At 34.3% G+C, this 144179-nt stretch overlaps 10 protein-coding genes and 2 long non-coding RNA genes across 23 annotated transcripts in view; 10 read left to right on the forward strand and 2 right to left on the reverse strand.

The window, feature by feature from the left end:
* Positions 1 to 16889: 16889 nt before the first annotated feature.
* LOC140832862 (mitochondrial inner membrane protease ATP23) lies at positions 16890 to 21173 on the forward strand. Of its 5 annotated transcripts, XM_073197120.1 has the most exons (8): positions 16894 to 16952; positions 18276 to 18382; positions 18927 to 18955; positions 19639 to 19782; positions 19878 to 19999; positions 20175 to 20312; positions 20453 to 20536; positions 20778 to 21173. In XM_073197120.1, the coding sequence occupies exons 4-8, from the start codon at positions 19674 to 19676 to the stop codon at positions 20910 to 20912; spliced, it is 588 nt and encodes a 195-aa protein (XP_073053221.1). In that variant the 5' UTR covers positions 16894 to 16952; positions 18276 to 18382; positions 18927 to 18955; positions 19639 to 19673; the 3' UTR covers positions 20913 to 21173. The 5 variants fall into 5 exon arrangements, with proteins under 5 accessions (XP_073053222.1, XP_073053221.1, XP_073053223.1 ...); XM_073197121.1 differs by lacking the exons at positions 18276 to 18382; positions 18927 to 18955 and having other exon boundaries at positions 16890 to 16952; XM_073197122.1 differs by lacking the exons at positions 16894 to 16952; positions 18276 to 18382; positions 18927 to 18955 and adding an exon at positions 17138 to 17324 and having other exon boundaries at positions 19636 to 19782.
* Positions 18829 to 19672, reverse strand: LOC140832864 (uncharacterized). Its single transcript, XR_012118172.1, has 2 exons — positions 19079 to 19672; positions 18829 to 18986 (listed from the first exon to the last, which is right to left on the reverse strand). It is a non-coding gene; the product is annotated as an uncharacterized lncRNA (long non-coding RNA).
* Positions 21174 to 24627: 3454 nt separating the features above from the next.
* Positions 24628 to 27887, reverse strand: LOC140832861 (aldehyde dehydrogenase family 3 member F1). The gene is made up of 10 exons (XM_073197117.1): positions 27617 to 27887; positions 27105 to 27173; positions 26748 to 26844; positions 26338 to 26544; positions 26081 to 26202; positions 25752 to 25856; positions 25495 to 25667; positions 25323 to 25413; positions 25092 to 25241; positions 24628 to 25021 (listed from the first exon to the last, which is right to left on the reverse strand). Exons 1-10 carry the CDS (start codon positions 27803 to 27805, stop codon positions 24770 to 24772), a joined length of 1455 nt encoding a protein of 484 aa, XP_073053218.1. The 5' UTR covers positions 27806 to 27887; the 3' UTR covers positions 24628 to 24769.
* A 6302-nt stretch (positions 27888 to 34189) lies between these two features.
* LOC140832865 (uncharacterized) lies at positions 34190 to 38053 on the forward strand. Its single transcript, XM_073197124.1, has 6 exons — positions 34190 to 34427; positions 34803 to 34920; positions 35344 to 35505; positions 37005 to 37060; positions 37515 to 37602; positions 37692 to 38053. Exons 1-6 carry the CDS (start codon positions 34302 to 34304, stop codon positions 37781 to 37783), a joined length of 642 nt encoding a protein of 213 aa, XP_073053225.1. The 5' UTR covers positions 34190 to 34301; the 3' UTR covers positions 37784 to 38053.
* Positions 38054 to 46301: 8248 nt separating this feature from the next.
* On the forward strand, positions 46302 to 60451 carry LOC140832866 (uncharacterized). Of its 2 annotated transcripts, XM_073197126.1 has the most exons (30): positions 46302 to 46788; positions 47056 to 47137; positions 47364 to 47439; positions 49061 to 49125; positions 49199 to 49243; positions 49324 to 49424; positions 49496 to 49637; positions 49905 to 49966; positions 50038 to 50111; positions 50193 to 50263; positions 50745 to 50832; positions 50950 to 51022; positions 51107 to 51196; positions 51658 to 51754; positions 52071 to 52164; positions 52255 to 52338; positions 52423 to 52579; positions 52721 to 52911; positions 53386 to 53430; positions 53635 to 53663; positions 53743 to 53864; positions 56752 to 56799; positions 57340 to 57464; positions 57560 to 57668; positions 57773 to 57890; positions 58203 to 58273; positions 58370 to 59112; positions 59212 to 59268; positions 59803 to 59922; positions 59990 to 60451. In XM_073197126.1, the coding sequence occupies exons 1-30, from the start codon at positions 46392 to 46394 to the stop codon at positions 60011 to 60013; spliced, it is 3600 nt and encodes a 1199-aa protein (XP_073053227.1). In that variant the 5' UTR covers positions 46302 to 46391; the 3' UTR covers positions 60014 to 60451. The 2 variants fall into 2 exon arrangements, with proteins under 2 accessions (XP_073053227.1, XP_073053226.1); XM_073197125.1 differs by having other exon boundaries at positions 46303 to 46788; positions 58203 to 59112.
* Positions 60452 to 63427: 2976 nt separating this feature from the next.
* On the forward strand, positions 63428 to 65344 carry LOC140831713 (HMG1/2-like protein). Of its 2 annotated transcripts, none has more exons than XM_073195462.1 (8): positions 63428 to 63602; positions 63680 to 63735; positions 64239 to 64331; positions 64460 to 64517; positions 64605 to 64649; positions 64735 to 64815; positions 64897 to 64981; positions 65067 to 65344. In XM_073195462.1, coding segments are annotated over exons 2-8 (411 nt in total). In that variant the 5' UTR covers positions 63428 to 63602; positions 63680 to 63688; the 3' UTR covers positions 65069 to 65344. The 2 variants fall into 2 exon arrangements, with proteins under 2 accessions (XP_073051563.1, XP_073051562.1); XM_073195461.1 differs by having other exon boundaries at positions 64897 to 64977; positions 65060 to 65344.
* A 1325-nt stretch (positions 65345 to 66669) lies between these two features.
* LOC140831714 (uncharacterized) lies at positions 66670 to 73073 on the forward strand. Its single transcript, XR_012117914.1, has 4 exons — positions 66670 to 66772; positions 72194 to 72262; positions 72341 to 72685; positions 72768 to 73073. It is a non-coding gene; the product is annotated as an uncharacterized lncRNA (long non-coding RNA).
* Positions 73074 to 104549: 31476 nt separating this feature from the next.
* Positions 104550 to 108451, forward strand: LOC140832869 (probable serine/threonine-protein kinase PBL21). Its single transcript, XM_073197130.1, has 5 exons — positions 104550 to 105283; positions 105527 to 105711; positions 105875 to 106064; positions 106975 to 107366; positions 107851 to 108451. Exons 1-5 carry the CDS (start codon positions 105187 to 105189, stop codon positions 108136 to 108138), a joined length of 1152 nt encoding a protein of 383 aa, XP_073053231.1. The 5' UTR covers positions 104550 to 105186; the 3' UTR covers positions 108139 to 108451.
* A 1392-nt stretch (positions 108452 to 109843) lies between these two features.
* On the forward strand, positions 109844 to 114919 carry LOC140832867 (uncharacterized). Of its 2 annotated transcripts, none has more exons than XM_073197127.1 (8): positions 109844 to 110498; positions 110806 to 110929; positions 111743 to 111872; positions 112975 to 113014; positions 113104 to 113341; positions 113569 to 113703; positions 113801 to 113875; positions 114370 to 114919. In XM_073197127.1, the coding sequence occupies exons 1-6, from the start codon at positions 110280 to 110282 to the stop codon at positions 113691 to 113693; spliced, it is 876 nt and encodes a 291-aa protein (XP_073053228.1). In that variant the 5' UTR covers positions 109844 to 110279; the 3' UTR covers positions 113694 to 113703; positions 113801 to 113875; positions 114370 to 114919. The 2 variants fall into 2 exon arrangements, with proteins under 2 accessions (XP_073053228.1, XP_073053229.1); XM_073197128.1 differs by having other exon boundaries at positions 113602 to 113703.
* Positions 114920 to 115512: 593 nt separating this feature from the next.
* Positions 115513 to 120013, forward strand: LOC140832868 (SWI/SNF complex subunit SWI3B). The gene is made up of 6 exons (XM_073197129.1): positions 115513 to 115785; positions 115883 to 116316; positions 116589 to 116960; positions 118010 to 118148; positions 119364 to 119476; positions 119577 to 120013. Exons 1-6 carry the CDS (start codon positions 115566 to 115568, stop codon positions 119760 to 119762), a joined length of 1464 nt encoding a protein of 487 aa, XP_073053230.1. The 5' UTR covers positions 115513 to 115565; the 3' UTR covers positions 119763 to 120013.
* Positions 120014 to 122884: 2871 nt separating this feature from the next.
* Positions 122885 to 128001, forward strand: LOC140832870 (AT-hook motif nuclear-localized protein 10-like). 5 transcript variants are annotated; one of them, XM_073197131.1, is made up of 6 exons: positions 122885 to 123022; positions 123383 to 124030; positions 124766 to 124818; positions 126499 to 126630; positions 126817 to 126978; positions 127445 to 128001. In XM_073197131.1, exons 2-6 carry the CDS (start codon positions 123553 to 123555, stop codon positions 127682 to 127684), a joined length of 1065 nt encoding a protein of 354 aa, XP_073053232.1. In that variant the 5' UTR covers positions 122885 to 123022; positions 123383 to 123552; the 3' UTR covers positions 127685 to 128001. The 5 variants fall into 5 exon arrangements, with proteins under 5 accessions (XP_073053232.1, XP_073053233.1, XP_073053236.1 ...); XM_073197132.1 differs by having other exon boundaries at positions 123430 to 124030; XM_073197135.1 differs by having other exon boundaries at positions 122895 to 123022; positions 123408 to 124030.
* A 15940-nt stretch (positions 128002 to 143941) lies between these two features.
* Positions 143942 to 144179, forward strand: part of LOC140832872 (3-hydroxy-3-methylglutaryl coenzyme A reductase 1-like) — a 3883-nt gene continuing 3645 nt past the window's right edge. Inside the window, exon 1 of the mRNA XM_073197137.1 lies at positions 143942 to 144179. This exon is cut by the window's right edge and continues 802 nt beyond it. Coding sequence (XP_073053238.1) covers positions 144041 to 144179 — 139 coding nt within the window. The 5' untranslated portion in view covers positions 143942 to 144040.

Here is a 144179-nt window from a genome sequence, read left to right on the forward strand (position 1 = left end):
ATTTGAGATAATTTTTGATATCGGGATAAAAATCAAGCATGAGATAATACCAACCCTAGAATTTCGAATTCAAGAGTTTATATATCATACAAAATTTCGAAAATTTGGTTGGATAAAGATTAGATTTTCGCGTATCACCAAAATTTAGATCACGATTTTGTTGGAGATTTGATACACGGATGATACCTATCGAGATAGCATTCAACCCCTATAAATAGGAGGGTCACCTAACTCAAAATTCACACCTCATATCACACCATAATTTTCGAGAATCCCCTCTAGTTCCTTAGGTTTTTTTTTTCGAGCACAGCGAAGCCCTGCCGCAGTCCAGCCACCGTAGTTTTTCAAGTTTTCTTCAAGAAATTTAATGTAAGTGGGCTATTTTAATGTTTAAAATTCCGGTTATGCATGTGGAATTATTTTCGAAAATTTTGAAAGAAAAAAATAGTCGAGTACAATTTTTCTTCTACTTTTGTGTTGTCATACGATTTTAAAAACACTGTGAGGAATCGACTGTATATGGGTGGGAATCCCAACCATGACGTACCCTTACGCGGTGGGGGACATAACCGCTATACGGCCTCGCCCCCTTAGAGGAGTAAAAATTAGGGACTGACGTCAGTAAACCATAGAAAGTAGATAAATCGCAGTGTTTGGAAAAGTTATGCAAGTATGTGTTTTTTTTTTAAATTATGCATGTTGTTTTATTGTGCTCGATATCCCCCCGTTTGCTGAGTATTCCCAAATACTCACCCCCCCTTACAACCTTCCCAGATAAGTCTGAAGAAGAACTCGAGGATGAGGAGTCCGAAAATTTTGGGGATGGTGAACGCTAGAAGAATTTAGTTTAAGTTATTTTTTTACGTTTCCGCATTATAAACTCTGTCGTTTTTTTTTTGTTATTCCATTATTGTAAAGACAATATTTATTTCGGTTGAAATATGAATCATAGACTGGTTTCGGTTTAAACTGTGCTACGAAGGCTTGTTGTTTTCAATCGCGTGATCGTTAAACAACGCCGGTGTCAAACCCGAGTCTCGGGACGTGACATTTTAGTGGTATCAGAGCCAGGTTCAAAATCCGAGTGGAAGAATCGAGTTTCAAAAAAAAAAAATTCGGAAATATTTTTCGGAAATTTTCGGCCAAACGGCGCCTTAGCGCGCCGCCACGTTGTTTCGGCGATTCCGGCCGATTCCGGTACCATTTCTTCAATCGGAGACCCGATCCAGATTTTTCTCGACAAAACGAACAAAAACCCTCAACCAATTTCGGATTTTGCTTTAGGATGCGACGGGAATTTCAGATCTACCAATTTTCGCTCAAACCCTAACACCGCACGATATTTTGCCCAATTACCCAAACAATCCCACTCTGATATTCAATTCCTTTTACCCAAACAATATGCAATCCATGGGTAACGTTTCGCAACAATCAATTTAAGGATCGGAGCAACCAATCGGGAACGCCCAAATTCGAGGGAATTAACGAGTTGCGCGATTTTTCTGACCAAATCAGGGAGCTTTCCGACCGATTCTAGCCGTGCCGTCACCGGTTCCGTGACCCTTACTGTGACGTCCCGAAATTTGAGATCCACATGAGCCACGTGCGTGCAAGTTATTAAATTCCTTATGTATTTTATTAAATGTTTTAATGCATGCTTAATTCATTGATTTGGGTTTTAATTCACGATTTAAGAATTTTCATTATTTAAATATTTATGTTTAATTGATGCATGTTAAAATACTTTTCGAATTTCATGTTTCAGGCGATTATTCGAGGCGGGATCGAGGAAAAGACCGGTGACGATGTTTTTGGCAATTTAAATGTGGTATTTTATTTTAAGTCGAGGATGTGCATTTTAAATGATTTATTGAGTTTTAGCATTGTTAAGCCTAAACCATTTATTTAGTAATTTTAAGAGTTTAGAATTTTTAAAATTAGTTTTTTTGTGTGTGTTATTTTGATTAGAGAGTTTGATTCAAATTAGTGTGTATTTTAATTCCAAAGAATTATTGAGTAAGTGTTTGATTTACTTTTAATTAGTGGTTAAGTTATATTTAAGCAATTTATTTCCCTAAAATAACCCACTAATTACCTCCCTAACTTGTTGACTCACGCACACACACCTACACACACACTCACGTATAACACAACACACACCACACAATTTCCTATCACTATTTTAAAAAGAAAACTAGGGTTCTTCAAGATGGTAGCAGCCGCCCCTCCCCTTCGAATTCTCCCGCAACTTTTCTTTATTTCATTGCAAGAAATTAGTGCCACGTTCGTCCCGGATCAACCTCGCATCCTTCTCCGCTTCAGTATCGTCGTCACGGTATTTTTTAAATATCAAAAGGCACGTATATTCTGTTCTTGCTGTGTCGATCAAGTCATATTATGCGTTGCGTTGTTTTTATGCGTAAAAGTTATGTATGATGCTAGTAGTTTGAGCGGATCATGAATCGGATCAATTTCGAAGGAAAAGTTTTAGATCTAAAACTCGTTTTTACTGTTCATGTCAAAACTGCGATTTTTCGGTTCATATTTTGGGAAAACTTTCAACGGCAAAAACGTAGAACTTTTCGATACCTTCGATTTAATATATGATTCGAAATTTTTGGACGAAAATTGAGTGAGTTATGACGTTTTTCGTGGGACTGCTCAAACTGCGACTTTTATGAAAATATGTGTTCCTGAGTTTTTGTTGCAGGCTTCGTTGGGTATCGATGGGTGATCGTTGCTGCGTCTAGGTATGATTAGTATGATGTTGGGATGTTATTTGATACGTCGTATCGTGTCGATAGGCACTCGAATGCGTTAGGAGTCGTGGGAAACGAATTGGTGTCAATTGCTATGCTTTGAATTGTATGTGTTGTAAGGTGAACTCATTGCTTTGGGTGTTTGTACGAATTTGGTTGATGTTATAGCCTGCTAAGGTGGGTCTCGGGGTGTCGTTTCATAGTCCGTGTAATCGAGTCTAGGATGTTAAGCAAAACATGTACAGAATTTTCGTGAGTTTTCTTGTCCCGCGAGTACACGGACCCTCACCCGGACCCCCACACGGGGTCCGTGCCCTTGTTCCTCAGTAGTGTCCAAAACCCGAGTCTACACGGACCCCTTGAGGGACCCATGCACGGGGTCCATGCCCCTCTCCTTTCCGAGTGTTCCCTTCACAGTATCTACACGGACCCTGACCCGGACCTATAGACGGGGTCCATGCCTTTACTTTTCGACACACACACACCATGCAGTATCTACACGGACCCAAGCCCGGACCTAGGCACGGGGTCCGTGTCCTCCTATTTTTGGGATACATTCTTTCATCACTTAGGATTCGGTTTGAGGTTGTATGCTAAGGTTTAATATGATGTTTTCAAGGTCGAGTCATGGGAAAACTTAGAACGTCCTAAGTATTGATTGAGCTTAGGAGTAAGTATGATTTTTACGTCTAAGTTATGCCAGTTAAGTATGCAAGTTCATGTTAGTATGTTGCAGCAACGGCCCCGATCGAAGTCCAACGAATCCCTCAACGCCAAGTAAGTATGTTGACGTGCAAAAGAAAGTATTTTAAGTTTTGAGGTATGCTAAATGTCTTGTGACCAAATTATGTTAGGATTGGAAAGCGTTAAATTATGAACGGGGACCAATCCGCCCGTTAAATTATGAACGGGTTAGATCGTGGTTGTGAAGCGTTAAATTATGAACGTGGATCAACTGGCCTGTTAAATTATGAACAGGGATCTTATGTATGCGGCAGTGGATACGTCCCTGTCAGCCCAGTACTGTGGTATGTCTGATCAGGCGTTTATTATGTATGGGTCACTTGCTTTGAAACATCCTCTACGCAAAATGATGAAGTTATGTATGTTAAAGTATGTTCAAGTATGCAGCATGTTTATGAAAAGTTTAAGTTATGGCACGTCGAAGTATGTATGTACGTATGTTCAAGATTTAATGCGCAAGTTCAAGTTTCAAATTATGTATGTCCTATTTTAAAGTTGCATGCGATCTTATTATGTAGTACTCGTTATTCCAGTTTATACGTGTTGAGTCTTTAGACTCACTAGACTTGATCGATGCAGGTGTCTATGTTGAGGAGACAGGAGGTGATGACCAAGGGGCAGGCTTGGGCTGAGTGGCAGGCTAAACCCGAGGACCGCCCATGTTATTTTACGATTTTTATGCAAGTTCAAAATACTCTGATGTTATGTTTCATTTCAAGACTTTTGGAGCAAGTGTTTCTTTTTAGCAAATTTTATTGGTGATGTCGATTTCAAACATTTTTATTGATGAAGGATGTAGTGACGACCGTATTTGATTTCATTTCCGCATTCCTTTCAGTTTAAAAGAAAATTTTTAATTTTTCCGCAAATTTTTAAGTATGAAAATACGGTACGTTACAGTTGGTATCAGAGCGGTGTTCTTGTAAAGGGTTATGCCTACTGCCAGTCGCAAGAAGCTCTCGAAGTCACACCTCAAGTCTGTAAGTTTTACAGTTTTAAAGTCTTTTAAGTAGTAAGCATGAAGTCATGATTTCGGCATGTGCATGTTTTAATTCTATCACCTGTATGTTTATATGACATACGTTTTGGAGTACGGGTTTGCATGTCGTTATAAGTTGAGAATGGATCTTTAAATTTTTTTATGCATGTTACGACATGAAATGAAAAACTATTTAATTTTCTTGCACGCTGGTGTGGTGGAATTGGACATGAGTAAGAATTTTGCTTTTGGGCGTTAGAAAAAGTTGTAAATGATTTTTCTATATTAATTTTTGGATAGTAGTACTGATGTTAGACTAGTGAGTCATAAGTTAAATTTGACAATTACGAATGCTTTTGAGACTTGTAGATTTTCTAAGAAATTACAAATGGTTCGTGGTTGCTAGCTTAATTAATTTCTTGAAGATTTCATGTAAGAATTAATGATTCGAAGGCTACGACGATCTTTGGAAGTATAAGACGAAGAATTTATTTAAAGTGTATGTTCTATCTAGATATATTTAAGGATTGAATTTCATGAATTGAGAATTTTAAGGACCTAAGTGTAAAGCAATACTCTAAGGGATTATTTTCAAATTTACCAAATTTTGGGGATTCGATTTTGAGTGCAAAGAATTTTAAGGTTAATGAGGTTAAGTCGAAAAAATTTATGGGTACGAAGATGCAAATTTCAAAGAGTTGTAGGGCCAAAAATATAAATTGTGGGAACTTTAAGGACCAAATTGCAAATTTTGAAACTTTTGAGGATTTAGTTCGAACTTTTAAGGAACACCTGAGTAAGATCAGTAGCTTTTCGAGGTTATGGAATTGATTTTGGGTTTAATAAGCCTAAAATTATTGAACTTTGTGTTACGAGAAATCTATAAGATGGAATTAGGAACGCCAACAACTTATGGGTAAATGTGGAATTTCCGAAATTTGGGACAAACTGGATAATTTTGAGGAAATAATGAATTAATGCTACAATTTTAAGGAATTTGGGGAACTAGTTTAGCAGTAAGTGAGAACTGAATGATTTAAATGATAAGAATTTTCGATGATTTAAGCTCGAAGGGATCATTAGAACCTTGAAGTATCTGGGTTATAATATTATAAGAAATGGTAATCAAGGGGATTGTAAGATGAATCGACATTTGGCTCGAAAAATTAAGCGCTAGTGAATTAATGTTGCGGCAAATTTAAAATTCAGGGTGATAACGATTTGAGGTAAAGTTGATCGTTTAGCTAAGTTATAAGAGTAGACATTGAGTTAGCGAAAAATTTTTTTTTGGGAACTTAAGTCGATGTGTCATAAGTTTTAGTCATGATTGTAACAATTAAGCTTGTACCTTTGTTGGAATTTGATTTTTCTAGAAGGTTGGGTATGGTTGATGATTAGTTTTTTTAATAGACGACGCATGTAAGAATTGAAGTAGACATCTTGTCTTGGGAATTTTTGTAGGTTATTAAGAAACTTGAGAAGTGATTATGTGTGTTGGAATTATGTTATCCAAAACTATTTGGACTGCGTAAGGTTGAATTTCAAATTTATGGGATATTTGCTCATACGGAATTTTCGGGTGAAATAAAAACAAAGGAAATTAGTGGTGTTCAACATAAGTTATCAATAAGTGAATATTAAGATTTTTATTGAGTAAGAAATCTAAAAGCTTGATATGGGGATTCTAGAATTCTATTTGTTAAGAGGAGTTGATTTATTAGAGTTAGTCCATCATTAACAAAGGAAACTTATTAAGTTTTTACGCTAGAATTAATTGAGTATTGTGGATACGTCTAAGTGGGACATTCGTTCCAATGAGGAAAGTTCAAGTGTCTTAGGCTTTAACTATATTGTAATCGTGAAGAGAATAGTTTAAGCATGTGATTGATGCTAGAAAGTTTTTATTTAAGGAGAGGATCGATATTATATATTTTGGGGTTTTACGGATTTATGTTACTCGAAATGAAAGGTTGGCAACAATTTTATATTTGGGTCGTACTTGTAAATAGCTAAGTTATGTAAGTTTGTATCGTAAGGTAAATATTCGATTCAAGGATTGTAGGCCAATATTATTATGGGGATTAAGATAAGATTTAACTTGTAAGTGTATTGCTGAGGATGGAAGTTGATCAGTAACCGTTGGTGCTAAGACCTCTTAGGTTGGACTGCATAAATGCTAATGTAATAGGTCATTGACATTACAGGTATAGTATAGAGAAGGTAAGATACGATAAGTTTGAACCTTCATTTCTAATATTGAGAACAACGAGAAAAGTCCGAATTCGAGGTCGTAGTAAAGTAAGCTAAGTTACCATAAGTCGTTTTAAGTTGCGATTAGCAAACGAGGTTTCTGGTAGGCAATTTGATTAGGATTGAAGAGACGTAAGAACAACATAAGACTTAATTTTATTCAGAGTAGCGCAGCGGTAGCGTGGATCGTTGGGATGCTAGAATTAAGAATCTAACTTTTGGATTATCGAGGATAAGCGAATTTCGGGGACGAAATTCAAATTAAGGGGATAGATTGTGACGTCCCGAAATTTGAGATCCACATGAGCCACGTGCGTGCAAGTTATTAAATTCCTTATGTATTTTATTAAATGTTTTAATGCATGCTTAATTCATTGATTTGGGTTTTAATTCACGATTTAAGAATTTTCATTATTTAAATATTTATGTTTAATTGATGCATGTTAAAATACTTTTCGAATTTCATGTTTCAGGCGATTATTCGAGGCGGGATCGAGGAAAAGACCGGTGACGATGTTTTTGGCAATTTAAATGTGGTATTTTATTTTAAGTCGAGGATGTGCATTTTAAATGATTTATTGAGTTTTAGCATTGTTAAGCCTAAACCATTTATTTAGTAATTTTAAGAGTTTAGAATTTTTAAAATTAGTTTTTTTGTGTGTGTTATTTTGATTAGAGAGTTTGATTCAAATTAGTGTGTATTTTAATTCCAAAGAATTATTGAGTAAGTGTTTGATTTACTTTTAATTAGTGGTTAAGTTATATTTAAGCAATTTATTTCCCTAAAATAACCCACTAATTACCTCCCTAACTTGTTGACTCACGCACACACACCTACACACACACTCACGTATAACACAACACACACCACACAATTTCCTATCACCATTTTAAAAAGAAAACTAGGGTTCTTCAAGATGGTAGCAGCCGCCCCTCCCCTTCGAATTCTCCCGCAACTTTTCTTTATTTCATTGCAAGAAATTAGTGCCACGTTCGTCCCGGATCAACCTCGCATCCTTCTCCGCTTCGGTATCGTCGTCACGGTATTTTTTAAATATCAAAAGGCACGTATATTCTGTTCTTGCTGTGTCGATCAAGTCATATTATGCGTTGCGTTGTTTTTATGCGTAAAAGTTATGTATGATGCTAGTAGTTTGAGCGGATCATGAATCGGATCAATTTCGAAAGAAAAGTTTTAGATCTAAAACTCGTTTTTACTGTTCATGTCAAAACTGCGATTTTTCGGTTCATATTTTGGGAAAACTTTCAACGGCAAAAACGTAGAACTTTTCGATACCTTCGATTTGATATTTGATTCGAAATTTTTGGACGAAAATTGAGTGAGTTATGACGTTTTTCGTGGGACTGCTCAAACTGCGACTTTTATGAAAATATGTGTTCCTGAGTTTTTGTTGCAGGCTTCGTTGGGTATCGATGGGTGATCGTTGCTGCGTCTAGGTATGATTAGTATGATGTTGGGATGTTATTTGATACGTCGTATCGTGTCGATAGGCACTCGAATGCGTTAGGAGTCGTGGGAAACGAATTGGTGTCAATTGCTATGCTTTGAATTGTATGTGTTGTAAGGTGAACACATTGCTTTGGGTGTTTGTACGAATTTGGTTGATGTTATAGCCTGCTAAGGTGGGTCTCGGGGTGTCGTTTCATAGTCCGTGTAATCGAGTCTAGGATGTTAAGCAAAACATGTACAGAATTTTCGTGAGTTTTCTTGTCCCGCGAGTACACGGACCCTCACCCGGACCCCCACACGGGGTCCGTGCCCTTGTTCCTCAGTAGTGTCCAAAACCCGAGTCTACACGGACCCCTTGAGGGACCCATGCACGGGGTCCGTGCCCCTCTCCTTTCCGAGTGTTCCCTTCACAGTATCTACACGGACCCTGACCCGGACCTATAGACGGGGTCCGTGTCTTTACTTTTCGACACACACACACCATGAAGTATCTACACGGACCCAAGCCCGGACCTAGGCACGGGGTCCGTGTCCTCCTATTTTTGGGATACATTCTTTCATCACTTAGGATTCGGTTTGAGGTTGTATGCTAAGGTTTAATATGATGTTTTCAAGGTCGAGTCATGGGAAAACTTAGAACGTCCTAAGTATTGATTGAGCTTAGGAGTAAGTATGATTTTTACGTCTAAGTTATGCCAGTTAAGTATGCAAGTTCATGTTAGTATGTTGCAGCAACGGCCCCGATCGAAGTCCAACGAATCCCTCAACGCCAAGTAAGTATGTTGACGTGCAAAAGAAAGTATTTTAAGTTTTGAGGTATGCTAAATGTCTTGTGACCAAATTATGTTAGGATTGGAAAGCGTTAAATTATGAACGGGGACCAATCCGCCCGTTAAATTATGAACGGGTTAGATCGTGGTTGTGAAGCGTTAAATTATGAACGTGGATCAACTGGCCTGTTAAATTATGAACAGGGATCTTATGTATGCGGCAGTGGATACGTCCCTGTCAGCCCAGTACTGTGGTATGTCTGATCAGGCGTTTATTATGTATGGGTCACTTGCTTTGAAACATCCTCTACGCAAAATGATGAAGTTATGTATGTTAAAGTATGTTCAAGTATGCAGCATGTTTATGGAAAGTTTAAGTTATGGCACGTCGAAGTATGTATGTACGTATGTTCAAGATTTAATGCGCAAGTTCAAGTTTCAAATTATGTATGTCCTATTTTAAAGTTGCATGCGATCTTATTATGTAGTACTCGTTATTCCAGTTTATACGTGTTGAGTCTTTAGACTCACTAGACTTGATCGATGCAGGTGTCTATGTTGAGGAGACAGGAGGTGATGACCAAGGGGCAGGCTTGGGCTGAGTGGCAGGCTAAACCCGAGGACCGCAAAGTTTATGTTTTTACGCAAATGTTAATTAACTCTGATTTCTTGGTTCGAGGGAAATACTTTGAGCAAAACGTTTGTGAGCAAATTTTATTGTAGTACTTTGAACCGCCATGTCTTATGGGGGACTTGGTTGTGATATTTTTATGGCAAACTTTGAATGTTATTTTATGTTTAAGAAAATTTTTAATTTTTCCGCAAATTTTTAAGTATGAAAATACGGTACGTTACACTTACGCCGTCACCGTCATACGCCTATGCTCCGACAATAACCCGGCGAGTCAACCCGGCCGAGTCAACGAGTCAACCCGCCAGCATGTGCCTTTCGATTTTTTTCGGTAGGAAACTCCGAATTCGGTTCTGTCAACTGTTCTGAAACCCTCTCGACGTAATCTTTCAATCCATATGTTTATCCCTAGGCTTTCTATTTTTGAAAAATATCTCGAAAAATCTCGTTCAACGCGTTTCAAGTAGTGCTTATCGGATTTTTATGGAATTTTACTAAGAAAACAATTAGTATTGACCGATATTGTTGAGATTGTATTTATGTGAGATAAGGTTACTTAAGCTTCTGACTTAAGGTTAAATATTTGATTTGGGGATAATAAATTATTTATGGAAAAAAAAAACTAGTATGTGAAAATATGGGATATGAGCTATAATAAGTTTTGGAGATTCCAATTTGGAAGTTGATTTTGGGCAATAGTTAAATGTATAAATATTAATTTGGGTTCTTAAGAATGCTAAGCGTTAAATTTAAATATGTATGATTTTAGGTTATATTGTTTAAATGAATTGGGAGACAATATCTTAAGGTTTAATAATTTATACTATTTTGGGATAACTAGTAGATTACGATCTTATATGCATAAAATAAGTTATGAGATTATTGCTGGATATTGAGGAAGGTACAACATAATAAGTTTTGAATTTTTTCGTTACTAAGAAAGATTCAAGGAGAAAGACATTCAATAAAAATAGTTTGTGTTAGAGCTCTCTAAGCTCATGGTTTTGAGGAAAGTAAGGTTTAGTGCAAGTAAGATTTAACAAATGAATTAATTGATGATTAATTTCAAGGTTGAATAAGATTTTATTTTTTGACGATTGAGTTATAATTTTTGGGATTTAAATCAATAGGGTATAGATTGATATTGAATTAAGTTCCAAGATTTTATATGGGTTTTTTAGTTTTTAGATAGTAATCATAATAATTTCAACATAAAATAAAATCATCATCTATTCGCGTATATTCCGTGCTGACTTGTTTCCAAGTACTTTGGTAGATTTCAATGTCATCGTATGGATGGTTTGGTAATCTAAGAGCAATGCAACAGCAGATTGCCGGAGTAAGATTTTCAAGATCCAAACCGTGAACCAAGAAGAAATCAGGTATCATGGCAATGCCAAGAGACAGAAATACATTTTTCTGCTTCCCAGACTTGGAAGGCCATTAAGGTGAACGAAGTGCAAGAAGAAATTGAGCTCAAGCTGGAAGATACACTAATAATGCGAGAATTTCCGAACGTTTTTCTGGAAGAATTCTCGGGATAGTCTCGGACCACGAGGTTGAGTTCAAAATCAATGTGGTTCTCAGTGCTGAACCAATTTCAATAACACCATATCGAAGGACGCCAACTGAACTACAAGAGCCAAAAGAACAACTTCAACAATTGCTAGACAAGAAGCAATTTCAACTGGGTACGTCTCCATAAGAAACTCTAGTCCTGATGGTGAATAAGGAAGACAGAAGTATGAGATTGTGTATAGATTATAGAGAACCCAATAAGATCACAATCGAGAATAAACATCTTATTCCAATGATAGACGATTCTTTTCGATCAACTTAAAGAAGTTACAACATTTTCCAAGCTTGACCTGAGAAGATGCTACTACCAATGGAAGGTCAGGGCTGAAGATATTTTCAAAAGAGCTTTTCGGACAAGATATGGGCATTATGAGTTCATAGTGATGCCTTTTGGACGGACCAACGCGCCTGCAGCCTTTATGGACCTAATGAACAGAGTGTTCAAACCATTTCTGGACCGGTTCGTAGTGGTATTTATTGATGACATCCTCATTTATTCTCCCAACGAGGAAGAACATGAAGAGCACCTCCGCCTCGCACTACAGACACTGAGGGAGAAAGAGCTTTATGCTAAGTTTAAGAAATGTGAGTTCTGGCTTAAGAGTGTATCCTTTCTAGGACATGTGATCTCGGAAGCCGGAGTATCAGTGGATCCCAAGAAAGTTGAGGCAATTACAGAGTAGCCAAAACCTAAGAACGCCACCGACATCAGGAGCTTTCTTGGACTGGAAGGTTATTACAGAAAGTTTGTCGAAGGTTTTTCCTCAATCGCCATACCACTGAATAAACTCATTCAGAAGAATTCCAAGTTCGTCTGGGACGAAGGTTGCGAGAAAAGTTTTCAGACATTGAAGGAAAAACTTGCATCCACGCCAGTGCTAATCTTACCTACTGAAGATAAGGAATTCACCATCTACAGTGACGCATCTAAATAAGGTCTGGGATGCGTACTCATGCAAGAGGGAAGAGTGATCGCCTATGCGTCAAGGCAGTTAAAACCGCACGAAAAGAACTACCCTACGCATGATCTTGAGTTAGCAGCAATTGTCTTCGCCTTAAAAATTTGGAGACACTACCTCTATGGCGCCAAGTGTGAAATTTTCACGGATCACCAAAGCCTCAAGTACTTGTTCACGCAAAAAGAACTAAACATGAGGCAAAGTCGATGGATCAAACTACTGAAGGATTACGAATTGACTATAAGTTACCATCCAGGTAAAGCGAACAAAGTGGCCGATGCTCTGAGTCGGAAAAATGGAGGCAAGATCACCCTAGCTTCACTCTCCGCTCGGCCATGTCTGCAAGAGACCGTCAAGTTAAATCAGGACCGAGATCCCGAACTAAAGAAATTTAAGGAACAAGTCGAAAGCGGGAAGTCTCAAGATCTACAATTGGATGACAAGGGAGTCCTATGGATGAAAGGACGACTGTGGGTACCAGACAGCGATAACCGTCGCCAAGAAATATTGTCAGAAACGCACAAGTCCAAATTTTCAGTCCATCCAGGAAGTACAAAAATGTACAGAGACCTTAAGGGTAATTTTTGGTGGAATGGAATGAAAAGAGATGTGGCAGAATTTGTATCAAAATGCCAAGTGTGTCAACAGGTCAAAGCAGAGCACCAGCGACCTGGAGAATTATTGCAACCTTTGGAGATACCCGAGTGGAAATGGGAGCACATCTCCATGGACTTTGTGGTAGGATTACCAAAGTCGAGGCAAGGTCAAGACGGAATATGGGTAATTGTAGATAGACTTACAAATCTGCACACTTCCTACCCGTCCGTATGAACTACAATCTGGACAAGTTAGCTACACTGTATAGGGACAATATTGTACGACTGCACGGAGTACCAGTGAGCATCCTGTCTAACAAAGACCCAAGGTTTGTCTCACGTTTTTCGAAAAGCTTCCAAGGGGCCATGGGAACGAAAGTTACTCTTAGCACGGCCTATCACCCTCAAACCGATGGCCAAACCGAGAGAACAATTCAAACCCTAGAAGACATGATGCGAGCATGCGCCCTAGAATTCAGTAGCAATTGGAGTAATCATCTACCATTGATCGAGTTTGCTTATAATAACAGCTATCACAGCAGTATTGGGATGGCTCCATATGAAGCTCTGTATGGAAGAAAATGTCGGTCACCCTTATATTGGGATGAAGTGGGAGAAAAGACAGTGGTAGGACCCGATCTCGTACAGATGACAGTAGACAAGGTTACAGTGGTCCGAGAGAAACTCAAGGCAGCTCAAGACAGAAAAAAGAGCTGGGCCGACCTGAAAAGAAGACCAGTGGAATTCAACGTTGGCGAGAAGGCCTACGTAAAAGTGTCGCCTATGAAAGGAGTAGTCCGATTCAGTAAAGTCGGGAAGCTAAACCCCCGTTATGTAGGACCCTTTGAGATTTTGTAAAAAGTGGGCACGCTAGCATACAGATTGGCACTGCCACCAAGCATGTCTAGAACTCACAACGTTTTCCACGTGTCCCAACTACGGAAATACATCTCGGACCCAAGCCACGTGTTGGAAGCAGAACCGCTCATGATCGAAAGTAACTTGGGAGAAGAGCTGAAGTACGAAGAAGTTCCCATCAGAATTGTGGACACCAAGGACCAAGTACTAAGGCGACGTATCATCCCCTACGTCAAGTGCAATGATCTAACCACACTGAAAGAGAAGCCACGTGGGAACTAGAAGAAAGGATGAGGGACCAGTACCCGTACCTCTTCATAGACCAAGCCAACCCAAGTTTCGAGGACGAAACTTCTCATAAGGAGGGAGGGATGTAAAACCCAAGATTTTAAGTTATCGTTTTATCATGACAGTATATTTTGGATACCAGATTTTTATTTAAATTTTAGGATATGAGATTTTGCAAGATTTTAGTGAATAATAATATCATGTATATTATTTAATATTAAGCAGATAAAGAGCTAAGATTTGAGATAATTTTTTATACCGGGATAAAAATCAAGCATGGGATAATACCAACCCTAGAATTTCGAATTCAAGAGTTTATATATCATACAAAATTTCGAAAATTTGGTTGGATAAAGATTAGATTTTCGCGTATCACCAAGATTTAGATCACGATTTTGTTGGAGATTTGATACACGGATGATACCTATCGAGATAGCATCCAACCCCTATAAATAGGAGGGTCACCTAACTCAAAATTCACACCTCATATCACACCATAATTTTCGAGAATCCCCTCTAGTTCCTTAGGTTTTTTTTTCGAGCACAGCGAAGCCCTGCTGCAGTCCAGCCACCGTAGTTTTTCAAGTTTTCTTCAAGAAATTTAATGTAAGTGGGCTATTTTAATGTTTAAAATTCCGGTTATGCATGTGGGATTATTTTCGAAAATTTTGAAAGAAAAAAATAGTCGAGTACAATTTTTCTTCTACTTTTGTGTTGTCATACGATTTTAAAAACACTGTGAGGAATCGACTGTATATGGGTGGGAATCCCAACCATGACGTACCCTTACGCGGTGTGGGACATAACCGCTATACGGCATCGCCCCCTTAGAGGAGTAAAAATTAGGGACTGACGTCAGTAAACCATAGAAAGTAGATAAATCGCAGTGTTTGGAAAAGTTATGCAAGTATGTGTTTTTTTTTGAAAATTATGCATGTTGTTTTATTGTGCTCGATATTCCCCCGCTTGCTGAGTATTCCCAAATACTCACCCCCCCTTACAACCTTCCCAGATAAGTCTGAAGAAGAACTCGAGGATGAGGAGTCCGAAAAATTTTGGGGATGGTGAACGCTAGAAGAATTTAGTTTAAGTTATTTTTTTACGTTTCCGCATTATAAACTCTGTCGTTTTTTTTTTTTGTTATTCCATTATTGTAAAGACAATATTTATTTCGGTTGAAATATGAATCATAGACTGGTTTCGGTTTAAACTGTGCTACGAAGGCTTGTTGTTTTCAATCGCGTGATCGTTAAACAACGCCGGTGTCAAACCCGAGTCTCGGGGCGTGACAGTACTCGTGCGTACAAAAAAAGTCTATGATCACTTTTTTTTTTTTATTAAGTAATTGTAATCACTACTTACGAAATTTATGAATGACCCAACTATAAGCAGAACGGTGACCCAACTATTTGCAGTCGAACACATAACGACAGAATTTGAGCTCTGATACTATGTTAAGATTTAGCTCAAGAGAAGATAAGATTGTCTAAATCCATATATACAACTCTCATATATATTATCCAAACGATGTGGGACAACTATCAAGGGTCATTTAAAGTAGATGTCGTAGAAATGTATGAAATTAACAGACAAGGATTGCAGGAAAGTGTTCAAGCTATGGAGTGGCAGCGAGCCAGCGACCAACACAGTGAGATCCATTCAAGAATCGATGATCATGAAGCATATTGCAGAAACAATAATGTTGGACAAGTTGTTCCACCATTATGCCGCTTTGGTTGATCAACTTATGCTTAAACAAGATGATAATATCAGCTCCATCATCATAGCTCTTGTTCTTGCTAAACACTGTGTGCTTACCATATATATATTGAAAAAAGGCTGAAAAGAAAACTTTTTGTTCACAAAAAAATGTTGTTCTCTCGTGGACCAATGCTTCCAAAAAGTGTCTTTTGCCATTGTGGAAGGTTATTGCACTTCGATAAGCCTCCACTGACTGAAATAACACATATATCATAGACATGATACTCGATATAGACGATATACAAAAGTAAAAAAAAAAAAACATACGCATTCGTATTTCTCTAATATTCTTTTTTGTCATATAAAAATAATTTGCAATGTTTTATAGTTCGTGAACTTGTGATCACAAGTATAGTTGAACAACTATTTACTTTTAAAAATTTGTTTATGAACTGGTTTATTGTGCTATAATCACAAATGTAGTTGTTGTACAACTATTTATTTTCAAAATTTCATCGATATCTATATATTTTCACATATTCATATAGTCAATCAATACCAACAAATGTACACATGACAACGCCATGACACCTCTAAAGTCTGCATCTAATCTATAAGATATATAAAAGTTCCGATGGACAAATTTTTTCTATTGTGATTCGATAATTTTGTACATCGTACATAAATGAATTAAAAAAACATGTGTGATAGTTGAAGAAATCTAGATGTCAAAAACAAGATGAAAAAATGTTGACAATCTCATAGCAAGGCACTACAAAAAAACGGTAGGTTTAGCGACGGTTTTACGAAAACTGTCGCATATAAAAACCCGTCGCCAAATAAAATAAGCGACGGCTTAAAACAAACCGTCGTTTTTTTAGCCACGGTTTAAAACAAATCGTCGTTTTTTTAGCCACGATTTAATAACTCGTCGTAATATATTGCGAATTTAGCCACGGTTTACCGTCAACCCGTCGCAAGATATGGTGATTAATATATGGTCGGCGCGACGGTTTTTGTAAACCGTCGCGACTTAAATCGGCAACGGTATTTAGTAAACCGTCGCCGATCTCAATGGGCGACGGTTTATAGAAAACCCGTCGCTACTAGCGACGGTTATAATTTTTTCTGTCGCAACTAACAACGGTTTTATCTTAGGCCGTCGCTATGATTCTATTTATACCGAGGTTCTCGAACCATTTTCTAGAGCGATTTTCACCTATCTCTGGTAGTAACCATACTCTCTAAATTTTTCGAAGTTTCGGTTTTTTATTTTGTACTAACTATTTCGTATTTATTTTGTAGATTTGCTACTCGTGCGATTTTCCAGCGTCACGTGGAAGCAGCTATATCTTCGCGCAACATTAGGTTTTATAGTTTTTTTTGTACAGAAAATTTAATACATGATTTAATTTTTACGTATTAGTTTATTTGTGTAAATTTAATACATTAATTTTTGCTTAAATTTATTATCGTCGCGGTGTGCCGTCGCTATATTAATCGGCGGTTTTTTAAAAAAACCGCCGATTAATATAGCGACGGTTTTACCTATACCGTCGCTATAATTAGCGACGGTTTTTCGTACAACCGTCGCTTTTTATAGCTACGGTTTTGTGATTACCGTGCCATATTAAGCGACGGTAATGTAAAAACTAATTTAAATTGTATTTAACAAATTGATGGAAAGAATACTATTTGAGTCTCATCTAATCGCTAAATATACAAACTTAATTGTTGAAAGTTGACATTTTATTAATATATTGGTCTAAGAGCAATTTAGGAATATGGAAAAAGCCTCAACAAAAGTATTCACCCATCTTTCTTTATTAATAATAACTAGTGTACATCAAGCATCTGGTGGTGTGTGCATGTACAATATTTTTTCTAATTAATTTATTTTATATTTAAATAAGGGTGATATCATAGATGTAAAAGTTAATGAAGGATCATACTGTCATTTGAATTGATTATATTTATATGATGATTATCTCATAATATTAAAAATTATCGAATGAATAAAGTACAATCTGAAAGTTGAAATAAAAATAAATAAATAAAATTATAATATATATATCATATAAAGATAATTTTGGAAGTGTGGGAGATTTTTATATAGACAAAAATTTGTGTGAAACGGTCTCATGGGTCTCATCCATGAAAAAATATTATTTTTTATGCTAAGAGTATTACTTTTTATTTTGAATGGGTAGGGTTGACCCGTCTCACAGATTAAGATCCGTGATACGGTCTCATATATGAGTAGATTTCTTGTGAGACGATCACACGAATCTTTATCTATGAGACGGGTCAACCTTGCCGATATTTACAATAAAAAATAATACTCTTAGCATAAAAGGTAATATTTTTTCATGGACATGAGACCCACTCTTTTATATATGAGTAGATTTCTTGTGAGACGGTCACACGAATCTTTATCTGTGAGACGGGTCAATCTTACCGATATTTACAATAAAAAGTAATACTCTTAGCATAAAAGATAATATTTTTTCATAGATGACCTAAATAAGAGATCCGTTTCACAAAATACGATCTTGAAATCGTCTCACACAAATTTTTGTGATATGTTGGGATAGAAGTAGATAAATTAATAAATGAGAATATTATTAAAAATATAATAAGCAAACAAGTAGTATTTTATCTTATAATATTTTTTTTCTTGGGCCTGAGAAGGGGGACAACCCCCAAGCCAAACCCTCTGCGCCGTAAAGAAGAAAGAAAAGGTGAAGGAAACCCACCGCCTGATCGAGCTGCTGCACCAGCACCAGCACCTGCCGGAGGTTAGTTTTAAGGCATTTTGTTTTGGATTTAGATTATGGTGGATGCGCCGGTGTTGGTTTAATTTTCACGATAATTCCTATTTTAAATTTTTTTTCTCCTCTGATTTTAGGATGTAGTAATTGAAAACAAGTTCAGGGAAATTGTTAAGTACTCTGCCATTGAATTTGAGTTAGATGGGTTGTTCAAGAATCATGATTCAAAGAACAACCTTGGAAGTCTTGATCCAATTCTAGAATAAAATCGGCGAGATGGAATAAGAGCTGTAGGTGGTATCTCCGATTAATTGGAGGGGTAAGGGCTTTTGTTTGTGTAGGCCGTGTAGTGGAAATCATTTAGAAAAAATGGAATGCACTTTATAAGTCATTGATTACTTTAAGTTTTAAGTATTTGCTTTGTTGATCTGCGTATTTTGGAATCCCGTATTTTGGAATTTGTTCTGTTCGGCTTTGCTATGTTTTTTTGTTCTGCTCCGCTCCATTATGTTATGCTCTACTATGTTGTTTTCTAATGTCTGTCATGTGAATCATCTTTTGATTCTGGCAGGTCAACCTGTTGCATATACGACCGTACATGTGAGTCGTCTCTTGTTTCCTTATCATCCGTCTCTTGTTTCCTTATCATCACCGTGTTGCATGATAGAAATTCTAATATTTAATATGTTATTTTTTTTTTCTGAATTATGGTATTATGTCTACGAATATGTTTATTATTTGTTTTTATGATAGTTTTTGTCTTTATCCTTGAGGTCGATTTAGTTGCCGGACTTTTAGGGGTTCAATGAATTTTTGTGACTTTCAGGAGATGAATACATGGAGGTGATGTTGATTCATGAGGATTGGATATGATTATTTTATTTTGGGTTCATTAGGATTTCGAGGTTTTATCATAATGAAATACTTTTATTTAGTTTGGACATTTTGTCCTTGGGATTGTTTTGAAACATTTATTATTTCGCGGTTATTCTATTTCTTCTGTTATTGAACTGTGGCTTAAAATGATGGAATTGATGATATAATTTTAAATAAAAAATTTATCCAAAAATCAACATATTTAAATATGCTTATTAAGAAAAACCACAATATTTTTCTCACAACTCGATTGATTCCATAATCCTGCATGTGATTCGAATGTGCTAATCTGGGCCCTACGATATCAAATGCCCATCCAATTTAAATTGTATTTAAGAAATTGATGGAAAGAATACTATTTGAGTCTGATCTAATCGCTAAATATACAAACTTAATTGTTGAAGTAGTCCCCGCACACAAGACACATACAAAAAAGAATTAGATGGCTGATGAGCTTAGTGGAAATGCAACCTCTGTTGGCTCATCTTCTGAGGGGCGTGGAGGCATGACAGTGGATCAGTGTGAGAAAATGATCCAGAAAAGCTTCAGAAGTATGCATCTTACAAAAGTCATCTTGAATTATTGTTAGTCAATGTTGGGATTAGGGTTTTAGAACCTCGCCTACAGTTCTATGTAAATGTTGCAGCTCCAACAGTCAAGTTTCTTATGGAGCATCTGGAGAAATCTGGCTGTAGTATTGGAAGCAATTTCATAAAGGCTGTCAATTGCGATAAACAGATCAGTGGCGGTTATGTTCGTGGTGAAGGGGTATGTAGTTGAATCAGAATCCACTGTTTGTTACTTTTAAATTCTCAATTCCCTGTCATTCCATGAAGTGTGTTGTTGGCTTTATTCAAGAAGCTGAGCATTTCTAATTATTCCCAAGTAATATACCATGAGCAGTGGCAGAAACTTTGGTGCTTTTAAACTTTCTTTGTTATAGATAGTTGTATGCAGTAATCAAATGCAAATTCAAGATGAGGTGAACCAAGTTGTGATTCATGAGCTCATTCATGCGTATGATGACTGCCGTGCTGAAAATTTGGATTGGACGAGTTGCGCACATCATGCTTGCAGTGAGGTTAAAATCTACATGATTTATGTTTCACATATTTCTTTCTTATTTTTTCTTTTTGGGGAGAAGGGGAGCTGGTTGGGGTACAAGAGGGGTTATTCATCATGTTATTATTCTTTCTGATCTCTGTCTGACTCTGAAAACAGATTCGAGCTGGTCATCTCAGTGGTGATTGCCATTACAAAAGGGAATTATTACGTGGTCACATGAAACTTCGTGGCCATGAGCAAGTGAGTTTCTCACCGTAGTAGCTGTCCGATGTATTTAATGTTTCTTATGTATTCCTGTTGAAATGGTGTTTCACGTCATTATGCTTCAATCTAATTGACGTCGATACCTAACGTAATAATTGAAAGCATGTAAGGAAAACTTGCATGACAGTGTCAAGGGTATTCCGGAAAACTTTCAAAGATCATCTGTGCGTAGAAATCCCATTCTCTCTGTCAACTTCATGTAAAATGTTATTTGAAGGACTGTGTGAGGCGAAGAGTAATGCAATCAGTTACTGCGAACCCGTATTGCTCAGAAACTGCGGCTAAGGATGCCATGGAAGCTGTTTGGGATGTTTGCTACAATGATACGAAGCCGTTTGATAGAGCTCCCTGAAGCAAAAATGATATTTTGGACCCAAGAATTGAGGATTCTTTTAAACATTCTCGCGTAGCATTTTTATATACTCGTTGTCATGAGAGAGAAATTTTCCAGCTGCAATCTCGGATGCAAGTATGGCTCTTTCAATACTTTTTTCCCCATTTACAATGTTGGGTATATATTTCAATATGTTGTTACATTTGATCTTATAAGATTAACACCTTTTTGGATCCTATTCGTGTTGTGGAACAGATGTTTGGTCTGAATTGCTGGTGATACTCCCAAGTGAGAAATATGTATACTCACCAATAAGAAACAAAGTTCTGATTTCGTGTTTTCTTACATCTTGATTTCGAGGTTATACAAGTAAATAAATACCGATATTATTAAAACTTCATTTTTTTTGTTTTCTATAAGGTAAAATAGCTAAAATGGTCATGTTTGTTGGCTCATTTCATGTTTTGGTAATGTGAGCATTAATTTTGGATATTGGTCATAATTATATAAATTATGTAATGTTTTGGTTTTTAGTCATTTTTTCATAGAGTGTTGACGCAATGTCGAAAAATATTACGTGTCCGAAAAATGCTGATGCGGCACGGAGAAATGCTGATGTTTTCGACGCTATATGTGCATTCAATGGGAAAAAAAGATTAAAAAACAAAACATGATCCAAAACTCAAAATTGAATACTTAACAAAAATACAAAATGAGTAAACTTACAAGATGATTGACCAAAGTCAGGGATTGTACAGATTCTCAGGAGTGGTATTCCACTATTAAAAATAGTAATTGATTAATGTTCATGAGTGGTGTTTGAGTTGGAGGAGTAGGTGAGCGTTGTTTAGCTAGTGATTATGAGTTTGATTCTTTTTACCGACACTAAAATCTGAATATATGTAGTAGCCCGAATTCCAAATTGGGTAATTAACGGATTAATGGTGTTTAAGAAGGTTTAATGTGTAATTTTGACCGTGGTCATGATCGGACGGACCGAAGATGGTTCGGTAGCACCGAAGAGTTCGGACGATCCGAAGTGAGTTCGGTGGATCCGATCATGAGGTGTCAAGAGCCGATGGACACGTAGGAGTTCGGACGTTCCGAAGTGTAGGTTCGGTGGATCCGATCATGAGGTGTCAAGAGCCGATGGACACGTGGGAGTTCGGACGTTCCGAAGTGTAGGTTCGGTGGATCCGATCATGAGGTGTCAAGAGCCGATGGACACGTAGGAGTTCGGACGTTCCGAAGTGGGTTCGGTGGATCCGAACATAGCCTATAAATAGTGCTCGGAATTCCTCATTTTGGATGGCAAGTTCTTGAAGTTGTGTCTCATTTTGAGAGGTTTGGAAGGTTTCTAGGGTTAGTTGTCGGTCGAGCGATAGCCAAGAGCTGCCAGGATTAGTAGTGTAGCGACGCCTGAGTTACGAGGCAATCGACATCAAAGGGCTGTCGACGGACGAAGGTAAACCCTAAACCTTTGGTAGTACTGGTTTTGCTAGTTGAGCATGGTAGTATTGTTCATTGGGTATGCTTTTGATGCGTAGGCTTGTTCTAGACCTGATTAGCGGTGTTGCGTAAGGCTAGGCTTGCTGTGATAGAGGTACGAAAGTACTATCCGAGATATCCTGGTCGAGTATACATCCTTATATGTGTTGCATGATTATCTGCTGCATTATTATATGTCATATGATGCATGCTATTATGTCACGTTTTATGATGCATGTTGCATTTCATGTTGAGCCGTATCTCCTTCGAGATAGCCTTTACTGTTGAGCTGTATCTCTTTCGAGATAAGCTATATCTTGTGGGGCCGCTCAGCCCTGTCTTGTCTTGTGGACGCATGGACACCGAGAGTACACAGTGGCCGACGGGTCGGGAGGGCTTCGGTGATCCGGGACATTTTAGGTCCACGTCTGTTCTTGTAGTGGATGCAGTGACCCAGAGGAGTACCGCGCGGCACTATCCACTTGGCGCCTCTAGACTGAGCATTTTGAGATCCTTTGTTACTCCTGTTTCTTGACTACCCTGGTATCATATCATAGCATGTGCATTTCATATAGGCTTGTATACTCATGCTTTTGTACTGGGCGTTCTTATCGCTCACGTCCTCGGTTTTGTTTATCTTGGACACCCCATTCCCACGGGGCAGGCCTCAGGTTGGATGGCTCAGGAAGAGCAGGAGGAGGTCAGTGAGTAGCTGGTTGGTTTAGTTTTCAGTACTATTCTATTTCGTTATGGTTGTACTGCATATTTTCATTTTAGTTCGAGTTGTTCTGGATTTCGATTGGGTTGTATAACTATCGTTTGTTGGCCTTTTCCGCTGTTATCTCTGATTATTATTAATTAAGTTAATTGTATGCTTAGTTCTTGATTAGTAGGTGATTCTGGAACGGGTCACTACAATATATGTATACATATATAATCTACAAATAAAATAAGAATGTTTCATCAAAATTGATAGTCAATAAAAAATAATTGGGGTTTTTCAAAACAAAAAAAAAAAAAGCAATAATAGAAGTATGAAGAAGTTCCAGTTTTGCAATATGAGATATTGGTGTAGAGTCAAACTTTCTTTTTCCTCATTTTTAATATAATTTTTAAATAGAAAGTAAAATAAAAAGTTTTATAATATCACCATATAAGTATGATTGAGAAATAATCCAAATGCGTTATAAATGTCATATCTAAAGTTCAAACATTTAAAAATAAATATTATTATGCCAATTAGAGAAACTAAAATTATAATGCTGACTAGTTTAAAACTATAGTCTATACTTATACAGTGTGATATTAAATTTCAATTTATATAGTATACTATTTATTACTATTGTTGTTGTTACTTTATTAATATCATCACTATTATTTTAATTATTAATGATCATCTCAATTATAATTTTTATTTTTTATCTTTCATGGTTATTGTTATTTTTATCAATTTATTTTGTTATTAAATATAATTATTCTTATTATTGATTTTTTAAATAAAAAGAAAGAAAATGGTGTAAATCCGTAAAAACAGCATCAAAGAGAATTTCAATGTTGTCCTTAGCCTTAAACCAGCGGTACTGAACATGAATGCGAGTGTATCATTTGATCTGTGCACTACCATTGTTTGATCAGTCCATCGTTTGCTTCGAAATGTACTCATCTAGAACATCATCAAGGAGAAGTTCAGATATAATCTGATTTGAGTCGGGGGAGGATTTGATATTCAGAGATGACGGGCCGTACTCGAAAGGAACTGCCTACTGGGAAACATCCTCAAGACTAGTGCTCGTTTTCAATCCAACAAAAGAGATTCATGGTATTATACGACTGCCTCCCGAGCAGTCTGCGTCGGAAGAATCTTGATACTGATGCACGATGAGCAACGCTATATCAGGATGATTAATCACAATGGGAACGAATTCTACATCGAGAGCTATGGGGGAGCAAGGTTCGGCTTGAAACATAAACTACTGGTGCATTTTGAGGTGGCATGACACAATCTTGGAGCTAGGTATTGCACAGCGTCTCTGGCACAGAAACGCGTGAATTATGTGTATTTGAGTATTTTAGTACTTGAAAATCTCCAAAGATTACTGAAACCAAGGAAAAAAAAACAAAAACCGATGGATTCTACCCTTCCACACGACTGGTGGTAACACTTGACATAAACACAGAAATATGCCTGTTACGGACGTTTTTGCATAATCTTGTTCCATGTCTGTGAAATAAATAAAGAGCGACGTGAGAAAGCAAATGATTTCAAGAAGATTTAGGATGAGTATTGTTATAAAGCCCTTCTACAAGATCCACTACTACAACAAAAAGAGGGTAAACATCAAGTAGATAACTAGAAAAAGACCTTAGAATGAAGCTTGTTAATTTTATTATACGTTAATACGACGCAGCATCCTCCTCAGCAGCAGCAGCAGCAGCCCAACATAATTAAAGTTGTAAGCCAATTTTATGAAGTCAAGCTTGAAATCATTCCAAGGAGGATACCTTGGCTCCAGTTCCAGGAAGAAGCTTCGTTGAAGAATTGCTTTTTCATGGCTGAAAGTATCGAACGAGTACTTCCCGTGATACCGACCAAAACCGCTTTCACCAACACCTCCAAAAGGTAATGCGTCGCATAAAAACTGCAATCCAGGTGCTTAATCATCATCTCTAATTTTTTTGTTTTTACCTAGAAAAATTAGCAGCCTATACCTGAATCATTATATCATTGAATGTCAAGCTTCCTGACGATGTTTCTTGCATGATTCTTTCCTTAAACCTTTTGCATTTGGTGAATGCATAAATGGCCAAAGGTTTTGGTCGTTCGTTGATGAATTCTATGCTTTCTTCAATTTTATCCAGCTGCAAAATAAGACAATATCTTATACATTTTGTGGCGTACAGATAGCGGAACATGGATCAGACACAGTATATTCAATTTACAGTGATGATGGGGAGCAATGGACCAAATATTTCTTCCATCATAATCTCGGAGTCCAGGGGAGGATCAACTAAAATTGTTGGCTCAATCATCCTGCAAATTAAATGGTTGATACATGTAATCCATTAAATCTTGTGCCAAACAGAAAATAGAGAAAACAAGAAGACAACTAACAGATTTTTGCAGTCGACTGAACCACCATAAACAATGGAAGCTGACACAGAAGGGTCCTTGAGAAGATTCCTCACTCTATCAAAGTGATGCTTGTTCACTATTCTACAGATATTCTGAAGCTTATCCACCTCGTCACCATAAAATTTTTTGATAGACTTCTTCAATAATTCAACCTGAAAGAAATAAATACAAAAAATAAAACCAAAAATCATTTCCTGTACATAGACAAAAAAAATTACAACAGAAAGTTGTAATACCAAGACTGGAGCATCTTTTTGTTGCACAAGAACATAATCTACTCCTATGCATGCTTGTCCGGCACAAGGTCCCCACTTCCCACCAACTATTCTCTTCACAGCCACCTTCAATTCAACATCACAACCAAAATCAACATAAAACTAACTAAGACTTTGGAAGACTTGACATCTCTCAGCATATTTCTCTGGAAAGTAACATCGAAGTAGTTTTTAAACAACATTTCCTGAAGCATAACGAAAAGAATTTAGTTCTCTGACCAAAACGGGTGTATGCTTCTTTCCAAGTAGTAAACCTACTAATAATGTCACAAAGCCTTGTAACTATAAACCTGCAAGTCTGAGCCAGAGAAGGAGTCAAGAATGACAGGGCATTTTCCACCAAGCTCTAGAGTCACAGGAGTCAAATGCTTCGCAGCTGCGGACATGATGATACGTGCTACACGTGGACTACCTATCGTAGTAGTAAGCAGTAGTTGAATTAAATATCTACTTCATCCATTTGAAATATGACATTTTCTGATCCTAATGAATTATCATAATCCCAACATCTGTATGAGAATATAACTGCTACATATTAATAAGAAACCTGTAAAGAATATTTTGTCCCAATGGTGCTGCAATAGTTGTTCAGCTACTTCACTTCCACCTGGAATGACTTTGACGGCCTCTTTATCCAAGTAAAGTGGAACTGTACGATGAAGAAAAGAGGAGCATGCTGGGGCTAGCTCCGAAGGTTTTAGGACAACTGTATTTCCTGCAGATATTGCCCCAATAACAGGATCCAAAGCTAGGCCTAAATGAAGATGACATGAAGGGGTTAAGTTATACGCTTATTTTCAAAACAAAGATTTATAAAAGAAATGGAGGTTGTAAGCTTGTGATACATCGATACATGCTGAGGTCAATAATGATGATAAAGGTAAATTGCAATCTGAAAAGCATGTCACCTTTTATTTCTGCCGGTTAAAATGAAGAAGATAAAAAGTGAATGCTTACTGATGGGGAAATTCCAAGATCCGATTACAAGAACGGTGCCAAATGGTTCTGGTAGCACTTGTCCACTTGCGGGGAACAATAGCAATGGTAGCCACCCCTGCATCAACCATAGTAATATATAAACACCATATCTTCGACACAAGGTTTCTGTGCTAAAATAAGTTGTGCTAAGCGAAATAGAATAAAAAAAAATCCATACAATTACAGCTTTTGCTTGTCATTTCTGTCCGCGTGATTGTGAGCTGGAGAACATTGTGTTTATAAAAGAAATATTGTGGCTCGTGTTGGGACAGAAACTTAATCATACTGATCATGCTAAGAAGTGATGAAGTCGTCCGATCCGGAAAGAAGACCTACCTTTTTCGGTGCCATCCATTTGTCGATATGAAGCAAAGAGTGATCCGCAGATTTCTTTACAATTCCAATCTGAACATAAGACGGGGAAAATGATTCTCAAAGATCTGAGAACACAATCAAAAAAAGACCACTATAGGAACTAACATCAACTATCTGTATAATCCTGCGAGCTGCTAAAAATCGTAGATCAATTTACTGATGTTTGTTTTCCTGCTATCCCTGCACTTTTTATGCATGTGGGCAACTCCAGTTCATAAAGTAAAAGTACGATGTTTCAAAATTTATGATTTCAAATTAACATGAAAAGAAAAAAAGAATACAAAAAAATCGACAAACACCTCATACCCACAAGTCCAATCATTACTAAACAACCCTTTTGGATACAACATATGCAAAATGAAGTGAAGCGACGAACACTTGATCAAATGGAACTACAGGAAAGAACAAGCATGGAGGCAAAATAACGAGGGGGCACCCGACTTCTGAAAAGAGGAGCAAGAGAAGTGATAAACCTCGTCGCGATAAGCTTCAACGGGGTGCTTTCCAAGATCTTGATCGAGGGCTTCGAAAATCTGATCTTCATTTTCAGTAATCAGCTTGATCATGGCCCGGAGCTGGGATTTACGCCACTCCACTCCTCTCGTCTTCCCGCCGCGGAAAGTTCGGTGCAGCTCCGCTAAGCTTAAGCCAAGTCCCTCCATTTCTTCCGTGCGTGTACCAACGACTCAAGCACAACATGTGTGATTTTATTGATCCTGCACACTCCATTAAATGCACTTTGCCGGCCCCCATCAACTTTAACCAAAAAATTGGATTATATCATTTCAGAAAAAAAATAAAAATAGAAATTCTTAAAGAATTGGAATATAATATATTACATATTCTAAATTCCAAATAAATTAACTTATTCGGACATAGTCACACTCAATATATTATTTTTTTTATTACAAGGGGAAATCAAATTCGGGAACACAGCTAATCTGACAGGAGATGAGATCACTGGGTTACAAATTCGGTCTCACACTCATTATATTATTTGAAGATGATACAACTTAAAATCACTATTTTTGTTATATAAAATTTATAATTATCACATTAACGTGCAAATCAAGATATACTTAAATCTAGATAATGGATCATACCTTTATTGATGACTCGCGGAAGAAAAAAAAATAGTTATTTAATTATGTAATTGTCATGCTTTAATGTTTTGGTTTTATGATTCACCAGAATGTCACGTAACATCGAACGTGACCAATAATTTACATGCTTACGTTTTTTTAAGCAGTAATTTGTTTGACAGTCTCATTGTCAAGTTTTTTGCTATCTTATCTAAATGACGAGTATATTAGAAAGGATATAGAATATAAGATTAAAGCATGATAGATGAAATGGAGAATGACATCAGGAGTTTTATGTGATAGAAGGACGCGTACGTATGAGATTGAAAGAAAAATATTATAAGACTATTATTCAAACGGTTATGCTTTAAGACTCGGAATGTTGGACTACTACATAACTACATATACATAAGATGGTGGTAGCAGATATGCATATGTTAATATGGATGTGTGGAAAAACGCGCAAGGATAGAATTAGGAATAAAAAACTGAGTTATTTCGGTGTACCATCAGAAATGATAAGATTAGGGAGATAGGTCTAGCGTGGTTTGATCATGTGAAGAAGAGAACAAACAAGACTCTCAATCCGACGTATCTTAGATTTGCAGGTTAATGGAAGTAGTAGAATGATTTGTAGACCAATCCATTAAAAACTTGGCTAAAAATGATTAGCGATGATATCTTAAATCGTGGTTTAAGAGACGATGTATGAGAGAATTAATATCTATGTAATGTATGATGATATTTTTTTAAGCAATATATCGTACCAAGTACCAAGCGTCATGCGTTTCTAAAATTACAAAAGGATGTGGATAAAAAAAGTGAAGTTAAATCCTTCAAAAACGAAAAAGAAAAGTTATAAAGATTATAATAATAAAAAATTAGAAATGCCATTTTTAAAACATTTTCAAAAGTTACGAATTACACGATGATGGAATGCTCTCAAACTGTGTTATATTTTGTTCAAACAAATTTTGTTTATATGAATTATTAAAAATTAAACTCATCGAACAGCATATAGAAGCATGATATATTATGAATTGATTTGTCTCTTTTTTTAAAAAAATAAAAAAGAAAGAAAAAGAATATGTCAATCACAATAAACGATCAAAACAGTTTATTATTATTTTTTTATATAAAAAATGAATCAAATATTTTGTCTGTTATTAATTGTATTTTATTTATATATAATGTTTAGTGATGGAGTTTGTTTAAGCAAAGTATGGTACATTTTAGAGCACGAATTAGTATAACAGAAGGATTTCGTCCCGACTTTTCGATCTTTATTAACAAATTCAAACAATTAATTTTTATTTTTAAAATACATATATTTAGATGGAAGATTTAAAAAATTGAGTGGGTCTCATGTGAGACCGTCTCACGGATCCTACTCTGTGAGACGGGTCAACTTTATCTATATTCACAATAAAAAGTAATACTCTTAACATAAAAAGTAATATTTTTTCACGAATGACCCAAATAATATATCCGTCTCACAAATACGACCATGAGATCGTCTCACACAAGTTTTTTCCCTAGGCAAAAACTTGTGTGAGACGGTCTCACGGGTCGTATTTGTGAGACGGATCTCTTATTTGGGTCACCAATGAAAAAATATTATTTTTTATGCTAAAAGTATTACTTTTTATTGTGAATATGAGTAAGATTGACTCGTCTCACAAATTATGATCCATGATATCTCACATAAGACTCGCTCCTTCTGCTACAGCGATGATTGTAGATGAAACATTGGCATCATTCGATTGTCGTGGGGCTTGGGTTTGTTAGTATGATTTGTGAGTGAAACAAAAACAAATCTCCTGACATGGTAACATGCGTGTTTCGAACCAAATAGCTTATATTATTTGATCCTTTCACGTATCATATATACCTTCAAAAGTAGAATATATAACTTCAAAAGTAGAAAATAAATAAAGATATATACAAGATTTGAATCTGGAATTCGATCGCAAATTGATCCAAGAAATTGCTCTTACCAGGGATATATACAATTTTTTTTAATGATGTGATAACCTGCAACGACTACTCTATCATGTGTACTAAGTAAACCTCATATAAAACGAAATAGTTTGCAAACCACGCTAGTTGAGTTCATTGTTATAAGCTAAATTTAATTATTTGGCTAACTTTGCCAACTAAAGACTAAGTTCTCTAGACACTTTTTAAAAATCTATAGAGAGAATCACACTAATTATCCAAAGTACCAAATTTTCTATTTGAGTTCTCCCACTTTCAGAAAATATTTATGAAATGTCTCCTTAATTGACCATCAGAGTGTCAATGTCGTGCAACCCTCGACACCTCTGACTTAGCGATATGGGTGACAACCCACGAAGTTGGTTGTTCACCGATTTATGGCTACGTCGACCTGTTTACGAGCCATCTATCTACGACTACCTGGTTCTTTTTATGAGTCAATCGTCTACGATTACATAGACCAGTTCACCAGCCAACTGTCTACGACTACCTAAATTTGTTTAAGATGCTATCAGATCTTCTTATATTGGTATATATAATCCGAAAACTTTGTCAAATAATATTTAAGGAGTCAATAGCATGAAAAAGACCCGAAAACTTTAGAAGATTTACGTGAAAGAGCGGAAAATACATAGTGTTCGTATTATATGTTTGAGAAAAAAAGAGAGAGAATAAGAAAAATAAGAGGGAAGGAAGGAAGAGGAGAAGAGGAAATCTCTAGTCCTTCTATCCAGCACATTCTTTTCAATGATTTTAATTGATATCTATCCTATTTATTATACATACCATGCAACGCGACATCCAACCACATTTATTTGTATCATAATTCTACTTCAACTAACTAAATGTAAATATTAATGAGAAATATAAAAAGGAAAAAACTTATGTGGAACGATCTCACGGGTGGTATTGTGTGAGACAGATCTCTTATTTGGGTCATCAATGAAAAGTATTACTTTTTATGCTAAGAGTATTACTTTTTATTGTGAATATTGGTAGGGTTGACCCGTCTCACAGATAAATATTCGTGAGACCGTCTCACAGATAAAGATTTGTGATACCGTCTCACAATAGACCTACTTATATAAAAAAAGCTAGCGACTTTAAAGAAATTGAGGGGAGAAAACTTTTCATACGAATCTATTTGAGAAACTTGTGTATATGTTTCAAAAATAATTTTCTAAATACCAAATTTTATCTAAGATATATGGTGAAGAGGTGATATTTAAAATTTTAGCCCAAATCTTAGTAAAAACATTTATTAATCAGCCCAATCTTTTACCTCATCTAAAACCCAAAATATTAAAGTTTAAAATACCCAAAATTTTATAATTACACTATATTAGTGTTAGTAATATTAGACCTTTTTATTTATTTTTTATTTTCAAAAAATTAATTATATTTTATTATAGTATATTTTGTAGATTTTAGATTTGGATAAATATATCTTTTTTATTATTTATATTTACACATTTAAGATATTAAGAATTTAAAATATATTATTTATTATATTATATTTTTATTTTATATAATATGACTGATTTTTCGGTTCGACCGTAGTTTAAATCGGTTGGATCGATTGAACCATTTTTTAAGATAAAGAGGTTTGATCACCTGTCCGATATGAAAACATGTGACTAGATTATATTTTTTGGACTCTTAATATTTGATCCTTTTTTACTGTGTCTGTGTAGATTTCATCTCTAAGAATGTCTCTTGTGAGACGGTCTCACGAATCTTTATATGTGAGACGGGTCAATTCTACCGATATTCATAATAAAAAGTAATACTCTTATCATAAAAAGTAATATTTTTTAATGAATGACTTAATAAGATATCCGTTTTACAAAATAAGACCCGTGAAACCGTCTCACACAAGTTTTTGTCTTCATCTCTTCAACGACCAGTCTTCAGTCATATGTAGGGCTCTACCACATTAAATCCTTGAAGACTTGAAGGTAATTTTATTTTATGTTTATGATATATGATGAAATATTTACTTATTTAATATTTTTTAAGATATCAACTAGATAGAGCATTTTAAGTAATGAATTTTATAAAGACAACACCTTGTCATAAGATGAACAACGATTTTCTTGCAAATTGTGAGTTTGTTTTCATTGAGCGAGAGTTTGCTGATTCGATAGATGTTGAATCCGTAATAGATGAGTTTGACGAGAAGTTTCACAGAGTAAAACATTAAACATATCATTATTGAATTTGATTGACTATGTATCTAGTCTCTTGTATATTTTCTTGACTATTTTTATTTGTTTTTTTAAGACTTATTTGTTTGTATATTTTCTTTTAAAAAATTATAATTATACTATGATAGACTTATTATATAATTTGATATATTATTTTTTCATGAACAAATAACTTTCAATTAAAAAAATGATGATTTAGGGGGTGTATCAGTTGCACAGATTTTGCTTACTTTTTTTAAATAACAATTTTTTTTTTTGAAATTGATAAATTTCTAGTGATTTTTCAGAATTTTACAGATTTCTGAAGATTTTACGTAATATTTGTTTATCACGACTTTTGGACATTTGTTAACATTTTAATAGAACCCCGTGTATTTTGTAATTTATGGATGTGATTTTTTAAAAAATTTATTTGAACTAACATTTGAACTTAAATAAATTTTATTTATTTAAATATTTTTATCTGTCAATATACATATTTCATATTTATCGATTTAATTTACAAATTACAATAAGTACTAAATTTATTGTAATTAAAATTCAATATTTAAGTCTATTCAACATATTTATTTAATTAATTAATATTTTCAGAAAATAAATAACAAAATTTTCAATATTAATAAATTATCAAACTTAAAATTCTACGAGGTTTGTGACTGCAATTAATAAAATAAAATAAACGATCTTAAAAATTTTGAATTTAAACTATATTTAGCAATAAAAATATGTTTTTGAAATAGTGCAAATAAAAGGAAAAATATAAGGAGGAGAAAGAATGAAAATTAGTTTTTGTATTAATATTTTTTAATAAAAATGAAATTTAGCACATGAGTTTAAGATATTTCTCAATTAAATTATTCATCCAAATATTTAGTTCGAATCAAATACATTTTTTGATATTTTATAGTTGTACTTTATGTTTTAATTCTTGTACTTATAGAAATTTTGTGGAGTTACTAAATGTCTATTTGATATTTTTATTACATCTAAACTTTTATAGAGTTTTAAAATTCAAATTTGAATGTCACGTGATTTTTTTTCATAAAAGTTACTAAAAGTCTAGAACCAACACACCTTTTTATTTTTAGTTCAGTCTAGGCATGCTTAACGGGTCGGTTCGACCCGGAAACGGCCCGTTAAGCCCGGAACCGGAATCAATATTGAAGAACCGGACCCGAAACCATGTACAATTCGTATGTTTTGGGTTGAACCGGTTTAGTATTTTCTGAACCGATTCAACCAGGTTCTGGATCCGATTCCGAATCGGTTCCGGCCCGTGTCCGGAACCAGCCCGGAACCGGATCCGAAACCCATAATTCGAAATTTTTTTTAAAAAAAATAATAATGACCTTTGGGCCAACGGCTGCATTTGGGCCAACGTCGTTGGCCCAAAGTCTGCTTTTGGCTGCTGCACATTTCAGTCCACCTAAACACAAAACCGTGGTTTCGCCCTTCATATGATGTGGATCCAATACACTCCTTGGCTCTAATATTTCAATTTTTTTCTGCTCGAATTTGGATCGAATTAAAGCTCAGAAGCTCGAATAGTTTAAACTTTTACGCTCGAATTAAAGATTGAGCTCTAGTTTCGTTCAAAATTTTCAAACATATTAGTGGGTTATTCGAATTACTGTTCTGAATATATATAAAATGTTTGACCGTGGAATAAAAACTTGAGTTCATGTTGAAAAAAATTAATCATATTAAATTTATGTTCGAATTTGATAAATTTCAAATATTTATATGTTGTGGATGCCCGATATGACCCGGAGCTTTTAGAACAAAACGCAATAAGAAAGGGGAAATAAAGCCTACCTCGTTCTTTCTGTTCTTCTTCGATTTGCTAAACGGCAAATAAGCGCACTACAAAAATGCAGAGCTCTGAGAATGAATCAAGTAAAGAAATTTCAGAAAGGGAAGGAAATATATTAAGTTTCTTGGACTCCACGGATAGTTATCTGATTCTCATGGATTATTTGTCTTCAGCTCTCCGCCAGGTATACAGGGAAATTAATTTTCTTGATCCCAGTTTCCTCAGGTTCTAATCGATGAAAGATTGGATTTTTGTCATTTGATTGAAATAACCTTATGTAATCATGTGTTTAAAGCTGGTAATCCCGCGGTTAGAATTATTGGATGAGAAGTTGTAAGGGATCTAGTTGATAAAGGGGAATGAAAGAATAATTATCCTACAATATCATGTTGGTGAATCTCGTTTTGGCTCGAATTATGATTCTTGAACTACTTGTTTTATGAGCAATTGGCTCATCTCAGACTAAAGTTTCAAATTTCATACGTAACGATTCTTGAAAATACATGTTTTACCTCAAAAATATGTTAATATTCCTGGAGTTTTTGTTTCGGTCACACAGGGCTGGTTGGAATTAGCCAGTGCTCGGCATTCAATGGGCGCATCTCGCATAAACAGCACCTTGTTCGATCTCAAGTCTCATCATGCTTCGACGACTTTACAAGTGCACCAGTATGATGGTATTTATTACTTGGAAAGCTCTATTTGGACCTTTGTGCATGATGTTGATTTAAGAATTTGTATGTGTTGGAAGTTATGAGATCAATGTGGGAAGTCAAATGCCGCAGTTTTATATTCATTCGTTCATCAGAGACTTGAATTTTTAAGAAGAGAATAAAGACGACTGAACTTCATAAAAAACCAGTTTTCCAGGGATCAATCGGATGGAGAAAAAATCAGAAGCAAGAAGACATATAATTTACTTGAAAATCCATCTAAAATAAAGAAAGGAAAAACCATGGATGCACTGAGAAATTGTTTGTTAATATCATGAAAGTCAATGTGACAATTACAAGAGGAAATTTTTGTGAATATTGTCTTGGACCTTTGTACTTAAATGTATGTGGTCTTTAACGAGGATTTTGAATTTATTATGTTCCCAGATAGCCCTGATATGGGTTTACCCAACTTCACGTTGTGCAAATGGGCATCCTCAGATGATTCCGAAAGGTACCCCGAGGAAGCCAAATTTGAGGAGGATGAATTGCTGCAGAACAAGTCTAAGAGCCCACGGCTTCTGCATCGGCATACATCTCAGAACTCTGGTATACTTTGTGTCACCTGGCGATCCCTCTATACCCAGGCACAGCCGTCTACTAAGGCGAGTGTGCCTGGACTTGCCTTTGAAACCCACTTAGGCACGCTCAAGTGCGCCCGAGTGGGCTTTTCTTTTTTTGTTTCGATTCTCTTAAAAATTTAAGAGAAAATAGAAAAGAAAATCCTACCAAACATTAGAAGAAAACAAGCACGCCCAGAAAAGTCATATGTATTTCATTTTCTAAAAAGAAATTTATTGTGGCTTTATTTCCTAAAGTATTCAAAGATTACATATATAGATAGAGCTTTAAACTATGCTAGAATCTAAATTGATTGAGTAGACAAACTAGTGGAGAAAATCCCTGCACTTACTATAGTAAGAAGGATATTAAAAGTACCGAAAAAATCTGCCGGCAATAGTAGATTCCTTAGCTACAGTGCTACACAACATACTAAAGATGAAATATCAATACTCTATATCAGAAAAATAGAAGTGTAAGGCATAAATCTGCCAATAATGAAAGATAACAGCAGTATAGATAAATAATTAAATATACTTTTATGATATAATATATTTTTGCTTAGCTTAATTATTTCAATAATATTGTTTTGTAATAAAAAAGTAGTAAACAAATATATTATTTTAATAAATTAATAATGTGCCTTGCTTCGATGATGTAGCTACAGTGCTACACAACATACTAAAGATAAAATATCAATACTCTATGTCAGAAAATAAAAGTAAGGCATAAATCTGTCAATAATGAAATATAACAGCAGTAGTAGATAAATAATTAAATATACTTTTATGATATAATATATTTTTGCTTAGCTATTGTTTTGTAATAAAATAGTTGTAAACAAATATATTATTTTAAAAAAATTAATAATGCGCCTTGCTTAGATGATGTGCGCTCCTCGCATTGCGCTTCAGGATCCAGAACCTCTTTGTGTATTAGTGCTCCTTGCGCCTTTAACAACTATGAGCAGAAGTTTGATTACAAGACGTGTTAATGTTTTCGGCCTTCATGAGTTTGTCCGAGGAAGGCATCTGTGGTTTTCTTGCTTGCCTGTTATTATTCTGAAAACTGTATTAATCATTAGTTATTACTGCATTAAATTTGATTTGTCAACAGAAAGTGACGAGAGAAATTAACACCACAAAATTTGGCAGTTTGGCCAACATTGGCCTAGATGGCTCAAGCTCTTGTATTTCTCTTTTGGTAATATATTAGAATGACCACCTAATTACATAGGTTATTTACACTTGTGAAGGTTAGTGATTTGAGGATTTCACCTATAAACAGAATAAAATAAAACAAGGCGTTTCATGCTAACAAGTGATGCTATAGTTGTGAAATTATAATCATGCCACTATTTGATTCTTGATTTTTTATAAAATAATCAAGAAGAGATGGGAGTTCTTGTTCTTTATTTCTCCTTTCGTACTATTTTATTTATTGATTGATGATTGATATATCTTTTTGTGTGTGCTTTGGTCGTGAAGATCCTAAGGAGATCGGTTCTGAAGGTGGTGGATCTCCAGTTTCAGTTGTTAATCAAGTAAGCTGGCAATTATCCCTCGTTTGCATGATTGAAACAGGTGTCCATCGTGGCACATAGAAGTCAAAATCATGCGTGCATCCTGTGACTAATAAGTCATTGATCTCTACATGTATAATTCTTTAAAGGCAGTAACATCGAAAATTATTAACTGTCAAATTTTTATTCTTTATGCATGAGCATATTCTGGTTTCTAATTTTTCTAGTACTGGACACATGTGAAACATTTTAAAGTTATGGTATTTGAGGAAGAACGGTTGGGACTTAGAAGAGCAAGTATGAGAAATTTGCCTCTCAAACGCAAAAAATTCCAAATTCACATCTAGTTTTTCTGAGATATGATTTTCGGCTCTTAAAAGACATTAAGTCATACTCGTAGCCTAGATTTTTCATTGTGTTCCTGAATAGGATTTTGTATGTGGATATTGTTTGATTGGCCATTGATTATCAACAGGCTCAAATAGAACGAAGCAAGTCTTTGTCTATGTTTGGAACGTTGGTATCTCCTAAGCTTCGTGCAACTCAACTATCATTTGAGAGGGGTATACACCACCTTCTTTCCTGCTTAAACTTCTAATTGTTTGACAACATATACTTGATTCTATTCATCTATCTTTTACGCTTCGGGCAGCTCTGCAAATATTGGTGGAGATATCAAATGTAAGAGCGTCTTTGCTCCACGCTCATGATCTAGTGCAGAATGACCTGAAGGCAAACGAATAATAACTGCTGGTGTATCTTCTAACCGATCCATTTTGTGAGATGGAGATAAACGCAGCAGCCATTTTCGCTCTTGTGATAGCAGTTTTTATTTTTGACAGATTTAGGGTGTACTTTTGCTTGTATACTAAATTATTCTTTACTTTCGAAACTAGAATGGAAGTTGATTTCTTAACTTGCCTTCATAGTGAGTGAAAATGAGTTGAGACGATTAGGAGGCAGATTTACGGTTTAATGGCCAAAAAATTGCTATATATTGTTGTTTTTCAGTTCGACCTATCCTAGCATCGTTTGTTTCGTAGGATGAGATGATATTTTTGGTCAACGATTTCTTTTAGCTAATGCTTGATACATTTAAATTTTATGAAAATAATAAAAATTAAGTCATGAAAAATTTATATATAAAGAGAGTTCGAATGTATAAACTCAAATATATTTTCTCTATAAATATAAATAAATTTTTTTAACGATTTTTTAAACTAATTGAGTTATAAAATTTAAACATAATATTTTATTTATCATGACACTTTTAGGTTCTTAGGATCATTTTGAGAAAATAACAAAACGTTGAAAGAAATTTGTTTTAAGCAATCTTTATTTGGCGAGCAAGATACTTTTTTACATCCACTCGTACTCTGGTAATTGAGGGGAGTTTTGAGAATGGAGATCATATGTTGTGTGGATAAGCACAATACGCTTTGTTATTAAAGAATTTGTCGTTTTATCAAAAGCTATATTTGGTGGTAACAGTACAACTCAAATCTTTTAAAGTATATATAAGTTCAAACATCACGTTTCGATTGTTCTACTCAACATGGATATTATTATCGTACCCAACAATCTCTCTCAGTATTGCACTACTTGCAATCAATAAGAATTGAACTTGTGACCATGATTCTGATACTAATTGTATGACCGAGCGCTTGCTGCTTTACCAAAAGTTATAACTGGTGGTAACAATACAATCCAAATATTTTAAATGCACAACAACTCAAGCACTATGTTTCGATTGCTCTACTCAGCAAAGACAATTATTACACTCAACAATTGTGTATTTTTTTTATACAATATCATCAATTAATCATCTCAATTCATCTGACAATTTTTCAAATTCATCCGAAAATACGACAACACCTGATATATTTACCCCACGATAGAGGATCCAAATTCATTATTTGCTCTCCACAGTTTGATAATCACAATCCAACTTAACATTTTACTTAATTAGTAATCAACATTGTCCTCCATAAATGTTATTTTATTTTCAAAACTTACCATTCATTGTTTCACATTAATGACTTATTTATTATACTTATTAAAAAATACAACATAAATTTTGATATTACATAGAAATTTGATTTACTTTTAATTTTAGTAGTTGATTGGACCAATTTAAATTTGTATTTTGTCTTGTTTAATTTGATATAGATCATTTAGTATCTAAACATGCTTTTATATTTATTTTGATTCTTTATTTATTTAAAAATTTAATATATACAATATATCAATCTTTTAAAATAAATATTTATGTCTTAAATATTATATTTTGCTATTTTGGAATGAAAATTTTGTGCAAAAACAATTGATTTAAATAGTTTTTTATGAATTTTGATATATTTAAATGACAAACAACTGACGTATTGTATATTTAAACATGTTAAAAATATAATTTAATTAAAATTATGAATTCATAGTACATTTAAATCATTTAGAAAAATTATTCTAAGTTTTTTAATAATATGATATAAAAATATCTTTTTTCTTGTTGCGTAAAATTATTAAAATATTAGAAAATCAAAATTTAATACATCCCGATACTTTTCCTTTTTTTTAAGTTCACCAAAGTTTATATACCTCTCCTCTGTTAGATATCGAGATAAATTTTTGTTATTTTATATTTTATTTGTATATGATAAAAAATTCAAACGAAATTGTTGATTTTATTATTAGAAATACACATGTCTTTAATAAAATAATAATTTTGTTGTCATTGTGTGGTGTTACTAATATTGGCCTTGATTTAAAGATTGTATAGGGCTATCGACCGTATTTCGATACTATCATATCTTATTCATTTTAATTGTTTAAATCAATACTTGACTCTTATTTTTTACAGATAAATATTATTTAGTCGATGTTGATTATCATACTTTCAAAATATTTACATGACCGTATAAAGATACTAGATATCATATTATCATTTACTTCAATTTCGTATTTAATTATTATCATTCAAGTTTAAGAACGATTATTGAAAGAACATTTGATGTGTGCAAAACTAGTTTAAAGATATTACAAAATGATGATACCCCTGTAAGAGCCCGGGTCATGGATGACCCGGAATATCAAATGGATTCCCAAATCCGAGTGAGTCTATAGATGGATTCTTCTGGAGCCGGGCAGGTGAAGGCACATGCTCTACTCTCCGGGCAGTCATAGGCCCGGGCTCTTGTAATCTCCCGGGAACTTTCTACCCGGGCCACCTCGATATAAGCACCGCACTCGAGTATACTAGCAGAATAAGGTGTGGGTGACTGCCATATCTCTGACACCAGGCCGATGGGTTGACAAAATCAGATAGATGAGATGTGACTAGTATATGAATTGACGTATCAGGATATAAGGTACAGTAAGCCGCCCTACTATAATTAGTAGGTAGCACGGAGAACGAGGTCATCATTACTTTTTCTACTATAAATACCAGGTTCTCTCTTTACATATGGGGGGGGATTCATTTTACACCAATCACACAGCCATCACTTGGCTACATTGGTTTCTTGCTTGAGTACTCTGCTGACTTAAGCATCGGAGTGGTCACGCCGGACACCCCTCCGGCGCCCATTCACGAGTTCCTCTCCTTGTCTGCAGGTCATAGTGGAAGCTATAGCTCACAAGTTCATCTACTTTGCTCATTTTCCTGAACAACATTATAAATTATTGATTCGATCCGGTGGAGCACCCGACCCAGCTCACCCATTTCACTAGGATCGCATCATTGGCGCCGTCTGTGGGAAAGTGAGTTCAAGACGTAGATATGGTTTCCATTCAGAACTTAAGTCCGACCTCACGCTCGGCACTCAGTAAGCCCAACTCTGCTTGGCAAACATACAAGTCCGACCAGCTCGGCACTCAGATTTTATATGGGTTTTATATGGGCTCAAAGCTCAGCAGCTATCCCGGATTGGCATGGAAGAACATTTTCTATACACTCATTAGCATACAGCTATATTAGTCAACTAATATAGCTCAACCAGAGAAGTTTCACTCTACCGAAAATGAATTCGGATTCAGTATTTCCAGGTTAGTGATTTGGTTTTTAATAAAACTAATACAGCAGGAGAAACAAAATCTATTAAGTCCGGGAGGTACGAGGCCCCGGCACGTTCTATTAAGTCGGGGAGGCATGAGGCCCCGGCATATTCTGTTAAGCCCGGGAGGTATGAGGCCCCGACACATTCTTGAAAGTCCAGGGTTCTCAAACCTGGCTCGGGGCCCCGTACCTCGACCATTTATGAAGGCCAGGGCTCCGCACCCTGGTTATCTATTAAGTCCAGGGATCCGTACCTTGGCTCGGGGCTCCGTACCTCGACCATTTATGAAGGCCAGGGCTCCGCACCCTGGTTATCTATTAAGTCCAGGGATCCGTACCCTGGCTCGGGCTCCGTACCTCGACCATTTATGAAGGCCAGGGCTCCGCACCCTGGTTATCTATTAAGTCCAGGGATCCGTACCTTGGCTCGGGGCTCCGTACCTCGACCATTTATGAAGGCCAGGGCTCCGCACCCTGGTTATCTATTAAGTCCAGGGATCCGTACCTTGGCTCGGGGCTCCGTACCTCGACCATTTATGAAGGCCAGGGCTCCGCACCCTGGTTATCTATTAAGTCCAGGGATCCGTACCCTGGCTCGGGGCTCCGTACCTCGACCATTTATGAAGGCCAGGGCTCCGCACCCTGGTTATCTATTAAGTCCAGGGATCCGTACCTTGGCTCGGGGCTCCGTACCTCGACCATTTATGAAGGCCAGGGCTCCGCACCCTGGTTATCTATTAAGTCCAGGGATCCGTACCTTGGCTCGGGGCTCCGTACCTCGACCATTTATGAAGGCCAGGGCTCCGCACCCTGGTTATCTATTAAGTCCAGGGATCCGTACCTTGGCTCGGGGCTCCGTACCTCGACCATTTATGAAGGCCAGGGCTCCGCACCCTGGTTATCTATTAAGTCCAGGGATCCGTACCCTGGCTCGGGGCTCCGCACCTCGACCATTCCGAAGTCCTGAGACATGCTCCCCGGCCCAAGGCTCCGCATCTTGGTTATTTAGAAGCCCAGGGTTCTCAAACCTGTCTCGGGGCCCCGCACCTCGACCATTCCTAAGTCTGGGAGATATGAGGCACCGACAATCTATTTTAAAGTCCATGAGACACGAGACTCTGGCATCTTATCTCAAGTCCATGAGACACGAGACTCTGGCATCTTATCTCAAGTCCATGATACACGAGACTCCGACATCTTATCTCAAGTCCATGAGACACGAGACTCCGGCATTTCATCTCATTTCTAGGAGACATGAAGCCCTCGATGCTTTTATAGAACAAGATTGATTATCTCTTTGGGAATCCAAGCATGACTGATCGGGACAGCGAGTATGACTCTAGCCCGACTATTTAAGAGATGTGTGATGATACCCCTGTAAGAGCCCGGGTCATGGATGACCCGGAATATCAAATGGATTCCCAAATCCGAGTGAGTCTATAGATGGATTCTTCTGGAGCCGGGCAGGTGAAGGCACATGCTCTACTCTCCGGGCAGTCATAGGCCCGGGCTCTTGTAATCTCCCGGGAACTTTCTACCCGGGCCACCTCGATATAAGCACCGCACTCGAGTATACTAGCAGAATAAGGTGTGGGTGACTGCCATATCTCTGACACCAGGCCGATGGGTTGACAAAATCAGATAGATGAGATGTGACTAGTATATGAATTGACGTATCAGGATATAGGGTACAGTAAGCCGCCCTACTATAATTAGTAGGTAGCACGGAGAACGAGGTCATCATTACTTTTTCTACTATAAATACCAGGTTCTCTCTTTACATATGGGGAGGGGGGGGGGATTCATTTTACACCAATCACACAGCCATCACTTGGCTACATTGGTTTCTTGCTTGAGTACTCTGCTGACTTAAGCATCGGAGTGGTCACGCCGGACACCCTTCTGGCGCCCATTCACGAGTTCCTCTCCTTGTCTGCAGGTCATAGTGGAAGCTATAGCTCACAAGTTCATCTACTTTGCTCATTTTCCTGAACAACATTATAAATTATTGATTCGATCCGGTGGAGCACCCGACCCAGCTCACCCATTTCACTAGGATCGCATCACAAAATATGACAACATTTTATCTGGATACTCAATTCAAAACTATAATGACATGTTTTGCTTTGTACAATTACATAAGACGGTATAATGCGACTGGAGACATTATTGAACAACTGGAAAATATTGATTATTTGCAAGAAATCGAGAAAAATTGTGAATTAAAAATATTTGAAAATATAAAATTCAATTATTACTTGTACTTATTATATTAGTTCGTTCAAATACAATTTAATTCATTTTTATATCAATTCAAGTGTAATTTATGAAATATATTTTTTGTGTTTTGTTTATTCAAATTGAAAATGAATTATATTGAAAACATAAATTCAAATTTTTGCATTTATTATATCAAATCATTTAATTTGGGTTATGATTTTGTGTTACTATGATATATTTATTTGTTATTATAAAATTTATAAATAATTCAGCCTATTTTCAGTATCACTCAGACAATCAATCAATCAGAAAAAATTAAAAAAAATAATGTAATGTTCAGTATCACACGTGAGATAAATCATTCAAAAATACATTTTGCGTTTAAACTCTAATTAGTTCGTTGATACTATCTACTCACATAGGAAATAAATACGTAATTAAATGTGAATTATTTTCAATTTATTTTGAATATTTAAATTTAAATTTGATGTTCCTTGAAAATAAAAATATATTAAAGTATTCGCATTGATTATATCATTGTATTTAATTTCGATTATAACTTTAAGTCATGTGTTACTTTAATATATTTTATGTTTAATACTCTCTATCATACTAAATAAAATATAAAAGATTTTATATAATATTACGTTATTCAATTTTTTAAAAAGAGTGTTCGTAAATTGTTATTATTTTTATGTATCTTAATAAAAATTTAAAATGTGTATCTTAATAGAAATTTAATATAAATATTTTAACATGTCTAAAAAATAATTATATTTTTAATTAAAATTTTATTTATCTAATAAATGAAAAAAATTGAATTTTTGAAAAATAATTGTTTATTGTTTAAAATTTTGATAAATAAAATAATATATAATTTTTAATTTTTTTGTATTAATAACAGTTTGATTTAATCAAGATAAATGATTCAATTTAACGACAAAATATTTTTATTATCATTTGAGTGTTATATCAAATGACATAAATATTATGGCATAATTTTTACATAATATTTAAATTTTAAATATATTCATCATATTATATTAATAACTGTTGGAACATTTCATGTTCGCAATCTTGATTTTGATGTTAACAAAACTATGTTTTTTTTACTAATGGTTTATCGTAGTGCGCATGATACTGTAAATGATCAGAAGCCGAACTGATCAGTTATCTCGCCTAACTGTAGCTTTCGAGAACGTCAATTGATAGTGCCAACTGATTGCCCAAACTGAATCAGTCCAGCTGATGTATCGAAGAACAATTCCACTGATTGATCAGTTGTTAGGTAATTCAACAGAAGACTTTCAGAAACCCGACCAGCTGATGAAGTGCTCAACTGGTGGAAAGTTCAACTGACCAGTTCAACTGAACCAGTTAAGCTGAAGAGCCAACCGATTTCACCATACCAATTCAAGACCAGTTCAACTGACCGATACAAATAATCAGTCGGGAATCAATCAATATGTAGAACAGGCTAAGCTTCTTCAACGGAATCCAGTTGTGCGCACTGAGTAAATTATATGTACTATCAGTAGTACAATTAATGGACATTGCAGCAAAGATTAAAGCCGAGAGATTCTTGGAGACATGTCGGAAAAGTCGAGATACAAAGTTCTAGGAACGAATTCAAGCTACAACAGATACAATTATTGAGTCTCACTGTACGATCAGTTTCCCGCCTATAAATCGGAGATCGGTGAAGACCAATAACAAGAACAAGTGTGTGAAGATATACAGAAAAAGGGCAGGCATGTTGCATATCAGCTTTCAAGAAGCAATCAGCCAAAAGAGAACACTTTCATCGTGTTATGAGCTTAGATTAGAAAGCACAATTCCTTCAATGTGTGAGAACATTTTCGTGTTGTACTCAGAGATCAGTAAACACACACACACTACCACTCAAACATTGTCTTGCCTAAAGACGTTAAACTTGTGTATGTAGCATTTGACACACAGACGTTAAACAAGTGTTGGCTGGAAGGTGATGCCTTCAGTCTAGCCTAGGAGTTCAATTGAGATAGCAGTGTAAGTCCTAAGCTGAGTGAGTTTGTACAAGTAGTTGTATAAATCAAAGTCTTCTAGTGTATCCTACCCGATGTGGTAGAAAGGGTGACGTATGAGCAGTTGAAGTCTTCGAACATCCATAAACATATTTTGTATACTTAACTGATGAACTGTTGTTGTTTTTAAACTGACTTGATTAGAGCATCAATCAGTTCAGTTTTTACCATAACTGAACTGACATATGTGACAACCAATTCTTTGTGTTTCAATTATTCAGTTTACATAAGTTAAAATATTTTCTAATATAACATGTTTCTTCACGAAGGATTACTTCAAGTTTATTCAGCTTGTTTTTTAAATCAAACTCGATTTAATTCATCTGTAAGACCAAGCGTTTGTCGCTTTACTAAAAGCTATAGCTGGTGGTAATTGTGCAACACAAATCTTTTAAACCACACAGCAGCTTAAACACTACGATTCGATTGCTCTACCAAGCAGGGACAATTATTGCACCCAACAATCTCGCTCTCAATAATTGCACTCCTTGCAATCAATGAGAATCGAACCCGTGACCTTGGCTCTGATACCAATTGTAGGACCGAGCGCTTGCCGCTTTACCAAAAGCTATAGCTAGTAGTAATGGCGCAACTCAAATCTTTTAAACCGCACAACAGCTCAAACACCACGATTCAATTGTTCTACCAAGTAGAGATAATTATTACACCCACATCATCGGTGTTAACATTCTTAGAACATGAGGTATTGCAGCTCATTGATTTATTATGTTTGATGCATCTTTCAAGGTGCTAGTACACTATCCTTCAATAACTTTAAAAAATTATTCAAAAACTAATACTTACTAATTTTAATTATTAATCATACAAAATAATACTTCGTGTATTCTCGCAGGAGTGTAATACTATTAAAATTTCCAAAAAACATATTTTTTGGGTCGGAAAATCATATAAAACCTATTCCCGCCGAAGAAATTGAAGAACTCCCGCTAACCCTGAAGCCCCAAGATTCCGGATTAACGAGGAGTCCCACATTTTCTCTTACACGCACGAACACAGAATGGCGGACTCGGCTTCCCCCCAATCTATTTCTCCGGCTTCACTATCTGATGCTGACCCAAAATCCATCCCCAAATCGAAGAACACTGTCCACATCGGGGGATTACTGGTGGAGTTCCCTTACCGGCCTTATGGATCGCAGCTTGCATTCATGAATCGAGTCATCTCGACTCTCGACCGATCACAGAGGGACGGACACTGCCATGCGTTGCTGGAGTCTCCAACCGGCACTGGGAAATCCCTATCGCTCCTTTGTTCTGCTCTCTCGTGGCAGCAGAATCAGAAATCGAAGAATATTCGAGCTAATTTAATGCATTCCAGCTCCAGGGCTAACCCAGAGGCAGTTAGCGATCCTATTAATCATGGAGGCGGTTTCATTCCCGAAACTCAGCCTTCAGGTATCATCAGTCTACCAAATTTTAGATGAACAATAGAACGCGGGGTTTTTCTTATGTTTATTGAGTTGAGAGGTTAGGAATCCATCTTTAAATTATGGACTCTCTGTCAATTCTGGGGAACGTTTCATTTGACCAAGCTTTGCCAGCTTTCCCGTTGCATCTTTAATTTGTTGTCATTACGAGTATTATTTATTTTCATTATTTTTGCATCTATGCAATAGTTGTCTTGTGTCCTAATGTCCTCTCTTGGTCTTCCTTTTTTGTCAGGAAACCCTGGAGTACCACCACCACCAGCAACTGCTGCAAAAAAGGAGAAGCCAAAGTTAGCTCCCACAATCTTTTATTCCTCGTAAGCTTCATCACCTTGGTCAACTCTATTATTTTCAATAGAAATATTTGGATTTGTATTACATTTTTTTTAAACTTTGAAAATAATTAATATGATCTACCATAAAATTTCTGCCATAATTTATTGTTCAACAAGTTCTGTACAGAAGGGCATTGCCACATTGGTATGCACGTTTATTTTTCAGCTTAGAAAGAACTGATTTTTAGTTGCTGCTTCGTTTTATTAGGAGGACACACTCACAAATCACTCAAGTGATCCGAGAGTATAAGAAAACTTCGTATCGGGTACCAATGGCGGTTTTGGTGGGTTTACTGCAATCAAACCTTCCCTTTTTTATGTTATTTACTATTTCATGGCCATCTTTAGCCTAACATCTTCATAGCAAAGGGTTTATGTCTACCTAGTTACAATTTTGATGTTCCACCATAATTAGGCAAAATTTTCTAATCTAGTTATATCTCATTTTACCTCAATGCTTGCTCAAACAAAAATATGGCTGGAAATTGTGTTGCTTTAACTTGGGTTGTGTGAGCAGTGGATGGATGTATGTTTCGTTCGGAGTAGAATACTTTTTATTGTTTAGGATTTAGACTATTAATCAAAGGTACCCAGGGAATAAGCGAGTCAGGTAACATACCTATCAAAATAGTAATTTAGTACTTGAATGCTCTTATTGTTTATCAATTATAGAATATTGCTGTTTAAACACACATAGCCACATATGTATGTGATTATATACTTCTCAAATATAATCTCAATAAGTTGTTTGTTGTAGCTTGGAGTTGAATTTTTCAAAAGTGTGGTTAGTTTCAAATGTTGGCGAAGGATCGAGTGTGCTAGTGGCTTCGAAGGCATTTTGAAAACTATATTCTCCAATGAGCTGCAATAGCTCGTGTTCTAAGAATATTAACACCGATAAATTAAATCGAGTTTGGTTAAAACTAAGCGGAAGAAACTCGAAGTAATCCTTCGTTAAGAAAATTGTTATATTAGAAAACATTTTAACTTATGTAAACTGAATAACCGAAAAGGGTAGATTGGTTTTGCATTCATCAGTTCAGTCATGGTGACAACTGAACTGACGGATATTCCAACTGATCCAATCAGTTTGAAAACGGCAGTTAATCAGTTAAATACACAAGATATGTTTATGGATGTTCGGAGACTTCAACTGCTCCTACGTCACCCCTTCTACCGCCTCGGATAGGATCCACTAGAAGACTTTGATTTAGTCAAAATTAAGCATGTTTATGTTCTTTTTCGGTAACTCAATTTTAGATAAAGTTGGTGCACGAGGGCAGCAAACCTGGAAACAAGATGAAAAAAGGAAGCATAACAAAACATGTTTAGCACTAGCTCTTTTCCCCGAATGTTCTATATTCCTAGGAAAACCATAAGGAACAAAAAGGAAAAAGAGAAACATAAATCATTTAAGCATGGGTTGAAATGGTTTTTGTCGATTTTTGTTGGCATGAGTCCTTTATTTTGGAATTTTTTGTACAGCGTTGGATTTGTGGATTTTTAGTATGTGTAAATCAAATGTCTGTTGAAATAACATTGGTACAGGGGTTGGTCTCTTTTATGGCATCCATATCAAACTTTTTCTTTGTTGGATTAAAAAAACTTTAAGCATATCTAATCGCATATCTAATCACAATCCAAAATATGCATTAGCTGGCCAGGCTATTTTATAACCTTAGGAAGAAGCTAGGTGCACAAAAAAAATGTATGGATTCCATTTAATAGGTATTACTGACTGGAGATTTAGGCAGTGAAGATGAGTTTAGAGAACCCAAAAATAGTTGGAAGTCTCCTTCTCTCACCTTTCTGCTGTATGTTTTTACACTATTAGTTCCAAAACGATGAATTACTGGTGTAAAATTGCACTTTTTGATCTTAATCTTTCCTAATGTTTACTATCAGGGGTCAAGGAAGCACTATTGTACAAACCCATATGTGCGTGGGGAAGAGAATGTGGATGAACAATGGTTTGCTGTTTTTTCCCTTGAAAATGTATTCCTTATGCATGTTTTTCTACTAATAACTATGATTGCAATCCAGTAAGCTGCTTCTGAAGAATACAGAAGATACCTGCCCAGAATTCAAGTAAAATAATCTTCTTTTCGCATGTACTTTTATGCCTATGCAGTTTTATTACCCCTTGCCTGATTTTTGTTCACCGTCAGAAACGTGCATAAAGTCAAAGGTCACCCCTCTCTTCAAAAAGGAGGTTGTCACGAGGTTCATGATATTGAGGATCTTGTCAAAGTCGGACAAGTAGTCAAAGGTCCCTTTTCTGTTCATTACTTAATCTTGGTTTGGAAATCAACCAAGTCGCTGAATATCTTTTATTTTCAGGTTGTTCATATTTTGCAGCGCGTTCAATGGCACAAGACGCTGAACTGGTCTTTTGCCCATATAACTATATTATGAATCCAATCATTCGGGAAGCAATGGAAGTTGATATTGATGGCAGTGTTATCATTTTTGATGAGGCACAGTATGTTAATTTCATTCCCTTTCCTCCAACATATGTGCTGATAAATAAATAAAAATCGTTTTCCAAGAAGTACCCTTACTCAATTATCGAAAAATCACTTCAACATAGCGCCTGCAAAATTTTTTAGGACATATGTACGAGTTAACATCTTATCTAAATGTTTAGATGTTGTAATGGCCCATTTACCTGAAAAACAGTAACAGTTGGAATACAACAATTTAAGCTTAAAGTTCGTAGTATTTATTCTCTAGTTTTTTTTGGCTTCAGCAACATAGAAGACATAGCTCGTGATGCTGGTAGTATCGATGTTGAAGAAGAGGCTTTGTTACGTAAGTACAAGCCTCTACTCTTCTTTTATTTGTTACCTGTTAAATCATCTCAAACTGCGGTGTTTTGGAAGATTTACAGACAGATCTGGGGCAACTGAGCCTTAATGATGCCATGACTTACCAGCCTTTGTTCGAGATGATGCAGGTGCTTTTTTTTGTTGTTGAGCTCTCCATTTGCTTCTTTTACTTCATTCCAATTGTTTGGAAACTCTTTTATTTGGTGTAGGACATCTTGAGTTGGATTGATAGGAGGAAAAATACTCTAGTAAAGCGTGAATTTCAGCGTTATTTCCGGTGGTAAGTCATTTGAAAATTTATTAACCATCTCACTTTGTTGATGCTGTTGTTGCATAAGTTCAAAGCCACGCGTATGGGTACATAGAATAGAAGACTCAGATTTTTTTTGTTATACTTACGATTATCTTTTATGTTGTATTCTGGATTAAAAGCCCATGCCCATCCAAAATTTTAAATCTAGGCTCGCATTAAAAATTATGAGCTTAGGAATCCATTCACTTCCTTAAGCAAACTGGTGTTGGAGTGAGTTAAAAAAGATATTCACAGAACAAGAAAATTCCGAACTTTGTTGCTGGATTCTTTTTCAGCCTTTCGGCAGAGGGAACTTTTGAGGAAAAACATAGTTAGCCTCTAATGGAACGACTATTCCAGAAGTGTCCTCATTTTTTCTCGATATATTTGGTTACATTGTAAATTGAAATTTCAACTTATATAATACTTTTAACTTTTTTTTTTATTTTCCGTAACCAATGTTCGTCAGTTGGACTGGAGATAAGGCCTTGAAAGAGCTACAGGAAGCCAATATTTCACTGCAGAACTTCTCAATCTTGGGAGAATGTGCCAAAAAGGTAGTTACTACTTGTTCGTATATTTGGAGTCTTCTGTTAGTTTACACTTCACATTTGATATGTTTGGCCACTTAACAATACCTGCTTTTTTCTTAATGATGGCCAATCACTTTTAAGGCTATCAAAGCTGCCTCGGAAGCTGAACCAGACGTTCCTCATTTAAGTGGAATCGCAGCAACTACCCTTGAAGGCAAACTATTCATACCTGTATTCTTCTATTTATCCAATGAAGTAAATTTTATGTGTTATCACTGGATTTGTGAATATTGTACAGGATTGTTCTCATCGCTTAGTTACTTCTTTGGTGGAAATGGTATTCATGCTTGTGACTATGAATTGGGATTGCAACGATATATGCAGAAAGGTGAAAGTTGGTGATCTACACTAAATTATGATTATGTTATCTAGTAACGTTTGATCAATATTTGTATTCCCCTCACTGATGTGGAACTTAAAAGCGTGATAAAGCTTGAAGAGTTTAATAATAAGTTGTTGGGTGATTCCTATTCTTGCATAGTTAGTTAATTTAACTAAAATGGAACTGTGAATGAGTGAAATAAGAATCTTGAGGTCCAAGGCCTCCTCACATGAAAGAGTTTCTTGTTATCGCCATCTGTATTTACATTTTATTATTATTATTATTATTTTTGGCTGTATGCAAACTTCATTTTTGAGCAACTATACGAGGACCATTGATGTAAGTTCACAAAAGTATCTTCTATAAGCACACCTAATCTTCATTACACAGATAGTTCAGGTGCTTATTCAGCTTCTAGTATTCATCTTTGTGAAAGGCTTTATAATATAGTTCACAAAACGCTGCAGGTGGCTGGACAGTCATATTTAGTCTCTGGTGCTTGAATCCAGCTGTCATTTTCAAAACTATTGCAGAGTTTTCTCAGTCAGTAATTCTGACTTCAGGGTAAATATAGTTATATTCAGTTCACTGAGGCATTTCTTGTTAAATGTTAATCATTTTCACAGAATGAAGCATTCATAGATTGATAGACTATACTAATTGGGGATGATTGATCGGAGAAATCTGTTGCTCACGTTGTTGCTTGGATTTTCGTGATTGCTCTATAATTTTGACGTGTTTGAATCATGTTGCACAGTTTGATCTGAGTGAATGCAATCACTGTCAAACAGAGTTTGTTGTAGCTCACATCTTTGCTAGGCATAATCATCTTTAATCAATATAACTTACTTATTTAACGATGGTTTTCTCATCTTTTAAGGACTCTGTCACCGTTGAACACTTTTTCATCTGAACTTGGTGTTCAGTTTGGCACTTGTTTGGAAGCTCCACACATCATTGATGTAGATTCACAGGTAAAATAAACCTTTTGCTGTGTTTATATCTTTTGGATGAATTTGCTTCGTATTTGTCCAATCTGAAAGTTGACCAGTCGTCTGCCCTAGGTATGGGCAGCTGCAATTGCCCATGGTCCCGGTAATTATCCATTAAATGCAAGTTATAAGACAGCAGATGAATATGCTTTCCAGGTTTGTGCTTATGCTATCAATTTCGTATTGATACAAAAAAGAGTTCTCTCTCAAATTGATGAAAGTTACTATGTTCTTTCAAAGGATGAAGTAGGCACATCTTTGGAAGAAATATGCAAGGTGGTTCCCGGTGGGTGTCTTGTATTCTTCCCTAGTTACAAGCTGCTGGATAAACTAAGCACTCGGTGGCAGGAAACTGGTCAATGGTCTCGGTTAAATGCTCAGAAGTCCTTGTTTGTTGGTAGATAGTTGAACTCCTTTCTAGTAGACTTCTTTGCTTTGAAATTGTAGTGAATCTTTCGTTTGCACACGGTTTCCATATCTTGATTCAGCTGCTTTTATCTACCCTCCTCTCCAATACTTAATTCTGCTGTTTGTTTAGAACCAAGAGGAGGTGGTCAGGATGCTTTGGAGCCTGTTTTAAAGGGTTTCTATAATACTATTCAATGGGGCTCAAAGCAGGTCAACACTAGAAAGATAAGAAGTAAAACATCAGGTCTGAAAAATGGCACGATGACCCGTAAAGAAGAAAACAAAGAAGGCGCTGCTTTTCTTGCTGTTTGTCGAGGAAAGGTAATTTATTTCAATTTTTTGTTTATTGGACATCAAATGTGAGGTATGATTTTCATGGGGAAAAACATGATCATGAAAAGACTTTTATCTTTTATCCTGATTTGTGGTGATGAATATACCTTTTGCATGTATACAATGTTATTTTGGGCAACTAACTGTTTAAGATGGATTTTGTTCCATCTAATTGAGTAAAGCTGTGGATTTAAACCTTTATTATTTAGTTTATTTTTGTTTTAACTTTCCCATTATTTCAGATATATTAACCACAAAATTGGAATGTACAAGGAAAAGAATACACAATCAACAATAATAATCAGATTCTTACTTAAATATTTAATTTTTTCATGGTTCTAACAATAGCTGTTCAGAACTTCGCAACATTTGCCTTAACTTCTGAGGGACATATGCTCCTTATGAATTCTGTGCATCTATATATGTTGAATTGAGCTTTACATCGAGCATTGATCTTTGCAGGTATCTGAAGGGATGGACTTTTCGGATGATAATGCTCGAGCTGTTGTATCCTTCCATATATCTTCTGTAATAAGACTGTTTATCTAACTAATTGAACATTATCAAGGGTCTGCATGCAAGTTTTTCATTTTAAATTCTGAATAACAGATTTCCGAAACTTACTATTTAAAAAAAGGCTAAGCTAATGATATTTTGTTCAATCAAGTCGAAATGATATGTTCTATCAATGTTATGCTTTAACCACCTCAGGTGATTGTTGGGATACCCTTTCCAAACTCGTAAGATTGCTCTTTTCTACACTTAAGTACTATTGAGTTGCCTTGATCCTTTTAGTAATTCTTGATCATTGACTGCCAGTTTTGACATTAAAGTTGCACAAAAGAAGAAGTTCAACGATACATATGAGTTGTCAAAAAACCTCTTAAACGGGAACGAGTGGTACTGTCAGCAAGCCTTCAGGGCTCTTAATCAAGCTACAGGTACTTATTCTTGTGCATAATGATTTACCCAAAATTTTAGGAGTCTTGTTATCGATAATCAGCATGTGTGCATGTCTTTTAATGTTAAGTTGCTTCCAACTCGTAGTAGCTTTCTCCAGACAAATCACATTTATTTGTTTTTTCATAAAATTCAATTGTTTGGTTAGAATATCAAAGAGTATTGGCTATTTTGTTTTTGCCGTCAAATTTGCCAATTAATCAAAACTTCATTCCAATCCAGAGTTTGTTCTTCACATTGCTGTGTTCTTCAACTGAAAAATGATTGTGTATTTTCTTCCCCCTTCAGCTTTTTCCTGTCCTTCTCTCTTACTTTAATACATTTGCCGTTTGGATTGAAGGGCTAACAAAATGTGAAAAATGAGTAATCTTTATTGTCATTGTTCATGCTGTAAAAAATGTGGTTACAACAATTTCTGGCATCAATAGATGTAGATATTTTTATTGCCTGATATTGTTGATGGTTTTAGAGCATCAGTAGTAAACATGTGAAAGGTGAAAATTTGACATTTCGTACCTACAGGAATCATGAATGGTGAAAATCTGAATAATAATTACTCGGAACAAATTCATGTACACTGAATCTGCTACTCTTAGTTGAGAAGTTTGTCGAGACAATATAGTTAGAAGAAATCTGAATGACGGTATCAGCACTCTTTATGTTTGCAAAACGCAATAAATATCTTGGAGTCATGCTGAAAATAAATCTGAATTTTCTCTAAATCATGCCCGACTTCTCACTTCTCAGAGTTCTGAATGCAAGAGTACTAACCTCTCGAGCTTCTGAATCATACATGTTTTCCTGACATTTCAGTTCTGACACCTAGACATGTTTTGGGGCAAATGGTGAGTGACTTACTCGATAAACATTAGTATAAGACAAAATAAATAATAGCGAAAACATTCTTACGTTATATAACATAGTATAACCAATACAAAAATAAATTGAATATAATAGAAGTACGAATAAAAATGGAACATGATATACACATATATCACAATGAATGTATCATGAGTATTAATTTCAAATTATACTTGTTGAAATGCTGTTGTAAGGACATGACATTACTCTTTTTGGGCCTGCTTAGATCGAGCAGGACCGAGCCTAAGCTTCCTTATGGTAGCCCATGCGGCACTTAATCACGGAGCTCTCCACCATTGGCAATGGAGTTTGTATTTCTCCAAGTGTTGAACCCAAAACCTCCAGGACAAGCACTTGGATTAAAAAGACTTAGTATTAATTGAGCTACTTGGGGAAGCACGTAGTAAGGCCCATGGCTCTAGCCCTTTTGGGCCTACTTGGACCGAGCCAAAGCTTCCCTCATGGCAGCCCACGCGGCACTTACTCACAAAAATCTCCACCCCTGGCAGTGGAGTACGTGCCTCTCAAACCCAAGACATCCAAGACAAGTACTTGGATTAAAGAGACTTAATATCAATTGAGCTACTACCTCTTTTGGGCCTACTTGGACTGAGCCAAAGTTTCTCACATGCCAGCCCTTGCTACACTTATTTAGAGAACTCTCAACCCCTGACAGTTGAATATTTGCCTCCCCAAGTTTTGAACCCAAGACCTCTTGGTACCAAATCTCTTTAATCTAAGTACTTGTGGAGATCTCGAGTTCGAGAGTTGGGGATACATGTACTCCATTGCCAAGGGTGGAGAGTTCTATGAGTAAGTGTCGCATGGGCTGTCATGAGATAAGCTTTGGTTCGGTCCAAGCAGACCCAAAAGGAGTAGTGCCATGTGCCTTACAGGTGCATTGGTGAATGTTGACTCCGTAGTCGTAGATCTTATGCGCTTGTTTGACCTCATATGTCATAATCGTGAAAGGCAAAATTAATCCCGTTCTTTAGGTTCAGAACAAGATTTATTAACCGACCACCGGGGCTTAGAATGTTCTTTGTCGCATGTTTGATTCGTCTTCATGGTACAATGATTTTTTATGTTTTTAAAGAGATTAAAAATAGCGCAATAATAAAAAAACTTGAAACATTTGCAAACAGGTCTTTGCTAGAGTGGAACCACCAATACTGTTAGCATAAATAAATTTTATTTTGCAGGATTATTCTACAGTCTTGCTTCCAAAATTTTATGTAAAACTAACCTAGAATGGTTGCAAGTGTCATCTTTGGTATTCTGTTAACGTGTATAGTTACAGACCTCTTCTACTTCTTGTCCTTGCTGGTTATCAACACTTCTGGTTAACCTGGCTTTAGCTGCTTGGCAACCTACCGATCCTTCACTCTATTGTATGATTACATTTTTGGAGTTTGGCTGACTCAGCTTGGATAATCTTAATGTTAAATTATATGGTGAATTGTGACCCAAATGTTGACTCCCCGAAACCTTGTCTTGTTGACATCGGTGAGACAGTAGCTGAGCTCCCAAATGCACACTGTTGAGCAGTTGACTGCCTTCTTCGGTTTTCCAACCCTCATCACAATACTCCATCGACTGCCCAGCATCGTAAATTTGTAATCTTCTGACTTCTATTATCTAAAGCGTCCAGCTTGTACATAACTTAGCCTCGCTAGGCCCTCACAAGAACCATCACTATAAGACTCAATGGATTTAGTCACTTCTGATTTATGCGTTAGTTCCTCCTATATAACTAACATGAGGTAATTTGTAAAATAACTTTGGTCAGTTATTTTTTTAAGAAAATAATCTTGTTAAATGTATTTGAAATATATGTTATTTTCTTGAAAAAAATAGTCGAAAAAGTTTTTAAAAAATACTCTAATAACTCTCAATACCCAATGATCTACTTCGTTGCTACTGCTATATATTTTTGGGAATGCTTTTGATGCTAATTGTTATTAACTACGTTACCTAATCATGTTAATAGTTTTTTTCTTTTTGCAGGTCGCTGCATACGACACAGATTTGATTATGGAGCTATCATCTACTTAGGTACTTGTGATTAAACTTCTTCACAAATGATAAGCTACCCATATCCATATGCTGAGTACTAACTTTTCGTTAATTGTAGAGCAGCGCTATTTAGGCATTTACATGAGAGAAATCCTCAAACTTGTGCTTTTTTTCATTTGAAATCTTTTTCTGATGCTGAGGTGCTGGAATTGGATTGTCAAGCATATCTGTCCATTCAAGCAATGGATATAACTGAAAAAGAATTAACGAAATAGGCTTCTGTTTGAAAGAAAATAATTAATTAGTATCACAAGGTGCTTTTATTGCATTATTTCATCTGTTTTGTGACCAAATGATTGGATTGATTTGCAAGCAAAATAATTCCTTTGATTTTTTGTTTTCTTTTATATAAATATCACAAAGTTTATATTGCATTTTGCGTTAGAAGATGTCCTGGTGGTCCATTTCTGTGCTCAACTTTAACAAGTTTTAAAGTTTAGATAAGCCTTCACCAATGTATATTGGCTTTTATATAGTATTTTTGAAATTTTAGCACAATATTGTTCGATTTGAATGCAGATGAGCGTTTCCACAAAGATAGAAATAGGACAAACATTTCAAAATGGTTGCGTGATTCAATTAAGCTGTATAGTTGCTTTGAGGAATCAATTAGCAGTTTGAAATCTTTTTTCGGAGAGGTGAAGGTATGAGAATATATTTATCCTGTAAGCCAAATATTTGACTGAAGCCACTGATATAATAAATATTTGACTGAAGCCACTGATTTTTCTGAATGCAGGATCGCATTGCAAATTCATCACAAAATTCTGCTATTGATAATGAAAACGTTAATACAGTTGATGAGAAAAAGGGGACAAGAAAGAATAGTCATAAAGTGATCAAATCTGGTAATTATCATCAAGTGGAATCAAATTCTTTTTCTGAAAATAAAGAAGCTGCTAGGTTTCTTTCAGACCAAATCTGGTGATTATTCACCCTTCATTTCCTTCAGATAAACATAATTCACTCACTACTCAACCTAGAGGTGAAGTAGTCAAGATAATGGATAAAAAGGAGTCCGGTGTTCGAGAATATATTGACCTAGAATTTGATACTGGAACGGATTCAAGGTAATTTTCAGACTTCAATTTTGTGAAAGTGGATTTGATCCCCTTTTGATATTCAAAAAGGCTATTATGAAAATTTTGTTTTTAACTTATTCGGGCCAAACTTTTATTGGTTTTGATCTCAGCCATAATTTAAGTGAACAAGTCAACCACTGTTTAAGATTCTTCTCCGTTTCACTGTGATTTTAGGAGAAGTTGGCAGTATTTTAGGTGTACTATCAACCATGAACTTCGTTAGTCATCTTAATGACACAATTCTCTTGTGCGCCTTGTTGTGCTCTCTTTTTAACTACCGTTAAAATACTCAATATGCAGGTGGTCTGTGACTCCTTCAGTGGCAACGTCCCCAGATGATTTAGGTCTTACTGTTATTCAAGAAACGCCTGGTATGAATGCCCCTAGCCTTGTAAAAACTCTGGAATTCTTCTCCAAGCATGAATACTCAAGTCCCAGAGCTGACCATGGCTCCATGGTGCTTCCAGAGCCATCTTCATTTCAGCCAACCTCTGTTCGGAGTTCATATGCTGGTCCTATTAAAGAACTTGTCACTACTCCTGAGACTAAAGCAAACAACATACAACCTGAAGCTGAATCACCCTGGAGTGTCAATTCTCATGGTTGGAAAAGGAGGAAATTCACAGGTCTGCCATCAAGTGGCTCTGTCAGGACATTTAATACTCCACCTTTCTCAATTCCTGATAGTTTTAGTTCTTTGGCGAGCTCAGTAACAACTACAGATGTGAACCACAGTACTGATGAGTTGATTCATTCAGAAATTAAATTTGACAAAGATAAATCGTTTCCATCCTCAAGTCTTAATAATTTTGTTGGATCATACACCTCATATAACCTTAATATGGATCAGAGTCTACAAATCTTCTGCTCAATCTGCAGAAATCCACTCGGTCTGCCAGAAAACAATTTGGGTGTTAAGTGTTCACCCATTTCATTGTCGAAGGGTTATTTGACTTGCCTATGGAAAAAGCCTTTTGAAGCTGTAGCTGCAGGAGCATCAAGTGTGGATGTTTTGGTATCAGATGCATCATCAATTGATAAGCGTCTGTGCGGAACAGCTAGAGAAGGTGCATCAGGACAAGGAATTTGGTGCAAAGAAGATGGTTGTGTATATGATTCTATATTTTGCCCCTTCTGTGTTGATCTCAACAATTGTCTTGGGGTTCTGGTTGTGGCAACTGATGCATCAAATATCGAGTTTCAGAACAAGGTCCATTTTCATGTTATGGAGTTTATATATGATGAGCTTTAGCTTTAGTTACTGCTTCCTACTCAACACCCTCACTTTTGCTTGGTTCTGTACTTGCAGATATTGTTCTATCGCGATCACTTAGAGATAAAGAAATTTGAAGCAACACAAGAAAAGGTAATTGTTTTTGTTGTATTAATTTTAAACGATATAGCAAGTAATTTGGCCAAATCTAGGAAAGGAGATGTATAAAAATATAAATGTAGAACTACAGATGTGGAATGGTGGTTGCATAACACTAGAGTTCAAAGAATAAAAAATGTGTTGGAATTTGTCACGGTATTTTGTGCACCGGATACAGACAGCGAAACTGACACAAGGCCGAGGCTTCTTTTTTCTGGGTTTGGTAGACGAAACTCATATGAGGAGGGCTTTCATCCACTGAGCTCATTACACGTGTGATGAATCATGGTCAGTCGTCCATACATCATGGTGAAATGAGTAACCATGATTTATCCACTCAAAACATGTATTATTTGTTAAGTGGACAAGAACACTACTCACGTAGGTAACATGAACAAAACTTTTTTTCTGTAACATTGTTTGCAATTTTTAAGGCTTTTGTTTCACCAGAAACACTGTCCAATATTCTACCTTTTAGCTATATGGAACCATTATTTTTATAAATGCTAATGAGGTGGCTAATTCCAGGCGTTATCTCCACCTGACAAGTCAATCACCGGTAAAAAAGCTGGAGTTATTCCCATCGAGAACTTCGCATATATTTCCCCAACTCAAGATTCAGGAGGTTGGAGGCACAAAAGATCACGTGTAAGAACACAATCTTTAGTCCTGGTACCGCATGTTAGCAGTTATATTTAATTCGGTAATCTTGCAGATGCGGCTCCAAAATAAATCTTAGCAGTCATGCAAATCCTTTCTTGGGTCATGAACTGAGGGCACAAGTCCTACACTCTGTGTTGCAATTTTTGGTTCTCCTTTCTGCACAAGTAGCAAACAGGCTACGAGGTTGATACTTCCGATCAAATATGCGAGATAGTGCCCAATAAATTCCATCGCAAGCATTTCATCAGAACTTCGAAAATGTTCTTGATTGGCACAGTGCTTCCTCCTGTTGGAAATGAATCAGAGGATATGCGGATCGAAGTCCAAAGTTTAATCTATTTCACAAATCCATGCAAATGAATTATCGACACGGGAAATTATGTTCTTAGATTGATCATCTACACAAATATCGATAAAATGCATTGGTTTAGTTTTCTCTGTTTAAGAGAATTCATATACCCCTTTGAGTTTGAAGGGTTCCGACCCTCTCATCTATACTGTCTATATTTTTACTATTTTATTAAGTTTGAGACATTTAAAATAACTAACTTTGATGAAATGGTCTGTTTTAATAATTATATATATTAATAAAATATTAAAATTTTTATCCAAGTTACATGTAGTTCAGCGGATAGAGATATTTTTTGGGTTTAGGTTATAGGTTCAATTTTCACTGAGATCATTTTTTTATTTTTCAATTTTTTTTTAATTTATATATTAAAATTACAGTACAGTATTTCACTATTTTTATAATTATATTTTGATACTCATTTAAATATAAATTTAATGAATTATAAAAAATATTATACAATCACGCAACGCGTGTATCGGTGCATTAGTGTTGATGAAAATTATTAAATTCTTTATGATCTCATAGCATTTAAACAAAGTTCCACATCAAATTTTTTGCCCAGTTTTTCAGTTTTTTAAATACTAAGTGGGGTATATTCAACGTAGAGATTTAATGACTTTCAATGATTTTTGTTAAAACGATAGATTTTTATTGACTCTTATAGAATCTCACGGATTTGTAAACAGAATTCCATGGACTTTTGTAGATTTTTTGTAAGATTTTGATAGATATTTGCAACTTTTTTGATTAATGGTGCAAATTTTGTACTTTTAACAAAATCAAAATTTCAATCCGTGTATCTATTAGGTGCAATAATTGTCTCTGATTTGTAGAGCGATCGAACCGTGGTGCTTGAGCTGTTATGCAGTTTAAAACATTTGAGTTACACCATTACCACCAGCTATAGCTTTTGGTAAAGCGGCAATCGCTCGGTCCTACAGTGTCTATTCAACATGCATAAATAATTAATCAATAAATTTTTAATTTATAAGCATATATAAAAATTTAATCAATATATATAAATAACTAATCAAAACATTACGAAATTTGATAAATTTTAAGCAGTATTTTAATGAAAAAATCTAGGGTTCATTATTGTTAATATGATCAATGCCACTCTACATTCGATTTGCTATAGTATCCCTCCATGCATTTGCATTTGCTCGTTGTTATTCTTCAATATCAAATATTTGATCAAAGTTGTTATCCTCGTAAACTCGCTCTGCTGAAGGTTGTGGAAATTCATTCTCTGGTTCAACTGGAAAGTCATCAAATCGACACTCTTTTCGAATAAAATTGTGTAATCCGGCACAAACTACTTCGGAGATTTTAAAAAATACCTGAACCCGAAAAAATCGAGGATCCCATCACCGTTTCGGTTTTTCTCCATGGGGAAATTTGTCATCACTGACCCCTCTTATGTCCAAAATATATTTTATTAAAGCAGGGAACTAAGAAAACTTCATTCACAACAATTTTATTAAGTGAAGATTCATTTCCTTAATAATTGAAATACCAGTATCCTATCTCAGAAAAGGGAAAAAAATATCACCACTCTAAATTAATCTTCAGTGTCATGTATCATCATAATCATTATCTCCTCATTTTTTTAGAATTGCATTTGCTAAGGTTCGGAGTTACTATTTACTAATAGAAAATTTGAATTCGTTTTCACTGTATATGTATATCGTAAGATTTTTCTTATTATCGTTTGAAAGTAAATCATGTACACTACTGATTAATTCTATATATATCGGACATTAAAAAGTTACTAAATTTGAATAAAATATAATTACTTAAGTATAATAATATTTTCCAATTCAATTGATTATTATTAGAAAGTTAGATTTATATGATGCCTAACTTTTTCCTATTTTTTATTAATTAAAAACAATAAAATTTAACATTACAAATGGTGATGCGTGAGATAATAAATAATAATGAGGTAGTAATAACAATGACTATTATATTTTAGAGCTGTATTTTTTAGCTTGTTCTCGTTAGAGAATTTTTTTTATCTTGTTGTTGTTTTCTTAGTTTATAATTTATACATGTAGTGATAATCTTGAGAACATTCTGCAAAATGTATTAGGATGAAGTTTTGTTTCATAGCTTGTTTATAGTACCTTTTGTGAACTTTTCTGATATTGAAAGCTTTCACCACATGGATGCACAAAATCGTGTTCTTGTTTTGTGTCTGGGGTCTGAGTATACTGATATTTTACCTTTCGGGAAATCAACAAACATTGGCTTAGTTCAATCACACCTCTGAAATTCGAGGAACCCTCAACTTGTCTTTAGAGAAGCCGAGAGTGGAACTGAAGTTGACAAAAAATCTACTCTGGAAGTGGATAATGCCACAAACAATGACAATATGGCATAGAGTAATTCAAAAGGAAAGAGGGCTGAAATGGAGAGAAAAGCGTCGTCTTTGAATGAAGAAGATAGATATATGGGTGAGAAAGATATTTTATTAGACTAAAAGTCTACCAAAATCTCTAGGGTGAGTATAAGACAATTTTTGAGTTTATTTAGTTGTGCCTAGAGTTTTAAGGTTTGTACATAAAGAATTATATTAGAATAATTGTAAATCTATGGAAATATTGTATACATATAATTTTTATAGATTTCTAAAAAATCAAGTTTGAATACTACTAGACTTTTTAAGACTCTAGAAAAATCTAAATTGAATACCACTAAACTTTTATAGAGTTTATAAAAGTCTATGTTCAATACCTCTGAATTTTTAAACTCTAAAAAAATCAATAAAAATAATTAAATTTCCAAAATTGAATTCACACCCCTAAATTTGGAAATCAAACAATCAAAATCGGCTACAAAGACATTCAAAACCAAATCACATAAACTAAATAAACTTGTTATTTCGATTTTTATAATTTAATTAGAATGTTTATCGACAATTAAAAAGAATGTTATATATAAACTCATACTTTGGAACACGAGTTTAAATATAATCGACGACGATATTATATTTTTCATTTTAAATCATATTATTCTTCTATTTAAAATTTTTTTTGAGTGACATCCTTGTCAGATAAATTATTTTTAAATATGTTTAATTTTTAAATGAAATTTCAAAATTAAGGTTAGCTTCGCCTTCAAATTTTTTTTATAAAAAATATATTTAAATAGTTATCTTTGATTTGGTGCACGATAAAAAAAAATGAAAAAAGCGTCCCGCCTGTAACACCCGACCTGCCTTTATTTATTTCAGGCCCAGATTTCATTTCTCAAACCAAAAACTACCGCCACTCTCCGCCGCTGCCAACCTCTCAAACCCTAACCCTACCAGGTATTTCTGTCTATCTTGATGCAGTTTCGCACGATTCTCACCTTTCGTTTTCTCATATTTTTTATTGGTTTTCTCAGTTTTTCAACATGAAAGTGGGGAAATCGAAGGCTGAATCGAAGAAAGCCGACGGCAGGTGACTAGAGATTTATTTTTCTTTTTCTTTTTCCTTCCGCTGTTTTATCTATATCTCTCTCTCCGTTTTTCTCTTTTTTTCTGGAAAATATAATTTATTGTCATTTCTTAGATAGAGGTTGTAGATCGCGGAGCTTGAAAGTGTTCTGCGTATATTTATATTCATTTTCGCGTTAGTTTTCGATTTTATTATATTTTAGCATTTAATTTGATAGAATTAGTGATTGGTGTTTGTTATAGCGGTCCTCCACCGCCTTCGAGTTTTCGTCACAATTCTTTGGTCGTTTGTTTTGTAAGTTTGGGTGGAAACTCCTTCTATTTCTCTTGTCACGATTGAATTTTTGTGCTTGATTTTACATTGTGCTATGTTGATTTCTGATGATTGATAAACATTTATGAGTATGCATGTCAGAAAAAATTTGATTTACTTGTTTATCAATTTTTTAATTAGTTTTCTGGTTATATTTATTTAAATATGATTAATTTATTTGGTTTGCACTCTAGGCTTGCAGTGAAGAAGCAAACGAAGAAGGAGAGACAAGCGGCAAAGGACCCTAACAAGCCAAAGAGGCCTCCAAGTGCTTTTTTCGTTTTCATGTCAGTGAATGACATTTCGTGGATTTTCCTGAAACTTTTCTTTGCCAACTTATTAATTAGAATTTTATACTTTTCCCTGCAATGTTCATACGGTAATCTGTTGTATAATGTGAAATCATTGGGTGCAGGGAGGACTTCAGAAAGCAATACAAGGAAAAACACCCCAACACTAAATCAGTTGCTGTGGTTAGTCGGTTCTTCTTTGTTAAATATACATGAGAATGAAACTGGTTTTGTTTACGAGACCTGAAACAGTTGATGGAACTATTATAGATTGGAAAGGCTGGTGGTGATAAGTGGAAGTCAATGGATGGAGATGTAAGTACAGATTTCTGAGGTCTATGTATTGGCAATTAACTTTTAAATTATGTTTTTGATGATAACATATGAATTCAAATATCAGGAGAAAGCTCCTTTTGTCGAAATCGCAGCACAGAGGAAGGAGGAATATGAGCGGAAAATGGAAGCCTACAACAAAAAATTGGTACCCACAGTGTAGTTTCTTTTTTCCCCCCACCTTTTGTTATATGATATGATATCGTTACATATCCTGTTATTTTAATAGGCTGGGGGTGGTGATGACGATTCTGACAAGTCCAAGTCTGAAATTAACGACGAGGACGACGAGGATGGCAGCAGTGGAGATGTATGTTGTTTTTTCGTAGTTTCATTTCACAATTACACTATGAAGCATAGCAATTACTGATGAATTTTTTCGTTAAATGTAGGATGAAGAAGATGATGACTAAGCACTAGGTGGTGGTGAAATCTCTTAGAAAGCTCTTTTGGTGGTCGATTACAGAAATTCTAATTTCTTAACATCAACTTTTGTTAGTACATTTGGCAATTTCTGGTATTGTAAAGGTTCTTAGTCACATGAAGTAGACGTTTTTAAATTGGGATTTGATTTTGTAGCTTTTTTTACTATTAGAGCTACTGAATACTTATATTATGGTGGTATTTCCAAGTACTTCAATAGTGTTGCCAATCCATGTTATCACAAGTTTTAGCTCGCTATATTGTTGATGTTTCCTTTGTGCTTGTGGAGCTTTGACCAAATATGTGAGACTCCTACCTGAATCAACCCGTTTATGCGACGGGAGAACGTGAACCAATTGTTATTGTTCTTTCTTTTAATATCCGAGTCTCTATCGATTTTTAATGGGAGAGAGTCCTTCCGATGTATTCGAAACTCAATGGTGGTAAGGCAGTAATCCACCCGCCTTTCATACGAATTTTATAGGTCCTGTTCCACCAAGTTCCGCTAAAATTTTGTCTACGTTGAGACCAAGAATATATTAATAGTCTCAACCGGGGGCAGAACAAAAGCTTTTGCCCGAGGTATTTCATGTAAGTTGAGCGTTAACAAATATTTTCAAGAGTTTATAACTGCTAATTTTTATTCGCCTTATTATGACAACTAGTTTTTATATGTGTAGTTATGTATATTGCATTTTAAGTCTAAATGTTAAAAAGTCAATAGAGGAATGAAAAGTCAGCCATTCATAATAAAAAAGAAATATGAGAGGTAGTCAATACAAGTATACTGGACTATAGTAGGCGAGTTCCAAACTATGACCATGCCCTCTTCCTTACCTAGAACAAGCATGACACTTATTATCTGGAGCCTTAGCTTGTCTAGGCGAGCTCTATGACAGTGGTCTCCTATTTCACACGCGTGGTCTTTATTTTCATTTTTCTTTTATAAATAAATAGTAGGCTTGATTGTTTCATTTGACATTCACTTATATTAATATTTTGGTTGCGTCTGTCAACTGTCTTTTTCATTATATACCCGATCGATAACTTTAACGTTGGAGGGTTTATGTCAGATCAATCTGTTAGCCCTTTTATAATAAATACTATGTTCATGATTTCAGGCTCCCTCGTGGACGTAAATTGTAGCATGGGTCGACTTCAATTATTAGAAAATGCATGTTTATTTTAAGGATCATCAACTTTTACTTTATAATTTTAATGATAGAAAAATTAATATTTACAAAATTATAGTCGTCCAAATAAAATCGTAAGCCCTGATTAGTTTGACATGGCGGGGGTAGATCCCGCTAACTTGTCCGAATAACGGAGTTTTCTGAACTGTACGTGATGCGGATACATAAACGACGTCGTAACACGATACTAATACCTAAGCGACAAGGGGAGCCTTCCAATTTTCAGTTTGTCAGTGTTGGTTGATTGGATGGATTTACTGCAGGAAGGATATTTATGGGGTGTTTTCTGAGCCCGTGGATCCCAATGAGAGGTGACTGAGTACATTCAAAGGTTGATGAAAAATTATGGGTTTCTGGAGGGGCTGATATGGAATTATTTTTCTTGCAGCTGCCTGATTATGGTGAAATAATTGAGCACCCTATGGACTTTGGAACCGTGAGGAAGAAACTTGATGGTGTGGAGCTTATAAGAATTTGGAAGAATTAGAGGTTTGTTATTTCTTTTCGGACATGCTATGAATAATTTTTTGATCTACGGATGAATTATACTTGTTGGTTGAGATGGTTGGAAGTATTGATGCGAAATATGCTGAGATGTGCTTAGAATGCTTGTCTAATCCGAAAATCAAATACAACTCATTTTTAGATATTTCAAAAATATTTCTATTGGTCCTACTTTATTGGTACTAAATTCTATTTCCTGGTCATCACCTTTTTATGGATATTGCTTAACGAAGAGTTAAGTTAGTGTTCTTGATATTACCATTTGACGCCAGGCTAGTGTGTTGACTTAAATTATCAAAGTATCATTTAATTTTTTTGTGAAGAGGCTCGATAATAGTATCAGACATCTTGGGCATTTGGTGGAGGCTGTCTTTTTGCATTGTGTTCGTTGAGCACTCTCTCTCTCTCTCTCTCTCTCTCTCTCTCTCTCTCTCTCTCTCTCACACACACATAAAATGTTTCTGGTTGATGAACATAGTGTTGCAATATATTTTCTACAATTTACATATGACATATCTAAGGATAATGAGAAAAAACTACGCTGCCATAGATGATTAATAAACAATTTTACTTACCTTTTAATATTATTAGCAAGAAGCACGTGCGATGCACGTGTATATTAATTATTTAATAAAAATAAAACATTGATTTTTTAAAAATAATTTGAATAAAGTTTTTTTATTTATATTATTTTGGTAGAATAAGATTCACAAAACACGCTTTTAATAAAACACATTTTTCCTATTTTTACTTTAGTATAAATAGTTTCTTTTCTTCCTTTGGATACACTATTTTGGAAGCTCATTTTTCGTTGTAAGCCGAATAATGAAACATCTTCATTTTCTGAGAAAAGTTCTTATGAGTCTTAATATTGGTTTAGTCTTTTGTCATATTAGACGAATAAATTAATTAAGAACTTATATACCTTACTTTCAAAATTGTTTCTCAAATTAAAATTCAAGCAATTGATTTTATGTTATATAATAAATTATAATGAGAATAATATATAGAACGAATTGAACTGAATTTTTTTTTAAAATATATATATCTAAGCACCACGTATAAGTTATAACAACATAAAAATCAACCAAATTATAGAATTTATAAATGCATAAATAATAATTTATATAAGTGAAGTATACTAAGGACAAATAATTATCAATTTAAAATATTTGTGACTAACTCATCAAAATATTATCAAAACTAATGAAATAACAATATTGATAATAAAATATAACCTATAATATTCAATTTAAATATTATTGAATCTCCTACAGAACTTTTTTATCTTTTGCTTTAGAATTATATATCATAGATAAATTAATTTTCATATACATTAGTTAATAAATAATTTTTTAAAAATTATATAATTTACATTTTTCATTAAGCCATCAATTACAATTATATATATATATATATATTATGTATTTGTATGTGTAGTGATTGTATAATGTTGGAATAAAAAAATAAAATATACATTATTCTTTTAAAAATATTTGTTTTTTAAATTTGTTTTCAATCGTTTTTAGGTGGTTGAAAGATTTTCTCAAACGGTTAGAATATGAAACATCTCCATTTCCTGAGAAAAGTTCTTATGAGTCTTAACATATTGGTTTAGTCTTTCGTGATATTAGACGAATAAATTAATTAAGAACTTATATACCTTACTTTCAAAATTGTTTCTCAAATTAAAATTCAAGCAATTGATTTTATGTTATATAATAAATTATAATGAGAATAATATATAGAACGAATTGAACTGAATTTTTTTTTTCAACGGGAATTTTATGGATGTTCGGAGAAAAACACTCATACTCCTTTCTTCCTCTGTAGGAAGGATTCCACTAAAACACTTGTCTGATATATAATTTTTCTAAAAAAAATTACTAATAGCAATATTTGAATGAAAGGTTAAAAACAATTTTTGAAAATTACAGCAATGTTTGAAAATTATTTATAAGGCTTTAAATAATGATTATATTACTGAATGAAAGGTTAACAGCAATTCTTGAAAATTACAGCAATTTTTGAAAATTATTTATTTATAAGGCTCTAAATAAGATTATATGATTATTTGTTTATAAGACTCTAAATAATGATTATATGATTATACAACGGTTAGATGCAAAGGTTTTAGTAATAATGAAGAGGAAAATGTGTGAGCAATTTATGTCATTTATTTTATTGAAGTTTGCATGAAGGGTATTATACGACGGTTAGATGCAAATGTTTTAGTAATAATGAAGAAGGTTTTAGTAATAATGAAGATGAAAAGGTGTGAGCAATTTATGTCATTTATTTTATTAAAGTTTGCATGAAGGGTATTATAGACAATGCACAATTGGAAAACATTGTAGATTATGCACACTTTCATAGGTACAAGAAGCACGTGCGATGCACGTAAATATTAATTATTTAATAAAAATTAAAATTTGATTTTTTTTAAAAATAATTTGATTCATTTTTTTATTTATATTGATTTAGTCTTTTGTCATATTAGACGAATAAATTAATTAAGAACTTATATACTTTACTTTCAAAATTGTTTCTCAAATTGAAATTCAAGTCGTTAATTTTATGTTATATAATAAATTATAATTAGCATAATATATAGAATGAATTGAACTGAAACAAATTTTGAAAATATATATATCTAAGAACCACGTATAAGGTATAATAACCTAAAAATCAACCAGATTATGGATTTTATAAATGCATAAATCATAATTTATATAAGTGAAGCACTCTAAGGACAAATAATTGTCAATTTAAAATATTTATGACTAACTCGTCAAAATATTATCAAAACTAATGAAATAATAATAATTGATAATAAAATATAACCTATAATACTCAAAATTTGCTTTTAAAATTTGTTTTCAATCATTTTTACACGGTTGAAAGATTTTCTCAAACGGTTATAAATATTAACCACGTGAAAAGTGTGAAAGACGGTTCAATATTTCTAATGATATTTTCAACCAGTTGACATTCTAAACAACAAGATATAGTTTGAAGAGTTAGTCTCATATGAGACCGTCTCACAGATCTTAATCCGTGAGACGGGTCAACCCTACCCATATTCAAATAAAAAGTAATATTCTTAGCATAAAAAGTAATACTTTTTCATGGATGATCCAAATAAGAGATCCGTCTCACAAATACGACCCGCGAGACTGTTTCATACAAGTTTTTGCCTAGTTTGAAATATAAAAACTTGTGAATAGTAAAGACACGGGAATTTTATGGATGTAAAACACTCACACGTCACTCATTCCTCTGTAAAAAGGATTCCACTAAAAGACTTTGTCTTATATATATATATATATATAAATATATATATTTATAAGTGCGACTAAAATATTTAAACTTCTTATTATAGCTAACTATTTTAATTTTTCTATCAGATTCGTATTTTGTGATATTATTAGTATATTAAAATTCATAATTATTGATATAAATTCTAATAAATAATTTATTAAATTCTTTACTTTCAATTCTTAGTTAAAAAATAATAAAATATATTAGTATTAAATTTAATATTATTATATTATTATATACTTATCATGTTATTGTACTATTGCATATATAATAATTTTTTTCTTATATCTTCATGTGATACTATAATTTATTACTTAATTAGAAACTACACTAAAATATAATTACAAAATTGCATTAAAATAATAAAATAACATGTAGAAAGAAAATTAAAAGGATAAAATATTTAAACTTAGTATAAAGATGGATTATTTGAGAAAGTTAATTTAGGAATTACATTTTATTCTTGAAGTGATATAAATTATTACACTCAATGTATATTGTAGTGATAATTCATTAGCAATTGTTAGACTATTAATTATATATGATGTGGAATAATTATACTACTAATTAATTATATATTAGGTGGAATAAATAAAAAAAATTGATATTTTCTTTTTACACTTACAACAATTAGAAATTTACAAATATATCTTTATTCAATTTTTGGATTTGTATTGATGAGGATGTCATTTTTATCTTTTGACAATTGAAAAAATTGTCAATTATCTACACTTACGTAGGTTTATAGATAAAAAAAATATATTTTTATTATCAAACATATATTCACTTTTAATGCATAGATTTCCCATAAATTATGTAGAAAATTTCCATGCAATTAATCTAACAACACACAATTTAAGGGGATGGTAGAAAATTTACAATGAAAAATTTTGTTATTATTTTTACATTTTATAAGTATAATAGTTAAATATATATTCTTTTAATATTTTTAATGATTTTTTAAAAATTAAAAAAAGCTATTGTTTTAATATTTTTTCTAAGAATTATGTATCAAAAAAATATTATTTCTCTAATGTATTTTTATTATAAAATATTTATTCAATTTTTATGTAATATTATTTTCAAAGATTCTTATGTTGCAATTTTTTATTAAAAAATAAAAACACTATTTTAATCCTCATGTATTTAATGATTGTGTAATTTTCATGCAATTAATCTAACAATACACAATTTATAAGAATAGTAGAAAATTTACAAGGAAAATTTTGTTATTCTTTTTGTACTTTTATAAGTATAATAGTTAAATATATATTCTTTTTAATATTTTTTGTAAGAATTATGTATGAAGAAAATATTATTTTTCTAATATATTTTTTATTATCGAATATCGATTCAATTTTTATGTAATATTATTTTCAAAATTTCTTATTTTACAATTTTCTATTAAAAAAATAGAAACACTATGATCCTCATGTGTTTAACGAGTTCAAAAAAATAAATACCTCAATTAAATACATAATCAATAAATTACAAATCCATTATCCCAAATTTGTCCCTAAATTTTATATATTTTTTCCACCAATGCCCATGCAATTAATACAAACAATGCATAGTTTTTGGGCAATGTAGTAAAATCACAATCAAAAAACTTTGCCCATCATCCACACTTTTATAGGTATATAGATATAGATTTTGGACCTAAATGAGGCAATAACATGTTTGGACCAATTAATTTGAGGCCAGGGATGGATTTTACCAAGATTGTAGGAATCAAAGAACAAACATGTGAAACTGCAGCTGCATATATAATAATGTGAACCAATCGCGACGATCATGCTATTTGCCTTGATCCACTTATAATCACTTTCCTCTCTTTATTGTTAACTAACTATAGCATCACTGTTGTAAATTTTATCTTTTTAATTTCTGCATTTTATTGGGATTCAGATAATAGTGCTCGACATATTCATATTCTATATCTCCCCTCAATTTGTTGTTATCCTTTGAAGTTGATACAAACATGTGATTTGGTTATTCTTGGTGTATCTGTGCAACGTTGATTTCTTAGAATTCTACATGGAGATTAATCACTGTAATTGATGGTGAATTCCCCTGCATTTTCAGACCGATTTATTTCTGATATGTTCGAATGCCATGACGTATAATGCTCCAGATACCATCTATTATCGGCAGGTTTGCTAAGCCTTCAAGCTTTGTTTGCTTCTTCTGCACAATGATCATGCTTTATATCTGAATCTTGAAATGCATTAGGCCCGATCTATCCAAGAACTTGCAAAGAGGGACTTTGAAAATCTGCAGCATGAAGGTGATGATGATGAACTACAGCCCAAAATAGTGCGGAGGGGAAGGCCACCAAGCAAGAACCAGAAAAAGCCTGTTGATACATCTATTCTACACTAGAACGTGTTAGTCCTGATCCTTCTTCAGTTGCACTTCTTGCTAACGCAGGAGAGAAAATAGTTGGGTCGAACTCCTATAATTTGAGAAAGGTACCAACACCTCAGAGATATCGATATACAGCAGATCCTTCAAATTTCCGCTCTAGAAATGGTGAAAATAGCTCGGAATGGTTGTCCGATTGGAGTGACTTTCCAGGTTCACATTTATGTTTGTGATTCAGTCTGATCCTAGTCGCACATTTAGTAGATTCTCCTGTGAGTTATCGATTCTTCCGCAGCTTCCATTTTACGGGCTGACATGAAGTATGGTAACAAACAGTTTACAGTGGATGAGAACAGGCGTCTTATATATATATCAATCCCACAGAAATGGCTTCCATGGAATGTTTGGATACGATCTATCTGCAGTGGCAAATCCAAAACTGGCCATAGCAGTACATCCAGTTATGGATCCTACTCAAATGGTTGAAACGGAATCAAGAAACGAACCATCTTCAACTCATTCATCATCTACGAATCATGTCATTTTAGATGCGGCTAAGTTGACCGAAAATAGGAATACTTCTCCGGTATTTAGTCAAACGGCACCACCGTTCTAGTTTCGATTCCATGATTCCGGAGTCTGAGCGACGATGGCTCAAGTAGAATGATGCGATTCGGATAAAATGAATGAGCCAGGTCGGATGCTCTGCCAGATCAGCTATCAATATTATGTAGGAAATAAGAGCAGTGTGTCTGGATCAAAAGCTTCTCTCCTCAGACAGCGGGAAAGATCTGCAACCAAGAATATAACTAAGTGAATGGGCGCCGGAGAGATGTCTCGCGTGGTCACTCTGATGCTTAAGTCAGTGAATGATTTAAGTAAGAAACCAATGTAACCATATGATTGTTGTGAAATTGGTGTGAGTGTTGTAAATGAGCAATAAATGTGAGTATTCAATATCTAAATCGAGATTAAATATAAAGAGAGAACCTGATATTGATAGTATGGTATGTAATGATGGTCTCGTTTTTTGGGTTGCCTATTAATTATAGTAGGGCGGCTGATTATATCCTACATTCTGACATGTCAAATCTCCTACTAGTCACATCCAGCCTACCTGATTTTGTCAACCACTTAGTGTCAGAGATAGGACGGCTGCCCCCACCCTACCTTACTGGTGTACTTGAGTGCGGCGCTCATATCGAAGTAGCCCGAGAAGAAAGCTTCCCGGGAATTTGTATGAGAGCCCGGGCATCTAACATCCCGGGGAGAAGACGTCTCGGGAATTCAATGACCCGGCTTTCTGATGAACCTTTTCCATGTATTCTCCCTGGCGAGCTATCCATCCAGCGTCCTGGGCCATCCGGGATCCGAGGTCCTCTGCAGACCTTCCTTCTTGCCCCGTATCATCCATGACCCGGGAATAATCCATATCCCTGACCCGGCACTATCTATGGCCCAGGACATCCCGGGGTATCATCATCCTATACCAAATTATTTATTTGATCACACTTTTAAACCCAAGGGTCTCAATTTTTTCCTTGATTAGCAAAACACATGCTTCAAAATTTGATGCCTGATTCCCGAGCGTTTGTCACCTTTTCCTATATAATCTCGCCAAATTATATTGAAAACTTCAAAAACATTTTAATTTTTTTCATATATTTTAATGACAGCCATTTATTCTTTTAATTTTTAAAATTTGTTTCGTCTTTGTTTTTTCTATTTGAATATTATTTAACAAAAATAAAAAATATCACAAATCAAGAAAAATATTTGACCAATATCGTTTTTCAAACCATTCCACGAGAATTTATAAATTATTAAAATTATATAGAGTGAGTCTCATGTGAGACCGTCTCACGGATCTTAATCTGTGAGACCGGTCAACCTTACCCATATTCACAATAAAAAGTAATACTCTTAGCATAAAAAATAATACTTTTTCATGGATAACCCAAATAAGAGATTCGTCTCACGAATACGACTCGTGAGACCATCTCACACAAATTTTTGTCAATTATATAATATCAATAAAGGGGACAAGATGAGCAAGTAGACATCATGGAGTGTGAAAATAGAGGGACCATTTTCCTTTGTTTTTTGGTTAAAGACGAGCAGTTTCTTCATATATAGACCCACCCACCGCATACAAATAATATGAAAAAAATTCGTGAAGCCAACCATTTCTTCTTGCAAGTTGTTATCAACTCAACAAAAATTTGACCAACATTAATGACAGATAATTTATGAAAATAAATATAATTGAAATATTTTTTATTTTTTTTTAAAAAAAACAAATCCAATGGTCTCTTGCGAAACGGTTTCACAAGCCTTTATCTGTGAGACGGTTCAACTCTACCGATATTCTCAATAAAAAGTAATACTCTTAACATAAAAAATAATATTTTTTCATTGATGATCCAAATAAGATATCCGTCTCAAAAAATACGACTCGTGAGACCGTCTCATACTAATTTTTGTCAATATTATATTAAACTATTTTCAATTATTTATAGTTCTAAAAATATTCCACTAAAGTTACCTATTGTTTGTTATTACTATAAAATACAAATCAACTCAATGACATAAAAAAAAATCATTGTAATAGATTGATTTTGCCATTGTAATAGAATCTAACCATGAATCATTAATTAATTTTATAAATAGATTTATTTATTAATTAATTTGACATGCATTCACATCTTGATTCTATAATCGGTAATTAAATGTTTGATATAAAATATATTGTTTTTAAATTATATATTGACAGTTTTTTTAAGGAAAATATTAAAATTTGACTTGTTATTGATAGATTCACGTCGACTCAATTGCTCATCAACATTATATAGTTTTATTGGGGTAATTTCATACATAAAAAAATCTAAATTATCATGTATAAATAAATAATATTTTTCTTCTAAAAAAAATATTTTACACCCTCGTATTTTTAAAACGACGTAAACTCATGGCGGGTGAATTGCATATAATCCCTAATGAAATCTCAGAAGAACTAATAATTCAATGTGAAAAATAAATAGGTGTTTAACTTTTAGAGTAGGTCTCTTGTGAGACGGTCTCATGAATTTGTACATGTGAGACGGATCAATTCTATCGATGTTCACAATAAAAAGTAATATTTTTTCATGGATGACCCAAATAAGAGATATGTATCACAAAATACGACCCGTGCGACCGTCTCACACAAGTTTTTGTCGAACTCCTATTTTTTTTTAATAAATACTCGTAGACCCCGGCCCTAATTAAATATTAATACAATTCTAATCTTTTTTTTTTATATAAAATAATTTTTACCATATTTTCTGTATGTAATTCAAAATCTAATAGGTACAAATCAATATAAATCACATTATTTTTTATGTTTTATTTTTTTTAATCAAGTTGTTGTATTTATTTAATTTATTTGATTATTTTATAGTGTCTTGTCGCAAAAACTATTATATTTTAAATGTAAAAATATTTGTTGTATGATTTAATGATAATTTGTGTATATTCAAACACATAAAATATGAATTATATATTATCAGAGGTATTAAAAGAGTGTACATCTAAAATTATAAATTTGAGGTTATTCAAGCTTCTTTTTAAAAAACATAGGTGATCAAATGTCTATTTATTTTTCACAAAAAATTTAGTAAGACGATCTCATTAGTCAATTTTGTCAGATGGATATCTTATTTGGATCACTCATTAAAAAATATTACTTTTATGTTAAAATATTATTTATTATTATAAATATGGACATGATTGATCGATTTCACGTATAAAAATTCATGAGTCTATCTCACAAAAAAATCTTATTATTTATTTTTCATTAAGAGGTTATTATCTATTTTAATATTTCACATGGGGTTATGTGAAGTTTATCGAATTCAGATGCATTTATGTGCACTTTATAGAGAAAAAGTTATCTGCAACGATTCACGTAACATTCAATGATACATCAACCATTTATAGCCACAATTTTAATTCAACATATTTAGAAGATTGTCACATCAATAAATACTCGACACATGACAATTATTAATTGCTACTAAAAGCAAAGATGTGAAACGAAAAAGCAATGCAAATTTTGAAAACAAGAAAATGATAGAATATATTAGGATTGAAAATTAATTTAGAGTGATATGAATAAATAATTTTAATAATTTATAAGTATTTCGGTTGAGTTAGCAACACTAAAATAAAATTCATGTCACTTGGGTTCTCAGTAAATCAACAGTGAAAATAGTGCGAAAATAGACTGACTGAAACTATTTGAACAAAATAGCTTATATCAAAAGCTCAGTTGAATTATCAAATGAAAATTAAAATACAAGTAGACTAAAATTTAAATATTCACAGGTTATTTCTGGATGTTTGGAGATTATAATACTCCTACATCATCCATTTTTCCTTGCAGAATGATTTCATTAAAAGACTTTGATAATTACAAATAATTTGAAATTACCAACTTCAGTATGAATTATTAGTGCCTAACTGAATATCTTAGTATACTTCAACCTTAATCAAAATGAGAAGTAAGACTTCTTATTCTCAATTATAAAGATTTCACGAAGAAATTTCTAAACGCAAATTGATCATCAATTGATCAAATAATAACTTGCTCGCACTGATAAGTTTGACTTGCAAAAAAAATTTCAAAAACTTAGAGGATCGTATAATTCAGAAAATCAGAGAGCCGGAGGAATTTAAAAGCTTGTCTAATTGATCTATATATAAACTTCATCCACAACGATTATCTTTTTAAATCATATATACATTTCCAAATACATATTTTGTTGTTTCCATCTCATCGTCCTTTTTGATAGATTCTGACGGTGCGTGTAGTGCTGACATTCTGTTGGGAATCAGTGACTATTTGTATGGAAACTTTATCCGATATTTCAATTGGACTCGATTCTCAATCATTGAGTATATTGATAATCTTCATTGAACATTTGGATTTGTGGTATCTTAAGTAAAAAAGAGAAAAAATCTAGAAGTAAACCAAATCGCAAACCAATTAAAAATCAACATGAACCAAAGAAATGCGCAAAGATTTCGATGTTTGACGATTTTAAATCCGAAATCATTATGTGGTTGAGAGGGCAAGTAATTGGAGCAGATTGAAAAATACACTTGATATTTGATGTCCTCGAAAAACATTTGGTAAAAATCTGTGTAAGATGGTCTCACGGATCGCATTTTGTGAGACGGATTTCTTATTTGGATCATCCATTAAAAATTATTGTTTTTTATGCTTAGAGTACTAATTTTTATTGTGACTATAGGTAGAGTTGACCCGTCTCACATATAAAGATTCGTGAGACCGTCTTACAAGAGACTTACTCCAAACATTTTTTATAAACTATTATAAAATAGTAGAGATTATAAAAGAAAATATTACAGTTGTTTTTCTTTTCTCATTTATAACATATACACAACAAGGGTTAGTTTCACCCTACCCGTGCAGGCAGTGCCTGCACGGATAATGAACGGCCCGGATCACTCCACATGAGTGATCCGGGCCCACCTCCATGTTAAAAAAAAATAAAAAAATTGACTCGAAAAAATCCGAGCCGTTAGATCGACCTCTGCGGACAATGTCCGCAGGGGTAGGGTCGAGTTAACCCACAACAAGATATAAAAATATTTGCATATAAATAAATACAACTAAATATGTAGCGGTGGCTTAAAAATAAGTAATTAATTTAAGAATATGTCTCTTGTGAGACGGTTTCACGAATCTTTATATGTGAAACAGGTCAATCCTACCGATATTCACAATAAAAAGTAATACTCTTAGTATAAAAATTAGTACTTTTTTATGGATGACCCAAATAAGAAATTTGTCTCACAAAATACGACTCGTGAGACCGTCTCACACAAATTTTTGCCTTGATTTAATTAATGAGATTTTATGTTTTTTCCACTAATTTATATCTCCTAATGTGAAGCTCGCTATTTGATATTGGTAGAGTAATTTGTTCATTTACCAAAGTTGTTGGATCGACCATTTGTTATTTTACTAAAATGTATAGATATAATAATTGTGCAATTCAAATCTTTTGATCGTACAACTCAAGCGTCATGTTTCGATTATTCTATCCAACATAGATAATTATTACATCCCAACAATCTCTCTCCTTATAATTCATGAACTCCGAATAATCAATGAGAATCGAATTCGTGAACTCGGTTCTGACACCAACAGTAGAACCAAACACTTGTCGTTTTACCAAAAATTATAATTGTATAAATTTAATCTTTTAATTTGTATAATGACTCAAACAACACATTTTGATTGTTTTATCCAACGAAGACAATTACAACACCCCCATAAAAAGTCTAAATATTATTTTAAATTTATATCAATACTTTTTAAAAAAAAATTCTTCCATGTGTTGAGACATGAGACTCAATTACACAATCTCATAATTGATATGTATAGGAACATGCGTAATCTATGTCTATATTGTGTAGTAATAGTATTTTAACAAAATAATTAACATAAATTACTAAAAAATTAACGTTAATCCTCAATAATGTTGGATATTAATACAATAATCCGATTTAAATGAGTATTATTATATTGTCTGATATCTCCAAAAAAATCACGATCATGTGTCACAAAGATCTGTCACGCTTGTGTTTTTTTAAGATTGTTTTTATTTATATATTAATTTTTTTTTTTATAATTCACCATTATCTTACAACTTAAAACAAATTTAACAATAATTGGAATATTATGTTATGTTCCCGGCCAATTAGTACCAGTAATATGCATGAATTATTTCATTAAATATAATTCATTAAATCTAACGTTTATTATTATTATTTAATTTGTTGTACTTTTTATTATTATCAATATTATTTTTTAAAATGATTTTCAAGATACATGTGTTCTCGTATTTTACATCAATGCAAGGCAATCATTGCTCTCCAAGGCAGTTCTAATGCCTTTTAAGGCCAACCAATAATACAAAACAAATTAAATAGAATAATACAGTGACCACATAAATATAATAGACTAAAATTTCAAAATATATATATATTATTTTGAAATAACCCCAAAATTCTCGTGCAACGATATCCATGTAAAAATGTTTTATTTTAAAAATATTTACGAACATATAAAAATGTTTTTGTTTTCACTATAATTTCAATACTTACATTGATTTTAAAAATAAATAACATACATTTTATACTTACATTGACCACATATATATATATATATATATATATATATTATTTTGAAATAACCCCAAAATTCTCGTGCAACGATATCCATGTAAAAATGTTTTATTTTAAAAATATTTACGAACATATAAAAATGTTTTTGTTTTCACTATAATTTCAATACTTACATTGATTTTAAAAATAAATAACATACATTTTATTAGATACCCGGACATTTTAATATAAATTTTGGAATTTGAATTCGAAAGTTAAATGCTTGTCCGCATATGCTTTTCCCAAATTTTTTGAGCTGGTAAGTGAGTTAAAGTTAGCTGTTGTGATTTGATTAGATCCGAGTTTTGGTAATATCAAATAATAATTTATTGTATTAGAATAAAATGTTGTTTTATTTGTATTTATAGGTATTCCACCGTTTCGCCAAAGACACAAAAATACTGCCGATTTCAAGAATTGGGTAAACGGTCGCAATCTACTAAGTTTGTCTACAGCTCTTAGTAAAACTACTCAATCGATTCGTTGATTATCCAACGGTAGCAAAAGAAAAATATGTCACTTGATCGGTCTGCTAAGAGAGATATTAAAGCAATTTTCAGCTGACAAATTTTAGAGATACTTTTGTAAGTCAACAAAACAGAGAATAACTTAAAATAGAAAGATTGCACATATCTCATTAACTCTCATTTGACAGAAAGCATTCCATTAGTCTGCGGTCTGGCAACTTTTATATAAAGGGGATTTTAAAGGCTAAAAACAAAAAAAGACATTAAAAATCATTTAATGAAAGCTGCAGTACGTGACAACGACGTGCTTATATTGTCGGGCTATAGTACAAAGAGTTTTGAATGGGAAAAAAACTCCAGTACTACATATATAGAGCATGCAAACAAGAATTCAAAAAAAAAAAAAGAAGATAAAACTCAATCGAAGCAAAAAAACAAAAAGCTTGTATACTCAAAGATTTCTGAGCACACTTCTCATATACTCTATACTGCTCAACAACTCTCTTTTCAAGATATTATCAGATTTACAAGGATATTGCAGAGCTTAAAGACAATCACTCGACTGTTTTCTGCCAGCAAATGGTCGAAGAGTTACAAATGCTTTGAACCTTATGATTCATTTTTTTATTACATTTGTGGTGTTTTGGATGTTTGACTGAAGGTCTCAACCATTGTAAGAGATATTAGAAGTTTCAACTTAAACATATTATAAGAAAGGTTGGCAATGAGTAGGGTATGTGTCAGATTTCATACATCCATCCCCATACCCATTTATTAAATTCATCCTCATACTCATCGGGTATTGAATTTCATCAACATTCTCATACCCATCAGATTATCGGATACACATAACTTACCCAAATACCTATTATCATATACAATTGAATTTTTTCAAATTTAAATTGTTTCAATGAAGTTATGAATATTTAAAAATTTATGTAAATGAACAATAAGAAAAATTATTAATGATAAATTTACAAAATAAACTTTATTGAAAAAATAACAAAATATTAAAAATAGTTTATATTAGTTGAACAAAAGTATGCAATTCAACAAAAATAAAGTATTTTCAATTTTTAAATTCAAACATGGAATAAACTTATCAATGGAAAATATGAGAAACTGAATGAAAAATAAAAGAGTGGTAAAACTTTGAAACGTAAAAATGAAAATGAAAGGGAAGAGAAAAGAAAAAGTATCGATTTACGTGTATTTGAAAATATGAACCTTCAATATAGATAAATATAATTACTATATATACATATACATATATATATATATATAAATATATATATATATATATATTAATTTAAACATGTATTCGGGTCGGGTGTGGGTCGGGTTATATCAAACCCGCCTCCATACCCGAACACGAAAATCCTCATACCTAATTATTTAATCGGGTCTAAAAATCCCTCCATACCCTCTTCTATTCGGGTCGGGTATCGGATCCTCGAACGGGTTCGGATGAAATTGTCATCCCTAATTATAAGACTTGAGGTTGAAGTAAGTTGCTATAAAAAAATTGTAAAGCCAAAGTTATCTAGAGAATTCATTCTTAAGTGAAAGAAGGAGAGACCTAAAGGACTGTGACGTCGAACTTTCATATATCCCATGTCATGTACTCTACTTTATTTATTTATCTCGTCGACTTTATATATTTGAGTATATAACAAAACAAAGAACAATAAGACAGTTTTCCGCACTAGTGGTGCAACTGTTTTTTTAGAGTTGAGAAATACAGGTCTTGCATAGCTGACACTATCAAGACTGGTCACATCAAATTTAGTGATTTAGAGAAATTTTTTAAAGAGTTTATTCAACTACTCTTAACATTAATCTGATCCTAACACATCGTTTAATCCGTGATATGTTGTAACAAACTAGAAGATAATTATAATATTGTAAGGTACGTGATGTATTTTGTTTAACAACAAAACAAGTAAGATTGTATGTGACCGTAAATTTGTGTTTTATCATAATTAAGTTTTGTTTGAAATGTTATAACATGTCAGACAATATGAAGCGAAATATATAATGTTGTAACACAAATTAACTTTAATTAAATACGATGGAACATAATAAATTTTGCACAAATATAAATATACTTATGTGGTGCTTCTTGTTAAAAATAATCACTAGAAAACCAACGAATTTACACAAAAACTATAACTAGTGATTTTAATCAAAAACCAATTTTCTCAACGCATTGAGAAAAACAAATGCTTCCTAAAATAAAGAATCACATTAAATCAGTATATAAGGAAGCAAAACACGATGTCAAAACTACAGCAACAAAAACAAATCTTCAGCCAACTCAACTCCTTCATAGTTGTTGTCTGCATATGTCTCTAACAATCACGGCAACACGTGGATTCAGCACTTTTCAAAACAACAACAACCTTGTAGATTGTTTTCTCTAAAGGCGTGCAAAAGGGCAAGAATATGTATGTGCTTCTGCGTAAATCACTATCCTTTTGCACGAGATGAATCCTCTTATTTATAGCCTTAAGGTTTATCAACAAAGAAACTTACACTATATGGAACATAAGATTTTTATTAGAAACAAGGTCTTTTTAAACAAAGATACCATATCACAAAAATCTTAGCATAATTATCACATTATCTAGAAAGAAAAAACCATAATTAAATATTCAAAATCCTATCAACAAAGAAAAATTAATCTCGAGAAATAAATTTAATACAGAAATTATATTTCTCTTCAAATATGATTATTTTTTCAACTCTGATTATCGTAAAACCTGAATCGAACACAAGATGTTGGATCGATCATTTGTTATTTTACTAAAAGTTATACTTGATAATAATTGTGCAATTCAAATCTTTTGATCGTACAACAACTCAAGCATCATGTTTCGATTATTCTATCCAACATAGATAATTATTCGATCCCAATAATCTCTCTCCCTATAATTCATGAACTCCTAATAATCAATGAGAATCGAACTCGTGGACTTCGGTTCTGATACCAGCAGTAGGACCAAACGTTTGTCTCGTTACGTCTATAATTGTATAACTATAATCTTTGAACTCGTATAATGACTCAAACGTCACGTTTTGATTGTTTTATCCAACGAAGACAATTACAACACCCCAATAAAAAGTTTAACTATTATTTTACTAAATTTATATAAATACCTTTTTTTTAAAAAAAATCTTCCATGTGTTGAGACATGAGACTCAATTACACAATCTCATAATTGATATGTATAGGAACATGCGTAATCTATGTCTATATTGTGTTGTAATAGTATTTTAACAAAATAATTAACATAAATTACTAAAAAATTAACGTTAATCCTCAATAATGTAGGATATTAATACAATAATCCGATTTAAATGAATATTATTATATTGTATGAGATCTCCAAAAACATCACGATCATGTGTCACAAAGATCTGTCACGCTTGTGCTTTTTTAAGATTGTTTTTATTTATATATTTAAAAGTTTTTATGATTAACCAATATCTTACAACTTAAAACAAATTTAACAATAATTGGAATATTATATTATGTTCCCAATTAGTACCAGTAATATGGATGAATTATTTCATTAAATCTAACATTTATTATTATATAATTTGTTGTACTTTTTATTATTATTAATATTATTTTTAAAATGATCGTTTATTATTATTATTTAATTTGTTGTACTTTTTATTATTACTAATATTATTTTTTAAAATGATTTCAAGAGACATGTGTTCTCGTATTTTACATCAATGCAACGCAATCATGCTCCCCAATACAGTTCTGACGCCTTTAAGGCCAACCAATAATACAAAACAAATTAAATAGAATTTCAATACTTATATTGATTTTAAAAATAAATAACATACATTTTATTAGATACCCGGACATTTTAATACGAAAAATAATATTAATAAAGTGCATCATTCTAATTTTATACTCATGCTGTTACAAATTTTATGTTAATACGGTTAGATTATATTGAACAAATCTTATGTGACAGACTCACCCGAGAAAGTATCGGACATTAAAAATCAAACTAATGATCATTTGTCAAATACTCACAAACTCTCACATTATCAAATCTTTTTTATATATGTGTATAGTTTTGCTATACCAAGCACACTGATGAGGTTACAAATATATGTTAGATATACAGTTTCATGACATCTAATAAAAACGTCACACATCATTGATGCTCACATAAATGAGCACTGAATCTGTGCAATATAGCAAAATTCTACGTGTGTGTGTGTATGACATTAATAGTAATAGATTTTGGAATTTGAATTCCGAAGTTAAATGCTTGTCCGCATATGCTTTTCCCAAATTTGTTGAGCTAGTAAGTGAGTTAAAGTTAGCTGTTGTGATTTGATTATATTCGAGTTTTGGTTATAACAAATAATAATTTATTGTATTAAAATAAAATGTTGTTTTATTTGTATGTATAGGTATTCGACCGTTTTGCCAAAGACACGGATATACTACCGACTTCAAGAGTTGAGTAAGAGTCGCAATCTACTAAGTTTGTCTACTGCTCTTAGTAAAACTACTCAATCGATTCGGTGATTATCCAACAACTGCAAAAGAAAATATGTCACTTGATCAGACTGCTCAGAAAGAAATTAAAGCAATTTACAACTGGACATATTTTAAGGATACTTGTGTAAGTCAACAAAACAGACAATAACTTAAAATAAAAAGATTGCACATATTTCACTAATTCTCATTTGACAGAAAACATTCCACTAGTATGTGGTCTAACAACTTTTATTTAAAAAATCATTTAATGATATCTGCAAGTATGTGACAACGACGTGTCTATATTGTTAGGTTATAGTACAAAGAGTTTTGAATGGGAAAAGAACTCCGGTACTATATATATAGAGTATGCAAACAATAATTTAAATAAAAAAGAAAATAAAACTCAATTGAAGCAAAAATCAAAAAGCTTGCATACTCAAATATTTATGAGCACACTTCTCATATACACTATATACTGCTCAACAACTCTTTTTTCAAGATATTATCAGATTTACAAGATATTGTAGAGCTCAAAGACAACTGTTGGTACTTTTCAAGTTCGCAATCTTAATTTTGATGTTAACAAAACTTGTTATTGTGTTTCTAACATATTTACTCAAGTGTGAAGTTGTTAACAAAAGAAGCAGACTAAAACCGAATTCTGCACAAACTGAATTTCTGGCGAGCTTAGGTGTTTTGATGATATCTCCCAGATTGATGATTCAAAAGATAATCCGCCAATTGGACTGATCAGAAAACTCAATTTGGAACAAGTCGTATTTCAAGTCAGTTGGGACAAATCGGACGTTATCATGGTCTAACTGATCGCTCAATTACCGAACTGATCACACAAAAACAGCAATCAGTTGGGTTTGAGCAGCTGCGATATTTTGGTCATATCTCTCAGCTCGGTTATCGAAATGAAGCGATTCAGTATGTGTTGGAAAGATAAGACAAAGATCTACAAATCATCTTCAGAAGTCAAAGTCTGAATCGAAGCTTACAATGCTGATAAATGACGATGAAGCTACTGGTTTTGGACAAACTGAAATCAGCTAGGCTGATTTCAGCACACAAGCTGAAACTGAACCAGCTGCTGACCAACTGACCAACCAACTGAACTAAACCAGCTGCTGACCAACTGAACTGAACTGAACTGAACCAGCTGCTGACCAGTTGAACTGAACGACCAGTTGAGTTGACCAGAGTTGACCAGTCGGGAAAATGCCCATCAAGCTGAATTTGACCGTTGTAATTTCAGAAACAGTACAGAACTTTCCAAACGGTCATATTCTTGTGTCTAAGGTATATATCATTGTTGGGGCTTATAAATACAACATATTGAAGATCAAACAAGAGATTTTAAAAGGGGATTCAAAGCATGAAGAAATCAGCTAGTTGAGAGCACAAGGCCTTGTGTGAGGATACATTTGAGATGTACACTGTAACTGATAAATTCCTCACACACAATCACGCACACATATACAAGAGAGTTGAAGTTCAAAGATTAGTTGAGTGAGTCTTGCACAAAGACATAAAACTTGTGTATGTAGTCTTTGTATATGAGACATTAAACAATATGCTGATTGTGAGGTGCTGCTTATAATCTTGAGTGCTAGGAGTTCAGTTTAGGCAGTGGGTAAGTCCTAGCTGAATGGGTTTGTACAAAGTGTTGTATAAATCCAAGTCTTCTAGTGAATCCTTCCCAAGGGGAAGAAGGGGTGACATAGGAGTATTTAAATCTCCGAACATCCATAAACAAATTCGTGTCTATTTGTTTATTGCATTTACTTATCATTTTCATAGTTTTAAAGATGCATTGTTGAAGCATTTTATGTGTTATTCAAATTCCAAAATATTATATACCAACTGTTTGATAAAATACTTCAACTAAAATATTTTTTTTCATTCAACTTGCATATATTTTAAATGCTTTACAAAATATTTAATCGGTTTCTACGAAGGATTCTTTCGAGTATCTTCCGATTGATTTTTAACCAAACTCGATTTAATTCATCGGTTTTCAATATTTCAAGAACCGAGCTATTATAGCTCAACGATTACCCCCTAGTCGATCCCAGCAACAACCACTCGACTGTTTTCTGCCAGTAAATGGTCGAAGAGTTACAAACGCTTTGAATCTTATGATTCATTCTTTTATTACATTTGTGGTGTTTTTTTAAAGAGTTTATTTGACCCCTCTTAACCTTAACCCGATCCTAACACATTGTTTAACCTGTGATATGTTGTAATAAACTTGAAGATAATTATAATATTGTAAGGTATGTGATGTATTTTGTTTAACAGAAAAACAAGTAAGAACGTATGCGACCTTAAATTTGTGTTTTATCATAATTAAGTTTTGTCTGAAATGTATAACATGTGAAACCCCGAATTTTTCTGGTGATAAGAATTTTTATGATAAGCCTAATTTTGGGATAAATAAACCAAGATCTAAGATTTGATAAGATATTGATACCAGATAAAAATATAAGATTTGATAGGATATTGATATCAGATAAAGATATAAGATTTGATTTGATATTGATTCTAGATAAAGATTTGATTTAGAATTCAAACGCGTGATATCACTCGATCACGATAGCAGCCAACCTCTATAAATAGAGAAGCTCCCATTCAGAATTTACACCTCATTTACACATCAAATTTTTGAGTTTTCTCTCCAATTTTCGAAATTCCTCTCCAAAAATTCTGCATGAGTCATCAAAATTATGTTAATGTTCAGAAATCCGTTTCTCTCGGGTACTCGGAATCCGATCTTCACCGTTCAGAATGTGTTTCCACATGTTTCGAATAACATATTAAAATTTTGGCAAAATCCAACGGCTAGTTTTTCGTTTATGTCCTTCGCAAGAAGACTACTCTGATTCTAGGTGGGAAATAGTATACCTACGGTTTTCATCCATAAACAGGTTAAAACAACTTCCAAACCCGATCTCCACCGTTCATAATGTATTTGAAAAATGTTTGAACGTACTGTGAAATTTTGAGTCCAATCCAACGGTCAATAAGGCGCAAAGAATTTTTCAAGACTGGCGGATTTTTCGGGCGAGGATTCGACTGTGAGGATTCGACTGTATATGAGAGGGAATCTCAATCATTGTCACGCCCCGAGCTCGGGCCCGAGCCTACGTGACTGCACAATGGGCCCTTATAGCAACTACTTCATATTCGTCATCGCTTTACGAAAATGATTAACCCAAGTTGCTATAAAAGTCCATTGTAAGCCATTATAAACTCATTTTAAATGTTTGATTTTTTCGATGTGGGACAAGGATATCACAATCACCCCTCTTTCAGAACGCGACGTCCTCTTCGCGGCCTGACCCCTCGATTCACCAGCACCGAGAATTTAGAGGTGGCTCTTACAGGTTCAAGAGGTGGCTCCCGTCATGTAGCACTTTGCCCCGCAGGTTCAAGAGGTGACTCCCATGCACGTAGCACTTTGCCTCGCATAGCACTTATTTTCCGGTGTTCCATGCCGGTGACCGGCTCTGATACCACTTGTAACGCCCCAGATTTGACGACTGTCCTCACTGTACCAAGACGGGTCTTTCCAGCGTGCTTATGTCCTCACTCACACGCATCCTGGGAAACTTCTTAGGAGGTCACCCATCCCAAAATTGCCCCAAGTCAAGCACGCTTAACTTTAGAGTTCTTATGTGATGAGCTACCGAAAAGAAGATGCACCTTCGTGATATGAGTAGTACACATCAAATCTTTTAAGCCCTCTTCAACTGTACAATCCATTACATTGAACAGTCTTAGAATCCCTCTCCTTCCGGTGTAAGAACGGTTCATTCATGTTCCCTCCACCTAGAAGCCTGCCAGGAGCCGCTCATTGTCCGTGCCACATCATGGCACCGACGATCACCCCCCGCCCTCTTCGGCCCCGGACCTCACATGCCCACCAGCTTCCGCTTGGTTCGTCCCCGAACCACACCGTACTCGGAGATGTCGGCTCTGATACCATTCTGTCACGCCCCGAGCTCGGGCCCGAGCCTACGTGACTGCGCAATGGGCCCCTATAGCAACTACTTCGTATTCGTCCTCGCTTTACGAAAATGATTAACCCAAGTTGCTATAGAAGTCCATTGTAAGCCATTATAAACTCATTTTAAATGTTTGATTTTTCGATGTGGGACAAGGATATCACAATCACCCCTCTTTCAGAACGCGACGTCCTCGTCGCGGCCTGACCCCTCGATTCACCAGCACCGAGAATTTAGAGGTGGCTTCTACAGGTTCAAGAGGTGGCTCCCGTCATGTAGCACTTTGCCCCGCAGGTTCAAGAGGTGGCTCCCATGCACGTAGCACTTTGCCCTGCATAGCACTTATTTCCCGGTGTTCCATGCCGGTGACTGGCTCTGATACCACTTAAATGTCACGCCCCGAAACTCAAGATTTGACACCGGCGTTGTTTAATAATCACACAATCGAAACAACAAGTCTTTCGTAGCACAGTGTAAACCAAACCAGTTTATATATCATAATTTCAATTAAATAAACATTGTCTTACAATCCCAAAATAAATAAGACGACAGAGTTAAATGCGGAAACGTAAGTCTAAATAATAATAACCTCAACATGATCGAATTCCTTGAGCATTCACCATCCTCAAAACTGCTCGGACTCTTCCTCCTCAATCTGTTCTTCGGGCTTATCTGGGGAGGGTTGTAAGGGGGTGAGTATTTGGGAATACTCAGCAAGAGGGGGGAAATCGAGCACAATAATGACAACATGCATAAATTTCGAATCATAATCATGAGTTCATACGTACTTCATAACACAAGCATAAACTTTACTAGCCACTGTGATTTATCTAACTTTCTATGGTTTACTGACGTCAGTCCCTATTTTTACTCCTCTAAGGGGGCGAGGCCGTATAGCGGTTATATACCCCACCGCATAAGGGTACGTCATGGTTGGGATTCCCACCCATATACAGTCGACTCCTCACAGTGCTTAAAACAGTATGACAATTCGACACAAGAAAAGGTGTAGAATAGAATTGTACTCAACCGAAGTTTTTTTTAATCAAAAAACGAAAATCACATATGCATAAAATTCGAAACTTTAAGTTTAAAAACAAGCCCACTTACCGTATAATTGATACTAAAGACGTGGATGCTCGGCTCGGAAATAGGGTCGCTTCTTGCTCTTGCTCGGACAGCGCCTCGGCTTCGACTTTTGGTCTCACTTCGGGAAGATTTTTGGGAAATATTTCGGCTAAGGGCCTGCTAGATTTTCGAGAGTTTCAGCAAGGATTTTCGAAATTCTAGTGTGTGAGAATGAGTAGGAATGATGGAGTATTTATAGGTGGATGAGAGGAGGCTAAACAAGGTAGTCAATCATGTCCAAAGTTGGCCTTCAAATCCTATGGTTGACTCCCAAAATTTCATTCCAAGCATGGTTTATTTTGCTACCAAATCTGTGGGTCAATTCCTTAATCTCCTCCCTTGCTTGGTTGGCTAGATCCCACGTTTTATTTTTGTTCCAATCTTGATGATTTCCTTCCAATTCACCAAGCATCACAATAATTTGGCATGTATTTTAGTGGGATTTTCGAATTTCCTATCCATAATCATGCCTTAATTCTTTTAATTTGCATGATAATCAAATCTCACAAATTCTCTTCCCAATTTCGAAAAATCATGCCTTGGTGTAGATATTATTAACTTGGTACCAAAGATTTAAGATTCCCAATACTAGGATTTCCAATATTTTCCCACTTAATAATTCAAGATCCTAAACCCCTAAATTTCCTTACACATGATAAAAAAAGGTTGAAGAATCTCGGTTCTCACAACCATGATATGACCCTCATACGGTGGGGATATAACCGATTCGGCCTCGCCCCCTTAGAAGAGTAAAAATTAGGGACTGATATCAGTAAACCATTGAAAGTTGAGGAATCTCAGTGTCTGGTGAATGTTATGCAGGTGATATCAATGATGTTATGCAATGTAGGACCAAGTGCTTACCGCTTTACCAAAAGCTATAGCTAGTGGTAATGGTGAAACTCAAATCTTTTAAACCGCACAGCAGCACAAGCACCATAGTTCGATCGCTCTACCAAGCAAGGACAATTATTGCACCCAACAATCTCTCTCCCAATAATTGCACTCCTTGCAATCAATGGGAATCGAACCCATGACCTTGGCTCTGATACCAATTGTAGGACCGAGCGCATGCCGCTTTACCAATAGCTATAGCTAGTGGTAATGGTGCAACTCAAATCTTTTAAACCGCACAGCAGCACAAGCACCATGGTTCGATCGCTCTACCAAGCAAGGACAATTATTGCACCCAACATGCAAGTCATGTGATTTCGAAATTTTATGCATGTTGTTATATTGTGCTCGAACGGCCCCCACTTGCTGAGTATTTCCCAAAATACTCACCCCTTACTCTACCCTCCCAGATAAATCAGAAGAAGAATTAGAGAAAGAAGAAATGAGACACCAGTTTTTGGACTGATACTGGACACATGAAGAATTTTAATTAAGAATATGTTCTTGTGAATTTTAATTTAAGTTGTAGACACTTCCGCAGATTTTTATCTTTTTTAGAGTTACTATTGTAAGAACGACTCCATTTTTATGGTATTTATGATATAAACTGGTTTTGGTTTATACTGTACTACGAGGCTTGTCGTTTAGCAATTATGTGATTATTGAATAATGTCGATGTCGACTAACCCCGGTCTCGGGACGTGACATAACATGTCAGACAACATGAAGCGGAATATATAACGTTGTAACACAAATTAACATCAAGTAAATACGATGGGAAAGAATAAATTTTGCAGAAATATAAATACTTGCGCGGTGCCTCAGGGCAAAAATAATCACTAGAAAACCAATGAGTTTACACAAAAAACTATCACTAGTGGTTTTAATCAAAAACCAATTTTCTCAACACATTGAGAAAATCAAATGTTTCCTTAAACAAAGAACCATATTAAAATAATATATAAGGAAGCAAAACACAATGTCAAAACTGGAGCAAAAAAAAACTAATATTCAGCTAACTTCTTCACAGTTGTTGTCTGCAGATATCTCTAACAATCACGACAACACGTGGATTCAACACTCTTCAAAACAACATCAACCTTGTAGATTGTTTTCTCTAAAGCTTATGGCGTGCAAATGTGCAAGAGTATGTATGTGCTTCTGCGTAAATTACCAGTCTTTTGCATGAGATGAATCCTTTTATTTATAGCCCTAGAGTTTATCAACACAGTATGGAAAGTAATATTTTATTAGAAACAAACTCTTTTTAAACAAATATACCATATCACAAAAATCTTAGCATAATTATCACATTATCTAGAAAGACAAAACCATAATTAAATATTCAAAATCATATAAACAAGGAAAAATTAATCTTGAGAAATAAAATTTAATACGAAAATTATATTTTTTTTCAAATATGATTATTTTTTCAACTCTGATTATCGTAAAACCTGAATCTAACATAAGATGATATTGAAATGTCAAATCTGATAATCCTTACTTAAATACAGCACATATGTCGATCCTTGTTAGCTCGTGTGTAATGCCCGGAAATTTAATCCTAGTAATCGGTAATTATTGATTTATAATTTGATATGATTACGAAAGGATTAATCGGGACACGAAATAAGAGTTCATATAACTTGTGTAAGTTTTGGACAGAAGTAGTGGCGCCCGAGCGGTAGATTACGACCGCCCGAGCGCCAATGTTCTGTAGGAGAATGCTTCAGGCAGAAGAGATGGCACCCGGGCGGTAATTTATGACCGCCCGAGCGCCAATGTATAATCCGAAAAGAGCTCGGGCAGAAACTGCCGCGCTCGAGCGGTAGTTTATTACCGCTCGAGCGCTGCCTGAAATGAAAGGAATTCTGGAGAAGCCACGTACAGATTTCATGCAATATATATATATAAAGTTTCCTTATTGTCTCCTCAGAATTCGTAGGAGATAATCGAGAAAAGCTTCAGAAAAGTATCGGAAAATCCTTACGCCTTTTCTGAGAAATCCGTCCGTCTGAATTGTAATCCGACTTCAGTACTGAAATCCTATAGACGTAGGCTACACTTTGACGTAAGTTTTGCTACGTTTTGACATACTTTGAAATTATGCTATTGTCAGAATTGAATAGGATTCATATATGATGTTCTTGACATGTTAGACATCGTAGAATCGAAGTCAGATTGAGAAACAGACTGATTATGGAATGGTTATGGATTTTTAGGGTATATTGAGTTATACCGGACAGATTTGAATTGTGACGGGATTACGGATTGTATTAAATATGAGTTATGGATTGTAACTGTTATCTGATGATGTAGTATTAACGGGAATACTGAAATTGTACCGTTATACCGTTGATTTTGAATTAAATCAAGATTGATCAGATTGTTATGATATTGACTGGTATATTGATATGGGATTATTGATATTGTCAATACCAGACAGGCTTTGAGTTCAAGACTTGGACTGAGCCAGGAACCGACGAAAGAAAGGTATAAGTCAATGTGGTATTGGGAGATGGACTTGAGTCGGTTTAGACTTGGATTTCCCTAAATCACATACTTTACTTTATTACATTGATATTTGCATTGAGTTGATTGATATACTTGTTCTCTTGATTTTAGACAACAGGTATTAGACGAGTAGTCTTATGACAGAAGTGCCGTTAGTGGTGGGATCACCACGGGCACATTGCACGATGTCATAAGATTGTGTATTGGCGGTTGTGCCAAAGACTGTCACTGGATGTTTGGCTATCGATGTGGATAGGATGGTGGCTTTTTCTATTACTGTCAATCAGTATTGTATCGATGTGGATAGATTAGTAGCTCTTCTATTACTGTTAATCGATGTCATATCGATGTGGATAGAATTAGAGTTGCTTCTATTACTGTTAATCGGTACTATATTGATGTGGATAGAATAATAGCTTCCTCTATTACTGGTAATCGATACCGTATCGATGCGAATAGAACTGGAGTCTTTTCTATTACTGTTGATCGATACCATATCGGCGTGGATAGAACTGGAGTCTTTTCTATTACTGCTAGTCGATATACGCATGCCAACTTCTGGAATCGGGATCCCTAGACTAGGACTGAGTCTAGTCTGAATGATGTAGCTACGAGTATTGTCGACAGTTTGATATTGATTATGTTTCAGACTTTGTTACATATATCTGTTACCTGATTACATGCTTTATATTGTTTATATGATTGCATGTTTCGTTGATTTATACTGGGAGTATATTATCACCGGTTTATCCGGCTGTTGTCTTGTCTGTATGTGTACTTGACAACATGTGGGACAGGATCAGGGTCCAGGAGATGAAGAGAGAGATCGTGATTAGAGTGGTGGCACCGGACTTGGACTAGAGATAGGGTTGAACACTTGATAGTAGTTGTCAAACCCTAGTTTGAATAAATATGTTGTAATACACGACTTGTATTTTATATACTGATATGTATATATGGTTTGATTTCACTACATTCCGCATTTAAAAAAAAAAAAATTTTTAGACCCTGTTTTATAATTGATTAATTAGTCCCAAAGATGATTAAGAACTTGATTAGCGTCCGGGTCCCCACAACAGGTGGTATCAGAGCCATAGATCCCTTAGACTGAGATAGAAGCTAGCGAGCGGGGTAGATTGATTTTCTTTCCTGCTTTTGATTGCTAGCATGATTCCTGTTTTAATATATGCTACCTGAATTATCTGATATTGATATGGTATTGTATATTATTGGAATGGATCAGCTGTAAGATGATCCGAGGAGGCTTGAAACAGGATTATTGTTGGAATTGCTAACCCTTTTGGTTATCAGATATGCCTCCGAGAAGAATGCCAGAACAGGGGAGTACCTTGAATCCTCCCATGGATGTGACACCTACAGCAATGGAGAAATTGCTGAAAAGATTTCAGTCATTCCATCCACCGACTTTGAAAGGAACGGAAAATTCCGTAGAATGTGAGAGTTGGTTGGAAGATATTGAATCGTTGTTCGAATCTTTGGAATATACTGAGGAAAAGAGGGTGAAACTGATCAGACACCAGTTGCATGACGTTGCTAAACACTGGTGGAATACGACAAAACGGGCTTTGGAATTACGAGGTACGGCCATTACCTGGAATGTGTTTAAGACTGAATTTTATCTACGGTTCTTTCCAGTTTCATACAGGAAGAACAAGGGAGCCGAGTTTACAAACTTGAAACAAGGCCAGTTAAACGTTGAGGATTATGTGGCTAAGTTCTCTACTCTGCTCCGATTTGCCCCTCATGTGGCTGGGAGTGATGAGGCCGTTGCAGACCAGTTCATAAATGGTCTAAATCCTGAAATTTTTACCTTGGTGAATACCGGGAGGCCAAAAAATTTCACTGATGCTCTGAATCGAGCTAAGGGAGCCGAAGCCGGATTCATAAGACAGAAAGAGGCCTCGTTTGTGCCTTCAGTACCGAGATCACAGCTGCCTCCACCAGCTCCCCGATTTGAGAGCGGCAGTGGTAGTGGGAAGAAAGACTTCCTAAAAGCTAAGGGGAAGAAATTCAAGAAAGCTGGAAGTAGTTCATCCAGTTCGAGTGGCTCTAGACAGACTGGTCAGGGCCAGAGTTACACAGGACCCTACTGTAGCACTTGTGGAGGGAAGCATTCCACCGAGCAGTGCCGAGGAGTGTTCGGCAATTGCCGCATTTGTAAGCAGCATGGACACTTTGCCCGAGTGTGTCCACAACGTGGTGCCCAGGGATCCCAGGCTGCTGAGTCGTCTGGATCAGCGGCTCAGACATGAAGACGATCTTCTGCCGTTCATTCCTTTCAGCCAGCACCGTCTACTCAGTCACAGCAGAGGCAAGGAGGGAGCCAGACAGCGAGCCAGCCTCCTCGACAGCAGGCCCGACTATTCGCTTTGACTGAGGAGCAAGCACAGGATGCACCTGATGATGTCGTGGCAGGTCACTGTTTTATTTCTGGTTATCCTGCATATGTGCTGATTGACACTGGTGCATCGCATACTTTTATTTCCGAGAAATTTGCATTGAGTCATGCATTACCTATTGAGTCATTGTCTGCGGTAGTGTCTATTTCTTCTCCGTTAGGAACAGGTTTGATATCAGTGAAATCTGTGAAACCTTGTAGACTGCAGTACGATGGACATACGATTGAGCTAGACTGTATTGTGCTTGGTTTATCTGATTTTGATTGCATTATCGGTATCGATATGTTGGCCAAGTACCGAGCTACAGTCGATTGTTTCCACAAGATAGTTCGATTCAGACCTGAGATGGCTGAGGAGTGGAAATTTTATGGTAAGGGTTCTCGTTCTGGAATTTCTTTGATATCTGCAATGAATATGACTCGATTGTTGCAGAAAGGAGCGGATGGATTCCTGGTATATTCAGTTGATTTACTGAAATCGAGCCCATCATTGGCGGATTTGCCAGTGGTGTGTGAATTTGCTGATGTCTTTCCAGATGAGATTCCTGGATTGCCTCCGATTCGAGAGATAGACTTCAGCATTGAATTGATGCCAGGAACAGTTCCGATTTCGAGGGCCCCATACCGGATGGCACCGATCGAGTTAAAAGAGTTGAAAGAACAGTTGGAGGATTTACTGGCCAAGGGTTAGATTAGACCTAGTATATCTCCTTGGGGTGCTCCAGTACTGTTCGTAAGGAAGAAAGATGGGTCGATGAGACTTTGTATCGACTACAGGCAATTGAACAAAGCAACAATAAAGAATAAATATCCATTGTCTCGTATTGATGATTTATTTGATCAGTTGCAGGGTTCTTCGGTGTATTCCAAGATCGACTTGAGATCTGGATACCATCAATTGAGAGTCAGGGACTCTGATATCTCCAAGACTGCATTCAGAACCAGGTATGGACACTATGAATTTATTGTCATGCCTTTTGGGTTAACGAATGCACCGGCGGTGTTTATGGGATTGATGAACCGTGTTTTTCAGAAATATCTAGATGATTTTGTTATCATATTCATTGATGATATATTGATTTATTCAAAGAATATGATTGAGCATGCTGATCATCTGAGGACTGTGTTGAGAATTTTGAGGGCGGAAAAGTTATATGCTAAATTGTCGAAATGCGAGTTTTGGCTGAAACAGGTTGTGTTTTTGGGGCACATTATATCGGGAGACGGTATATCAGTTGATCCCAGTAAGGTTGAAGCCGTGATTAGTTGGCCGAGACCTACATCTGTGCCGGAGATTTGTAGTTTCATGGGTTTGGCAGGATATTATCGCCGATTCATTAAAGATTTTTCGAGTATTGCCAAACCGATTACACAGTTGACTCAGAAGAATGCTCCATTTGTGTGGACAGAAGACTGCGAATCCAGTTTTCTGGAATTGAAAAATAAATTGACCAGTGCGCCTGTGTTAACGATTCCTTCAGGTACTGGTGATTTTATTGTTTATTGTGATGCATCTCACCGAGGACTGGGTTGTGTTTTGATGCAGCGGGGGCATGTGATTGCTTATGCCTCGAGACAGCTGAAACCCCATGAAACTCGTTACCCAATTCATGATCTTGAATTGACAGCCATTGTCTTTGCCTTGAAAATATGGCGACATTATCTATACGGTGAGAAATTCGAAATATATTCTGATCATAAAAGTTTGAAATATCTGTTTTCACAATCTGAATTGAATATGAGACAGCGAAGATGGCTAGATTTACTGAAAGATTTCGATTGTGAGATCATATATTATCCGGGGAAATCTAATGCAGCAGCTGATGCACTAAGTCGAAAGATGTGTTCTTTATCTTTATCGACGATTGGTGTATCAAATTTGATTGAAGATTGCTGCTTGTCTGGATTAGTATTTGAGACAAATCGTCAGCCTATGAGATTGTGTGCTATTCGGGCTGAACCAGAGCTACTTTTGAAAATTAAAGAAGCTCAGAAAAGTGATCAGAATATACAGAATTCGATTGCGATGGTCAGAGCTGGACATCGATCCGAATATCGAGTTTGTGACGGTATTTTGTATGTGAATAATCGTCTGGTTGTGCCGAATGTTTCGGATTTAAGACAGCAAATACTGTCAGAAGCGCACAACAGTCGTTTTAGCATTCATCCGGGTGGCAGAAAAATGTATAATGATTTAAAGACACAGTATTGGTGAAAACAAATGAAATCTGATGTGACTACATTTGTAGCTAAGTGTCTGAATTGCCAACAGGTGAAGGCTGAAAGAAAGAAACCAGGAGGATTGTTACAGAGTTTGTCCATTCCTGAATGGAAATGAGATCACATTTCCATGAATTTTGTGACACAATTACCGAGATCCTCCCGAGGTTGTGATGCGATTTGGGTCGTGATTGATCGATTGACCAAATCTGCTTGTTTTATTCCATACAAGATGACATACCGATATGACCAGATGGCTAATGTTTATATCCGAGAAGTGGTTAGATTGCACGGAGTGCCGAAGTCGATTGTTTCAGATCGTGATCCTCGATTTACTTCGCACTTCTGGCAGAGCCTGCAACAAGCTCTTGGTACGAAGTTACATCTTAGTACCGCATATCATCCACAGACTGACGGACAGTCAGAGCGTACGATACAGACATTGGAAGATATGCTGAGAGCTGTAGTACTTGATTTTAGTACTAACTGGCAAGATGCATTGTCTCTTTGCGAATTTTCGTACAACAATAGCTATCAAACGAGTATTGAGATGGCTCCATTCGAAGCGTTGTACGGAAAGAAATGCAGATCCCCTCTGTATTGGGATGATATCTCTGAAGTTCCTGAGACTGGACCTGATATGATCAGAGATATGACTGAAAAAAGTAAAATTGATTCAGAAGAAAATGAAGGCAGCCCAGGACAGACAAGCCAAATATGCCAACCTTCGACGTAGACCGTTGGTATTTGAGGCAGGAGATCGAGTGTTCCTGAAGATTTCACCTTTCAGAGGAATTGTCAGATTTGGCAAGAAAGGGAAGTTGTCTCCACGATACGTCGGTCCATATGAGATCCTCGAGAAGATAGGAGTTCGTGCCTATCGACTCGCCTTGCCGCCTTCGTTATCCTAAATACATGATGTCTTTCATGTATCTATGCTGCGGAAATATCTCCTTGATGACTCGCACGTGATTCAACCAGACGAGACTGAGCTGGACGAGACATTGAGTTATGTCGAGAAACCGATCCGGATTATTGATCGTAAAGAAAAACAGCTCAGAACGAAGATGATTCCGTTGGTAAAAGTACAATGGACTCGTCATGGTGTTGAAGAAGCTACGTGGGAGACTGAATCTGATATGAGACAGGAATTCCCAGCATTATTTCACTAATGTAAATTTGGAATACATTTCTGTATATACTCCTTGTTGATATGATAGATAGCTTGTGATTTCGAGGACGAAATCATATCTTAGGGGGGGAGGAATGTAATGCCCAGAAATTTAATCCTAGTAATCGGTAATTATTGATTTATAATTTGATATGATTACGAAAGGATTAATCGGGACACGAAATAAGAGTTCATATAACTTGTGTAAGTTTTGGACAGAAGTAGTGGCGCCGAGCGGTAGATTACAACCGCCCGAGCGCCAATGTTCTGTAGGGGAATGCTTCGGGCAGAAGAGATGGCGCTCGGGCGGTAATTTATGACCGCCCGAGCGCCAATGTATAATCCGAAAAGAGCTCGGACAGAAACTGCCGCGCTCGAGCGGTAGTTTATTACCGCTCGAGCGCCGCCTGAAATGAAAGGAATTCTGGAGAAGCCACGTACAGATTTCATGCAATATATATATATAAAGTTTCCTTATTGTCTCCTCAGAATTCGTAGGAGATAATCGAGAAAAGCTTCAGAAAAGTATCGGAAAATCCTTACGCCTTTTCTGAGAAATCCGTCCGTATGAATTGTAATCCGACTTCAGTACTGAAATCCTATAGACGTAGGCTACACTTTGACGTAAGTTTTGCTACGTTTTGACATGCTTTGAAATTATGCTATTGTCAGAATTGAATAGGATTCATATATGATGTTCTTGACATGTTAGACATCGTAGAATCGAAGTCAGATTGAGAAACAGACTGATTATGGAATGGTTATGGATTTTTAGGGTATATTGAGTTATACCGGACAGATTTGAATTGTGACGGGATTACGGATTGTATTAAATATGAGTTATGGATTGTAACTGTTATCTGATGATGTAGTATTAACGGGAATACTGAAATTGTACCGTTATACCGTTGATTTTGAATTAAATCAAGATTGATCAGATTGTTATGATATTGACTGGTATATTGATATGGGATTATTGATATTGTCAATACCAGACAGGCTTTGAGTTCAAGACTTGGACTGAGCCAGGAACCGACGAAAGAAATGTATAAGTCAATGTGGTATTGGGAGATGGACTTGAGTCGGTTTAGACTTGGGTTTCCCTAAATCACATACTTTACTTTATTGGATTGATATTTGCATTGAGTTGATTGATATACTTGTTCTCTTGATTTTAGACAGCAGGTATTAGACGAGTAGTCTTATGACAGAAGTGCCGTTAGTGGTGGGATCACCACGGGCACATTGCACGATGTCATAAGATTGTGTATTGGCGGTTGTGCCAAAGACTGTCACTGGATGTTTGGCTATCGATGTGGATAGGATGGTGGCTTTTTCTATTACTGTCAATCAGTATTGTATCGATGTGGATAGATTAGTAGCTCTTCTATTACTGTTAATCGATGTCATATCGATGTGGATAGAATTAGAGTTGCTTCTATTACTGTTAATCGGTACTATATTGATGTGGATAGAATAATAGCTTCCTCTATTACTGGTAATCGATACCGTATCGATGTGAATAGAACTGGAGTCTTTTCTATTACTGTTGATCGATACCATATCGGCGTGGATAGAACTGGAGTCTTTTCTATTACTGCTAGTCGATATACGCATGCCAACTTCTGGAATCGGGATCCCTAGACTAGGACTGAGTCTAGTCTGAATGATGTAGCTACGAGTATTGTCGACAGTTTGATATTGATTATGTTTCAGACTTTGTTACATATATCTGTTACCTGATTACATGCTTTATATTGTTTATATGATTGCATGTTTCGTTGATTTATACTGGGAGTATATTATCACCGGTTTATCCGGCTGTTGTCTTGTCTGTATGTGTACTTGACAACAGGTGGGATAGGATCAGGGTCCAGGAGATGAAGAGAGAGATCGTGATTAGAGTGGTGGCACCGGACTTGGACTAGAGATAGGGTTGAACACTTGATAGTAGTTGTCAAACCCTAGTTTGAATAAATATGTTGTAATACACGACTTGTATTTTATATACTGATATGTATATATGGTTTGATTTCACTACGTTCCGCATTTAAAAAAAAAAAATTTTAGACCCTGTTTTATAATTGATTAATTAGTCCCAAAGATGATTAAAAACTTGATTAGCGTCCGGGTCCCCACATCGTGTCTCCCGTAGTTAACTTGAAAAGTTTTCTACGAATACGTACGTATTTGATGTAATACGGTAAATGTATTTGGTGTCATACTTATATGTTTTCCGTCAACATTGTCTAAATTCGATCGTCGTGCATGAATTACGCGCATTGCTATGTTTTATTTACACACACACACATGAATCACGTGCATTGCTACGTTTTATTTATACATCTAGTATGTTGGTTCAGTTGGGCACAATTTATTTTTAAAAAAATTATTCTTTGCATTTTTGTCAGTTAAGAGCTACTCAAATTATAGGAAAATAATATTCTAAAAAAATAATTATGTCAAGGCAAAAACTTGTGTGAGATGATATCACGTGTCATATTTTGTGAGACAGATATCTTATTTGGGTTATCCATGAAAAAATATTAATTTTTACGCTAAAGGTATTATTTTTTATTGTGAATATCATGTAGGGTTGATCCGTCTCATAGATAAGATTCGTGAGACCGTCTCACAAGAGACCTACTCTTAAATCAAACACAGGGCTCCACAAGATGCGTGTAAAAAAAAAAACAAATATTATATAAAACTTCTAAACTTTTGTCGAGGCATTTTAGTCATAAAAGTGATCCAAGAATTTTCAAACTATAATTTTGTGGTTGTTTCGGGAAAGAGATGTAAAGAAGTCGGTCACTAAATTAACAGCAGAATTTTTATAAGAAACCCGTCTGCAAAATAATTGAAGCAACTTGAGTTATTTTCACGGAAAATAAAACCCTCGCTAATTTCGCTCTACCCATTGTTTTTTTTTTTTTTTAATGAATGTTGATTTTTAGTAGGGATGTCAATGGGTCCGGGTTTTACCCAGACCCGCAATAGACCCACGTGTATGGGATGGGTTTGGGCATATTAAATGAGTAATGAGGTGGGTTTCGGGTCTAATTTTTCAGACCCGTCCGGATATGGGGCGGGTCATAGGTCTTATAATACCCGCCCCATACCCGCCCCATATATATGTGCATATAAATATTTTAGGGTTTTTAGTTTTATTACTTTTAATTTTTTAGTAGCTCACCACAACTATAACGATCTTAGCTATTCTTATGTTAACTGTTGCATTTGAATCTGTTTTTATCAATAGTGGAAGAATATTTGGTCCTCATCTTAGTAGACTTAAATATTATCTACTCACTGATTTTATATTGATCTGTTTAAAAAATGTTATGACTTTTTTTGGGGATGTCTTTTGGCGAACTAGTAACTCTTTTTTTTATGTAATTCTTTATGTCGTGAAAATACTTTGTTTGTTAATATTAAGTGTGGTCGAAGACATGAATTAATTTTCCACAATGTTGTATTTAGAGGCTCGTCTGTTTCATAATTCAGTCATGTGAGAAGAAAAAAATTACTTTTTTATTTTATAAAAATTCGGGTCTCATGGGTCTACCCGGTCCTATTTCGTATTCGATGTGGGGTGGGTCCGAAGAATATTTAACCGGGGTGGGGCGGGTAATGAGTCAAAGTTTTTTTCTTGAGGAGGGTCTTAAGTTTAGCCAAACCCACTCCATACCCGTCCCATTGATATCTCTAATTTTTATGTATAAAAATAGCTTAGTATATCAAATCAAAATTTTGCAGTCATCTGGGAAATAAGTTAAAAGTAAGGGTATTTTAGTTATTTATGGGATTCGAGAGGGATACTTTTAAGAATGTGATAATATTTCTTGCGCTACTTTAGGAAGCATCGATTGTTTTGTCAACCCAAACTTTGAATTTTTTGTCAATCCAACTTTATGCTTTTCTTTTACAACATATATATATATATATGTATGCAAAAATTTGTGTGAGACGATCTCACAGGTTGTATTTATGAGACAGATCTCTTATTTGTGGTCACTCATGAAAAAATATTACTTTTTATTATAAATATGAGTATGGTTGACCCGTCTCACGGATTATATTCCGTGAGACGGTCTCACATGAGACTCACTCATATATATATATATTTATTTATTTCAATACGTATATGTTTTAAAATTTTAGACGGTTTTTTTATTGTTGTTGTTGTTATCATAGAGTATTTGTTTCGATACGACTCTATTATACTAATGTAGTATTTGTAAATGTTTTAAAAAATGAATATGAACTTTTCATTTACAAAATGTCACAAATTTTTGAAGGAAAAATACGTAATTATTTTTTAAAATTATCTGCAAATACTACCTAAAAATCTTCAACCGCAACATCATATTTGATATGAGAATTTCATTCCGTAGATTTATTAGTAATTTTAATATGGATAATGTTAAATGTATAGCTAATTATATCGTACAACGATATTTACATCAATTACATCTTGAAATTTTGCTATTAGATGGCGATATTTTGTATTCGATATATCACGAGATTTTGATAAATTGAATTTTTTGTGAAATAAAAATAGTTATAATTATAAGATCACTCTTTTAATATTATTCACTAAAATTTTCCAGATTTTTTCTCCACCAAATCCTACACATTGTATAAATCATTGTTTACTTTATATGTCCACTATTTTAAATGTATTAAATCATGATAACTAAATCAGTAATTTGAAAAATATCCATTTTATAATAAGAAGGCATAATCAAGCTAGTTATTTGAAAAATAAAAATATGTTACACATAAACAACAAATAATATTTATATATTTATAATATACATACAAAACTATCTCCCGACAATATGTGTGTACATTAATCTTTAATCATCTCAATTTCATATGTGGAAATTCTGTCAGACGAATTAATCGAATATTTATTAAATTTTATATTTTTAGATATTTTTTCAGACTACCAGATCTCGATTTTTCATATATAAATGTGTATCTTATAAAATATGACTGCGACGATAAGTCGATAGAATTTAATCAATATTTCTAAAACATAATTATTTTTGACTGAAAAAATATAATTTTATTTTAAGAAATATGATTTTAAGATGAAATTATATTTTTTTAAAAAATTAACCAAAATAAACTTTATTATAATTATATATCCAATTCAAGATCTCGATCTCGTCTTAAATTTAAAATCTTAGTATGAAATTGACTAACAAATTTATTAAAAAGATTTAATGGGACCAAGTTAACATAACATGATCAATACAGATTGTACAACGTAATCGCCATGTCCAAGCAGTTTATTACGAGACACGGGATAATCAATGGGAGCGTAAATTAGCAAATCCCAGTAGTGTGTACGGAGGGTGAAAGAGTAATTTCACTGTCCTGCCTCCCCCCAACGTTTAAATGCAAGCTGTGAATGACAGTGACACGCAACAGTATCAGACTCTGCTTTTATTGCTCTCAATACCCCCAAAAGGCCCACACACTAAAAAAATTCTTCAAGAAATTAATTTTTTTTGGGAGAAATGGGGAAAATGAGAAAGCATTGGGGTCAAGGGTGGCGGTAAAAGAGGGTGGCTGTAAGAGGAGGAGGAATCTGAGCTAAATATATCGAAAAGAAGAGATCTTTGGCTATAAAATTATAGTCATTTGGTCATAACAAAATACCTCCCTGAAAATCTGGCCTTGTGGGGTTTTTTCTAATGTTGTTTGTTTGTTCATTTCAATGCGCTTAATCTTTGTTTATTTATTAATCCCTGCATAAGTATATAAAAAAGGGCTATATATATATATATATATATATATATATATATATATATATTTTGGAGTTGTAATTATTGCTCTAAAAGATAAATTCTTTGGCTGTCTTTAGATCCGTGTTAGCTTTTAGTGGGGGAGGTGTTCTTTTTTCATCTGGGATTTGGATTTGAAGGGGAGGGAACTTGAAAGTGTTCTCTCTCCTGTATTCTTGTTTGTATAATATATTTTTTCTATATCTTTTCTATGGAATGCTGTACATGTGATTGTGTAGTTTGACTCGGGTTTCTGTGAGGTAGATTTTACTGGGCTCTGGGTTCTGGTTTTATTTTAAGGATTACTGTAGCTGTGAGGAGAAAGAGAGGGTGGGTGGATGAAAGGGATGAGTTGCTTTTCTTGCATGAGCCTTCGGCGGAAGGATGTGAGGGACTACGATAAAGATACGGCTCTAAGATCAGTGGATGGTTCAGGTTCGTTTTTGTTTTGCTGTTTCTTTAGTCCTTGTTTTCAAATTTGTATGTGATTTTATTACACTTTGTGATGTATCTTTCTTTTTTGAATGCATTTTCATACGCTTGTTTTGTTTCAAACTATAGTTTAATATGTAGTTTGTAGAAGGGAAAGACTAATTCTAATTAGCGGATTGATTTATGGAGGATTTGCGGTGCTGAACATTGATCTCTTAATAGTTATGCTCTTTTTTTTTTATGTAGAGTGTGGGAAAAAGGGAAACTCTGTGAGGGTAAAAACCAATGAAAGCAACGGCCAAAAGGGCAATGTGGCACGCGGCTTCTCATTCAAGGAGCTTGCGACAGCAACACAGAATTTTCGGGGGGCTAATTTGATCGGTGAAGGTGGTTTTGGTAGCGTTTATAAGGGCCGGTTAGAATCTGGCCTGGTAAGCTTTTTGTTTATCTAATTTTTAAATCTGGATTGTAGCTTGTGGATTCGAAACTACAGATAATAGACATAGGCTCCATGAATCTGTTAAATTGGTTGTGGAATTTTCGTTGATGCTATTTGTTCCTCGAGTGGTGCTAATCTTAGAATCTAATGATCAGATTGTGGCAGTGAAGCAACTTAATCTTGAAGGCCTTCAAGGGAATCAAGAATTCATAGTGGAGGTTCTTATGTTGAGTTTGCTGCACCATCCAAACCTCGTGAACTTGATCGGGTATTGTACTGATGGCGATCAGAGGCTCCTAGTTTACGAGTTCATGCCAATGGGTAGCCTGGAAAATCATCTATTCGGTAATTTATGATATAATATTTAGTTGAAACAATGTACATCAGTCTGCGTTTTCGTTCTTCGCTTTCTTTTTTAAATGTTTTCTTCACTCTCGTTTGATGTTTTAAGCTTAGACTCGTCTATATCGGTGCTTAACATGGCACTGAGTCATAGTATTAGTAGGCATTTTTGTCACTGGCTTGCTGAAACTAGCTTGCCTGCGCACACTATATTATTAAACTTGAGCACGTCTAACTTTGGTACGTAGTGTTTTTATAGTTTTACTCTTCGTAATATTTGTTTCTAACTTTTTTATTGTGATTTTATTAGTAATTTTTGTACATCTCTCTGACTTTTTCGATTTTTTCTTTTCTCTGATTTATCTAAAAGTTCAAACTATCTCAATAATTTTATCAAATAAGTATCATATCCTAATAAAATAATATATATTTTTGTATACAAAAATTATCAAATACAAAAAATTTAATATGACACCCATGACATGCCCCAGCACACTAGTGTGAATATACAGATATATATATGTGTGTGTGTGTGTGTGTGAGTAAAAGATAGGGACACTTGAAATGGAGAAAACCATTTTAATGGCCGTGTGTTCTTTTCGTTCTTAGGTGCTTTGTTTAAATCTATTCAACGTTCTGGACGAGGCCTTTCTCATAGAATCATAGTGAAAAAGGAAACAACCTATCTTCCAATTACCGAGTTGGCCCTCAAATTTTCATTTCGTCTTGAAGCTTGTGCAATTGTTGAGCTATAAAAAATCTATCCTCTATGATTTGCTTTCTTTTCCAACAAGCATACCTGGCTTAGTCATTCACATATTAGCCATGACAATGTATTATCCTTTAACAGTATATTAATATTTATTAATGAATATGAACGAATGAGTTTCTTATCAAAATAATTTTTGTTTAGATATAGCGCCTGGTCAGAAGCCACTTAGTTGGAGCATAAGGTTGAAAATTGCTGTTGGTGCAGCTCGAGGCCTTGAATATCTTCACTGCAAAGCAAATCCACCGGTCATCTATCGCGATTTGAAATCTTCGAACATATTGTTGGACAATGACTTCAACGTGAAGCTTTCGGATTTTGGACTCGCCAAACTAGGACCTGTTGGTGACAACACTCACGTCTCAACACGAGTCATGGGGACTTATGGGTACTGTGCCCCAGAATACGCCATGAGCGGTAAACTAACTCTAAAATCAGACATCTATAGCTTTGGCGTGGTTCTGTTGGAGCTGATTACCGGACGCAAGGCTATTGACAGCTCTAGAAAGCCTGGAGAGCAGAATTTGGTGGTGTGGGTGAGTTTCTACTCTTCAACTTCTAGTAGTTTACTGTAGCATATCAAGTATCAATATATCCTTTTCAAAAATGAATCTGCATTGAAAATTCTGGAAGAATTTTTTTTCCATGTTTCATGTGAACATAATCTAGAAATAGAAGCATTTTATTTATATATCTTCTTTTGTAAAAACTGTTTTGTTTATTTAGTTATACAAAATCTCTATGATGTTTCCAAACCTTAGATATGGTCCTAAAAATCAGTGTGTGATGGTCGTGCTGCATTAGAATTGTTAGAAATCAAATAATATTTCTGGAATCAGATTTGACATTATTGTAATTAGATAAAAAATTTATTTGATTTCATTTCATTTTTATGAAGAAATTTCGGACCATATTTATCACAATATTTTTTACCACTATAAAGAGATGATAGTTGTCATCTAAGCTAGAATAAATAAAAACATCTCCTCTCAACGATAGTGATCCTTTTTTCCCTTGCAGTCTCATCCTTTTTTGAAGGATCGGACGAAATTTTCCCAGATGGTGGACCCTCTACTTGAAGGGCGTTTCTCGACCCGAAGCCTGCAACATGCTATTGCAATCACGTCCATGTGTCTTCAAGAACAAGCTAGTTTCCGACCCCTGATAAGTGATATTGTTATGGCACTTGAATACTTGGCTTCTCGAGCTGAGGATTCTTGTAGAAGCAGATCTCACAGTAGGACATCATCATCACCATCTCAGATGGATGTTAAAGTTGACTCGAGAAGAAAAGATCTCGAGAACTAATGCATATTCTCGGAGGCTCCGGATCAAGAGGCTACGACATAAATATCATCTGTGTCGGATTCATTTGGTAAGCAGCGAATCACGATTTGTTTGAGCTGATCTAACATAGGATTTATATTTTATTGGCCAAAAATTTACACCGGATCCTGTCTTTTGTAGCTATATACTGTAAATACTTGTACTTGTGCGCTGACATCTTTTCTTTCTCTTTTTTGTTTTATAAGTGGCAAGAAGTCGAATATTCCTTTGTTTTTATACACCTTAAGAAGCAGAAACTCGTATTCGAGCACTCATGTGCATCAGTTTACCTGTTTTTCGAGTTTTAGTGTTCGAGATATCCATGTTTGAATCGTGTTGAGTAGTGTGTCATTTACTTATCTCCATGTATGAATCATGTCGAGTAGCGTCGTGTACCGGTAGAGCCCGGGGTTGGCCATTGCCTAGCAGGGCTCTACGGTGAGTTGCGCGCTTTGGATCCAACAAAATGAAATAATTTTTAGATTTTATTCAATTCAAATTAAATTATTTTACAATTTTATTATAAGTTAAATCTATTGATTTATATTTAATTAAAAATATAAAAATCATATTTATAATTTTTATATTAAACATATTGTAATAAAGTTAAATTATTTTAATACTTAAATATTATAAACAAAAATATAACCCGCTCCGGAAATGATTATTTAATAAATATCAAGTCAATTCAAATTGTGCATCGGATATATATAAAAATTCATTTATTTTCGGGCTTCCCGAATGTATATCTCACAATGCTATTCATAAACAATCTGGACTTTTTTTAATTAGTTTTGGGCCCCAATTAATCTCAAAGTGGCCCAAAACTAATACATACTTTTTTTATTATTTATACATAAATTCACAAATTATTTAATAAATTATAAATATTACAATATAATTATTTGTAGTTTAAAATTAATTTAACTCAAAAAATAATTGTTTATAAAAATCAACTGTATAAACATTATAATAATTTTTGTATATACATATTTAAAAATAATAAATATTAAAAAATAATATATCTTTTACTTCTCTGCCATATTATAAAACTTTACCACATTAGTTCGACTTAGTTACATCAATGTCGAATTCCACGTGTAATTCTGAAAATATTTATTACTAACTTATAATTTATGAACGAAAATATCAAAACATATTTTCTCTCAAAAGTTACCCGTAATTGTAATTTTTCACTGTCATCAATGATGTTCACGGGAAATTTAAGGTCCAATTTCAACAAGTGTCATCAATTCAGACGCAGGTTTCGAAATTGTCTTGAGCCTGAAATCACGAATAAGACCGTTAGAAGTAGGCCAGTAGGGTGTCCCAACATAACCTCTCCGACGCTCAAATCAGAGACTGAGGATATAAGTGGAGAACAGTTAAGGGTGCTGATGAAAAATAATATAAATAATGAATCAACTGAACACTCAAACTTGATATTTATAGAGAGGTACATGATCCACTCGAAAAGCCTTCCAATCTTAGTGGAGGATGAGCTAAGTGTCCCACATCATGGTTTGAGCATAACTATAATGGGCTCATATATGAACTATCAATCGACATTCCTCGACTTTAATTTTATATAATTTAATGTTATTTATTCATCTATTTTTTTAAAATAGACAAATAGACAATATTTATATATTATACTATGGTCAGTATAAATAATAAAGGCTGGCGCTGGTCAACATCCAGTTCTCTAAATTTTCCGACAGCGGATCATAACCCACTTTTGTTTGGGTGTCGACCTGCTGTTTCCATCCATTCCAGCTTCAATTTTAGGGTTATGTTTCCCTTTTTTTGTGGGTTTCAGTTTCGGCTACCTTGATCTTCATGTTTGTTTGATCCATCACCCTTTCTTGTAAATTGAAGCTTCTGTTCTAAATTTCTTGTTGATAAAAAGATATATGGTTTTGTCAATCGTTTTCAGCAGTTATTTGGGTTTTTCTTGGGTTTTCCTGTTGAAATGGTGCTTTAGCATCACTTGAATCGCTGCCTTCCTCCCTGTTGTGTTGATAATTTGCTAGAACCTCTTGTATTTTCTTCCTTCCCGCTTTCTGTTACTTACGAACGGGGAAAAGGGCCAATTTTGAGTGTATTGGTTTATTTTAGTGAGTATGGCATATCAGCAGCAACCAGCTAAAACGGGCCCTGGTGGATTTCACCACATGAATTCTCCGTTTGGTGACACCACTTTTACTAAGGTCTTTGTTGGGGGGCTTGCTTGGGAGACTCAGAGTGAGACCATGGGACGATATTTCGAACAATTTGGGGAGATTCTTGAGGCTGTTGTCATCAAAGATAACAACAACGGTCGATCAAAAGGCTACGGTTTTGTGAGTTCTTGGTCCCGATTCAGAATACGATGACTTTTTGTTGGTTTGTTTTGTTTGTACTGCAGTTGTGTTAAGTCTGGATTTTGGTTACCGTGCTGTCCGGTTTATAAAAGTTTGAAGATCCAACATAATTAAGTTTCTTGTTCATTTTGCTTCTGTTCCAAATTCTTGCCGTTTGACTGATCATTTATTGTTTTATTAGCTTTGATCATCTAGTGAGATTGTTATCAGTAATTTCTTTTGCCGAAAATGGAAATTTGGATGATCTAATGACTATATTTTAAAATGGTGTTTGTACGGAGGTTAGGTGACTTTCCGAGAACCTGAGTCAGCTAGAAGAGCATGTGCTGATCCTACTCCAATTATTGATGGCAGGCGAGCAAATTGTAATTTAGCATCACTTGGGAGACCTAGGGCAGCAGTTCCTTTCGGTACTGTACCTCAATTATTGTGCCCATCATGTTTGATATGGGAGCGTCCTTGAGTTTCCAGTTTTGGCTCTTATTTGACAGAGTGTTCAACTGATTGTGAAAGATATTAAACTTCACTTGCTGGCCTAACATCAATGGTGTTTCTGGTACTTCTTGAGCAGTTTGACTCGAAAATGTTGCTGGTGGACTACATGTCCCCATTTTCCAATTTAAAATATAATGTACTCTTACAAATTTGCTATCTTCGAACTCATGCGTAAGTTTTCAGTCTTGTACTGCTCCTACTCAAGGACTCGGTCCAAATTTTTAGAGCATGACTGGACAAGGTAGCACTAGTTTAATGATTATTATTGCTGCGAAATAAAACTTTAATCAGCTGCCTTCTATGCTTAAATGAGCCAATCTCTTTTTAGTCCGATTATCTTTGTTGTTATGAGTTCCGCTTGTTATTTTGAAAGTTAAATTTTTATTATTAAGTATGTTCTTATCCACAAATCTAATTCTTGCTCTTAAACATTATTTAAATTAATGACTGGACATCCTCTGAAAATCTGGGTTCGCACACAAAATTCTGTACATCATACATGAGTTTTTAATTCGAATCTTTGAGCATGCATGTGGAATGAACCTAATTTGAGGATGACCGACTCTGTCAATCCAGATTGTGTAAATTATAAAGGTAAGGAAATTTTTTTTCTGAATCAGTCCTTACTTCAGAACAAGTAAACCTCGACTGTAACCTTAAATGTAGTGTTTTCAATGTAGTCTCAATGCACAGCATAATTTAATTTTTTCTGCATTTGTTGCTCATAGGACGTTTTAGATCTCCATCACCTTATCCTGGAGGCCTGCCAACTGCTAGGGGCCATTACATGGGAAATTTTGGCTACCAGCAACCTGTCCCTCAAAATGCTCAACAAGGCTTGGTGTATTCTCCATACGGGTGAGAGACTTGTCATAAAATGAATTTATGGGCATAGTATTTTGAATTTTGTAACTTTCCACATCCAAACTCCTGGTATTATTTTCAAAATTGCATAATTATTATTTTATGGTTCATTGTGTCTCACTAGTTTAAAAGCTGCCAGGAACAATTATGAATAATGCAGAAATATAGCAAAAATTTGGGTGTACATGATCATTAGTCTTGGTTTTGACTTCACATGTGACAAATCTTGTCGAATTCTATATATTATCTTTATGTGAAAAAACTAAATTAACCAGTACCCTTAGAAGAGTTATATTTGGAGTTTCAGCTATTTGTTTTTGTTGACGTCTTCCTTGTGGCCTGGTACAAAAAAGTCTATTTATTTGTTCTCTGCTTTCTTCTTTTTTTGTGTTAGTGATAATTACATGATTCCAGCTGTCACATTATAACGTGTTATCACGACATAAGCTGCTATGCATCCATGTTGATATAAGTCTGCTTTAATGAAAGTAACTAGGTATTTCCTTGTAGAAGGATCGTCCAGCAACAATAATTTTCTCAGTAAGTTCTCGCAACTAATGTTAGGGTTCTTGGATAAGAAGAGAGTGAATGATTAAGTTTACGCATGGAGAAATATGGCACTATCCATATATATGATGTGGTGATATAGGATTGTATAATTTTGGCCTATCAAGTTATTATGCGTTCAAGCATCCATATTTGTCATGGCTTGATCAACATCCTTATATTTCATACTTGGCATAGACAGAACTGTTTTAAATGACAGAAACAGTTATTCTGCCTGAATTTAAGCATTTTAGAATCGAATTCTGTTCTGCCTCGATTGATTTGTAAAGTTGTTATTCTTCAGGATTTTGTATATGGTTTGGTTTTTTTTTTTTTGAAGAAATATGGTTTGGTTTTAGAACATCACATTTTATATATGACGGAAATTCTGCATTTTTGTTGGTACGCGAGAAATAAGTGTTAAATCACATATTGCATCTTATCTGGAAAGTTTCATGGCCAAAATCAGAATTTGAGTGCTTAAATTGAGTATATTCTATAGTTCAATATTCTTTCACAATTGATCATTTAAACCCTTGAATTGATACAGGTATGCTGCTGCTTATAGCCCAGAATATACTTATTCTCAGGTCTGTAGCATTGAGAAACTCGTTCCCAAAGGTTTTTCATAAAATCATTATTCCGGTATTCTTTAAGTCATTCTTATGTTGTCTTGTAGGGAGTTTACAATCCCTACGGAAGTCAGCAAAACCTTCAAGTATATGGTGTACCTGGAGCAGTTAACACAACCATGTTTCCTCACAGCCAGATGAGTCAGGCGATTCTTGGAAGTCATAGTTATACAGCATTACCAGGATATGCAATGCCTAGTCATCAGATATTGCAGTTTGCCGGGCCTAGCGTCAATTCAATGACAACTAATACTGTTCCAGCTTTTTCAGTGCCGTATCCTACAGGTATGTATATTTGGTTCCCGTGACGGCAATAACAGAACTCCACCACCTCTCATTTCTTTGAAAGCCTATCGTTGCCCGTTGGCCATCATTCCTAATGATTTGTAGTCCTCAAGTATTTTGTTCTCTACCAGGATTTTATGCTCGTGGCATCTTTCTGTATGTCATCCATGGCATATGTTAATGAGTTTTTTTATGGAACACTGTGTTATAAATTTAGCTTTGAACAGGAATCCCTGCGGTAAATATGTTGGTTGTATCAGGTGCACCTTTTCCACAGCAGCCACAGTTCATACTACCTGCACATTCTCCTCAGTTTGTAGAGGGTAGCGGCTCTGACCCAAAAGCTGGGTGAAGAGTTCTAGGCAAGTCCCATCCACCTTTGGATGTATGTTTTTCATTTGCCATTATTTCCTTGATATTCTTATTACTTAGTTATGCCACCTTTTCATCTACCCTTAGATTGCAGCAGGACTGTTACTTGAGTGGCAAGGCTTCCAGTCTAGCCTCGGAAATCATCTCTTTTGCATTCTAGAGGTATCTAACTAGTTTTGAAATGTCTTTGTACTTGTAATGGTTTTCAATCGTATCTATTCAGCATTTCATGTTTTCTGTCTGCCTCAAAGTTGGGATAGGGACTATTCGGTGATAATGTAAAAATTATCATCTGCTTGAGAAGCTCTTTCTCCAAATGTTCTGAAGGAGCGAGTGTCTTGTATTCCAAGAGAGAGACTCCGAAACGGTCCATTCAAATGCTTTCGATTCCCTGTAAATTGTCATAAATATCTGCTATATTCGAATCTTCTTGGTATTATTAATATAACTTCTCAATGATCTTGTTATACCATTTAATCTAAATGGAAATATGGACGGTTGATGGCTGAGGGAAAATGAACATAAACTAGTAATTTGGGTATGCTAGTATCTTATTTACACCTCATCAGGAGTCACCAAATGGTATCATCACGTGTCCCATTCTGTATTGAAATTCTTCAGTTCGCGCTCATCCAGTATTTGTTCAATACGTGTAGGTCTTTATATTGTCATTTTCACCGAAGACTCAATGCCCGAGTAGCTCCTGATGGTGGAGGGAGGAAATTGGGACTTGCAGGCCGCACTTCCTCCAATTCCCGTGTAACATCATCTAAACTGTTGTACTCTACCGGCCATCTGGATTAACTGGCAGAGGGTCATTGTCAACTTATGGTGGCCGCCGGAATCGGTTTCTGGCATCCATCTATATAGTAGTAATTAAATGGTATACACTAGTAGTCATCCTATAAAATCAACATATGATTCTTGTTTGTTATCCGGAGTACCCTTCATTTTGTGGATAATCTCTGGGGCCTTCGTGTTGCATCCTGCATTGTATTTGAAAGTTCGGTCATCATTCTGTACGTAACAGTTCTTATTTTTTTCAAAATCTGGATTCATAACTTGGAGCTTCAATTCAAGGTATGAGAAGCAGCTCCAGGTCTTGTGTAACAACAGAGCTTTCGACTGTTGTAACCTTGTATCTCTCTCATCTGAGACAATTCTTTGTGAAATATTATGATCTCTGAGACACTCGAGATTTCGGCATTTCTTGGTCATGGCGCAGTGCCACGGAAGATAGCAAGAATATCGTGAATTTGAACCTACTCGGTGTCGTGGCAGATACAATTTATTTGAGAACCTACCCAGACGAGGTTTCTATCCCCGGGTTTTGATTGTTTTATTCACCTAAAAATTAATACCATAAAATAAAAAAAGAATATTTAAGGAAATTATATCTATATGACTACACTTTATATAAAAATTAATATACTTAAAAGAGTAGGTTTTTTATGAGATGAGTCTCTCGAATTTTTATCTGTGAGACATGTCAATCTTATCGATATTAATAATAAAAAATAATACTCTTAGCATTAAAAGTAATATTTTTTTATGAATGTCCCAAATAAAAAATCTGTCTCACAAAATATGATTCACAAAATTATCTCACACAAGTTTTTATCTATGTTAAAAATATAATTTATATTAAAATTTAATATGTTTGTTCACGTGACTGGATGATTGGCAAATAATAATTTTAACATAAAAAAACAATATTTTTTTTATAAATATAGTTGGTGGGGGATCAAATGACATCTTTTGTGTTATTTATTTATTTATTTATTATCCATTTATACTCCGTGCTGTACGAGTAGTACCAGTATACAAACTGGCAGATCAAGGGTTTATTATTATGGCTACTGATATCACCCCACCTCCCAAACCCTCCCCTCAGCCCGCCACCGGCACCGCCACTGCCGAGGCGGACCCTACGCCGTCAATCACTGATTCCGCGGCAGCCATAATCGCCGCCCCCACTACTGCCACAAACTGCTCCGCCAGCCCGCCTGCTTCCATCACTCCCCGCCCGCCTGAACCCGACGCCGAGGTCATTCACATCCCCAGCTATTCCCGTACGACCATTACCTATCAAAATTTCTTAATTGTGGTGTTTAATTTTGATTAAAAAATGGTCTTTATATGTTGATTTGCTGCTTTTTCTTTCATTAGGGTGGTTTTCGTGGAATGCTATTCACGAATGCGAGGTTCGTTTCGTGCCGGAGTTCTTTGATGGAAGGTCGCCATCAAAGAACCCCAAGTTTTATAAATTTTACAGGAATACCATCATCAGGAGATTCCGAGATAATCCTGCCCGGAAAATAACGTTCACGGAGGTGAGGAAGACCATAGTCGGCGATGTGGGGTCTATTCGAAGAGTATTTGACTTCTTGGAGTCTTGGGGTTTGATCAACTTTACAGGTTCTAATTTGAAGCAGCCGCAGCTAAAGTGGGAGGATAAAGAGAACAAATCCACTACTGCCACCTCACAGGGTGGCGAAGTGCCTGTTGGTAGCAGCGTCAACGCTGATGTTGCTCTACCGAAAAACAGGCTCTGCAGTGGCTGCAAGACACCTTGCACCATTTCTTGCTTTGCTTCTGATAAGGTTTTTTTTCGTTCGTTTTTACGCATTTAAATAATTTTGCTGATCGAGTTCACTTTAGCTTCTATTACTTCAATGCTGTTTGAGCTCTATGTTTGTATTGAATTAATTGTGTGCTTGAGCTACTGTTGCACGTACATGTCTTTGTTTTCTCTTGTGCCTCATCCTTGTATTGCATTTGGTTTGTTCTTCTTTGTTTTGTGTGTTAAAATATTAGTCCTGGTAGATTAGAACCTAACGTGGTTAATTGCTGATAATTTTAATTTATTGTGCAGCATGATATGATACTTTGTGCGAGGTGCTATGTGCGTGGAAATTATCTGGTAGGTATGAATCAATCAGATTTTAAGCGGGTTGAGATCAGTGAAGAGTCAAAGACAGATTGGTCCGATAAAGAGACTTTGCAGCTTCTGGAAGCAGTTATGCATTATGGTGATGATTGGAAGAAAGTTTCAGAGCACGTCGGAGGAAAAAATGTGAAGGACTGTGTAGCTCGCTTTATAAAGCTTCCTTTTGGGGAACAGTTTGATGGTCCTCCAGAATCTGCTGAGCTGGATGCAGAGTTAGGTTTACAGAATGGGTCAACACCGGCAAAAAGAATGAGTCTTTCACCACTTGCTGATGCAAGTAACCCAATAATGGCACAGGTAACTATTTTATCTTATACTGTGGTAGAACTTAGTTCTTGGATATTGTGATTAGAGGTATAGTTGAATAATGTCATAATCTATGTTTGAAGAGAGAGTTAGCACTTTCTTTTTATCGTGGTTAGAAGAAATACGGTCTTGTCTTATCTCTTTATTATATATTTTGCATTTTATGCATAGGTTAGTTAAGGATGTGTTTGATGTATAATCTTTTTTCCTGGAGATCAAAATGTTGTTCATTCTCATTTCCCTATGGTAATAGGCACACTGGTGGATTAATTAGACTAAAGCAAGGAGGTTTGCTATTTCCTTGTAGTTCCATGATGGTGTCTCTCACTAATTGTATTCCCTTTCCCTTTAAAGGAGTTGAACTAATCCTCGATCAATGTGAGCAAAGATGCAGATGATGTGTTGCTAGTCAATGATCTGAGCATAATTTCTTCCTGTTTTTCGTTTGTCTTTGCTCTTGGATTTGGGATAATTGGTGGCAACTCACTTGTTACTCTCAACAAAATACTAGCAACTGAAATACATTAAATGAAGGGGCAAAGATATCCATTTGAAAGATGTAGGAATTATAGTCTTAGACGAACGACGGTTTGAGGGGGCATAAGGAAGTTTTATACTTTTAAGTGCCTAATTTCAAGGTTGTCTAAACTGTTCATTGCTGTATGGGAATAAATAAACAATAGTTAACTTGCTAGTTGATATTAACCAGTCATTCACTTTTAGGATATAACATGAGCTTAGCGTGCTCGTGAGCTCAATTTTGATGACCTCAAGCTTGTATATAATCGTTTGAAAGCTCACGAGCTGGCATGCAAGCTCAAATTTATGATTGTGCATTGTGTCTTCATCATGTAAATTTCGATCAATTTCTCTTCATAGTTAAATTGTGCTATGCTGTTTTAGAACTTGAGTTTGGAACCTGTTGAACAAACTTAGAGAAATGGTCTAAATCGAGCTCTTAATCTTTAAAATTTTATCTCGATCCTTTATGCCATTATAGGTATATAATTCATGATTGTTTGTTACTAATGTATCTTTAGGCTGCTTTCCTCTCCACATTGGTTGGGGTCGATGTTGCAGAAGTAGCAGCACATGCAGCAGTAACAGCTTTGTCTGATCTCATAGATGGAAAAAATGAGGATCATTTAAAAGCTTCGTCCAACATAGCAAACCAGCAAGGTATGAACTATGAACTGGAACTCGTTCATTGTTTATTAGAGGAGACTTATAAAGTACTTGATAGCAGTTAAGGCCATAGTTGTCAAAAGCGCTCTCCTCGGTTACATAAGCCCTTCCCCGAAGCACAACAGGTTTAAGAAGTGAGCGCTTTTCTGCGCTTCACTTTGAGGCGCTAAGCGGTTGCTTGTGCACAACTTTTTTTAAAAAAGTTTTTGGCAAATTAAAATCGCACTTCCAAAGTCTGATTTTAGTCAGCATAAAAAAATGAAGCCCCTAAACCATCAGATTGTTGTCTCGTTTTCTCACTGCCTTCGCCTCTCACTGCCTCACCCCTGCCCCTCCGCCTGCCTCTGCCTCGCCGCCCACTCTGCCCTGCCGTCCCTGCCGTTTTCCACTAAGGCCCAACTTCATGTGCTCTATAAAAATATTCATCCTTCGCTTTTCTGTTAGGTTCTTGGTTTTTAACATAAACTGTTATCCACGTGTTAGCGATAATGCACGTGGGTACTGGGTATCCTTTTCTATGCAAATAAAAAGTGATGAAAATGGTAATTCGTGAACAACTGGATAAAATAAGTAAATAAGCTGGGCTTGTGCCTCGACTTTTGGATGTAAGTGTTTTTCTTAGTGTTTGACCTGATTTTTAGATTTTTTTTTTATTTTACCCACTGAACAAAAGATTCAAACAAAAAGGACAAGTAATTTATTATTTATAGGACTTGCATAGTTCTTGTTTTTACAAATCACAAGTGAAGTTCAGTAATTGAGTAACGAGATTTGCTTCTTTATTTGTCCCCCAAAATTGGGAAACATCTAACAGTGCTTCAATGGGTACAAAGAAGATTTTACTGCATCATCGGATGAGAAAGTTCAAAAAAATTTATGCAAGCATAAAGCATTTGAACAGAGAAAAATGGAATATTTCACCCTACATGCCCCCACATGTTGATCAAGGGTCCAGATTTAGCCACAAGTACATGGGGTCCACTATTTTTTTTTAAATCACAAATGTGGCTAAATCTGGACCATCTAAATCCTGTGGGGGCAGTGCCCCCCCCACAGGTAGGATCGAACCAACCGAGAAAAATGATATTTGAAAGTATTAATATCTTTACCTTATTCTTGCAATATGTGGGTGACTCCACCCTGTTTGGAGTTATACGTAGATGGAAAAGAAGTGTCATTTCCTGCTTAACTTCCCATTTTCCAATACAGATTCTGAAATTGCATCTAATGGTACAATGGAAGGAGCTTTGGCAGAAGCCAAATTACAGCTTGAGAAGGAAGAAGGAGAGCTGGAGAACGCGATATCTGGCATTGCCGTTCAGGTATCTACTTCTGCAATTTATCTCCATTTATTTGGTTTATTTTGTGCAATTTTAAACACCTGCTGGCCTTCGTCGTTATGTATTTTTTGCTCCCCCGCAGACTAAGGAGATCGAGGACAAGATCCTTAATTTTGAGGAAATGGACTTACAAATAGAGAGGAAATGGAAACACCTGCAACTAATGCAGAGCTCTCTTTTTGTTGATCAACTCTCTCTTCTGTTTCACCAGTCTAACGACTCGAAAATTGTCGAAAACACAGGTTCAGAAGCCATTAAAATTGATTGATGTCTTGACGTTGCCCTCTTTTTTAAGATACGATAATCCCTTCTCAACTTTTGTACGCTAGCACTAGTATTCCGTTGCCAATATTTTTTTAACTATCCTTTCAAACACGCCTGTAGATCTTTAGTCCAACATATTAAGTAGAGAATGGATGCCTTTATCCATGGAGTTGCGAGTCAAATTGTTCTTGTTCAGATAAAAAGTTAGAGAAATTTGAGACACGTTTAATATAATGAAAGACAGTGATTAGAATATGGATATGTGACTTGAAATGTTTGAGTGCATCTAACATAAAATGGACTGTGACGATATTTATGGAGGCAAGGCACATAGGAAACGCATCATGCTCGAGTCGGAAAATTCAACCACTTGAGTTTGAATTCAATTGATTAGTGATTCTTAAACTTGAGATCGACAAACTCGATTTTCCTCGAACGTTATTCGAGGTAAATTGAGACGAGCTTGAATTCGAGCTCGAGTGCTATTGTATTAACACAAAGAGAGTAATAACTAACTAGAATTGATTACGATTATTAACAGCTTATAAAAGTGGGAATCTTAATTTTATCAAGTGTCAGATTTTCTTGTCTGTTGGGAACAAGACTCATTATGTCGTATATTTTGGAATGGCCTCTTTTTGCAATGGAATCCAACAATACCCTATTACGGCTGTATCGCAGATAGAAAGTGGGGCGTATTAATTGAATTAATAATATTTCAGTTAATAAATATAATCATTATTCCTTTAAATTTTTAATTTATTTTAGATTATATTATAAAATATTAAAATTTTATTAGCTCAAATCAAACGATAAAAATATATGGCTATTAATATAAATATGCCCAACTCATATGAATAAATAAATATGCCTCCTCACGCTCTCCATATCTACAATGATTTTTTTTTTCTTATTAAATTTAGTTATATAAATATAAATTTCGTTTATCATATATAGATAGTGTTTGTAAATGTTTTAAAAAAATTATAGATTTTTTTTTTTACAAATTTACAAAATTTTATAAAGAAAAAATTCATAATAACTTTTTATAAACATTTGCAAACATTAAAATAGTCTTCACAAACCATGTATATTTGGGCAGTTATATTCCATCAATCAATTGGGATAGAGAATATACTAATTATCAAATATTTACTTAAACTTGATTTTTTCAGTGAATGGTATAAAAGTCTGAGACAGCTTCTTCATTCAAATATCACTATAAAAGTATTTAAAATATTTTCCTCTATATAATAATTTTTAAATAAAAATAAATATTTTAAAAGCATAATCTTATTTTTGTAGTGATAAATATGTATATTTATGAAAATATTAAAACTGAATTTGCATTTATGTCTATGTAAAATTAAAAAAAAATTATAATATATATAATATTATATAAATAATATACTGTTTTTTTTATGACCGTTTTCTAAACGATAATACTACAATTATTTCAATAAACAAAATATTTTTCAAATGACAACACTACCCTCATCCCATAAACAAAATTATAATATTAATTGAACTTCAACAATAGTTATTCATAAACAAAAACTATGCAGAAAAAAACTAATGTATGCATAGGGATATTAGGATTTATTCGATGATAAAGAATTACCCTTGGAGTTGATCGAATGATATACAATGGATCGCATGTATTTTTTCACATTATCCAATGTTTTGCATCACATAAAAGATGATTTAGCTCTTCTTGTTGGAGTTGAATAATAAATATTCTATCCCCTTTTGGTGTGACAATTTTCCCAATATCAATATTATCATCGTCTCATTAAACAAATTAACATTCAAATCGTTTCAATGAGGTGTTTGAGTTGACGAAGTAAATGAGTGTTTGACTAATGATCAAGAGTTCGATTATCTTTCAACCACATTCTCAGTGAGCCTGTCAATTGTCATACAAAGTTTGTCTAGTATATTTTACCTTACTAACATGATTTACGACTACTGTGTTAACTTGAAGGTTTATCTAATACACAACGAATAATAATGACAACAAATTATCGCATCATAAAAAAATATTCAAATTAAACTATTATCCATATCACATTAAATAAATTACACACATATATAATAAATTTTAAATTATTTTTATACAAACTTATACATTATCCATACAAACTATATTATTTGTATCTTTATTTTCTTGAAAATGCACACATTATCAATTAATTAATAATTTTAAAATAAATAAAATGTATCAGTTTCAACACACTAGGATTGCGACACCGCCCAGATTTCTACGGGAGACGGCAGTGTGGAGTTTTATCTTTTCAAAAGAGAGAGAATTTTCTTTATTTATCATCAGGTAAAGATGAATAGTATATGAACCAGTTCCTTCACCACCGCGAACCTCGGTTCCGAATTCTTAAAAAGGAAGATGCATCTTTGGTGCTTCGATTTGAATTATCCGGAGAATGATAGAAAATATACATTCAAAAAATATGTATTAGAACAATTTGCAGAATTAGAAGCATTTGTACAATTTGCTTAAGATCTTGATAAAACTAATCAGAATTTGTTGTTGGGTTATCAACCTACTATGAGTGGAGCTTTGGAATTGGAATAAGATTGGCAACGATCAGAAATCAATAATAGAGTCCGACCACAACGACCCTCATTTCATTTAAATTAAGATGCGAATCATATGTTTTTTTCTCACGTTCCGTGAATAACCGGGAAAAGACGTGCATATCTAGTCTAGTTTCACTTCTGGGCCGACATTGACACTGAGAGACGAAATCTAGGAAGAATTAGAAGGCCTAGTTTATTGCAATGTGCCATGTTGGGAGGCTTGTTACTTTAATTAGTCTTCATATTCCATAGGATTGCTCTTTATAACGGTAATGAACATATTCCTATTTATATAATAGATCGTATGACATCACAAAAATTGAGAAAATTTATATCTACAATATTTTTATTTTTATAAAAAAATAAAATAAGATAAAATAAAAAAAAATCAAACATTACATTATGTCTAAAAAGTTATTCCAATAGTTCTTTTTTGAAAAATTGTTCCAATATAATTATATTTATAAGAAAATTTAATGTAATAAATATTATATATATACATATATATATAAATATATATTAGCGATTGGATCTAATATTTACTTTGTAGGTAGCTTTCAACGCAAAACCTAATTTCCTGTCTCTGTTCTCAATCCCTAAAATTCATTACTTCCCTCGTTGTGATCCTTTTAATCGTACGCCGCTGCACAAAATTTCCGTAATTTATTGGTAAGATGTTTATGATTTTACCTAATTTTCGTTATTTTTTTTTTTCGTGTCATTTTTGAGTAATACTATTTCGTGAAGATTAAAATATTCGGAAAATTTAGTTTTTTTTATAGAAAATTCGGCGACTTGCTGCTTATGGTAGAATCTTTTACAGCAGGAAAGCTGAGGTATTTACAGCTCGTTTCTTCATTGTATTTCTCTTTTCTCAATTATCGGTTTCGCGACACTGTTTTTATCGCTCCTTTTTCGAGCATAATGGTGGCGAATTTTGGTGTTTCCGGTTAAATTTCTGCTTTCGAATGGTTAATTTTTTAGCAGAAAGAAAATTCATTGATTTTTTAGTGCATGCGCGCGTTTCAGTTGAGTGTCGCTTGAATTGAAGCAGTTTCGAAATGGCTGGGTTTTAGGGCTTGACACTCAAAGAAGCTAGTGCTGCTGCTGCGGAAGATCTGCCTTTTTTCTGGCTATTTTCTGTGGTCCTTTAGTAATTTGCACAAATTTCCAAGGGTGTTTTCGGTATTATTGGCAGAATGTCTGAAACAACAGCGATGACAAACCGTGAGCAGTTCACCGGAGCTTCCACTCTGTATCCGGGCGCTGTGCAGTCTTCGGTGGCTTCTCAACCACAGCTGAATCATGACATGCGCATGGGCTATACAACCGAAGGCATGACCGCTACGTACATGCCAATGGGATCTCCGCCGCCGCCGTTCCAGTCCATCTCTGCTGGCGCGACGAAGAACGCGATGAACTCGAGTGCCAGTGAGCAGAAACGCAAGAGAGGGAGGCCCAGGAAGTATGGGGTTGATGGTGGCGGGGCTTCTGGACAGCAGCCCATTGATGTCGCGATGCAACAGTTACAGACGTTCACTCCACAGGCGGCGCCTCCACCAATGCTGCAGCAGGATTCCCAGCTACCACTGGGTGGATCTGCTTCTCCCACGTCTAAGAAGGCCAGAGGCAGACCTCCTGGTTCGAAAAACAAGAAGCAACGGGTCGAAGCTTTAGGTATAAATCTAATATTTGTCATAAAGAATGTTATTTATACAAAGATTCTCGGGTTTACACATGTGGCAGGGAATGTGGAATATTTTTCTTTGTATGGATTCGGTTATGTTTTTGTAGTTTCTGGTTTTATTTTATGTTGTTAATACAGTACACGATCCATAAAAATGTATTGGTAGACGGTAGTATCTGTGGTGCTGCAATCGAAGAATATTGTAATGCAAGTGGGTTGTATGACAGAGTAATTTTTTATTGAATGGATTACATAGCGAAATTGGCAAGTGAATAATATATAAGTATGCTGGAATTAAGTAGCACACACGAGCGTGGTGGATCTTTGTGGCCTTTGGATCTGACCCACTCCAGGTTTTGGTAACTGTTTCATAGTTACAACATAATTTCTAATATTTCCTCTTTTCTTCACCGAACTATCTATCTTTCATTTTTTTGCTGTATTGTCTATTTTGTTTCGATCTACACATGGTATCCAATCTTTTGATTGACTATTTAAATCTTTAAAATTCAGATTAAAAGCAGTGAATAATTTATATTCCTCGTCGTTTTGCTACAACTGTATGCTTTATATTCAATTATTTCTTTTGTTTGTGAGTTTCCAAATTGATTGACATTGTTAAAAAATTTAAGCCGCGGCTCATGTTTAGTATCAACGCCCCCTGTTTCATCATCATTCTGAGGAATTCCACACTGATGAACTCTGACATATAGTTATGCCTGCAGGTTCGACTGGTATTGGATTTGTACCTCATGTTATCAACGTAATGGCTGGAGAGGTTGACATTTTAATACTTGCATTAATTTCTGTTAAATCAGTAAAAACTATTTATTATTCCTTTATGTTGGGTACTTGGGTTTATCCATATATATTTCATTACTGCCAAAGAACATGGAGTTAAACCAAGATTCATAGTACCCTATCACATTTTCATTAAGAATTGTTCTTCGGATTCCATTAAACTAGTGCTTTAAATTTATTTTAGCATCTGGATATGCATTAATGAACCTAAGATTGCGATCTGTTCAAGTTTGGTATCTGTTAGAATGATGGATCAGATTTTTGTATGATAGTAGTGGCGGCTCAGTTTTCTTGCTCCATGATATTTCCTCACACATAGCTCAATTGAATGGTAACGGAAAATTTAAAATCTACAATCCAGTAATAATTGAAAACACTTTACCTGCCATAAAGTTGATTCTATGCATTAGGTATGCCAGGATTAGCAGCCCACGCAGGAACTGAGGGAGAGAGAGACTAAATACTGAAATGCATTTTTAAACCGAAAGGAATTTCGATGCTTAAAAGAGATATTGACCAATTGATTTTTTTTTTTTTGTAATTGTGATCCAATTTTTGATTTATTGTATTTATATACAACATGGTTGTATCTGTTTTTAAAAGTTATAATGGACAAGAAATATTTTGTCTAAGCATTCAGATGAATGAATTGATGAAAAGTTTGGTTTTCACATTAAATGTTGAGTGGGAAAAAGCCGAAGTTTCTTTGCCCTCCATTCCCGCTTAGATCAAGTCACTGAGTTGTATATAAATCGAAACTAACGGTATCTTATTTTGTTAAGTATAAAATGGCTTATCTGTGGGAAATATGTACATCTCTTGTGTATGTTCCTTCTCAGGGATTTCTACTCTTACTAACCGGTAAGACAGTATTGCTTATGCGATTCCTGTTTGATTCAATTTAGCAAGATTAATCATTACGCGAGCTTGCCTTAAAGGCACACTAAGATGTTTGAGTTAGTATTTCAAATCTTATGATTAATTGTTCTAATTTGTTTAGTTGGCAAGTAGGGTTTCAACAATTTGCTGAAGTTCTAGTGTATACTCTATAATTTCGACATGTTACTTGGTGAAAATTTGAAGTAGTTTATCACCATTCATCAGTTGTTTCTTTTGGCATCATGATCTCGAAGGGTAACACTTTTAACTTTTCCATGTAGTTTCACGCCAATGAACTAATTGAATTGGTTCATGATCCATTCTGATATATCCATTTAACATTAGCTGTTCTGTTGTTGATGGTTATGCAACGCATTAGGATCTATGGCTTCTTTTCGCCTGAAATTTCTTAACACCTTGAACCTTTCTTCGTTGCTCTAATGCATACTTTTGAAGAGCAGCTTGTATTTATAGTGTTTCACACAACTTCGTGTATCACACCACTTTGACACTTCTTTAGTGTGCGTATGGCACACTTTTTACCATTAATTCTCTGCACTTGGATCAATTTTAGATTTGTGGCACATATTTTGCCATTGATTATCTGCAGTTGGATTGTTCTCGCATCCATCCTCGCCCAAAATGAATTGGGTTCGCTTGAATTAGAGGTTTTTTGTGTGAGAGATCTTGACACTCGTGTGTCACCAGAATTCAGATACAAGTTACAAGTTGAAGATTTCATTATTGGATAACTAAAAATCAGCAAATGATATTTCAGGATGTATCTTCAAAAATAATGGCATTTTCTCAGAATGGTCCAAGGGCCGTTTGCATTTTATCTTGCAGTGGTGTTATATCAGACGTGACACTCCATCAAGCTGCAACATCTGGTGGAACTGCAACTTATCAGGTTTATTGTTTTAGATCTATATTACCATTGCTGGCATGTGAAGCTTATTCAAATTTCTTGAAGCCTGATTCATTAGCATGACAAATTCCTCTGTAGAGATCCACAACCGGACTAGGATATTGGAGATGAGTTTTCTTATTAAATTTCACCCTGTTTTCCTTGTTACAATTTTTTCCCATTCTGCAGGGTCGATTTGATATCTTGTCCCTCTCTGGCTCATTTCTGCTGTCAGAAGTCTCTGGCCAGAAAAGCAGAATTGGTGGATTGAGTATAACATTATCTGGATCTGATGGAAGGGTTTTCGGTGGTTGTGTGGCTGGTTTGCTTATTGCCGGTTCCCCTGTACAGGTTGGTTATATGGATCGGAAGAAAGCTGTTCAAGGTCTTGATTTGCGAATATGAATACATGTATCCCATAGTTGGTATCAGTTGCGCCACATATAACAGCCTTACACTATTCATTTGGAAATTCAGAGCTCAACTATCATTCGACCTGTGGTTATTTGTTAAATATCGGACTGGAAGACAGCAGAACTATCTTTGAACATTTTTTACCATCTAAAGTGCATCTGTGAGGGTCAGATCACAGTTTGGCCTAAGTTAGTTTATTTCGCTGGGCTCATCTTAGGGCCTTCCTAACCCAAATTATATTTTAATGATTCTGGACTCCGAGGAAACGAGTTGTTCAAGAGTTTTTTGTCACTTTTACCATTTGTTCGACTGTAATTCGAGTTATGAGTGCACGTTATATATTATATGTATAAAACTGATTACGGAATTCCAATACATGAAATGATTTTTTCGCTTATTACAGGTAATAGTTGGAAGTTTTCTCGCAGATGGTCGAAAGGAACTGAAATCTGCAAACCACATGGAGTCTTTATTTGGTCTGCCAAAAGCTAACTTGGGTGGTGCTTCAGGTGCCAACAGCTCACCATCTCGAGGAAGTCTCAGCGAATCCTCTGGTGGGCCTGCAAGTCCTCTCAATCTGAGCTCAGGAGGCTGTAATATTAATAATAACCTCCAAGGCATATCCGGCATGCCATGGAAATGATCTTTTTCGCCGTCGTATGAATACTTGAAAATATTCCATCTTAGAAGCTAACTTATGGTAGAAGTAGAAGTAGAAGTAATCTCTGTAGCTTTATTATCTGAGTAAGGACCACAGTCTGCTTTGCATCTAGACTCTAATTTATGGGCATGCATGAAGTGGACCTGGGCACTTGTTATTTGACACACTAGTTTTTTAAGGCTGTTGTGGTTAATGCCACACCTTTGATGTTCTGCTGGGTACTCATCTCCTGATTCCATCACCTTAATACTTAGCTGCTGTGTTTCTTTATTCTCGTGCTATCGACGTTTTGGTTATCACATCCATTGTGTTAATGTTTAACACACGGGATCGGCGGCGAGCTTAGATGGGAAAAAAAAATCAAATTTGTATGCCCTATGTTAGATTCTCGCGGGCGTTTGTCCCAAATTTGAATCTTGGACCCCTTCAAAATGGGAGGTAATCTGATTTAACCCGATGTTTCCACACAACCAATAATAATGGTAGTGTAATGTCAGCACAAAAAAATGGCAGAAGTAAATCTTCCTCTGTTTATGGTGTATGGAAATTAAATCAAAATTTTGGGTAAGAATGAATTGGATGAATATGCGTTGAGTAGTTCATTTTGTGGAGACATAAATGCTTTGAAGTTTTGAGAAGTTTTAGACCGCTGATGGAGTAGGTACGTGTTTCACAAATGGTCAGAAGCTCAATGTTTTCTATCAACATATTTTTGGATGCGTTTGAATATGTCACATAAAGTTTATCTAATACAGTTTTATCTCGTTAGTATGATTTATAAGTTATTGTTGACCCGTGGATTTACAATTTACATATCGAAATATAGTGACAGGTGGGTTTCTACATCAAAAAAGAAGAAAAAAGAAAAAAGAAGAAGCTAGTGCCTTACAGGTTTAATTTTCTAGATTTTTTATTCTAGCACATGTAGCATTCTAGCGTGTAATTTTTCATTCCTGATCAAAGAATCATGTTTATATCATTAAAAATAGTGAGTTGGATTGTATATTGTCCAAATTGTCCTTATGTTTAATTTATTGTATTAAATTGATGTTTAGTTTGTGTTTGATTTATTGTGTGTGTTAATTTTGTGTTTAAATATTTAATTTATTTTGTTTGATTTATTGTGTTTATGTTTTTTATTATTATTAGTTTTAATTTATTTTGTTTATTTTGTTTTTAATTTATTGTTCTAATATTATTTTTAAAATGATTATTTATTTATGAGTCCCAATTGTGATTTTATAAAATTACCATCCAAAATGTTGATGTGTAAGTGTATGCATATATATTTGGTTGAATTGTGTATTGTCCTTGTGTTTAATTTATTATTTTAAATTGGTGTTTAATTTGTGTTTGTTTTATTGTGTATGTTAAATGTGTGTTTAAGTGTTTAATTTATTGTGTTTATTTTTTAGATTATTATTAGTTTAAGTTTGATATATTGTGTTTATTTTTTAAATTATTGTGTTTATTTTAAATTATTGTGTTTATTTTGTATTTAATTTGTTGTTCTAATATTACCTTTAAAATTGTGATTTATTTATGAGATGTGTATTGTCCAAATTGTCATTGTGTTTAATTTATTCTCTTAAACCAATGTTTAATTTGTGTTTGATTTACCGTATGTTAAATTTGTGTTTAATTGTTTAATATTGTGTTTGATTGATGGATATTTTTTTAAAAAAATCTCCAATCCAAACTTAACTTTACATTCAGTATCAATAAAAAAAAGAGTGAGTCTCATATGAAACCGTCTCACGGATTTTAATCTGTGAGACGGGTCAATCTTATCGATATTCACAATAAAAAGTAATACTCCTAGCATAAAAGTAATACTCCTAGCATAAAAAGTAATACTCCTAGCATAAAAAGTAATATTTTTTAATGGCTGACTCAAATAATAGATCTGTCTCACAAATACGATCTATGAGATCGTCTCACACAGTTTTTACCTAAAAAAATATGTTTACACACCATAGTAGACAAAAAAATGTTTATGTACTTCTTGGGCCCACATTTTTTCCTCGAATGAAAGTCAGTATAAAATATTGAAAATATGATACTAATATATGATATTTGAGAATCAATTATTTCAAATATAATGTTAATATATGATTTTTGAGAACTCAAATATATATGCAAATACTGATATTAATGACAGATATGTCTTTTTTGGATGAAGATCGCTACGAAACATTTAAAATATGATAATAATATATGATATTTGAGTACCAATTATTTTAGATATGATACTTATAATATATGATTTTTTGAGAACCAAACATGTAAGCAAATGTTTATATTAATAAAGTTGTTCAAAATTTATACTCAAAATCTTGTATTTTATATCATATTTAAATCATTTAGTATTCAAATATCATATATTAATATCAAATTTTTAATGTATTTATTATGATTTTCATCCGTGGAAAGACATGTAGGCTCAATGAGTGCATAGATTTTTTTTTGTGGATCAAGAAGTACAAATATATATTTTTCTGACATGGATGGACTGAAAGTTTGACTTTGGTATTTAAAAAAATTGCCTTTATATTTGACACCAAAAATGATCATTTATATATTTGAATAGCACGAGTGTTTAAAACATTATGCATGCTCCGAAACTTCTGACGTTTTCATGATTCATAAATGGGTTTTCGAATTTATTGCAGCATTAAACAGAAGTAAAATGAAAAATGTATTTTTATTGATGCTATTAATATTTTATTATTTCATTTATTATAAAAATTTATTATTTCATTCTTTCCATTTTCCAATGTTTGTTTTTATTTTGTGCTACTATATTTCACGTGCTTGGCTCTATTTTTTCGTTGTTATGTTATTTTTTGTTCTTTGTGCTTGTTTATATCATGCGAGATAGATGAGATCTTACTTATGTGGACACTACTCTCACTTTATTTCAACGGGTAAAATCTTGTCACACATACAATTTCGAAAAAAAAGTGGATCCTATATATACACAGGCAAATCTTTGTCATCCATCCTATCATGGGGACAATGTCCACATGAGTAGGATGAAATAAACCGTCATGCGAGATCAGAAGTGGTCTTCATTGTCAAATCTAGATTGCGGATTTTGTGCTAACTACGATGATGCGTTTCAAGGTTTCTTTCCTTCTCTTTTTTCTTTTTTCCCTTCTATGTTTTGTTAAGTTGTCAATGAGAACTCGTAAACTATCTATGTAATGTTTATTGGTTCTTTTATATGTTATTTTCTTATGTCAGCTATCTTATCAGTTTTTTTTCTTTAAAAATTTTAAATTTTCGTATGGAAATTTAAATCACAAAATTTACGGGAAAAATAATTTTCTATAATGAGAAATTTGAAATATAATAAATTATATATTCATAAATTATTCTACCACAAAATATATATGAGCAAGTTCAATATGAGACGAGAAACAAATTGTGGCTCATTGACCCAAAAAAATTGATATTTATTTCATATTGTCATTTCTTACAAATAGCATATTACTTTGAATTCAAGTTTAAAGTTCCATTAATAAAAAACAAAAAAAAAACACAATTTTATCGTCTACTAAGATAAACAGAATATGAATCTACAATATATACGAATTAAAATTTAAAATACTATAGAGTGAGTCTCACGGATCATAATCTGTGAGACGGGTTAACCCTACACATATTCAAAATAAAAAGTAATACTCTTAGCATAAAAATTAATATTTTTCCATGAGTGACCCAAATAAGAGACTTGTCTCACAAATACAACCCGTGAGATCGTCTCACACAAGTTTTTGCCTATAATATGAACATATAGACATGCAAACATGGGTGAACCTAAGAGAATATACTCATAATGTAAGGCCCGAGATTGAATTACTGTAATCAGACGTTGATTAATGGTCAGAATTGTGATTAGCAAATATCACAGGAGCCAAATAAGACATAAGAGGTGGAGCCGGGAGTCGGTACATTATAAGCTAAGATGTTGGACAGAACATCTGGCGCCCGAGCGGTAGAATGTTACCGCCCGAGCGCCATTGGATAACAGGCTGAGCTCGGACAGAAGGTCCCGCGCCCGAGCGGTGATTTATTACCGCTCGACGCCGCTGAAGTTTTGTGGAAATCAGCCACGTTTCAATTTCATGCAAAGGGATATATATATATATATATATATATATATATATATATATATATATATATATATATATACGGATGTAACTTTGCAATTCTTCAGAATTTAATTGCAAAACCCGAGAAGAGCTCCTGGGAAACTACGAGAAATCCTTACGCCTTTATATTTCAATCCGTCCGTTAGATTTTGAATCCGACTTTAGTACTGTGTTCCTATCAACGCAGGCTACAACAGGACGTAAGTTTTATTACTTTTAGATATGATTTGAATTTATGATATTGTCAGAATTGAATAGGAATCATATATGGTGTTTCTGATACAGTAGACATCGTATAATTGAAATCAGATCGAAGAACAGATTGTTTCTGTAATTGTTATGATTTTTGGTGTTGATTTGACTGAGATTCGATATCAGATTTGTGTTATCGTTGAGATTATGAGTTATACCAGTATTGATTATGAGTTCTGATATTATATCTGTGATGTTGAGATTAACGGGATTATTCAGACTGTATTGTTATGCCGTCGAAATATCAGCAGATTGACATCTGATCAGATTTGATATTAATTGAGATTGCATTGTTATGTCATTGATATTGATCAGATTATGTATTGAGTTGAATATTAATCAGAACAGATTCTGAACCGAGTTATATACTGATATTATAATTATACGATTGTCATTGCCAGATTGGGTATGGACATATCAGAATCCAAGACTTCGTCTTCGTCAGATCGGGAAGACAAAGGTATAAATAAATGTTGATTCGGGATTTTACAACTCGAGTTAGGTTTGACTTGAGTTTCCCTAAATCACATACTTTTTATGTTATTGCATTGATATTTGCAGATTATCAGATTGATATGTTTAGTCTATTGAATGATAGCAGAGCCAGAGTTTGAATCTAGGACTGATCAGCCTAGCTAGGGCAGAACCGCCAAGTCTTGGACAGAACTGCTAAGACCCTAGACTTGTGGTATATCAATGATCTTAGATGTAGATCGACTTCTATTGTAGACACTCGATATAGCATGCCCAAGTCTAAGTCTTTGTCAGAACTGCTCAGACCCTAGACTTACGGTGTATCGATGAGCTTAGATGTAGATCGACGTCTATTGTAGACACTCGATACAGCATACCAAAAGTCTAACTTAGATCGGGATCCCTAGATTAGAATGAGAGATGAGTCGAGTCTTAGATATTGAGACTAGAGTGTGATTTACAGATCCGTATTAATTTATATTTCGTAGATTACGATTCATGTTTATTTACAGATTGGCATTGATACATGTTTGATTATGCTACATGTGATAAGATATAATTCATGCTTTTATGTTAATTCAGTTAACTGCATGTATACATTGTTTATACTGGGATATTTATATCTCACCGGAGTTATCCGGCTGTTGTCTTGTTTTGTATGTGTGCATGACAACAGGTGGGGCAGGATCAGGGTCCAGAAGACGAAGAGAGATCGAGATTAGAGTGGTGATCACGGACTTGGATGTAGATAGGTTTTATTACTTGATTGCAGTAGTTGAACCTAGTTGAACTAGATACATATTATACAAGATTTGTATTATTATACCAGTTTGTATAATAGATTGATTCCATTACCTTCCGCATTTTAAAAGAAAAATTTTAGACCCAGTTTATCTTATTGATAATTAAACCCCAAAGATGATTAATAAGATGATTAACGTCTGGTCCCCACATCTAAACTTTTATTTTATAAAAAATAATTATAAAAATTTAATATATCGAAAAACAAGTATATCATACCGTCATAAATAATAATGTTTCAATTAATATATATTTCTCTCTTAATATTTGAAATATGAAATATCGTTATCATCATTTATAAAAATTAATGATCAAAACATAAAATTCATTCTTTCGATTCGGTAGTTGAAAGTAATAATCAAGTTAATGATATATATGAATTGGATTTTAAAATTTTTATTTATTAATATTATATCGTATTTGTATTGTATTTGTCAGTTGAGTCAAACCCGAATAAAAAAATTATTAATGAACGTATACTGAACCCAAATGCAATATTGTCAATATCAATTCAAATCTTGTGTCGACAATGAAAAATTAAACTTACCTAGGTATACATGATCCTTAAGAATTGGTTCGTCCATTTACTATATACTGAATCACCAGGATCCATTCAATATAGGAAAAAAATTTGAGTTTATAGCAACCTATTTTAATTAACTTCATTTTGTGTTAAAATTGATAAAATATTGACATATTCTACCCTTGTAATTTATGTGTAGAGTAAACGAATATTTAACACATTGAAGTTCGATGTAGGACCGATCGTTTGTCGTTTTACCTAAAAGCTATAGCTAGTAGTAATTGTGCAACTCAAATCTTTTAAACCGCACAACAGCTCAAGCATCACAGTTCGATCGCTCTACCAACCAGGGACAATTATTACACCCAATAATCTCCCTCCCAATAATTGCACTCCTTGCAATAAATGAGAATCGAACTCGTAACCTTGGTCCTGATATCAATTGTAAGATCGAGCGCTTACCGCTTTACCAAAAGCTATAACTAGTAGTAATGGTGAAACTCAAATCTCAAGTACCATGGTTTGATCAATGCGAGCAGGGATAATTATTACACCCAACATCCAATAAAGAGAGACCCACTCATTTATATTTTTTGGATAATAGAATTCTTTCATATGTGTTCAGTAAGCTAAAAAACAAGAGTTTATTTATATAATATTTAATTTCCTCAACACTATGTGTGAAACAAGAAAAAAAACAATTGTGAAGCAAAAAGATAGAATATTGGACGGTCAAATATCACAAATTCGATGCAAGGTGAAATATATTACATAATATTATTGCTTAAACATGTAAGATGACTTACTTCATTTGATTATTTGTTAATTGTTGTATTTTTCCAACTTTCAAAGGTGATGTACATAGAAGAAGTCTATTAGAATCAAATCATATAATTTTAAATGTTTAAATGAAATTGTATAATGGCACATACACTAAGAAGATTTTTTGCATAAAGAAAGTTATTGTACATTTTCAAAAAAAAAAACGGTCTTCCTAAATTGTTGCATAAAGCAAATGGATTATTGTTAAAGACTGAAATATATTTGAATTTTTTTGAAACATTCATTGTACAGTCTTTTAGACGAAATTTGATTATTTTTCTACATTGGACAAATTTAGTTATTCTTGGTAATTTCAAAATGAAATATTCAGTTTGTTTCATGATTCAAAATTAGATGGTTTTGATTATTTATGATGATACAATAATCTTTATTATTTGGATTTATTGCTTCATTTAAAGAACTTATGCAAACAAATAAAGACAATAAAAACTAATTAACTAGTGAGAATTCATTGCGTTATGATACAATAGATTAGGTAATATATCTGAAAAGAGAATAAGGAGAGTTGTGTCAGACGAAATTCTCGAACCTTTAGATTACACATATTTTAATAATTGTGTTAATTGTATAAAGATAAAATAGACCAACAAAAGGAGATTTGAAGGCAACAAGAGTTCAGACGTCTTAGAACTTAAACATACTGATATTTGTGAACCGTTTCCTTTGGCTTCTTGTAATAGTCAACAATATTTTATAAATTCACATACGACTTTTCAAGATATAACTTCATTTATCTCATCTATGAAAGACACAGTTATTGGATGTGCTAAAAAATTATAAAGTTTAAGTTGAAAATCAACTTTACTTAAAGATTAAAAGCGTTAAATCTGATCGTGGTGGTGAATACTATAATAGATATGATGGTTAAGGTGATCAACATTATGGAACTTTTGCTAGATTGAGGAATGTGGTATCGTCTCACAGTATATTATGGCGAGTTTTCCCACTATGAATGTTGTTGCTGAAAGACAAAACAGAACACTTAAGTACATGGTGAAGAATATGATTAGTCATTCTACCTTATCAGAATCACTCTGAGGATAGGCACTAAAGACCACATCAAATATCCTTAATATAGTTCCAACTAAGGCAACGACCAAACCTCTTATGAACTTTGGACATGAAAAAATCTTTTTTTTAAGCATCTGCACGTCTGTAGATGTCCAGCTGAGGCAAAGCCTTGTGAGTCTAATGAAAAGAAACTGGACTTAAGGACAGTCAATTGTTATTTTATTGAATATTCTGAAAAATCCAGGGGTACAAGTTTTATGATCTCAAAATTAATTCGATTTTTCAGTCAGGAAATGCCCGGTTCTTTGAAGATGTAGAGTTTGTCGGGGAGATAAATTAAGAGATATTGTCTTTGAAGATGAATACGTAAATATTCTCACGGGTATCTTGGACATTGATATGGAACACATTCTTCACTTTGACTAAGACACAATATAAGAAGACAACATTGGAGATACTCTCATTCCAGATGAACAAAATAAAGTACCTACATAACCTATGCACTTACGAAGATCAACAAGAGAGCGAAAAATGCAATGCTAGATGATTACATTGTATTTCTTCAAGAACATGATGCAAACGTTGGACTGATAAAGGATGATCCTATCAACTTCTGTCAAGCCATGAAAAGTTTTAGCTCGAAAAAATGAATGGAATTCATGAATATAAATTTAACTGAGAATAATTATCGTAGAAATTAAGTGAAATCATTTCTCTAGATATTTTATCTAATTGATATTTGCTAAATTCGGTGATTCGACTTATATTTATTTTCAATTAATTCCCTTTAAGTAGACTAAACATTTTATTGAATCTTCTAGATAAAGTTGTGACTATTTTAATTACAAGTACTGATATACTTTTATAATACACTCCTCGTGGGAACGATACTTTACTCTCTTATATTAAAACCTGACAATTGTGCGTTTGCGAGCGAAAAATATGCGACATAAGCATATTTTTCTGGTTTTATATGTTAATGACATTTTACTTTCTAGTAACAATATAGAGTTGTTGCATGACACCAAGAGATTTCTCGCTAAGAATTTTGAGATGGAAGATTTTGGTGATGCATCTTTTGTACTGGGTATCCAAATATATCAGGATCACTCTCAAGATATTATTGGATTGTCTCACAAAGACTATATCTAGAAAGTTCTCAAGCGATATATGATGCAAATTGTAAACCAATGGATATCCCGATGGCGAGAAGATACAAATTTAATCTATAACAATGCCCCAAAAATGATTTTAATTAAGGAAAAGAAATGCAGAAGATTACCTATGCATCTTCAGTGGAGAGTCTTATGTATTCTCACGTTTGTACACATCCAAATATTGCGTACGTCACATGAATGTTGAGAAGATATCTAAGTAATTCAAGAGTAAATTATTGGAAAGCAATCAAACGAGGTATTTACACATAACAAAAGATTACATGCTCGTATATCGGATGTTAAATCGGTTTAATATCATTTGGTATACTAACTCTGATTTTATGGGATGCCAAGATAGTATGAAAAACTATGTCGTCTCAGCGTTAAAAGGTTATTTATTAAAGCCTATTTTGTCATGATAATAGATTTTGTATCTTCTAATGTTGCATCCAATCAAGTTTTTGGTTGTTAAATGAATAGTTGGGAGTGAATAGTTGTCTATAAATCAATTTGTTACGAACTCTATAATTTTGGATTCAATTATCAAGGGACTATCATCCAAAAGATTTTTGTTCACATTATTTTATAGGTGTTTGACCAATTAAAGATATTCAGTCTCAGTGATAGTTTGTAATTTTAAATGTTTTATAGACATATTCAGTAATTTGGTTTATGGTTATGTAAATTAATTTTCTGCAGAAATAAATTTCAAGTTAAGTTATATTCTGATTATAGTTTAATGTTTGATCTCAATAAGGTTTAGGGAAGTTGAAAATATGCATGTTATGATAACATTGCTTGAAATTTCCACGATATACATCCACTTCATAATCCATGTCATTCAGTTGTGTTGGTTTATGTGATCATTAATAAGTCTAGTTACCTTAAGTGTAGCGAAAACTGCTTCGATCTTATGTTGATGTGATTGATGGACCAGATTAGTCATAAATATATTTCAGAAACAACAATTTTGAACTTATAAATTTATTTTCACAAACATAATTATAAGGTTACATATATAGCCCAAGTGGTAGATTATTGATCAATTTTATTTAGATGGACTTATATGTGAATAATTATGCGTCATGAGTTATTTGTTAGTTAAGACAAAAATAAAATAACCAACTAATGTTTCGGGTTATTAGTCTTTAATGTACCTAATAAGTAGCAGGTCTTTAATATGTAGAAGCGAAACTATAATTTTTGTTTTTATGACGAGCTAAAATAAAAATATCAGAAAATAATGATGGACATTATCTAAATATGGGTCATAGTCCACAGATCGCGCGCAATCACATTCCCTATTCTCTCCCCGTTCAGAAGAGAAAACTAAAGGATTCTCTCAAGGAAAAGAGTGTGTAGATCTGAAAATCAAGACACGTTCTAAAGAATTCAGAAACGTGACTTCAGGTACGCTTCCGTTTAAATTTTTACTCAAATTTTTAATGATTTAGCATGATGATATATCATGTGGTTTACGTTGATTTTCCACAACATGCGAGGCTATAATTAACGTGTCGTGTACATGAATGCATCCATCGCTTGTGATAAATTTGAAAATGAAATGAATCGACCAAAACCAAACAATCACAGAAAAAACCAAACGTAACATGAAAACATCAAATAACTGAAAAACAATGTGGCCGGCGGGAATTGTTATGATGTATCGACGATCACTTCAATTTCTTGTCGCCTGTCGGGATGTAACTCCTCCGTCGTATTTGGCGGCACCACCACCCTGTCGGGATGTAATTCTTCCCATACGCCTATAATCTCCCGAATCGGTGTACCTTAAATATGGACTGCTTTCTAATGGCATCTTTGCTTGTGTTGATTTGGCTTCCACTCGATCTGTTTGCTCAATAACATCACTTCTGTGTAATTGTTGCTGTTGCCCTTCTTCCATATTTTTGTTATGAATTTTATGTAGTTATTGACAATATTAATATATAATCCACATGCGCAAAATGAGCCGCCTAAGAATCCGTCCAGCCTTTCACTTGTATTTGAAACACAAAATAATTATGCTATATATATACATATATATACATATATATATGTATATATATGTGTGTGTGTGTGTATATATATATATATATATATATATATATATATATATATATATATATATATATATGAAATCATGTGGACAAGAAGTGCTTGTGTAAAGATAATAAATTCATGGTCTTGATTGAAGTTATAACGATGTCTTACCTAATACTTTTTGATGTAGCATGCATGATTCAAACCACCCTCAGAGCATCGATCAAAAAAACTTCCAACGACTCTTTTTACTGTTTATTTAGAATATGTATTTAATATAATGTTATTTAGATGCATATATAATTTTTATTTATTATACATAATCATTGAAATTTTATAAAATTTAAAAAGTGGATTACATTCGCATCTCGAATAAAAGCCAATGTTCTAAAAAGCGTGAAGCGCCCCGAAAATCATGCTTAAGCGTGAAAAATCATTTTTAAGCTTAAACGAGATTAACACATGCTTAAGCGTGAAAAATCATTTTTTTTATTTTTAATGTAATTGTAATTATCTCAACCAATAAATAGATAAAATAATATATAAATATGATAAATTTAAATTTGATGTATTAATTCTCATATTTATAAAAGCATAAAAATCTCAAAATTACAATCTTTATTTGTTTTTGCAACTAGACCACATTAAAAAATGCTAAATATTTGTCAAATCATTATCAGACATGTTTAATCATATAATTAGAATTAAAAAAATAAACATCTAAATTATAAATCTAATTTATTATTCTAAAATAAAAAGACATATCTTCAAAATAAAAAAATTACAAATAAATAGATGCGATTAATTGTGGTTAAGTACACTTAATTAAACGTTTTAAGTACGCTTAATTCGGTCAAACTACAGTTTAACCGCTTCTTTCTGTTTTTTTTCGAAGTGGGGCGTTTTTGTCGAGCTTCCGCTTAAGCGCGCTTAAGTAGAGTTTTTAGAATACTGATAAAAACAATGAGAAAAAAGAAGTAGAAAGTAGGATGAATGGAAAAATGAAATATTGAAGATGTATTTATAAACACAATTTTTGGTTATTATTATTATCATTATTATCAAAAAAAAAATTTTTGCAAAAATATCTTTGAACCACAGTTATATATTCATTTTGATTTTGATTTAATTGTTTTTTAAAAAAATTCAATCAATTTTTATTTTAAACTAAGGTGCAGCACCCAAAATGGGAGCCACTCCCATGTATTGTTCAAAGGAGCTCGTTCCATCAGTGAGAAGGAGCTCTATAATGTTGTCCGGGTTCTGAACCGGATGATTTAGGTTTGGATTCTGATATGGTCAACCGTTGAGTTTAAGTCCAAGCCCGGTTAAACCCTTATATATATATATATATATATATATATATATATATATATATATATATATATATATATATATATATATATATATATATATATATATATATATATATATATATATATATATATTACAATTGTTAAATTTGAAAAATAACAAAAAAAATTAGAATTTATAAAATTAAACAGTTATTTCTAAAAAAAGTTATTAATGAAAATAGCCAAATGGAATTAGTAAATTATTATAATTCAGTGGAACTTGACAAGAGACATGGTCAAAATATTTCTGTGTGTTTATTTAGTGGAAGAGACCACGTTACTTGACATGACAAAGCAAGATTATAAACACGTGGAACTCATTCCCAATTCGTACAGTGGCGGGTCGGCAAGAGGCCGACGAGGATATGAATTGAGTCCGTCCGGTGAGTTGTTTTTCTTACATTTAAATTTGAATCATAAAATATTGAGAGAAAACCCCATCTATAACTCACGAAGGACCGTGTCAGCTTGTACTGTGAGAACTCGACTTTTCAGCAGCTAGCAATTTCAGTAGCAAATGAAAATTCCAGTAGAAGCTAGCAATTCCAGCATCAAGCTAATATTTCAGAAGTTGATATTTTTCAGAACATGTAATTTCCAGCAGACAGAATCCAGAAGCAGAAGAACGAGAAAGCAGCAGCAGCAGAAGAGCGAAGAAGCAGCAGACAGTTACCGATTCAGCTTGAACTTGTAACTGAAGCATTTAACACGAAATAAAGATTGTTAATGTCAGAATATGACCTTTAATTGGGAGGCTAACAGTCATAATTTCACCTATAAATATCACTCCCAAACACCTGAATTGGTTTACCAAAACCTTGAATTATCGCCTGAAATTAGAGCTAAGAGAGTGCATTTTAGAAACTGTAAAATCCAGTAGCGAGGCAAGCAGATTTCAGTAGACTTCAACCGAAACTCTAGCAATTTACGGTAAGTGGGCTTATGTATAAATATCTTGAAAACTGCTTGATGATTTCTGTTTTAAAGCAAAGTATAATCTTGAATCCTGTTATCTGATTTCGAAGCACTGAAACTTAGTGAACTAATGGTAGGAATATATATTCTGAACATTATTGATTACTGATTACTGATTACTGGCCTCACCCCTTAGAGGAGAGAACATATAGGGGACTGATATCAGTTTAGCCATGAAATTCACGAATGTACTCAGTGCTTATTTGATAAACTCCTGATTTCCGATTACTGAATACTGATTACTGATTTCTGAACACTGAACACTGATTTATGTTATGAAAATAAGAATTTCTGTATATTTTCGTATTACTGTTCTATATGAAAATGATTTCGAAAACTGGGAGTTATTCCCGCCCCCGCTTACTGAGTGACAACCATATCACTCACCCACCAAAACATCTCAGATAAGAACGATGAACAAAGGCTAGAGGAAGAGGAGCAGATCCAGTTCTGGGGCTGGTGAAGAAGATTGTTAATTCTCAGTTTTGTATCAATGTTATCGAATGTAAAACATTGATTATTCGATTTTGTATCAGACATTGGAATATTCAGTATTTATGAATAAAAGACTGGTTTCTGAATTTCGTACTTCTGAGGCTTGTTGTTTTCGAATGTGAATTTGAGAGCAACGCCGGTGTCAACCAACCCCCGTCCCGGGGCGTGACATGTACAAGTTTGGTTGCACTAAATAATTTAGCGTTTTGACGTTCCGCAACCGAGACACATGCGTTGTGATTATAATAGTTGATTCATTGGGATAGAAAGATGAGTTTTGGTCGAAAAATTATAACGTTTAAGTGGAAGGATAAAACAAATTCGAATTTTTCAACCACACAAGTAAAATATATACACGCTGAAAATAAATAACAAAGTGTTTCCACAGATGTTCGAAACAAAATACTTTTACTTCTCCTGTAATTTCGAGAAAATTATCATCCCCATGGGCCATGGCCTCAAATATACTACTACAATGAATTGATCTCATATCGATAACATTGTTTATGAGCAAGTTTTTTGTTAGACGGTCTCGTGGATTTATATGTGTAAGACTGGTCGACCTGTTTCATATCTAAAGTAAAAAATAAATAATATTTTTGACATAAAAAAAAATAATTTTTCATGAGACGAGCAAAAATAATACATAAGATAATCTCATAAAAATTTTTGTGATTATATATTTGGATGCATATAAATACGAGTTTGTTGGGTGCAATAATTGTCTCTGTTTGGTAGAGCGATCGAACCGTGGTGCTCGAGCTGCTGTGCGGTTTAAAAGATTTGAGTTGCACCATTACTACTAGCTATAACTTTTGGTAAAACGTCAAACGCTCGGTCCTACAATTACAGAAATCGAGCTTGGATCAAAGAGGCGACAAACAAGTATAAAAAGAGATAACCAATGATAACATTGGTAGATAAGTGCAATGCAAAATCAAAGAGATGTGCGTATGAAAATCATCTATTAAACTTGTGGGGTAAAAATGTTATATCTATAGGCTAGCGAGTCACGAAAATACATTGTATTTTGAATTTGAGATGATTTTAATATCTCTATCCTATATAGTTTTACACTGATAAATGTTTAATTTTTTTTAAGTGGTTACGATTGACAAATATAGTAATTCGAGTAATCTATTTTTGTAAGCTCAGACTGGGTAATATATAGACATATAAATATATTATTTGTTGAATAATATATATATTTTAAAAAATATATAAAAACCCACAAGCCAACAATTAGCTTATTAAGTACATATATAGTGACGTACGATGAGTCGTCGAGCTGGCTCAGTAGAACTCAAAAGAAGTTTTTCATGAGCTCACAAGTCAACTTGCAAGCACAAAATTAATTTTTGAATATTTTCTTTTAAAAAAATATCTTAACAAATATAATAAATCAATAATTTAATATTAGTTTTGGTACAGGTGTTACACTTTCGTCCGTCGTATCTATATAATACTTTTCTATAATATTATGAAGGTAAAAATTTTTGTGAGACGATTTTATGATAGTAGTATTTTGTGAGATGAATCTTTTATTTGGGTCATCTATGAAAAAACATTACTTTTTGAGTGGATCTCATGTGAGGTCGTCTCACGGATCCTAATCTGTGAGACGGGTCAACCCTACCCTTATTCACAGTAAAAAGTTATACTCTTAGCATAAAAAATAATATTTTTCATGGATGAACCAAATAAGAGATCCGTCTAACAAATACGACCCGTGAGACTATCTCATACAAGTTTTTGTTTTAATTTTTATGATAAGAGTATTACTTTTTAGCGTGAATATCGGTAGGGTTGACCCGTCTCACAGATTAAGATTCGTGAGATCGTATCACAAAAAACTTACTCTATTATTAATTTTTCCAATAAATTTTATAGCATTGATTTTCAATATTTATAAAAATATTATTTTTATTATAATTATAAACAATTTCGAATCGATAAAATTTTATGTAATATACATACTATATTATATTATTATTTAAATAAAAAAGAATTATATAAAGATATTTACCAATAACACTAAATGCTTCGTTGTCACATAAAGAAATTAAAATTAGTTTAATTTATATTTATATATTTAAAAAACAAAAAGAAAGAAAAAAGAAAAAGAAAGAAAGAGCACGTTTGACGCCTGTCTGGCTGGGCAGACTGCTCCACTCTCCCATCTCTATATTAAACAACGCCTTCCTCCCGAAATCAGCGGTCCGCCCCCGATTTCACTCTGCACCGTCGAAGCAATGGATATCAGCCGGAGGCCACCCAAATACTCACACAACAAACCACTTCTTTCTCCTCCTCCACCCCCTCATTCGTCGGCCTCCGGCGATCACCGTTCCTCCCCTAAAGCGTCGGACGCTCTCCCTCTTCCACTTTACC

Source organism: Primulina eburnea, chromosome 5, assembly GCF_022965805.1.
Source record: "Primulina eburnea isolate SZY01 chromosome 5, ASM2296580v1, whole genome shotgun sequence".
NCBI classification, from domain to species: domain Eukaryota; kingdom Viridiplantae; phylum Streptophyta; class Magnoliopsida; order Lamiales; family Gesneriaceae; genus Primulina; species Primulina eburnea.

Coding starts and splice junctions, on each gene's coding strand:
- LOC140832870 (XM_073197131.1), top strand. CDS start 123,553: ATGTCTGAAACAACAGCGATGACAAACCGTGAGCAGTTCACCGGAGCT. Junction 124,031..124,765: donor GCAACGGGTCGAAGCTTTAG/GTATAAATCTAA, acceptor TTATGCCTGCAG/GTTCGACTGGTATTGGATTT. Junction 126,631..126,816: donor GTGGAACTGCAACTTATCAG/GTTTATTGTTTT, acceptor CCCATTCTGCAG/GGTCGATTTGATATCTTGTC.
- LOC140832861 (XM_073197117.1), bottom strand. CDS start 27,805: ATGGAGGGACTTGGCTTAAGCTTAGCGGAGCTGCACCGAACTTTCCGC. Junction 26,203..26,337: donor GGACAAAATATTCTTTACAG/GTTTCTTATTAA, acceptor CTACTACGATAG/GTAGTCCACGTGTAGCACGT. Junction 25,242..25,322: donor CATTGCTCCCCATCATCACT/GTAAATTGAATA, acceptor CTTATTTTGCAG/CTGGATAAAATTGAAGAAAG.
- LOC140832862 (XM_073197121.1), top strand. CDS start 19,674: ATGGCTGATGAGCTTAGTGGAAATGCAACCTCTGTTGGCTCATCTTCT. Junction 19,783..19,877: donor GATCCAGAAAAGCTTCAGAA/GTATGCATCTTA, acceptor TAAATGTTGCAG/CTCCAACAGTCAAGTTTCTT. Junction 20,537..20,777: donor AACTTCGTGGCCATGAGCAA/GTGAGTTTCTCA, acceptor TGTTATTTGAAG/GACTGTGTGAGGCGAAGAGT.
- LOC140832869 (XM_073197130.1), top strand. CDS start 105,187: ATGAAAGGGATGAGTTGCTTTTCTTGCATGAGCCTTCGGCGGAAGGAT. Junction 105,284..105,526: donor AAGATCAGTGGATGGTTCAG/GTTCGTTTTTGT, acceptor TTTTTTATGTAG/AGTGTGGGAAAAAGGGAAAC. Junction 107,367..107,850: donor AGCAGAATTTGGTGGTGTGG/GTGAGTTTCTAC, acceptor TTTCCCTTGCAG/TCTCATCCTTTTTTGAAGGA.
- LOC140832868 (XM_073197129.1), top strand. CDS start 115,566: ATGGCTACTGATATCACCCCACCTCCCAAACCCTCCCCTCAGCCCGCC. Junction 115,786..115,882: donor TCACATCCCCAGCTATTCCC/GTACGACCATTA, acceptor TTCTTTCATTAG/GGTGGTTTTCGTGGAATGCT. Junction 116,317..116,588: donor CTTGCTTTGCTTCTGATAAG/GTTTTTTTTCGT, acceptor TTTATTGTGCAG/CATGATATGATACTTTGTGC.
- LOC140832866 (XM_073197125.1), top strand. CDS start 46,392: ATGGCGGACTCGGCTTCCCCCCAATCTATTTCTCCGGCTTCACTATCT. Junction 52,339..52,422: donor CAGATGAATATGCTTTCCAG/GTTTGTGCTTAT, acceptor GTTCTTTCAAAG/GATGAAGTAGGCACATCTTT. Junction 52,580..52,720: donor TCAGAAGTCCTTGTTTGTTG/GTAGATAGTTGA, acceptor CTGTTTGTTTAG/AACCAAGAGGAGGTGGTCAG.
- LOC140832865 (XM_073197124.1), top strand. CDS start 34,302: ATGCAGAGCTCTGAGAATGAATCAAGTAAAGAAATTTCAGAAAGGGAA. Junction 34,921..35,343: donor ACAAGTGCACCAGTATGATG/GTATTTATTACT, acceptor TTATGTTCCCAG/ATAGCCCTGATATGGGTTTA. Junction 37,061..37,514: donor CAGTTTCAGTTGTTAATCAA/GTAAGCTGGCAA, acceptor GATTATCAACAG/GCTCAAATAGAACGAAGCAA.
- LOC140831713 (XM_073195461.1), top strand. CDS start 63,689: ATGAAAGTGGGGAAATCGAAGGCTGAATCGAAGAAAGCCGACGGCAG. Junction 64,650..64,734: donor GGAAGTCAATGGATGGAGAT/GTAAGTACAGAT, acceptor TTCAAATATCAG/GAGAAAGCTCCTTTTGTCGA. Junction 64,816..64,896: donor AAGCCTACAACAAAAAATTG/GTACCCACAGTG, acceptor TTATTTTAATAG/GCTGGGGGTGGTGATGACGA.
- LOC140832867 (XM_073197127.1), top strand. CDS start 110,280: ATGGCATATCAGCAGCAACCAGCTAAAACGGGCCCTGGTGGATTTCAC. Junction 110,499..110,805: donor GATCAAAAGGCTACGGTTTT/GTGAGTTCTTGG, acceptor TACGGAGGTTAG/GTGACTTTCCGAGAACCTGA. Junction 110,930..111,742: donor TAGGGCAGCAGTTCCTTTCG/GTACTGTACCTC, acceptor TGTTGCTCATAG/GACGTTTTAGATCTCCATCA.